This window comes from Triturus cristatus, chromosome 4_1 (genome assembly GCF_964204655.1).
Source record: "Triturus cristatus chromosome 4_1, aTriCri1.1, whole genome shotgun sequence".
Lineage (NCBI taxonomy): Eukaryota > Metazoa > Chordata > Amphibia > Caudata > Salamandridae > Triturus > Triturus cristatus.
In genome coordinates, this window is record NC_140585.1 from 1,308,047,204 (window position 1) to 1,308,191,382 (window position 144,179).

Genomic DNA, 144,179 nt, shown 5'->3' on the forward strand with positions numbered 1-144,179 from the left:
TTAAATTTCATTTACTGGTTCCCCGAAATGCAGGCAAAGGTTAGTGTTTAAAAAAGCTGTATTTCACTAGAAGTTCTAGCCACCTGCAATTCAAAGGTCTCACAAGCTGGTGTAAGAGCCATTTCTTGCTGAAACAGTAATGCTTAGAGTCTGCTTAGTTTATTGAAATCTGCCTTCAAAGTTGGAATGGAAGGCCATAGTGAGCTATCTACAATCCCATGCGGAAGGGTAAACAAGACATTTTTGCAACAAGTGACTAACTGGGAAACTGACAAAATATACAGGACTCCAGCCTTCTTTTCACAACAGTCTTGATCACTAAGCATGAGATAACTCCATTAGAGAGCACCGAAATGAAGGGGACAATTGCGGGAACCCGGGGTTCCTTTTAAATAAGAAGCTAAATTTGGTGCTGAAGTGTTGCATGCACCGTGGATTTTTGCATGTTTACAAACAAGTGAATGTCCACAAGTCATCATTAAACTAAAATGATCTGATACGTCTACAACTGTGAATCACTTCTTGGGAAGTTGAAAATAGAAGTCTATTTAACTGATTGTGTTCTTCTTGTCTCTTGACTGAATGAGGATAAAGCAACAGGAATTTGGTGTGCTCTGGTGCATTTGTCTTACATTATGGTCTAGACTGCAGTTGTGGGTCTAGCAGATTTTTACCCAACGGGTGGGTGATATGGCACCATGAGAGCACCCTTGGACTATGATATGTTATAAATTGAATGTTAGAATACAATATAACTGACTTACAGATGTGCAGATCTGAGAGCATATCCACCTAATTTATGCATGTATATCGACATAGTTAGCGGAATTAAGGTACAGATCTTCTGATGCAAAAACAGTATAATATTCTAATTCAGAAAGAATAGAATTGGCGGTGTTTGCATCCCAATCATCTGGCTATAACCCAGGTACTATTACATCACCCACAGAAACTTTGAACACATATGGTATCTGCTGGAACTGAATATTTTGAAAGGAACTTTATCACAAACAATTCCATCAGTCACTGGAATGGCCAATATGTTAAAGAGGGACAAGTCTCTTTTCATTATATTTGATGAAGAATGGGGGACTCATACCCCATCTACCAGTTCTGTAGCAGAGCGTTCTGCGAGGTAATGGCCATTGATCAGTAGGAAAAAGACTGTCACAAATCCAATCCATAAGAACAGAAAAACCAAGAAAAGTATGATTCAAATATATATCCATTTAGGGACCATATAAGTACTCCCTAACCATGAAAGAAAAATACAAATCCGAGCTGGAGCCGTGTACTAAACAGAACTGTCAGATGAAGAATTATCTTTATCCATATAGAACACAGAGCTATTTTGCTGAAAAACAGGAGGTTGGGACTCGGTAGCAGGACTTGAAATTGCTAACTCAGAGGGACTCTCCAATGGTGGGTCATTATGAAGGACATCTGGTGTAGAAGACATGATATTAGAATCAAGTATCGTGTCATGGAAATTGTCGGCGGAGGACTCAGCTTCCCCCTCCCTCAGCCTGGGAGTATCAGCATCTGTGGTGCTCAAAGGCAGCAATGAAAAGTCATGCTGTAAAGTATTGCTATTCAGTGACATACTATGAAGTATTGGCCACATGATGTGGCTTGACATATTCAATAGAAACTAAATGATGATCCTTGTATTCAGAGAGAGGTGGCAAAATCACAGTTCGGGTACCTTGAAGGCCAAGGACTGGAACAGGAACACGGGATGCTGCCCTTAATTCCTTTTTGATGGCCACCTTTTCTCAAACCAGATCATCAATTTTTAGAAACCAGCCAGAAATCGGAAAAGCAACTGCAGGAGCAGAGCTACCTGTAAATGTTTGTGTGAGTTAGCTTCACTGAATTCTTGTAGGTCCTGAAAGAGAACACAATGGTTATCTACATCAAAGGTTGTGGCAGCCGCCACAATGTCTGAACCATCAAGGTCTGAAACATACATCCGATGATATAAAAAAGTACTTCATACAGGTCCCCCCACCTAGAGATCTTTTAGGGATGTTACTTAAAGCTCGTTGAACCCCTTATAGATGGTTTAGTCAACCACACCCTGTACCTAATACTCTAGCCGTTAAGGCCTGCTTTAACTCATGGTTCATTCTTTCCACAACAGAATTACCCTCGGGTATTTACGGAGAAGGAAAATGCACTTGCACACCCATGAACTTTATCGAATCATGGTACGCTTTCGAATCAAATGCCGGACCTTAGTCCATTTGTCCCAATAAATACTTGCAAGTCTTTAATAACAGTTTGAATGTCAGCCAAGCACAGTGGCCAAACCCAGAGGAATCTAGAGCAGGAATTAACTGCAACCAACATATATTAGAACACAGTTTCAGAAATCAGAGGACCTCAGTGATCCAAATAAATACAGCCAAAAGGCTGATTAGAAATAAAAGACGTGTCCGTGGTGGAGGAGACACAGTGTAACTTTTGATCTGTTGACAAATGTCTCAAGTTAAAACAAATGTTCTAGATTGTTTGTATAAGCCTTCCACCAATACCTTTGCTGTAAGAGTAAAATGGTGGAAGCCACACCGGCATGCGCAGAAGCAATACCCTCATGTGCTGCAAAAATTAAATCATGTCTGCGGTCTGCGTTGGAAATCACACGATCACCAGTGCTAGGGATAGTTACAAAAGGAATACTCTGGTCATTTAAATGATAGCAATGTTTAGAAGGTAAACCCTTTGGTAAAGGGGTGTCATTTTTAAAAGCATTTACAGCAGTCAAGCTATCATTGCCGATACTCGTTTTAGAGCGGTTTACACATGCAGTTTTAGCTGTGGCTACTAAAGATTTGGCTGCTTTGTCAGCCAAAGAATTCCCTACAGCGTGGGGTCCCACATGTTGATGACTCAAAGTATGGATTACATGAGCTAGTGACCATCGATCATTAAAATCATCCTCCTTAACCCAAAGCAACTTGTGCTTGATTGTGCTACCTTTAGAATTTCAAAAATTGTTTTGTTTCCAAAAGTGTAAATTATCATTAAAAGATTGTGCACAATAATACAAATCACATAATATAAGTGTGGGGAATCTAGGATCTGTATTTTCAAGTGCAAGTAGAAAAGCCTTCAATTGAGTCAACTGCGAAGTGCAGTCTCCAAGAGATTGCATGCGAGTAGTCTGAGGGTGAAAGACACCATTGGCAATAGTGCCCAGAATTATGGCGCATGAGGTAGAATATTGCTGCTTTGAACCTATTTATGGTTGTGCTGATCCACCTGTATAAATGACAGATTTATGTTGTTTGAGAGGAAGAATTGAAGAAGGCAAAGGATAAATATGATTGTCAACATCCATGGCTGATAAGGATGTAACCCATTGTAACCAATGAGGGTGAAGAGCTTTAGCATTAGGAAACCTAGCTTTAGTGAGGGCCTCAGGGGCAGGCAATGAAGAAGCAACGATAATGCGTTTATCTTGAGCAAGCGGCCATTCCTTCAGGATGACCATTTGGACAACAGTTTAAAAAAATTCAGTTGATGCAAAACGCAGTTCTGTAGAAAAAAATGTATGCCATTATTTGAAATGGGTACTTTTTCACCTTGGTTAAAGTTGACATAAGTAAATACAATAGCACCTCCCAAGAGCCAGATGACCACATTCATAGTATTCACACATGTATGTAAGTGGTGTGTTTCTGGTAAGTCACATTGTACAGACCTAAGTGTTTCAGTATGCTCTGACATCTAGCATGAAGCAAAACATCCAGGGCATAAAAAGATTTAATATGTTGGGCATAATCAGGTATGTAAGTCCTGCCAACATTAAAAAATCCTAGCAGAGACAGCAACGTTTTAAGTATACTCAGTGACTGCAGTTGAGCACACTTTTCCAGAAAATGAGGGGCAAGGATTTTCTTTGATTGTTCAGTTCATATCCTAAGAAAAGAACACTGAGAAAAGTTATGAAAGACTTTTTAAAGTTAAACCTGTAACCAAGTTCAGAAAATTGCAATATAATTGTATCCACTCTCGCCAAATAGGGGTTTAATTCATCATCAGTTAGGTAGATATCATCAACATAGGATAGAGCATCAGAGTCGATCTCATGAAGAACTGATGTAATGTGCAAAGACTCATGGGTTGTTCTTGTAGCCTATAGGGAGTCTGGCAGAGCGCCTCTGAAAGCAGAGGACACTAAATGGGGACAGTTGCAGCACTATTAACCCAAATTGTTACTGGAAAAAACATTAGAAATACCAAAGGTGGTTTTATATTTTTTACAGGTGATGTTATTAATCAGTGCTATACTATGAGTATTTTACACTTCATATGTGCGAGTATGACTATTTAAATGTCTGTATTCTAAGACAATACGATAAGAATGATCAGACTTCAGACCAGGAAAAAGAGGATTTTTCTTTAGAGAGTCACAGAGTTCAATTACTCCCTGGTACTCCAGTTGGGAAAGAATTTCATTAACAGGTGCCTTAGCATCCCATTAAATAGGATAATGTGGTGGTACTTGGGGGGGTTGACTGTATAGGAATAACGTAGTAAGGAGAAACCCTATCCCAACCTGTATGGCTATGATATTGTGCGAGGGCCAAAGCACGGGCACATTTAGAAGCATAAGCTTGTTTAACTTCGTCAGATACAAGGTGTGAAAAAGAAGGGAGAATAACAACTTCTCCCTGTGTTGTGTGCTGATTTAGATTCCGTATATAGGTTTTCCGATTTATGCCCTTATATAGGTACAATTTATATTGCCCTTATTTGGACATAGAAATCTGGCCCTTTTTTAGACATTGTCCATACAAACCAAATACAGGCATGGCCACCTACATCCATCCATCCATGTTGTCACAACGAATTCTTGGAGAACCAGACCCTTCAGCCTTTAGGAATTTCCCTCAGCTTGAATATTGATTTCTCCAAGAACTCATTAAGTATGCATGAACATCTATTCCTTAGGGGTTCATTCATGACATTCCTCTGCCCGACTTTTACGTCAATACTGGCATTCCTAGACACCTTCAAGGTATAAATATACCAGCACTTGCCCTGGCAAATTGCGGTTCCCGGAGTTTTCAATCCAACCCAGACTATGCGGTTCGACACGGCAGACTATCGAGTCCAGAAAAGAGATTCCAATCTCTCTCATTCTAAAATATGGAGCTGATTAGAACTTAGAGTATACTCAGTGACTGCAGTTGAGCACACTTTTCCAGAAAATGAGGGGCAAGGATTTTCTTTGATTGTTCAGTTCATATCCTAAGAAAAGAACACTGAGAAAAGTTATGAAAGACTTTTTAAAGTTAAACCTGTAACCAAGTTCAGAAAATTGCAATATAATTGTATCCACTCTCGCCAAATAGGGGTTTAATTCATCATCAGTTAGGTAGATATCATCAACATAGGATAGAGCATCAGAGTCGATCTCATGAAGAACTGATGTAATGTGCAAAGACTCATGGGTTGTTCTTGTAGCCTATAGGGAGTCTGGCAGAGCGCCTCTGAAAGCAGAGGACACTAAATGGGGACAGTTGCAGCACTCTTAACCCAAATTGTTACTGGAAAAAACATTAGAAATACCAAAGGTGGTTGATTTCTCCAAGAACTCATTAAGTATGCATGAACATCTATTCCTTAGGGGTTCATTCATGACATTCCTCTGCCCGACTTTTACGTCAATACTGGCATTCCTAGACACCTTCAAGGTATAAATATACCAGCACTTGCCCTGGCAAATTGCGGTTCCCGGAGTTTTCAATCCAACCCAGACTATGCGGTTCGACACAGCAGACTATCGAGTCCAGAAAAGAGATTCCAATCTCTCTCATTCTAAAATATGGAGCTGATTAGAACTTAGAGAAACCTTTGGCAACTCTTGGCTAAACTAAAATGTAGGTAGCTATACTTTAGAAATTACACCTACTTCAAACCTCGTACTGCACTTATGTTAGGTACACTGGGGTAGAACAATTTAGAAGCATCAGATGAGTATCATATTTGACCTTATGTTATTAATGTATGTATTTTAATTAATATATGTCATAGCTACAAACCATGCTATTGCAGTATTATTTTATCTTACTGCTAACCTTGTACATCATCGTAACCATTGTACTTCGCAGTCTGTCTTACGATTGTAGCAATTCATATCTCTTGCATGAGAAATAAGACTGTTCAATAAACCCTTTTATTGAAACGCCTGTGTCTCTATTTCTGTGCAACTCTGTAGAAATGAAGCATGCACGATTGACTGAGTGAAACTGTTATCTATTGTTTCCATGATTCTGAGACTGTTGCGATTCTAAAGGGAAACAAACTTGTCATGTTTATTCGGTGTCAGAGACTAATCCCTTGTATATTCGAGAAGCTTCTAATGACCTCTGAGTTAGCTGGCACACACAAGTAATTAAGTTTAATATACTCAATAGAGGCATACTGACCCTAGTCCTATGTCAAATCTATAGTGTATGTTATTCCAATAGCGCAAAGCCTATCAGGGATATCGGAACTACACTACATCTGGAGGCATGCAAGAACAAAAGGTGGCAGCCAGTCAACCACCACTAAGAGAATATCATACGATGCAGTCAAATTGTCGCAGAAGATTTAATTGGTGTGTGCAGTGTCACCTCCAATTTGGGTATCCAAACGATATAGGCTTTTTCCTGGGGGCTACGCAGGTGTCTTCAATTTCAACCGTATTAATGTTTCAGTTTTAGCTGCTTTCCCTACCAGAAATTGTCAGAGATTTCGGCGTACTATGGTGACCTCTGCAGTACTGTCAAGGAGAGTCACTGCCGAACTCTTGTTCAAGTGTAGGGTTCTCCCTGCCTGTGGCATAACTAGCTGTTAAAGCTGCAACCTTCTTTTTCTGAAAAGGGGGATTATACGACGGAGGCCTAACCTCCTTCTTTATCTTCATCTCAGAGGAGAATTGTGGTTCCCATTTTGGTGGCAAGTACTCCCTTTGTCTGTGATCAGATTGCCCTGCTCTATCATACTGTTGGTCAGATGAGTCCTGAAAGGAACGAGGAGAACAGGGATCAGGAATTTGATACCTGTGAGGTGTTTTATTTTTGGTGTTATAATGAAAATCGCATTGCCTCTCAGAAGATTCTAGGGGCGGAGTGTCTAAGTTTCGGCTGTTGTCGAGACTAGTCCCATAGTTTCTTAGGAAACTCATGGATGGGTCTGGCATCTTCGTCTGAACTAGACTTGCCAATCAGTAGTACCAAAGACAACTCACATTCAGGGTCAGCTACTGCCACCGCAGCAAGTTGCTGGCATATTGCTAAAAACGTTGCTTCACCTTTAAAATTATAAAGCATCATTTTGGAGATGACGGGAATGTTTCCCACAAATTTAATCCCCAAATCGAGAGCAGGACCTGCCCCATGAACATTCTGTATTTGTTTGAGGACATTTGATAGAATGACCATCAAGGGAGTGCCATGACAAAGTGTGTAGGTGATCCAGCGAAAGGCCAGGATGAACATTTCACAATGAACACATTTCTCAAAATGGGCCTATATACTCATTCACGTTCCTGACTGTTTCGCTATTTTCACCTTGAACTGGATTAGTCAATGCATAAATAACCTTCACAGATCAACACTCTTCCTTGGTCAATGGACAATTAGTCGAGTAGTTGATGGTGATATTGACAAATTCATTAATTTATCTTAAACTCTCAATAAAATAATCACAAACTCCAGGTAAAATTCAAAGAATTTTATCTAATAACTCAGTCAAAATGATCGCTCATTTGTACAGATTCACAGTGCAAACGCCATCAACTTTCATGGGAGAGAAAATTTGTTTATCAAATAAATTCAATTTATAGACTCATTCAGCAAAATAATGCATTCGGAGTGATAGATGAAGAGACAAAAGACATAATAAATCATACAACTGCAAAAGATATGCAAATTTAAGACAGGTGGGGGTCTCCTGACTTAAGAATCAGATGACAAGGACTATAGGAGACGAGCAAGATAGGATAATACTTACTACACTTCTCTAGAACCCTGACGCACCGAAACACATCCCTTTCTTACACTCTCTCCCTCCTCAATATTTTTCCGCAAATCTTCAATCTAATCAGGCTGTCTTTCAGGAATGAATCTTCCCAATCTGTTCTATTCTTTTTAGCAGCAGCTCTCACCCACACCTCACTCAGCATCGACGTCAACACTTTCTTAAGTTAAGTCACTCTTTTTATACTCAAGTTTCTCACACTGCGCATGTCCCAACTGACATCTTCACCGCCATCTTTTTCAATGACTTAGCACATTAGGCCCAAATATACACTATTAATAAAGAAAACATAAACAGATGTTAATTTCTTCGATATGTGATTGTCACTGTTCACCACCCACTTCTATTCTATCTCATGTTAAATTCTCTTTCTTTAAGCAAAAGCATTAGCAGCAACGCCTTCTTTTGAAGTTCAGGCAAGCATATGCCAAGCACACGGTGCCTCAAGACCTAAAATTAGTAATCTTTGCGCATGCGTGAGAGTTTCCCTCTCAAACGAGTTAGTCACATGGTTATTTACGCGGTCTGGTTTTCACATGCACAAAGCGTTTTTCGGTTTCAAGCGCGATTTCAGTTACGGAACAAATTATTCTTTGTTATTCAAGCGTGCATAAAGCTCTTTTCCCCAAATGTAAATGTCATGTGCATGTTAGTTTTCTCTTATTTACAATAATTTCTAATTATTAGTACCTATTAATGAAAGATTGATCCAAGCAAGTTTGCTTTCCTTGAATCCTTGCTCCATTAAAGGCAGTGCCAAAAATAGTCCCCTATGTGCTGCAGGCGGGTGGAGGGGAAACCAAGCCATTGGGCAGGCACATGGTCAAAATTCTGTGCTTGTCTTGTTGTCCTATAAGGGTAAACACGGCCTCAAGTTGATCAATTTTTTGGGAAATCCAAAATGGAATTTCTTCACAATTTGCGGGTCGCTAGGCCATAACTGAATTAACTATTATTGGACTGATAGCATGACGAGCAGGCACCTGTGGTTGTCGCAGAAGGGCAACCCTTGCTGGTCCATCCAGTAAGGCTTGTACAAGAAATGTGGTCAAGAACCTTACATAAAGCTTGAGTTTGCACTAAACTGATATTACCTAAATCTCTGGATATGGGGTATAACTTGCTAGTGCTGGCCAGTTGGCCCCTTTAATACTCAAGGGGCCCATTCAGACAATGCCAAGCACATAGGGAAGGGTGCCATTAAACCAAGTCTGGTGCTCTGAGACTGTAAGTGGAATTTCAGTAAAAGTGTATGGTCGAAATGCAACAGGAGCTACATTCATGAAAAGTATTATCATTAGCATCCACAGCCAGGAAAGCGACCCACAAATAAAAACCTTAAAATCAACCACTAAGTCCGCTTCAATTGCAAACATCACAGCAGCCCCTGCATTACGAACTCCGTGTTGAAATATATGTTGAGTTACCACCAGGCGGCAACTAACAGTAATAACTACGGGTTGAACCATAGTTAAACAGAGAAAGGATTCAAAGCATAGCACAATCAGGGTTTATAAACCTTTTAATATTCAAGCTTGAAAAACTAAAAGAACTAGGTACTGACCAATGACTGTGGAGGAGAAATCCCCAGCACCACGGACGTCTCTGGAAAATGTGCTGGGGTATTGTGGACAAGCACAAGCACTACTCAGGGTTCCCTCAAGCAATTACTAGACCAAACTTTGGTGGCACCATGTTGCTGGGATACTGCTCTCATAACAGAACTATGCTTAGAACTATAGGACATCAGTCCGAAGAGACTGAGTCACCATACCAGTACTCATGGGTTTGAGTCTAAATAGCTACAGTGCCTCACTTGCCATCCTAACCTTATCAGAGAAACAATTGAATTGGCACCCCAGAACAAAACACAATCATCCCTCTTGGGGATCGTGGTTAACAGAACACACCCTTTTGTTCTCTCACTTGTACTTGTAACCAGCAACCTCAAAGGCACTTCAGAATATTTATTCAAACTACTGTCCTCTGAAATACAGTATACGTGCAACAATTAGAAAACAAATGCATACAAAAAATACTGTTAGCATAGTTAATAATCCATATATCATGAAAAGTGCTTTCATTTTATAGGGCAGTGTAGGAGAGTAGGATCTGCACTTATGTTGCCCCCACTCTTTTTCTGATGTATACACTGGTTTCTGGCTATAGTCAGGCTGGGTCCCAGCTAATCAGGACCCCAGTCTCTCTGTTCTCTCTAAACGACTTGGAGTGCATATTAGATGCATTAGTGGTTGGTTACTGTGGTGCCTTATGAGCCCCTAGTATATGGTACCTTAGGTACCAAGGGCATAGGTAGTATACAGGCTTACCAGGGGCTGAAGCATGTATTATGCCACCCCTGGGAAGCAGACTAAATCTGACACCTCAGGCCTGCTACTGCAGCCTGGGTGAGGTAGTGTTAGCACTCCTCACTGAGGTATACACACACATATAAACCTATCAGTCACCCCTATGGCAGGTCCTATCAATCCTGAGGGCAGGGTGATTGGTTTACAATGTGAGGGGGTGCCTCTGCCTGAGCAGGGCCCCTTTGCATCTGGCAGGGTCTATTCCCTGTGGCTGTTTGTGGATGTGGTTAAACCATATACTCTTAAGTGCATTATAACCTCCCGGTTAATGCTAACTATGGAATGACTGCATCACAACATGTCGTGTTTGGTGTCAAACAACTTGGAATCATACCCCCACATCAGTCCATGATGTGGGAGTATGACCCCACCCTTCTAGAGGGGATGACATGTACCTACTGTGGTAACATGGTAGAAATCTGAAAGAGCCCTGGCATCACAAAATGGATGCCACCAGCACAGACACTGGGCTGCCCTCCTGCTGCTAACCGAAACTCACAGTGGAGGAAGCCCAACAATAGGCATCCTATCACAGGGAGGTGTCACCACCTTCCAGACAGGATTTAGTGTATTGGAGCTGGTGGGTGCACTCTTAGAGTGCTTTGAAGTCCTGCACTGGGGGAGCAGTAGGCTCCTCTGTGCATATGCCAGCTCAAACCGGTTCAGGGGCTACCAGCCCCTGCTCTGGCGTGAAACTGGACAAAGGGAAGTGGGTGTAACCACCCACCCCCCTGACCCTCCTAGAGGAGTGGTCATAGAGCTAGTCCCTCCCTTTCTTTCACTATAAGATAGGTACACCTTGCCATTGCAAGTTAGATAACCCCTAGATGATGCTTTACAAGAAGAATCCTGGCCCTTCGATGTTCCACTACCTTTGGAAGACAGAAGAATCTCCCTTGGAGGCAAGGAGTGACTCCCCTGCTTGGTAGGCACCAAAACCTGAAACAATGGTCGCAAACTTTCCTGCTCCTGCCGGAGTCCGAAGTCCCTGCAACCCCAGAAGTAGATTTCCTGACCTCTCGTTGGCGATTTTGAGTCCCCAGTGAAGCTGTGGCGTCTGGACCCCACGAGTGACGAGGCACTGCAATACCTGGGAACCGTGCACTATTGTCAAGTGCAACCCCTTCACGACATTCAACGAACTTGTGCTTTGGACCATTTATGGCCCAAGCCTCCAGCATGTTTTGCAGCAAACATCAGAGGCCTACCACGTCCCGAGTGACCGTGGGCTCCTGTGAAGCATTTCCTCAAGAGGCGTCTTCGCGATCCCTTGCATGTTGGCTACTGGGTCCCCCGAAGACTTTCTTCTCAACTCAAAGGGCTCCCCTAGTTGCTCCAGCCCTGCCCTCACTCACCCTTGCTGGGTGAGTCTCTCAGACCTTGCTGGTCTGCACCATCGATTTTTCACTCTACACAAGACTTGCTTTTGCCAAGGCTTGTTGGCTCCAATCCGGTTGCCGACACTGCCATCAGCTGCAGATGTTGTGGGACACTCCGAATCCAGCCGCTGGTCATCGTCGACCTCTCCTGGACCTCGTGAGCGAAGAGTCAAAACACCATCGATGACCTGAAATCACCCGACATCCGTGGACATCCATCTTCCTGGCCCCGGGTCACTGGCAAGTGACTGTGAACACTGTCCCTTCAATTTTCGGCTCTTCTCCATCTTGAAGCCAGCCTTGGATTCCACCGGACACTTCTTCAGTCGCCACAAGCAGCAAGTCTTCTTTGGTCTCCATAGAAAACAGCGACGCGACGCGACCCGACACCAAAAGACACCTATGCACCCGGCTTCCCTGGGTGAGGTAACCTGTGCACTCTGGTGCCCTAGTGTGTGTTGGCCCTCGAATTACTTACCTTGTAAGTGGCTTGCTTGTAGACTTCCTCGAAGTACCCTAAAACTTTAAAAATCAAACCGTGACTTGCTCCATTGTAATCAATAGGGAACCCACGCCTGTGTTCTCACACTGCACGCGTCTCCCGTGGGTCTGCTATCACTGCAGTCGTTAAGCCCAAGCGATTCTACAGGCCCTAGGCCTTGTCATTCTGCAAGTCGACTTTCCTAAACCTCTTTTTTAGTATATGGTCTGGTACGCCCCTAGGGCCCCAGCCATATTTGTGCTTAACTTATTGTGAAACATTGATATTTGAATGTTTACCTGGCTTCTAATCTCATAAAGAGATTAGTAGAGTGTGTCTAGAAATAAATACATATATATTTGATATATATACCTGTGTGGTGTCCTTTCATTTGGTAATTCAAGAGATTATAAGGTAAAGCAAGCTACATTACATTCCTCTGAGACTTTTCCTGAAGGCTGCTCTCCACAGCTACCACTGGGATAGCTTTCTTTAAAAGGTTGTCTTAAACCTATCTACCATAAAGAGTCGAATTGACTGGTGCAAGGTGGCCACTATAACTAGTGACCAGCATATGCCAGGCCAACTTCTCACAGGCAGACTAACCTAACCCCCCCATCCCTTTCTAATGAAGCTAAATGATTATACATATGAAAGATCTTTGGGGTTACCAGCAGACCCCCAACCTCAGCATACACAGATTGATTCTCATTCCATGTGTGCATTTGTTGCTCATGGGCTCATCTATATGTTAGGACTTATGTGTACACAACCAACGACTGCGTTTCTGTGTTCTGTCTAGGTGCTAGTGCCGTGCCAGAAAGAATAACGAGAGACATAGTTGTTTGAGCTTGTCCATGGTGTTCAGACTAAATCCCAGGAAAAGAACAGAACATGAAAACATATGCAGGTTCCATGTGGGTACAATGCAGCACAAAAGCAAACGTGTTTATATAGTAACGTGCATAAGAAAATGAGGCCTACAACATGCATTGGTAGGCTAACATAGGTAAAACTACAATGTGCCGTGGCAGAAACACATGACAATGGTATTGATGGAGCGGGTAAAATGTTTTCTTTTTATATACCCAATCCATTTATATATGTTTGTATTAAAATGATTCATGATTAATTATAATAATTAATAGTTTGATGTGAAAGAACTAAACCAACCTTATTAACAGAAAGAATACACGTGGGAATGCATTTGCATGGCTAAAATAATAAGTGAACTAAGTTTGTATGCATATTAAAACGATAAATGTTGCTCGGTAATGTTATTGTGATTTGCGCTTTAACAAACCAGCATTAACTGCTTTGAATTTTGCATATGGCTAGATAAATGCATACACATAAGGGTATTAGCAAGGGAATAACACTGTTTTAATCATTTCTATGTATTAATTACGATTTTTGTGTTTCTTTGCTTAAGTTGACTATTCTGGCCTACCAAAAGATGGCCGCCGACTGAAACCTAACTAAAGTACATTACTTCACCATTTGAACAATGGAGAAAGGCGCCTGCATTGACTTCGTTCGTGTCCCCTGTGTGACCTGTCAGACCATGCCCATGAAGACTTCCCTGGGCGAGGTGCAAATGCCGCTCAACGTGAAGAAAATGTTACAATTGAGAATATGAACTGTCGAACCCGACCTGTTTCCAACGAACTGATACATTTAGGATCATGGATTATTCTTTCCCATACATTCGCTTGAGACTTTTCCTGCATGGGAAAATTTGAAAATGTTTCCTGATGTACTGAGATGTATTTGAATTCAGCCAATCATATTCCTGTGAAATGAGAAATGTTACTTTTGATATGTAAATTTTAGTATAAATATTAGAAGGCTAGAGAGGGCAAAAGAAGCAGCTGATGGAGAACCGATGATCAGAGATCCTTATGCTGACGGAGAGGACGGAGACTTTAAATGATAAAACAAGAACTCTGACGAATTTACTGAGGACCAGTTCTGACCTAGAAAATGACAATTAGCCAGAATAGGTAAATATGACAAAAGATGATATTGCATTATTAAGATTTAACCTGCATTTAAATTAGATAAAAGTAAATCATTATTTGAATTACTGTGTCGGGTGATTATTTCATTGAAATGTTTATTGATTAGTTTGAGAGTTAAAGTATCATTGAACTAAATAACAACTAAATGATTCGATCGACCTATTGATGGAGGAAGTGTTAGGGTGATTCAAGAGAAGTGGTTTTCCTCTATCAAAGAGAGCAGTTGTGGTTCGGAACTGATGTCCCTTTGTAGGCACGGATAGTTTGAGAGAATGAATGTTGGTGTTATGGGCCCCACCAGCGTATGATGTATGTATGTGCGTGTGACTGAGAAATCATTCTGTCCGTGGAAGTAAGGGGAAATTGAGTAACCCGAACTGCACCAGTATTTCTGGTAGCTAGAGATGGTTTTTATTGTTTTGGTTTAATGATTTTGGCATGTATATAGCTTATCGATTATTGATTGGTGTTGATATATGTACTAACACTATATGTTGAAGTCGTATTGAGTTTTATGTTGTCTGTACGGCTTCTGGGATGTAGGAAGTCGGGAATTGGTAACAGTTCTGTAGCAGAGCAGAGGTAAGTGCTGCTCTCGGGAAAGACGGGATTGTGGTTGCCCGTAGGTACACAGGAGAAACGTGTGACAATTGAAGTTGCACGATGCATTGTCTGGGTTCGATTCGGTGACATCGTCGTGTGTTGCCATTAGTGATATTTTCTGTGTGAGAGAAGTGTGAATGATAGCAAAGGGTTACCTGTGAAATTATGGTCTTAAGTACCAGGAAACCAATTGGCATACCGATAACGCTTACCACTGAAAAGGTAGCAGGTGTTCTCTGAGCTTGTTAGAAGGACAAAGTAGAGGTAAGCGTTGCTTTGTTAACGTATGTTAAGATTCTGTAATAGGACAGACTGTTCGCTGTTCTCGGAAAAGACAGAATTCTGTGTGAATGAACTACATTTTCTTGTGTGAAAGTGCGTGAATGAAATAGCATTCGGGTTAATTGCGAAACTCTGGGTTTATTTCTCAGGAGCATTGCGTTTCCAAACATGTGTTTTAAATCTAGAGAAACAGTTAATTGATGCTTGGTAGAAGGGTGAAGTAGAGGGATGTGCTACTTTATCAACGGAAGTAACGATTCTGTGGTAGGGCAGAGGTAAGCGCTGCTCTCGGGGAAAACAGGATTCTCGTGGGAAAGGTCTTTTGCTATTCTGTGGTTAGCGGAGCAGACAATGGAGATGTTTTTATGTTGTAACTAACAGTATTGTAAAATTGAAACAAAGTCTACCGAGTAGTTTGGTAAAGGAGGGGTAGACTGGAGACAGAAGTCAGGAGCAGGAGCTGCTGCAGCGACTGCTGATGTCAGAAAAACCGCGCTGGGATTGGACAGCTAGTCAGAGGTGTAAACGCTCTAAATTGGTACGTCAGTGTAAAACCACGCTAGGATTGGAGATTGTGACAGTGACGTAGATGCGCCAGGATTGGTGCGTTAGTGTGAGTCGCGCAGGAATTGGAGATTGTGACTGTGACGTAGACGCGCCAGGATTCGTGCGTGAGTAAGAGTCGCATTGCTATTGGGCTACAAAAACCGTACAGTCGAAGACAAGACTAAAGGGATTGCAAGAGAAAGGAAGATGTATTATCATTCACCTGAGAAAAAGAAGAAATCCTTGTTTAGTAAAATAAAAGGATGGTTTGTGAAAGACAAAGAGATTGTGACTAGGGAAGGACAGTTACTTCCTCCGACAAAAACACCCGCATCCTTCATGGTTGCGAAATATGGATACCATACTTGTATTTGGTTAGACAATTGGGCAAAGTATACAAAGGAAGACGGAGTTTTAGCGTTTTCAGAAAATGGTTCCTTTAATTTGGCAATATTAAGGAATTTACGGGAGAGGATGATGAGCTTAGATCCGCGGCCTAGACCTACGCAGTTCGAGGCTTTGCAAGAGTGGGAAGACGAGATGCATGAGCGAGAACAACAGAGAAATGGCAGTAGATATAGATATATGTTCGGACGGCCAAACGATCGTGAAACTCATTGTGATCGAATGAGAAGGTGGCGAGATGCAAGTATGAAGGACTGTTTCCTGTAAGAACTGCAGGGGAAAGTGAGGGAAGGAAATGCATAGAGATAAAGCATGATGTAGAACCCAGAAGGTAAGGAGCAAATGAGATAGAAGATGATGTCCTAGATGATATGTTTAACAAAAGTCCACCTCCGTACAGGCAGGAATCAGAAACGCCGACCGCAGGTACACCAGTGAGGGAAACTCTGCGAATCATTAAGACAGAAGTTACAACTCCGGAGGTAAAGAGAAGGAATTCTCTTAGGGAAAGAGAGATGGAAAATAAGGTTGAGAGTGAAAATTCGAGGGAATTAGCAAAAACCACGTTAGAACTGACAGAGAAAATAAGAGAATTGACTAAAAATCTAGAAGCAGTTACAGTCCCTGTAACCATAGGTCCAGTTATGCCCATTTTTAAGAAGCAGAAAGAAAGTGAGCATGGTCTAACAGTTCCGTATGTGAACAATAGACAAGTGGAACAGCCCCTGATGAGAGCAAAAGAGAATCCTTGGAGACACACCATGAGTGAAGGTGAACTACATGTCTCAAATAACCCATTTTATAATCCTGATACTGTAGAAAGTAGCAGAATGGTAGGGGGACCAATATTAGAACCAGAGACTGACAGAACAACGGAATGTAGAAAAATCAGTGGGTATAACTACAGACGAATTGAGCGAATGGCTGAAGGGCTTGCAAGGTAAAGAGAAGGAATCCCAAACCATTGATGTGGCAAAATTACGCATGGTATTAGAAGAATTGATAGTAGGGACAATTCCCACAGAAAAGCTGAAAAATTACCAGGATGAGGAACTGTTATTCTTATGTAAGAGTATCACTTGGAGAGCAAAGAATTTACATGACAGGCTAGCAGAAATAGCAAGTGAAATGGGAATTGACATGGACAAGGTAAAAGCTTTACAGAAGCCTTACCGAGTGGATTTCACGGAAAAGGATATTGGAAATCTGAATACGGCAGGACGAATAGGGCAGATTAAGGACATAATCACAGTGTTGAGGAAATGGGGAGATGTGGACAAATGGAAAAGCAGGTGGTATAGGAAACGGGATGATACCTCAGACAGAACTTTTCCAGCATTTCCTGTGAGAGAAAAGGAAAAGGTAGTGACAGAATTTCCCATGAGAGAGATTCCAGGAGGGGGATATGTGCATGTCCCATGGACAAGACAGGACATTTTGTCATTTACAAATGACTTCTCTCGATTGCGAGAAAAGCCAGTCGAGTGGTACAGACAGGTAGACAGATTTGTTAAGTTGTCAAAGGTACTGTGGATTGATCTAAATAGCCTATTTGACATAATAGTGCCAGCAGACTTATGGGCAGAGTGCAAAATAGTCATAGATTGGCCAACTAAAAAGTACCCGAGAGATCCCAAAACATGAGCACCAGACCCTGAGGTAATGAAGAAATATGAACAAGTTATGGTGTTTTTGAAAAACAAAGTGCCTCCCAAAGAAACAGACTGGGTTAAAATAGATCGAACACATCAGGAAGCGAAAGAATCAGTTCATGCTTACTATGAAAGGCTAATATTAGCTTTCAAACAGTTTAGTGGAGATGACAATCTGGGAGAAAAGGATCTAAGTCATTTTGTGTACAGATTTGTGTATGGTTTGCGTCCCGAAATTGGGGAAATGATCATGCAGCACACCGTAGACTGGCAAAGCAAGAAAATAGATGAGAACCTAAGGCATGCTAAATACTTTAGTGATGAGATTGAGGCAAAGCAGCGAAAACTAAAAGAAAAGGCAATGTGGGCTCAAATGAAAGTCGCAGAAAGACAGGAAGCTCAGCTGGTTGAACAAGCCAATAACCCAGGCATCAAACCGAGATTTGGCCCAGGAAAAGGAAAGGGTAATATAGAAGAAGCTAAAAAGAAGTTTCCATGCCACAGTTGCGGAAGGTTAGGGCATTGGAAATCCGAGTGTAAATATCCACCAAGTACTAATAATGAAAATCCATCATTGAATCCACAGGGTCAGTGTGAGGTGAGTGGCCAACCGCAGCAACAGCAGAAGTCTGTTAATCCACAGAATCAGGTGCCAAAACCGCCATTACCGCAAAGCAGGAACATCCAAAGATATAGCAAAGAAGAGGTATTCTACAATGAAGAACAGGTAAACAAACCACAACGCGCGAGCACTGTGTCACAGTATTGGCTGCAAAATGACGTGAGTGAGTCAGAGGAGACTTATTGACGGTGCCGAAGAGAGGAAGAAGGGTGCGTACTTGGCGCAACTCTAGAAATAGATCAGACAGGACCATTTGTGGATGGGAAAGTTAATGATGAAAATATTACTTTTCTAGTAGACACTGGAGCTACGCGATCTACTGTCAGGTCAGCAGATTTGAAAAATCTTCCTCTCTCGGATGAAACAATCCAAGTAGTTGGTGTGTCAAACACCCAGATTAGGACCTACCTTACCGAACCGGTAAAGGTTAAAATAGGGAAATTCACAGACATGCACCGATTCGCGATGTGCGATACTAGTCCTGTGAATCTGTTGGGAAGGGATCTTCTGTGCAAAATGAATTGCACCATATTCTTTACTCCAGATGGAATAGCATTTGAGACACCAGATGAGGATGTACTGTATAAGATGACAATAGCTAATCAAGAAAATGGAATTACAGGAACCTATGCAGTATTTAACCCAGATGAATTACCCAAAGAATTGAAGCAGTCAGTGAAGGCAGGAGTCTGGGATTTTACTAGAGAAGATGTAGGCCTTATGAGAAATATAGATCCAGTAAAGATTACACTAAAAGAAGGAGTAGTTTATCCAAACATTCCCCAATATAGACTGACACCTGAAATAATTGAAGGGGTGACACCTTTAATTGAGAAAATGATTCAACAAGGAGTATTGAGGGAAATAATGAGCAGTCCATGTAACTCACCTATAATGGGACTGAAAACGCCCAATGGGAAGTTCAGGATTGTGCAAGATTTGAGAAGGATTAACAAAATCGTTGTGTCATGTTGTCCCATTGTTCCAAATCCATCAGTGATTTTGTATCAGAGTCCCCATGATGCAGAATGGTACACAGTAATTGATTTGTGTCATGCTTTCTTTTCCATTCCGTTGCATCATGACAGCCAGCCTATTTTTGCATTTCGGTTAGGAGAGCGTATTTTGGCATGGTGCCGAATCCCACAGGGGTACACAGAGAGCCCCTCAATTTTCAATCAGTTGCTAAAGAAATCTCTGGAAAGTCTAACCATGCCTGAAAATTCAGTTTTGGTTCAATACATTGATGACCTATTTTTGGCGTCAAAAACACGCAAAGCTTGTGAAACGGACACAATAGCTTTGCTGAATCATTTGGCAGATGGAGGACTAAAGGTATCTCCGACAAAATTGCAATTCCGTAAAAAAGAAGTACAATATTTGGGACATACCATTGAGAAAGGGCTGAGAAAAGTAACCATAGACAGAATCAGAATTATTAGAGGAATGAGAGCCCCAATGACCCAAAGAGAGGTGAGAATGTTCCTAGGGATGGTTGGCTACTGTCGTCAGTGGATAAGTAACTTTTCCCTGATTGCCAAACCATTGGTAAAATTGACGAAAAGTGAGGTTAAAGACCCCCTTGAATTGAACAAAGAAGAATTGGCAGCATTCAGACAGTTAAAGAACAGCCTTTGCGAAGCCCCAGCTCTGGGAATGCCAGACTACGAGAAAGAATTTGAATTATACTGCATTGAGAGAAATGGTTGTGCACTCTCAGTGTTAATACAGAAACATGGAAGGCAAAGGAGACCAGTTGCATTTTTTTTGTCAATGTTAGTTCCAGTGGCGGTAGGTTTGTCCGGATGTCTGAAAGCAGTAGCTGCTACATGCCGAAGCCTAGAGCAGAGTGAGGGGATTGTGATGGGGTATCCAGTAAGAGTGTTTGTACCTCATAATGTGGCGATCCTTTTAACAAGGAGCCGAACACAATTCATGTCACATAGTCTGCTGACTAAGTATGAGAAGGTCATTCTAGGTGCAACCAATGTGAGTCTGAAAAGATGTGTGAATGTGAATCCAGCTACACTTTTGCCTGATGCAGAGAGAGTGGAGGTAAGAGATGATGTTGATCATGATTGCTTGGATGTGCTTGACTTTTGCACGAAACCTCGACCAGACATAAAAGATTTACCATTGCCAGAAAGTGATTATGTGTTATTTGTGGATGGGTCATGCTTGAGAACAGACGAATGATTGTTGAGTGCGGCCTATGCTATATGCACAGTTGCTGCAGTCATAGAAGCATCCCACTTGAAAGGAGTTAAATCCGCTCAAGTAGCAGAACTAGTGGCATTGACAAGGGCATGCAAAATTGGGAAGAATGTGAGAGTGACTGTGATAACAGACAGCCAGTACGGCTTTGGAGTTGTCCACGATTTTGGCCAACTTTGGCTGCAGAGAGGTTTCCTGACCTCAAGTGGAACTCCTATAAAGAATGCAGAAGTGGTGGCAAAATTGCTTGAAGCAATACAGTTGCCAAAGGAACTGTCAGTGGTAAAATGTGCTGCTCATAGTCAAGGTAGTGATTATATCACTACTGGGAATCGATACGCCAATGACATGGCTCAGTACTGTGCCCGAAATCAGTATTCAATCAATAGGGCACAGGAGAAGGGGATGTTTTCTTGCTCCATAATGTTTACTAACGTTGTGGAAACATGGGAAGAAGTGAGGCAGTTGCAGGATGAAGCAGGAGATGAAGAAATGAAGCAGTGGGTAAAAGCAGGTTGCGCACCAAGGGAGAAAGATCATGTGTGGGTCTATCGGGAAGGAAGACCAGTAATGCCTGATAGCATGATGTCAACCATGGCATGGATGTATCATGGCCAAGGACATCTGGGAAGAGATCCCATGATAAGGCCTTTTAAGCAGACCTGGTACAATGCAAAATTCAGGTTGATAGCAGAGAGTCTCTGTCAAGGATGTCTAATATGTCAGCAGTACAATCCTGGAAGGAAAACAGTGGTGAGCCTAGGCACAATAGGTCGAGAGGGAGGACCCTTCACCAGAATGCAAATAGATATCATTGAAATGCCCCCTTATAACAAGTTGAGGTATGTTCTGGTGGTAGTTTGTCTATTCTCCAGGTGGGTGGAGGCATACCCAACAAGAAGAAATGATGGAATCACAGTGGCCAAGCTCTTGTTGAGGGAATTCATCCCAAGATACGGGTTCCCAGTGACCATAGAATCAGACAGAGGAAGACACTTTTACAATGAGATCATGGCATTGATTTCTGAAGCTTTGGGTGTACAACAAAAACTACATTGTGCCTATCGACCAGAGGCTTCTGGTGTGGTTGAGCAAATGAATGGTACTATCAAAAACAGAATAGGGAAAATGTGTTTAGCCACAGGAATGAAATGGCCTGATGTCTTGCCTCTAGTCCTGATGACAATCAGATCTACTCCAGACAGAACTACAGGTTTGAGTCCCCACAAAATTATCATGGGACGAGCCATGAGACACGTATTTGTTCCAGTCAACAAATTGATGACAATAACTGATGACATGATTTGGGATTACTGTAAAGGCCTGGCTGACGCAGTCCATTCTGTGTTTCACCAGGTTGGAGCGGACGCCACCACCCTTGAGAGAAAACCAGCCCATCACCTGAGCTCAGGCGACTGGGTGAGAATAAAAGTCCACAGAAGAAGGAATTGCTTGGTTCCAAGGTGGGGAAGGCCAAGGCAAGTTATCTTGACCACAACAACTGCTGTGAAGTGTGCTGGACTGAAAAATTGGATACATGCAAGTCACACTTTGAGAGTTCCAAATACAGCAGATAGCATTGGAAAAGAATATTTCGATGATTCGGAATCAAGAGATGATTCAGACAATGAGATTACAAAGACAAAAGAAAATCATGAAAGGGGGGAAAAGGAGCCAAGACTAGTTCCAACTCCCAGAGAAGAAATTCTGAGAAAGAGATTGCGTATTTCAGATGGTTCAGATTCTGGAGATGAGCAAAACGCCAGTGGCGAGCACAGAAAGAAGAAGAGAAAAGAAAAGAATGTCCCGTCAGAAGTAATATTTACACCAGACGAAAGAGTAGAAGAAGTTCCACCTGAGAAAACACTTGAAGGAGAAGAAGAGACAGAAATAGAGAGAGAGGGACAGATTGCTGCGGAAGACCCCCGAGGAGGTGCAGGGACATCCAACACTGAGTTAGGTGAAGGGACAATCAACAGAAAGATTGCGTGTCGGAGACCCGAGGAGGGACAGAAGTAGGGCCAACTCAAGAGGTGGAAAAAGTAGCTGGGGGAAAAGAAAAGTCAAATGAGACAGAATCTGAGGACAGTGAACCAGAAGGTCGAATTCCAAGGAAGAGAACTTGGATTGAGGAAAGAAACAGTAAAGATGGCAAAACAAGAAGGAATGCTAAAGGAGACCTTTGGCCAAACAAAATAAAGAGACTGAGATATCGATTGACACGAGTCAAACCCTCAGAAGCTGAACAAGTGAATGAAGTAACAAGTCAGCACAGAAAAAAAGAGGGAGAGACAGAAGTGTCTGAAGGAAACAAACGATCGAGAAAACCAAACCAGAAGTATAAGTCACCTGAATGGACGTACGTGGCACTGCCTGAACAAGGAGAAGAGGTAGATAGTCAAGGAAATCCAGAGGAGACTTTATTGAAAGTGGTGAAGGAAGAAGAAACAGCGGAAATCCTGAGAGTTATCCTATCCGATATCGGAGAAGAAGCGGAAGAACAGAAAATTCTGTATGTGGATGATGAGAAGGAAGTGAAAAACGATGAAAGGCCAAGCTGAGTGATTTCAAGAAGGTCCTTGTAGAAAATATAAAGGATTGAATAAGAAATTGAAAAATTTGGATAACCTGATAAGGGCCTTGCTCTTGCAGGAAAAATACAAGAAGCGGAGTAGAAGAGGCTAAGTCAAAAGACACGGTCAATTTTAACAAGATGGCTAACATAGATGATAACAAGAGTAGATGTACCTTTATGAGAAGATGGTGCAAGACATGTTGTTGCTGTACAGGACTATTAATGCTTCTTTGGAGCGTACTCGCTCTTTTGATCTCTTTCAAAGTAACTTTAGATACACTAGAAGGGCATACAGAGAATATGACTAGCATAGTGAAGAGTTCACAAAAGGTAGTTCCATTTAAAACAAGCACTGAGCATATGCACAAGGATAGGTCTATAACTGATTTTTCTAGCAATGTGTTTTCAAAATTATTGTATGAATATGTAAGACCAATGGACGTAAGGGATTGCTACTTATGTATGCAATTACCTGCCTCTGTTTCAGAAGGAGTGACTTATCATCACCTTCCAGCAACTTATGGAATAACATGTAGCGTTTTAACCAGTATATTTTATCAAGTAGGGAAATTAGAATATAATCTGTGTAATATAGATAACATTCTTGGACAATTGCCCATGAATAATGAATTGAATCCAGCTAAAACTGCTAATGTACTAGGTGAGATTTTTATAGAGACTAAAGAACTAACTTTAGAATATATTTTTAGAAACAATTTAACTTGCAGTTTGAAGACAGAAGAGAAAACATTTTTAAATATGGTCGAAGAAAGGAGATTGAAAATACACAAAAATGCAGAAGGACATAAAGAGGGGGAAAACATTTGGGAAATAGATGGGAAAAAGGAGACAAAGGGTGATGCTAGACCAACAATAGCTATAGATTCACCACAGAAAGGCAAATTATGCATTATGAGGGAAAGATCCCAATATGATTATTATTATATAGGGACAAGTGAGTGTCATGATACATATTTTATTGCATCTGGATGGGGATTTAGAGGAGGAGAGGATCCAGTTTTTCCTGGACTGTACTATTTTTGTGGGAACAAGGCTTATTACAGGTTGCCCGACCATTGGTATGGCACATGTTATGTTGGCCTGGTCTTTCCAAAAATCTTTCACATGGATAGAGGCGAAAATAGTGGACCACATAACCTACTAATGCGCAGTAGAAGAGAAACTTGGTTAGAAATTGTAGGTGATATTTTCGGAGCTTTGATACCAGCAGTGGGAATATCTTTGAATGCAAATAATATTCGGAAATTGTCAACCATAGTGGATCGCTTGTCAACAAGCACCGCTGGAGGATTTCTGTAGGTAAATACTGAAATGGTTGCTATGCGTGCTATGGCTATGCAAAATCGACTTGCCCTTGATATATTATTGGCAAAAGAGGGTGGAGTCTGTGGAATGCTGAAAGTTCAACATTGTTGCACTTACATTCCTGATGAAAGCAAAGATCTAAAGGTATATATTAAAAATATTACAGAACTGCATGATGAAATAGTACCACTGGAGGTTGAAAGTATCTGGACTAGAATTACTAATAAGATGGCTGCTATTAAGACTTTCTTAGGTAAATTAGGTAGTACTATATTAGGGAAAATATTATTTCCATTAACGTGTGTGATTTTCATATTATTAATACTTAGATTAGGATGTATCTGTTGCAGACATAGAAGAAATAAAAAGAAAATTAGACGAGAAATTATCACAAAGAAGAAAAAGAAACAAGTAAGAGATTTTAACGAGATAGAATTGGAAGAATGGAAGGAGAGTATGTATGACAAAACAAAAAGAGAAGATGAAGGAGAAACAGAATTTTAATTGAGCAAGAAAACATTTCGAATTTCCATAAAAGGGGGGATTGATGGAGCTGGTAAAATGTTTTCTTTTTATATACCCAATCCATTTATATATGTTTATATTAAAATGATTAATGATTAATTATAATAATCAATAGTTTGATGTGAAAGAACTAAACCAACCTTATTAACAGAAAGAATACACGTGGGAATGCATTTGCATGGCTAAAATAATAGGTGAACTAAGTTTGTATGCATATTAAAACGATAAATGTTGCTTAAGTAATGTTATTGTGATTTGCGCTTTAATAAACCAGCATTAACTGCTTTGAATGTTGCATATGGCTAGATAAATGCATACACATAAGGGTATTAGCAAGGGAATAACACTGTTTTAATCATTTCTATGTATTAATTACGATTTTTGTGTTTCTTTGCTTAAGTTGATTATTCTGGCCTACCAAAAGATGGCCGCCGACTGAAACCTAACTAAAGTACATTACTTCACCATTTGAACAATGGAGAAAGGCGCCTGCATTAACTTCGTTCGTGTCCCCTGTGTGACCTGTCAGACCATGCCCATGAAGACTACCCTGGGCGAGGTGCCAATGCCCCTGAACGTGAAGAAAATGTTACAATTGAGAATATGAACTGTTGAACCCGACCTGTTTCCAACGAACTGATACATTTAGGATCACGGATTATTCTTTCCCATACATTTGCTTGAGACTTTTCCTGCATGGGAAAATTTGAAAATGTTTCCTGATGTACTGAGATGTATTTGAATTCAGCCAATCATATTCCTGTGAAATGAGAAATGTTGCTTTTGATATGTAAATTTTAGTATAAATATTAGTAGACTAGAGAGGGCAAAAGAAGCAGCTGTCGGAGAACCGATGATCAGAGATCCTTATGCTAACGGAGAGGACGGAGACTTTAAATGATAAAACAAGAACTCTGACGAATTTACTGAGGACCAGTTCTGACCTAGAAAACGACAATTAGCCAGAATAGGTAAATATGACAAAAGATGATATTGCATTATTAAGATTTAACCTGCATTTAAATTAGATAAAAGAAAATCATTATTTGAATTACTGTGTCGGGTGATTATTTCATTGAAATGTTTATTGATTAGTTTGAGAGTTAAAGTATCATTGAACTAAATAACAACTAAATGATTCGATCGACCTATTGATGGAGGAAGTGTTAGGGTGATTCAGGAGAAGTGGTTTTCCTCTATCAAAGAGAGCAGTTGTGGTTCGGAACTGATGTCCCTTTGTAGGCACGGATAGTTTGAGAGAATGAATGTTGGTGTTATGGGCCCCACCAGCGTATGATGTGTGTATGTGCGTGTGACTGAGAAATCATTCTGTCCGTATGGTATGGTGTCAACATTTGTGGATTCTTTGGGAAGGTGGCTCCTACTTAGACAAGGTCAGCTATAGCATCGGGCAGGCCAGCAAAACTAGTGAGGTACCTCGAGGTTTGCTTCTAACACAATTAACCTGGCAGTACTCAGCCCGTTGGACCAAAAGCATGAATAGCAGCAGCAGGGTCCACTGATGTTGGTATTTAAGAGAAGCTCAATAAGCAGGAGCAAAGCCATACCTTACATTTACAAATCATATTATTTGGGCTGCAGCTCACTGGCAATCAGTGTTTGAGCACTCCTCAAAATTTAAAAAGTGTACCCAATCATGATGGTGCATAGTTCCCATGCATAAAGGGGATTCCCAGCAGTGTATCCTGCACATTCCCTACAGAATGTGTTGTGTGGTCGCTTACTACTTTCTTGCAGCTGGGTTGGTACAACCTGCAGCAACATGTATATTTTCTCCACATAGGTGAAGGAAACAAAGGGGCAAGGGAGGGAAAATTGGGCAATAGCTGCCTAGGTCATCTACAATATGAAGCATCCTCCTTCTTCTTTCCACCCCCATCCTGGCAACCACGCAGATTTTAAATGCATTAAATAGGGCCCTCGTCTGTCCCAAGCCTGTCGACTTATTATGCACGGAGAGGCTTTGAAAGGAACCGATCATCCAAATAAGATCAAAATGATTTATTGTAGATAAATGCAGCACAGCAACAGGAATATACAGATGGTCAGGCAGACCCAGTGCAACTGATTCAGTCTACGCTGAAGTTCTAAAAGTTGGTACCAAATGGAACTAGAATGTCCAGCAAATGATAACAAGTATGGCAATAGGTAAATGTGAGAATGTAACATACCTCCCTTATATACAGAAAATAAAATAGGAAATGAAATAAGGAGTGAGAATGTGAAACTATCTAACAAAGTCTAATAACTTAACAGGTAAAAATCTTGAGCGAGTGGAGTCCTTAACCTTAAGAGCAACAGAATCATTGTGTGGAAATGTGGTATCCAGACCATTGGAAGGTACCTCCTGAGACCTAGTGGTAACAGGTAAATTAGAAGGCAAGGTATCATTATTGACATGGATAGATTTAGACATGGACCTAACATTTTTAGGACACCTAGAAACCCGTCTGACATTCCAGAGCTTACCATCCTGAGTTATAAGGGGAATTCTTGAAGACTTTGGTGATCTTAATTGGTTTAGCGATCTTACTCATGCATTTCCCTAGAAAACCAGGTTTTTTAATTCTCACCCATTCCCCTACCTTAAAATTGTGTTCCTTGGTATTCCATTTCTTGTCATACCTTTCTTTGTACTTTTTTTGTTTTTCCTTGACTCTAATGCTAGTATCCATTATATCATGAACACTCTTTATGTTATTGTTACATTTCTCTTTAAGCCACCACGGACAAATATAAGAAGCTGGATCTCTGCCCTTCAAAAGGCGAAACGGGCTGACTTCAGTAACCGAATGTGGAGTAATTCTATACATGCATAATCTCTCCCTTAATGCATTTTTCAAATCCTGTGTCTGTTTAACGACCTCAGAAATGTAACCCTTTAATACACGATTGAAGCGTTCAACCTGACCATTTTCATGTAGTGCATACAAAGATGTGGTAACGTGTAATATAGTGACATTTAAGATATTCCTCCATATCTCTTGAAGTCAATTGAACACCATTATCAGTCACAATGATTGAAGGACATCCTTCCCTTGCAAAAATTTCTTTAAAGAAATCTAATACTCTAGTAGTAGTAGCCATTGGAACAAACTTGACCTCTGGCCACTTTGAGTGGTAATCTACTAATACCAAAGCATAACGTGAATCCAATGGAAGATTTAAGAAAGGGCCAGAAATATCAAAGGCCAGTTTCTTCCAGGGTTCCTCTGGGCAGTCTGTATTTTTGAGAGGGGGAACATTAACCTTAAGCATTTTTTCATTTGAAATGCAAACATCACATTCTCTAATGACACGATCTGCCATGCGATCCATTCCTGGCCACCAAAAATATGATCTAATTAAGTGTTTCATAGCAGACATTCCTGGATGTGATTTATGAGTTAACTTAAGGATTATCTCTCGTACGCCAAAAGGTGGAACACATTTTCCACTTTTGTAAACAAAATCCCCTTCTAATTCTAAATTATCTGCAACATTTAACATGGGCATGAGTTCTTCACTAATGTCCTTTCTCTTAGGCCAGCCTTCCAAAATATATTTCTTCACTAATTGCCATAAAGAATCATTTTCCTCACTGGATTTCCATGACTCCTCTGAGATATCTGAAAATGCGCCTATTACAACATCCTGAATAGTGGTAACAATATCTAATTCATAATTTTTTCTTTCAGGGTATGAGTCACAGGGATGACGTGACATAATGGCAGCAGTAACATTTTTCTTTCCTGGTACAAATTCTGTTTTAAAACAATATTCTTGTAATCTAGAGGTTAACCTTGCAATCCTAGCAGTGGAGTTCCACCCTCCACCTGGTGAAAGTATATTAACCAAAGGTTTGTGATCTGCCCCAAATGTAGTTTCTATAATGCTCTATTGCCCAGACACATGCCAGTAATTCCTTTTCTATAACAGCATAATGCCTTTCAGTTTCATTTAGGGTTCTAGATGCAAAGCGTACATTTCATTCTTCATTTCCACATTTTGCGACAGGACACCCCCAATTCCATATAAACTAGCATCAACAGTAATAACACAATGTTTGTTCATGCAAAATGGTCTTAAAATAGGAGCATTTTTAATATCCTGCTTAATCACATTGAAAGCATGTTGTTGCTCTTCTGACAATTCAAAAATGGCTTTTTGACGCAACAATTTCCTCAAAGGCTCCATTTAGTAGCAAAATTTGATAAAAACTTAGAATAATACTCCCACATTCCTGCGAAAGATAGTAGTAGTTCCTTGTTCTTGGGAGAGGGAGCATTTAGAATCCCATCAACATTAGATTTTTTAGGAATTACCCCATCCCTAGTAAGAGTATGACCTAAATATTCCACACTTTTTTTAAACATATTACATTTGTGAGCTTTAAGTGTCAACCCATTTCTTTTTAATCTGTCACAGCCTTCAGCCAGATGTTTTAAATGCTCTTCATTATTGGCAGAAAAATTAAAATATCATCTTTAAAGCATTTTACAAAATCATCAATGTCCTTGAACATGATTCTTTGAAATACCGATGCCGCAGAGGCCAAACCAAAGGGCATCCTATTGTATTGATATAAACCTTGTGGACTTATAAATGCTCTTAACATTTTTTAATCCTCTGTAAGAGGAACTTGATGGTAGGCTGACCTCAAGTCAAAAGTAGAAAATACTTTTGCACCTTCTAACAACGACACCACTTCGTTTATATTTGGTAATGGGTGACAATCCACAATAATTTCTGAATTCAATGCCCTTAAGTCCATGCACAACCTCAATTTTTTATCTGGTTTGCGGACCAAAACAATGGGTGAAACCCATTCAGATGAGTTAAGAGGTCCAATGGTGCCTTCTGAGACCAGTTCTGTTAACATCTCTTTTAACTCATCTCTTACATTTATTGGTACTGATCTAATTCTTTGTCTAACCGGTGTAGCATTACTTTTGAGTTTTATCTGATGAGAATATTCTTTAAGTTTCCCCAGAGAGTCAGTAAAAACTTCTTTGTAGGAGTCTTTTATGAATCTTTCCATGTCCTCACACCCTGTAACTGAGATGTAATTATTATTAACAGATTCATCTAACACAACAGGTTCTTTAAGTCTTGGATTCAACATTAATCCAAGCTTCCATTGATCCCTCCAACCTAGTACATTTATGCCTTTGACAGCAATATATAGGTGTATATCAGCCCTTCTGTTTTTGAAACACAATGATGTTTTAAAGTAACCCTTTGCTTGCTAACTCCTGAGGCGAAAAGCCGGGAGGTGTTCTACTGCCATTTTTAACTTGTATACTGTGTATTTGTTTTTTAAAAATATACTTGCTGATTTTGCACACTCTCCTCGACTCTTGATTCCCCATAGCAGCTGAATATTAGCTGTTGGGGAAACAGAATCTACTCGGTTCTTGGCGCCATTGACCGCCGAGGGAGACGATAGCCACGTCCATCTCTTGCTGGCCACGCCTGGCCACGCCCCCTCCGCAGAGATAAACAGGGCGCGCTGAACTCGAGCGTTGCTCCATTTGCTTGCTAACTCCTGAGGCGAAAAGCCGGGAGGTGTTCTACTGCCATTTTTAACTTGTATACTGTGTATTTGTTTTTTAAAAATATACTTGCTGATTTTGCACACTCTCCTCGACTCTTGATTCCCCATAGCAGCTGAATATCAGCTGTTGGGGAAACAGAATCTACTCGTTTCTTGGCGCCATTGACCGCCGAGGGAGACGATAGCCACGCCCATCTCTTGCTGGCCACGCCCCCTCCGCAGAGATAAATAGGGCGCGCTGAACTCGAGCGCTGCTCCATTTGCTTGCTAACTCCTGAGGCGAAAAGCCGGGAGGTGTTCTACTGCCATTTTTAACTTGTATACTGTGTATTTGTTTTTTAAAAATATACTTGCTGATTTTGCACACTCTCCTCGACTCTTGATTCCCCATAGCAGCTGAATATCAGCTGTTGGGGAAACAGAATCTACTCGTTTCTTGGCGCCATTGACCGCCGAGGGAGACGATAGCCACGCCCATCTCTTGCTGGCCACGCCCCCTCCGCAGAGATAAACAGGGCGCGCTGAACTCGAGCGCTGCTCCATTTGCTTGCTAACTCCTGAGGCGAAAAGCCGGGAGGTGCTCTACTGCCATTTTTAACTTGTATACTGTGTATTTGTTTTTTAAAAATATACTTGCTGATTTTGCACACTCTCCTCGACTCTTGATTCCCCATAGCAGCTGAATATCAGCTGTTGGGGAAACAGAATCTACTCGGTTCTTGGCGCCATTGACCGCCGAGGGAGACGATAGCCACGCCCATCTCTTGCTGGCCACGCCTGGCCACGCCCGCTCCGCAGAGATAAACAGGGCGCGCTGAACTCGAGCGCTGCTCCATTTGCTTGCTAACTCCTGAGGCGAAAAGCCGGGAGGTGTTCTACTGCCATTTTTAACTTGTATACTGTGTATTTGTTTTTTAAAAATATACTTGCTGATTTTGCACACTCTCCTCGACTCTTGATTCCCCATAGCAGCTGAATATCAGCTGTTGGGGAAACAGAATCTACTCGTTTCTTGGCGCCATTGACCGCCGAGGGAGACGATAGCCACGCCCATCTCTTGCTGGCCACGCCCCCTCCGCAGAGATAAATAGGGCGCGCTGAACTCGAGCGCTGCTCCATTTGCTTGCTAACTCCTGAGGCGAAAAGCCGGGAGGTGTTCTACTGCCATTTTTAACTTGTATACTGTGTATTTGTTTTTTAAAAATATACTTGCTGATTTTGCACACTCTCCTCGACTCTTGATTCCCCATAGCAGCTGAATATCAGCTGTTGGGGAAACAGAATCTACTCGTTTCTTGGCGCCATTGACCGCCGAGGGAGACGATAGCCACGCCCATCTCTTGCTTGCCACGACCCCTCCTACGTCACTTGCTACCACTATAAATCATGTGTCAACATCGGAAGCGCAGCGGACGAGCGCAGCGGGCACGCCGATTGCGTGCCAAAGGCGTGCTTAAGGCAAGCTCGTCTGCGCTCGTCCGCGACGAGGACGCGCCTAGCGCCACAAATCCTGCCCGTTTCAGCTTGCAATCCCCCTGTTACACCCGGGATGCACTGCTCAATCTACGAGGGTACGCGCACGAAGGTAAGCTTACTTTTGAAGAGACTGCTTCTCCCTTAACTGACTTTACCCACAAGGGCCTAATTGTAGGAGGCCTTCTGAATGTCAGATCTCTACCAAAGCATGCCATCGAAATTAATCTCCTTATAGATTCACACCATCTAGATGTACTTTTTCTTACCGAGACTTGGACACACGCCAACTGTGAGACCGATTTAGCCTCTGCTTGCCCCTTAAACTTTAACATTCTTCATCTTCCCAGACCTAAAGGCCGCGGTGGCGGAGTCGGTGTCATCTTCCGAGCCTCGTGGCAAATGAACACCATTGACATAGATCCTGTACCCGGAATCGAGCTCTTTGGTCTGACTATAAACTGCCACCCAGGAGTCACCTTTACGGTGATTATCTGCTACCGACCGCCTGGGGCCTTTTCCCTCTCGCAACAGCAAGCGCTCCTCACGACCATCACAAACATGGCAACCTCCCATAACAAACCTATTATTCTAGGAGATTTCAATCTCTGGCCAAACGGCAGCCTAGACACAGCTTTAGGCAACCTTCTGCTGTCTTGTGACAGCGTGGGGCTTTACCAACTGATAAAGGACCCCACTCACTCCGCAGGCAATCGTCTTGACCTTATCTTTTCGAGTCCGGGCCTAACTCAAGTAGGCGACATTCTGCCTATGAGCTGGACAGACCACTCGCTCATTAAACTTTACATCAACAACGCCACAATAAGAAAGCCCAAGAATCACTCACGACCACAATTTTCTTATCGTAACTGGAAAGCTTTAGAAAAACTCAGCACCTCCACCAAAGTTTTCGAGGTGCAGGATAGTTTCTCTCCTACTAGCTCGGTGGAAAATAATTATAGATCCCTTAGCTCTAGAATTACCTCCATCGCGGACTCGGTTGCCCCTCTAAAACACTGTAAACCTAAAGGTAGAGCACCTGCTCCCTGGTACAATGAGTCCCTGAAAACCCTCAAATCAGCCTGTAAACAGGCTGAGAGAAAGTGGAGACAAGGATACTGCAACAACAACAAAGCCCTCTGGAAAAAGTCACTTCGTGATTACAAATCCGCCATTGCAGAGAGTAAGGCGAATTATTACTGCTCCACTATAACCAACGCGGCCAACAGTCCTAAAAGTATATTTCAGATCCTGGACAATATTATACATCCTGATTGTGTCAAAAACTCCATTCCCTCATCTCAGATCCTTTGTGATAATCTTGCTCAGTTTTTTACCGATAAAATTGAGACTATCATTAACAATCCTCCCCACCCCTCCCGAAGCTGGCTCCACCAATCTTGATTCTCCAAGGTCAGCTTGCCCTCCTATGAATAAGTTCCTGGATTTCCCCCTTATCTCTCAAGCAGAATTTGAGAAAGTAGCACTGGGCATCACCTCGGGATCTCCCCTCGACCCTCTGCCTCCGAAAATCTGGAAAGCTTGTGGGCACGAATTATTTCACACTCTTCGGATGATTTGCAATCAATCTCTCAGTTGTGGTATCGTCCCCATTCCCTGGAAGAAAGCGCTCGTCACCCCGCTACTAAAGAAACCCACGCTGAATCCAGAATGCTTGTCCAATTTCCGCCCCATATCACTTCTGCCTTTCCCGGTGAAGGTGCTTGAACGTTGGGTCAGCAACTGCCTCTCAACCCACCTCGATCAGCACCACGTCTTGGACGAATTCCAATTTGGTTTTCGCCCAGCCCATGGCACTGAAACTGCTGTGCTCACTGCCATGGAGGAGCTTCAAATGCGTGCAGACAGGGGCCAAGCCGTGGCCTTGATTTTACTAGACCTGTCTGCCGCATTCGATACTGTCAATCATGGGACCTTGCTTGAGAGGTTGAGCGATGCAGGGATCGACGGCACGGCCCTGCTCTGGTTTCATTCATATCTCAGTGACAGAAAACAGGCTGTATCCCTTCCCCCTTTCCAATCGGTTTTCTCCCCTGTCCCTCATGGTGTTCCTCAGGGCTCCTCCATTAGTCCGATTCTTTTTAATGTTTACTTGAAACCACTGGTCACGTTAATCAAATCGCACAATATGACCACAGTAAACTATGCGGACGATACTCAGCTCCTTTTCTCTTGGGAGGGCGAAGACTCCATCCCTTTAGAAGCCTTCCATAACTGTCTAAGAGACACCGCAGGCTGGTTGCACCGGAACTCCCTCCAGTTCAACTCCTCGAAAACCGAGGTTCTGTTCTGTCCTGCGAGCCGCATTCCCCGCCCTCTGCCTGCTGAGTTCTGGCCCCCGCAAAGTTCTAACAACCCTCCACCTGTTACCAGTGTTCGCAATTTGGGTGTCATGTTAAATCACCAACTGAGCATGGAAACGCAGGTCTTAAGAACAGTTGCCACCTGCTCAGCCCTTATGCGCTCACTGCGTAAAGTCCTGCCTCTTCTACCTCCTTCTGCACGAGCATTGATAGTCAGATGCACTATTCTTAGTCGCCTTGACTATTGTAATGCCCTCCTGTTTGAATCCCCTGCGACACTGCTGGACAGACTCCAACGAGTTCAGTCGGCAGCAGCCAAACTGGCTCTTGGTTGGACCAGGAGATCCTCTGCCACCGCTGCCTTGGCCGAGCTGCACTGGCTGCCTTTGAAGCAACGTATTGCCTTCAAAGCCCTTTGCTTGGTCTTTAAGGCACTACACGGTGCAGGACCCAGACCCCTTCAACGTCTGTTCTCGTGGTACATCCCCACCAGAACACTTAGGTCTACAACCGCCTGCCTTGTGAAAGTCCCCAGATGTAAGAAGGCCAGGACCGGAGGTAGATCGTTCAGAGTGGCTGCAGCCAAGCTGTGGAACAGTCTGCCTGCCGATATTCGCCAAATCCCTCATCTCCTACCCTTCAGGAAACGAATCAAAACCTGGCTCTTCCCCCTATCCCTCTAAGCCTGCCAGCCATAGTTCAACCCCTCCCCCGCCTATAAACCCAGGAGTAGCTACCAGCGCCAGGATACCTGCCAGGTGACAGCCGCGCTTTATAAATATTTTAAATAAATAAATAAATAAATAAAATGTCAATACGTTAACCATGATAACTTACAGGATTTATGATCGGTGAATAAATCTTATTTATATCGAACACTCTAGTAAGTTTTTCTTCAAAACATTGATTGGATATGATGGTCCACGGTGATCCAGAATCAGCCATGAGATCTAAATCCACATTAGATATCTGAACCAGACACATGGGAGGATTTTTTATGGGCATGTCCTCATTGTCTTCAAGGTTTGCAACGGTATCCAAAACAGACACCACAAAGCCTGAATTTTGTGACGTATTTCTATTTCCTCCATCATTTATATCTTGTGCAGGTCCTTGTAATGTACATGAAACTCTGGGGCGATATTGAGTAGAATATTTCCTCTGATCCCTGCCAATGTTCCCTCTAATTATTTTCCTCTGTGTGCGGCAGTGTAGGGTCTGTGTGCGCTGCAGTCATGGCTATGTGCGCCACGAACCACACCGCGCGTGTGTGCAGAGCCAAATATCACTACAAACGTTTGCTTAAAACCCTAGCAGCCCAGCTCTGTTCAGAGAAATTTTATTCCTCTGTCTGATGTAACATTTCCTATACATTGATTTACACACTATGATTCAGTGTCTCTGTGCAATGTGTATTCGATGTAAAGTGCTTAACGCCTTACACTGGTATGAGTGGCGCTATTAAACAAAATAAATATGAAAGAGAGAGGGGTTATGGAGACTTGAGGGTCACTGTTAAAGGTTGGTAATGAGAGTATCCGTGGCGGAGGTGGCCATTGGGGCGCCAACGAACATTGTCACACCAGGCGCCACCAGCACTAAAGCCAGCCCTGTTCAAATGGCACTAATAATGACAGTGAAATTATGAAAACATCCCACATTGCAATTTCAAACCTTGGCAGCTATGTTGCTGTATTTCTTTTCTTAATACGGTTGGGCTGCGGGGGGATTGTGTGCATTTGTTAAGGATTTCGTGTTAATTGCAGCTCATGATGGGTGCTGCGATTAACATGAAAACTTTACCAAATGCACAGGGACATCTTAAGGATTTTGAGTGCCAGGGCCAAACTTATTTCCGGGGCCCCTGATTAGAACAGCTTTGGATTTATGATTCAATTTCAGCTTTTTCATGTCCTTTTTGACCAGGTCACCCACACTGCAGAGGCACGCTGGTCCAAATTCTAAATGTGCTTCCATGTAATATTCAGGGATAGTGTATGTGTTTTCAAAATTGTCACATAGCCTGAAGGAAAAGGAGAGGAGAATAGTGAGAAATAGGATTTAGTGGCGGAGAAAGGGGGGGAGAGGAACAAAGTAGAAAAAAGTCAGGGGGCAAAGGCGAGAAATGGGGAAGTGTTAATGGAGAAATTGGTAAGAGAGGGACAGAAAGAGAAAGGCAGCCAGAGGCTTTGGAGAACTGGGAGGGAGAAAGGAGAAAGGAGAATGGAAAACCGGTAAGAGAGAAAGCAAAGGACAGGCAGTGAGAGGGAAAAGGAGACAAGAATGGGATGGAGAGAAGGGGAAAGTGGGTAAACGTGGAGCGGGACTAATATGAGGAAGAAGAAAAAGAAGAGAAGGAGACAGCGAGAGCAGCTGGGGAGTGGAAGAAAAAAGGACAAAAGATATATCAGAGAAGACAGCGAGTGTGGTATGGCAATGCTTCAAAAGTAGCGTCTCTGCATATCGACATTGGGGGGTTCTATAAGGAGCCTTTTTCGCCATCTTGTCATTTCTAAACACTTGCTCTATGTAACCGTGCTCACCTGAACGAACTAAGAAGGGTGGAAGGCTGGTTAGGCCTTGCCAAGATTTTTAATCTTGCCAAGATGCAGGTCTGAGCAGATGGCAGCTGCAAGTGTGTTAATGACAGATCCATTTGTCAGGAGTATTCTCTTCACTAACACTTGCTTCCCTTTTCTTTTTGAAACTCAGGGGCAGCAACATTGTCGTGGTGTCACCAGGGCTTTTAGTGGAAGCGTTTTCAATATTATATGAAAGCCATAGTTGCTGCTTATTTATCTCATGCAACTGACAAAGCCAATAGTCCGACTTCTTGTAGGTATGATGTTACTTGTTGTATCATATATCTGGATGCAATGACAGAAACAGGAAAATACAAGTTGGGGGGCACACTATGGCAAGCACAGAAAAGTTTAAAAAGTCACAAAATCACCCCGCAGCGAGGACAACCCAGACATCTGTGATGGCGGTCAGTGCACGAACATCCCTGGAGAATACCGTTGCCTCTGCTATGATGGGTTTATGGCTTCCTTGGACATGAGAACAGTGTTATTTTTCCTTTGTTGCAAACTGAGACAAGGACATCAACGATCAGAGGATTCTGTCTATTTCCTTTGATTAATATGGTATATTCAGCTATCTAAGAATGCACCCTAATCTGGATAGACACAGTTCATCACTCCTAGCCCTGACCACGAGTGTACGCGTGTGAGTGGGAAACATACTTAATGCATCTACAGAGAGCATGGCATATACCTAATTTGCTCTCGATACTGGGGTCTGAAAAACACCAGATTCATGTAAATTGCTCATGAACGCCTGAAAGCTGAGGTTTGTCAGGGGCACTGCATTCTTCGCTCTCCTCAGAGATAATGTGATCGCTGCTGAAAGGCAGGTGCCATAACAGCTGAGCTTTATTGCAGCAAGCGAGCAGAGATGGAGGCTAGAACTGAGTGTCACAACAATAGCCCGACACGATTGTTATTTCATGTCCTGCGATTGGCTGTCACTGATGTAGTCTTCCCTATGTTCTATTTTCACTTCTGCAGACATTTGTGGATTCATGAATGTCATCATTCCCTTGAGCCACATATCTCAGTCAGTGCTCTGCCCTGCAAGGCCCTAACTCCTTCAGTGAGTCACAAAACTGCACAATGTCCTATTGGAGAAGCATCAAACACTGCACACTGTCCTATTGGAGAACCATCAAAAACTGCACAATGTCCTATTGGAGAACCATCAAAAACTGCAATATGACCTATTGGAGAACCATCAAAAACTGCACTATGGTCTGGTTGATGAGGGCAATGCGCTGTCTCTTCACATGGGGGTACCGTAAAGCCGTGTGAGTGACCCATCTGTGGGGTCTCAATGCTGGAACAAATGCATCTGCTGCATTGGATCTGGTGCATTTTAGGCATCCAAAGCTCGTCAGGAAAAAATGCCCGTGAAGGGGCTCCAATTACCATCAATACTTAAACAAGAGGCCACAATCGTCCCCGCACCGCGCTTTACTAACAAAAGAGTAGAGCTAGTTTAAAAACACAGCGTGTACTTTCTGAAAGTACACGCTATGTTTTTAAACTGGCTCTACTCTTTTGTTAGTAAAGCGTGGTGCGGGGACGATTGTGGCCTCTTGTTTAAGTATTGATGGTAATCACAGCCCGTGAAGGGGCTCCGATTACCCTCAATACTTAAACAAGAGGCCACAATCGTCCCCGCACCGCGGTTTACTAACAAAAGAGTAGAGCCAGTTTAAAAACACAGCATGTAATTTTGTACACGCTGTGTTTTTAAACCGACTCTACGCTTTTGTTAGTAAAGCACAGGGACGATTGTGGCCTTTTGTTTAAGTATTGATGGTAATCAGAGCCCCTTCACGGGCTGTGATTACCACCAAAGCATAAACAAAAGGCCTCAATCAGCCCCGCGCTCTGCAGCCACACGCCCCCGAGCCCACCCCCCAAGCCGCCACTAGCTGTCCCAAGCTGCCACAAGCCCTCCCAAGCCGCCTCAAGCCCCCACAAACCCCCTTACCTGCACTCTCCACTACTCCTCGCCAGCACCACTGGAGAAAGTGCCTGCTTTTTGCGCCGCCCGCTTCTTAAAGCGGCGGCGCCTTTCTCCGGACGTCCTGGAATCGTTGTGCGCGCTCCACATCCGGGAGTGCGCACTGAGGTCAGGGAAGGTGCGCACGCGCGCGCCTTAAAGGGAACGTAGATCCCTGCACATGTTTGCGAAGTGACCCATCCTTCCACAATTCAACGGCTGGACAACCGGCAAATGAAGCCATGTGATTTCTGTTTCCACATCTGTAGCAAGCCACATTCTTCCCCATTCTATCAAATCTTTTAGAGGTATTGAAATCAGTGCTTTGGGCCAAAAGCGAATTAAAATTCTGAGGTTCATTTTTAACTTCCTCTTGTCGTTTGACGGCAGCAACCTCTTCCGGTTTATCAGCCTTGGTACTATTATTCTTTACCACATGCATCCATTTTTCCGTTTGCTCAAAAGCTTTTGCTGTGGAAATAGCTGCTGATAATTTTGGATCACCCATCACCCATAGTTGTTTTTGTGTTTCTTTACATCTTACATGAACTATGATCTGATCTCTTATCATTTCATCCAAGATGTTACCAAAATTGCAATGTAAACTTAAGTTGCGTAATGCTGTTAAAAAATCATCAAACGACCCACCTTCTTCTTGTACCCTAGTATAGAACTTAAACCTATTCAAATGCCAAAGCAACAAATGTTCAAAAGGAACTCATTGAAACAATTTTTAAAAAAATATGCTAAATGAAATTATTTGCTAAAATTTTATCTTAATCACACCAACAATGTAAGATATGACCTCTCGATTAGGTCACGGTACAGTTTGCCTTAAATTATATCTAAAAGAGCTCATCACAGCAGTTTGTTATCTGATGCTTACTTCAGCCGAAGTAAGTGACATTTATTAAATTTTTCAATTATACCACAATAGCATTTCATTATATATTAAGCATGAGAGAATTATAAGTATATATACATTTGTGAGTGATTTGTGAGTCCCAGTGGAGTGACCATAACCTTAGTGAACAAAGTGAAGAAGGTGGTGGGGAAAGGTTATTGGAAGAACATCAGAAGGAGAGCTGTATACAATAAACACTGAATTATTTTTATTTTTGGGCTCTCTCTTCTCTTTTTGCCGACGGCGTTTCGACCCTCTCTTGTTACGGGGTCTCTTCAGGACAACGATTCTGGGGACTGAATGAGGGGAAATGTTACTTTATGGAAGTGGAATGTATGGTAGTAGTAATTAGGGCTAATTTAAGGCAAACTGTACCAGGACCTAATCGAGAGGTCAAATCTTACATTGTTGGTGTGATTAAGATTAAATCTTAGCAAATAATTTCATTTTGCATATTTAAAAAAAAATTGTTTCAATGAGTTCCTTGTGAACATTTGTTGCTTTAGCATTAGTGCTTAACCAGTTCACAAGGACATATGGGTCGCTCTTGTTTTTTGTAATATTAAACCTATTCAGGGCTATATTACTTCTAGGTTTAAACCTCTTTTCTATCCTAAGTAAGGCTTCATTGTAAACATTTGTTGCTTCTCCATTTCCTGCAATAGTTATTTGTGGTAAAGCTCTAAAAACCATTTGTCCTTCTGAACCTAAACAGTGTAACAAAATACTTTTTTTTCTTTCCGCTCCCATTCTCTCACCATTGATAGCTTTCATGTAATTAATGAATTCTTCCTTCCACCTAGCCCATGGGAGTGGTGGATCACCTTTCGATTGCAAAAACTTTGCTGGTGGTTCAAACTGCATTTTTTTTTTTAATTTACCGTGAAGCTAAATATATATATCGCTGTGAAAGTGTTAGATACTCCTTAGATACACTCTTGTCCAGTAACTTTAATACATAACCTTCTTATTATTTTTCTCTTTTGTGTTAAATCTGAATATATATTATTATTGACATAACAAAAATTAAAAAAAATATTTGCTCTTTGAAATGAGAGATAATTGAAATTGTTCCCCTTGTGTTCTTAAATGTACTGGAACGAGGGCAATGTAAGTAAAGGGACAAAGAGAATGCTGTTATAGAGTTTTCTTCCCTTTAAAATATGTAAAACCGTCGATTGAAAATACGATAGAAATGAAAAGTATGATGGGACAAAGCAAAACTATCCACTTTAACAAAGCTTACTGCCGAGATTCTGTTTTTAGTATCGTATTGGTTGCCAAGGCTGTAACCAATGACAACAAAATGGCCACCACGTTGTCCGCGTCAAGCACGCACGTTCCCAGCATTCAATGCGCTTCCCAGCATGCATTGCGCATTTTCAACGCGAAGGAACAATGACGATTTCTCCTGCAGAGACGGCTCGCGAAGACCATGCGCCACACTTCAAAAGATGCCGGATACGTTGAGCGATTTGAAACTCGCAGGTACTTAACGATCCCAATCACCTGGTGTTAATTTCGGGATTCGTGAATCCTATCTTCTTCCGATTTTCTTACTTTGTTTTTTTTATGCTGAATGTCTCTCAAGCTGCTTTACGATATATTTCCCTTTGTTTTTTTTTTTTTTTTTGAAATATTTTATTTGAGAGTGCGTACCGTCAAATACATATTATTAGGTGGGTACATAAATACAAGTAATAGAACATATAATTATTATACCCTCGTACAGTACAAAAACAGACAAAGTAATAAACAATGGCATAGAATACAAATTAGATTGGTATCTTAAATATTGACACCGCCTATATATCATTCGTTTGTAGTCAATTTTGCTGCCCTCCATGTAGCCACTGGAGCCCAGAGTCGCTTGCCCAAATCCCTCAATTTTGCTCCCTTTAAATCATATAGTGCCTCCTCAATATTATGTATGCCCAGCATTCTGCACAGCCACATTTGAAAAGTTGGGGCTTCTGTATCCTTCCAGGCTGCGCTGATTAAGATCCTAAGAGCTGATACAGAAATAAAGACTAAAGCTTCAGCCTCAATACTTATGTTTAGTTTCACATCACAGCCGACTATTAACAGGGTCGGGGATAGAGTAATTTTAACATCAAGTAGTCTCTCTAAGAAACGTGTTATTTCAATTTTGATTAATTTCAATTTTTCACAACCATAGAACATATGTATAAGATCTGCCGAGCCTTTACCACATCTGGGGCAGTTACTGTCTATTGCTTTCCCCCACGAAAATAATTTTTCGGGCGTGTAATATAAATTAAATAGGGTTTTATAATGTTGGGCTCTGAGATTCGTAGAGCGTAGGAATCTCTTGTCCATAGCTAGCGCCTTGTCAATATCTACTTCTGGATCTCCTAATTTTTTAGCCCATGCAGCTTCGATTTTGTTGATATCATCTGTTATAGCATCATTGAATATTTTATATATATCTCTAATTCTGTGACCCCCGGATTTCAAATACTCAATTAATTCAAATTTCCCTAACAAAGTGATGCATGGCCTAATTGTTTTAATTTTATTTACAATCTGCATGTATTTAAACTCTTGAAAACCTCGTAGTGAATAATGTTGTGTAAGTTCTTCAAGTGTTCTGCACTTGTTGCCAATCATTATTTGGCCCAGCTCTACTATGCCTTGACTCTCCCAGTGACGCCACGTCCCATCCCTACTAAAATTTGGAAAGTGTGTTGAATTCCAAAGTGGCGTGCGATAATGGAGGGTAGGTATATCTAGAGCTTTTTTAACAGTTTTCCAAATATACCATACATCTTCTAACGTCTTATATCCAATTTCCTTAAAATAACTCCTCTGAGTTTGCCTTAATAGAAGTCCTACGGCTTCGCCACCTACCAATAATTGAAAAATTGATGGTATTTCCATTTGTCTGAGGGTTGGGCCACCCGGGTGAAATAGAATAGCCATGTCTATAAGGAGACATGCAAGATGGTAGCTCTTAATATCTGGCAGACCCAACCCACCTCTATCTTGTGGTAGTGACATGTATCTATTTGACCGCCTTATTTTACCATATTGCCATAGAAATTTCAAAAAGATGGCCTCAATTCTCCTAATAATTTTATCATCAATTTTAAATGGGATTGATCTTAATTTGTAGAGCACTTTAGGAAACATTGTCATTTTTATAACGTTAGCCCTCCCTATCAATGACAGCTGTAATGAGTCCATTCGTTTTAAGTCTGTTTCCATAGATTTCAAAAGAGGGGTGTAATTGTCGTTGATTATTTCACCTGGTTCTGCGTTTATTGTTATTCCCAGGTAGACTACTGATGCTACATATCTTCCATCCACCTTGTCTATTTTTTTTTAACATAATACCTGAGTTTTGTCAACGTTTAGTCGATAGCCAGACACATCGCCAAACTGAGTGGTGATGTTAACTACCTCCCTCATTGCTAGCTCTGGATCTTTTGTTATGACTGCTAAATCATCCGCATAAGCGAGAATTTTAGTTTGAAACCCATTTGATGTTACTGGTTTGATATTCACGCTGTTCATTAATTGGGTTATTAAAGGATCTATATAAAGCGCGAACAAAATTGGAGAACAAGGGCAGCCCTGTCTAGTACCCCTTGTTATATTGATCCTATCTGATCTTTCCCCCATTAATTGAATTCTAGCCGTTGGTGATGAATACATAGCACGAATAGCTTGACAGATTCTGGGGCCAAATCCCCTTGCTTCCATAACCTTCCATAGAAAACTCCATCTAACGCGATCAAATGCCTTCTCAGCATCGAGCAGGATCATTGCGACCCTCTCCCCCCTAGCAGCACCAATATCAAACAATGTAATAGCTCTCCTAATGTGATTTGTAGTTCCTCTTCCTGGGATGAATCCATGCTGCCAGGGGGAGACCAGGGACGCAATGACCCTCCCGATGCGAGCGGCCATAATTTTAGCATATAGCTTGTTATCGCTGTTTATCAGGGATATTGGCCTATAAGAGCCTGGGTTGGTCTTTGATTTCCCTTTTTTATGAAAGATAGCTATATTGGTTTCTTGCCAAGACTTTGGTATTATTCCGGTATTCATAACACCATTGAATAGATCTAAAAGCAGTGGTGTTATTTCCTCCCTTAAGCTTTTATATACCTCCAACGGTATAGCGTCCGGGCCCGCAGCTTTTCCACTTGCAAGATCTTGCAGAGCTTCGGATATTTCCGTCACTGAGATGTCTTGTTCCAAAGAAGTGATCTGGCCTAAGTTTAGCTTACTACCCATGTCTAACCAGCTTATATTCGTGTGCCCTCCTACCGCTTCCTCCTGATATAGTTCTTGATAGAACTTCCTAAACCCCTCCAGAATTTCGCCAGGTTTGTTGTATGTTTGGCCCTGATATTCAATTTGTGACACGATGTTTTTACTTGCGACCTGCCTGATTCGCAGAGCAAGAGCTCTACCTGCTTGCTCGCCGGTTTCATAAAGACGCGATCTCTGTGCCTGATAGTATGCTGCCGCCTTTCTTGCTAATTGTTTCTGGATCTCGGCGATATATTTCCCTTTGTATTCCTTTGTCCTCTTCTTTTACTATCTAGCTGAAGTAAATCCTTGAGTAACAAAATGGATGGTTACTTAGAGTCTTTTACTTTCCCTTGTTCGTTCTTCCTTTAAGTTTAAATTTCTTCTTCTTATGCAAATTCCATAAATATTATAAATTGGGTTCAGGAACACTAATCTTCTGTGCTGCTTCTTCTTGTTGAGAATAATGTTCCTCCGCTCGTCTCCATTAAAAGAAACTGATCATCCATATAAGATTAAAATGATTTATTGTAGATAAATGCAGCACAGCAACAGGAATATACAGATGCTCAGGCAGACCCAGTGCAACTGGTTCAGTCTACACTGAAGTTCTAAAAGTTGGTTCCAAATGGAACTAGAATGTACAGCAAATGATAACAAGTATGGCAATAGGTAAATGTGAGAATGTAACAGGCTTGTAAACGTCTGCCCTAAGTTTGGCTACTACACCACAAAAGGTGAAAAACCATTACAGAGTCTCTCCCCTCTCACCACACTTCAAGGGCGTTGCTGATGGGCAAAAATGTACAGTTTGAAGGCTCTTTCCAGATCAAATTCCAGGCAGTGAGGTCGAAAAAAGACAAGGGAACTTTTAGGGAAAAAGAAAGCAATGACTGTGGTGGCACAGGTGCACACAGCTTTCGTGGCTTTCATCCTGACAATCAACAATGGCACACGTTTCAAAAGTTAGAGATACATTTGAAGATGGATTCTCTATATTAAGGGACAGACAGATTTCTTCAATTGATATTCAACACAAAATCCTTTCTTAAATATTTGCAAGAAACCACTGTCTCTCTGAAAGGTTGCAATTTGGTTATTAGTTTTGTGAAAATAAACAGACACCTGTGTATATTTAAGAATCACACAAATCGTCATCTATATAATCTTAAAATACTTTCCTGCCTCGGAGTGTGTGAAAGCCATTATTTAATGAGAGCATAAAAAGATAAGTAGAAAAAAAGATGTAATGGCTTCTGCTTTAGGTACATTGAAATTACTGCAGGATTAAGACGTAATAAGTTATGATTCCAGACCAATTCATCAGCTTTAAATTTATTCCAATGAATTTCAATGAACATAAAAAACATTCTAAGGCAAGAAATATATGGCACATTATTGCTTCTATTGAAATAACATGAACTCCTGCTGCTTTAATAAAGAATTCATTGTAATTCTTGCCCACGTTAAGACTTACCGCAAAGCATTGCTGCGCACCAATTAGTCAGAGCGGCACTTGATTCCAAGACATTTGTCTTCACTGTTCCTGAATAATGTAAGGACACCATGTCACTTACTTTTATTCAGACAGGGCACACAGCCTTGCTATCAACTACCTTATAACTGAAGAAAGAATGGGGCTTTGTTACACACAGATGTTCTCTGTAATGTTTGGAGTACATTGATTAAAACAAGTTGCATTGACCAACTTCCAGTAAGTATATCAGCCATGTCCCATCTTGTAAAAAATCCAGAACGGTAAGTGTAGTCTACAGCAGCTTTAATTCTCAAAAGGGAAGCAAAGATTGAAAGGTATTCCAACGTGCAGGAAGTCGGGGAATAAAACAAGGTATGGTGGGGATTTGTGCCCACAGGAGCTGGGCGATGACAACTCTGCATCTTCTCAGGCCAAAGAGCCCTGAGAAAAGAGAAAACACTGAAGGATTAACAAAAGACCAAGGGGTATATTCACAAGAACGTGTGATAACTACCGCAAGATTAGCGTAACACAACTTTCAATATTGCAGCCCATCCCGGCAAAAATAAACCCGTGACAACGTGGGATTCACAACAAGGCGGTAGCATGCGATAGTCTGCCGATACCGCGGACAATGTCTGCGATAAAACCACCTCGATGGAGATAAAAACACAAACCACAACACCAAAAATCCTGCGATGGGCCAAAGCACAATGAAGAAATCAGCGATAATGAGCGCCAGGCCTGCAACACACACCTGGCAGGTGGGAAAAATCTCCATAAAAGCAGAAAAAACATCCACACACAAACTGACCTACACCCAAGCACCATGGAGGTAGCCGGAGCAGGCGCAGAGGACGAGCGCAACCCCACTAGCACCCTGGATGACCAGTCTGGGACCACAGGGACAGGGAAGGGCAAGGACAAGAAGACGAGGATGTTCAGTCCGCAGGCGAACATGAGCATAGTCACAGCGGTGATGGAATACCATCAAAAACTCTTTGTCACCTCCAATGTGTTACTGGGCAGCAGAACTGCAATATGGTGGGACATCGTCGACAAGGTGAATGCCGTCAGAGAGCACAAGCGGACAATGGACGAGGTCAAGAGGTGATGGATTGACATCAAACGGAAGATCAAGGAGAAACTCTCCGCCAACCAAAAGGCAGCAATACAGACTGGAAGGGGGGCCCAGCACCACAGCTGGAGCTGGATGACATGGAGGAGCTGATTTCGACAGTCATCAGTGTGGAGACTGTGGCCAGAGTCGGAGGACCGGTCACTGCTGGACAGGACACAACACAACCGCAATCCCCAGGTACTGGGGGACGGGTGGAGATGGGCACAATGGCACACATGCACAATCAAGCAGAGCACAGTGCACACCCACAATGACTCTGGGTCATTGCCCAGAGCCACATATTGTCACAATGTACAATGCCAGGCTGTCTCAATGTCAACCTGCACCATGCGTCTACACACATGTGGACACATTGTAATACACCATCTCCCCTTCACATCTCAGGGGCACCGTTAACACCTCCTGCAGAGCAGTCCCAGCCATTCTTCATGGATGATGATGAGGACAACACCAGCATCGACACCCAAACCATCCAAGACAACATTGACATCATCTGCCATCACCTGCAGGGTCAGGGCAGCCCAGCTACATCGATGAGACCCCACCCACCACTCAAACCACCCAGCAGGAGGCCCCCACAGCCCCGGCACCCTCCCAAGACCTCCAGGAACAACACATGGCCTTCCAATGCAGTGTGCTGGAGTGCAAGATGTAGACAGCTGAGCAGGTGTGGGTGGGCTTCGGCATCATGGCTGCCAAACTGGATGCCGTCCTTGTGTGTCTATGTCTGCCCCATGGTCTCCATGGTCTCCAATGAGCCCTGACTGACATCGCTGGAGTCATGACACAGAGAGAAGAACAGCTGTCTGCTCAGAGTGGCTCCAGCGATGCCGGCCGCTGGCACACATGTGGAGGCTCATGGAGGACATGGTGCGGATGGAGGCGGAAAGGATGGCAGCCACCACTGCACATCATCGAAATGTAGCTGGGATCTATCATGCCCTACAGACCTCCACCATGGCATTGCTGCCACAAGGCGTGGCGCTGATGAATGCTGCTACCCCCACAACATCCACATCCCCGCCCCCTGGTGTGTGAGTTCCACCCAGTGCGGCAGCCGGATCCACTCAGGCCCCTGATGTGTCAGTGGCACACAGTGCGGCAGACGTATCCACCCAGGCCCCTGATGTGTCAGTGGCACACAGTGCGGCAGCTGGTTTTGCAACACCTACGGGTGGGGCAGAGCACACACCCGGGGATGAGGACGTGGATGGGACTGTGGTCAGAAGGACCAGGCACTAGCATTCATTACCACCACCTGGCCTTTTTCTGCTTGGCCCCGCACATGGCCTTATGACCTTCCACTGACCCACGATATACTCCGATGCACTCATCTTGGACATCGACATGGACTTCCACTTCCGGATTGATGACCAATGACACGGCGACCAGGCTGTGGACTGTACCCTTCCCTTCAGCAGGACTTGTCATCCCTGGATGGACTCTGGCTGGCCCTCCACAGGCCCATATTGTGTAGTGTGCTGGGCATTGCCCTGAACCTCTCCAGCTGCATAACTGCACTAGATGTGCAATAAACATCCATTGACGAACTGCTGCGTCATGTCTTTCATCTGCCATGTATGCATGTGTGGATGAATGTTGGGGCAGTGATTTCCCTTGTGTCAATGCTGCTCATCCTGTGGGATGTCAGTCAGAGGGTGCTACATTGCATTTTGTGTACCGGGTCCCATGGACACTACAACAGGGACACACTCATCACTCACTTCCTGGTCCGGACATGGACTGAACCATGCCCAGAGCCCACGAGTCACTGTTGCAAGCCCTGCACTGGTCCGGCGTACAGCAGGCCAGACCACTTCACTTACGATCAGAGGGGGGCCCTTATTGCGCCCCATCACAGGCGAACTCGCTGGTGGTGTGCAGGTCACTGGTCTAGTTGTCAGCATGTCACAGCCACTCCCTGAGGGCAGATTTGCACGCACACCACACCCATCCGGCACAGGCGTCACAGGCCATGTGACTCTGCCAAAATAAGGCGCTGATGACGTCACATTCTCCTCTGCCCATGGTGACTGGATGATGAACGCCACGGATCAAAATCATGAAGGATACAAGAGTTTTGTTGCGCACAGGGTTAGTGGAAACTCAGGCCTGCGTACGGCATGGGCCGACCACCATGTGGCGCTGACTGGGGTTGCACAGGGTTAGTGGCAACCCAGGCCTGTGTAAGGCATGGGCCAACCACCACATGGCGCTGACTGGGGTTGCACAGGGTTAGTCGCATCCGGTGCATTGTGGCAGGCAGAGGCACCCGCCACGGCACGGTGACTTTGGATGCACTGAGTCAGTGCCACCTTAAGCTGCTGAGTGGGTGGGCACCCTGCGATGATGCCCCATCCCAGCGGTCCGGGCAACTCAGGTTTTGTGCGCCCTGCTGGACCGCAGTGTAGGCCAGAGCCAGCGGGCAGTGCAGGCCTACCACCAAGTGGCCTCGCTTCCGGGTCACAGACTTAGTCGCATCCATTGGGCTGATTGGGTGAGCAAAAGACACACAATTGATGTACGTAATGTTGAACAAATCTAAACTGAGCGGGTGTGCAGCATGCCATGTTGCCGGGTGCACTGGTATGTCCTTGGAGTATTCAAGAACCAGCACCAAACGTGAGACCTGTTGGCCTGCGGAGTGTGGCTGCATGGTGTGGAGGGTGCCATGTCCGCGGGCCCCGGGATTGTGGCTTGCAGCGGCATGTGGTGGGACATCCAGTCTACACGCCGGTGGCGGAAGGTGAGCAATGAGGCCTGGGTGTGCATGGGCAGGCATGCTACATGGGCGGTGGGTGCCTTTGTAAAGCCTGGGTGTGCATGGGCGGGTAGGCGATGTTATCTTGTGCAAGTGTGTGTACTGTGCCAGTCATGTTTCTGGACTCTGTTTCAGATGACGGCTCTGAATCAGATGTGTGTCCTGGTGTACTGCTATACATACCGGCACATGGTTGGAGACACACCGGTGACAGCAGGTGAGCAGTGTGGCCTGGGTGCACAGGGGCGGCTCTTTCTCTCTCTCTCTCCCTCTCTTCTTCTCTCTCTCTTTCTCTCTCTCCCTCCCTCTCTTCTTCTCTATCTCTCTCTCTCTATCTCCCTCTCTTCTTATCTCTTTCTCTCTCCCTCTCTTTCTCTCTCTCTTTCCTTCGCTCTCTCTCAGTCCTTTGATGTGCGCAGGACACACCTTCTCATCATGTTTTTTGTCTTGCAGGCTGTGACCTATGGTCTGTCCCGCGGGAAGCCGCCATGTGTCTTCATTTCATTTCGGTGTTCATTTTAATAAAGTTTTATTTGTTGCTTCGAAAGTGAATGTGTGATGCTCATTTCTGTGACGACACATGCATTTCAAATGTTGTGATTGTGCGACATCATGCAGAATATTTTGTGCATGTTTTTGTGTAGCTGATGTGGCATGTCTCTGTTGGGGGGGTGCCCGGGAGGGCTGGTCCGGGGGCTGGTGTCAGTGGGTGCAGCGGCCCTCTTGGGTGTCCGGGCCGCATGATGTGTGGCTCCATGGCATCTGTTGCACTTCCGATGTGGCCCTGGGCTGGTCTCTCTTTTGTGGTGCTGGCTGCCATCCGACTTAACACCAGGTCTGGGCAGGTGTTGATTTCCTGGTGCTAACGCGCCTTATTGCTGGTTTTGTGTTCTTATCGCCGATCAGGCTGGTCATTGAGAATGTTGAGGTGTGGTGTTGTTGCGGCTTTTGGCACGGGAACGCCTACTCTGCATCTCATTAGCGATAGTTGCGGGGATCCTCTGTGGTGATGTTTTTTGTGGCTGCTATTGCGGGTAAACTGGTGCTGTGGGCTGTTAGCACCAGCTTGTGAATGAGGAGGTAAATTTATCATAACATTGGCTGCAATAAATTGCACATAGCTCCTTGTGAATATGGCCCCAAGACTCTCTGAGGAAAATACACAAAGGGAGAGGAAGAGAGTCACAGCAAATCAACAACTAGGAGTTTCAAAGCAAGAAATGTTCTTCTTTCCATAACTTTATTCAATCTAATTTGAAGACATAGATCATCAAAGTATACATTTTCAAAAACAATAAAACTGTGTCTTTCTTTTCAGTGCAATACAGTTCAATAACCATAAGGTATTATTATAACTAACAGTTAAAAAATCGGAAGAAAAAGAGAAATGTACAAATTCGAACCTCAAAACAATGAGGGTATAAAATTGGATTTTGCAAATTACGCATTTCAATAGGTATTATTTGTGCAAGGGACATAATACAAAGGTAGATACTGAGCTGCAGATTCCCAGTTATCTCATAGATAAATAAGTTTCAAAACTGGTGAATTTAAATAAGAATTCTTAAAAACTAACAATTTTAAAAAGGCCAGAAAATAAGCTTAGGAAATGTGCTTTCCAATTCTCATAAACCTCTCCTTTAATTACAAGCCCAAAGAAATGAGGCTGCACAGAAACATACAAAGTGATCATAAAGCTTCTTAAGATAGAACAGGACGACACGGCACTGCTTAAAACCTTGCCCAGTTAAAAGAGGTCTAATATGTCTGGCTCTCTGCTCCTTATAAAAATGGCAAAAGAAAAAAAGGTGCAGGTTGGACTGGGCTGATGATTTATCGCATGGACAGGTTGTCAGGTCACTATAAGCGTATTATTTTGAGGGAAAGCCTAGCATTAGAGGGATTACATTTAAACAAAACCTTAAATGAATAAACCTATGCTGCATATCCCTTACAGCAGCCAGATACAAATATTCACCATCTGGCACTGGTGGAATCGAATAATAGGACTTCACTGTAGGTTTTAGCTTCTGGGACTCCTCCTTTTCATATGCTAGCTTTGCCAAAAATAGTGCCTTTAACCTCTTCTTAGGGAACCTGGTACACGAGATGGGAGTAACGTACAGCTCAGGGAATCCTAGTGAGTAAAAATCCATTTTAACATACTCTAACCAGGGAATCTTATGTGCTTTGTCCAGTTAGAGGCAATTTAATATGATAGTTTGGTTAAGATCCACTGTGTCCCTATTCCATACTGAGTGCCACAGCATGATCGGTGCCACTCTCACCCTGTCAGACACATAGGGCATATCCAGTTCTAAATGAGTGACATGACTTGAGAATGAAAGAGGGAGGAGGGCCATCCTGTTAAAAAAAAAATATTCTCCAGCTTCTGTAAGGGGTCGGTTAGTGCTGTGCCCCAAACCCCTGCCCATAAGTAGCTGCCCCATAAGTAGTTGCCCCATAAGTAGCTGCCGAGATCATTTTAGCAATGTAGATCATTTTTATTATTGTTAGGGGTTTTGAACCTAGTTTTATAACAAAACCAGCAACAGCTGCCATGGTGCGCTCCATTGTTTGGGGCCTACTACCCACCATGTGAGATCAGGTTTGGCTGATGTCAAAAACAATCCCTAGGTATGAGAAGGTCTCCACCACAGCTAATTTTCGAATTCCAATGTGGAACAGTGGAATGTTTTTTGGGGGTGGTAGCCCTGAGACTACGATTAATGTTTTGGACTAATTGGCCTTAAAGTCCATAGATGTCATAAAGCCTACATAGGTGTCAATTTGGCATTGCAATGCTACACCTGCCCTGGCTAGCAAGAAAGGTTCATTACGCAGGAAGGCCATGTGCAGACTCTACAACAAGTGATAAAAATGGACCAACTCGCATTGTTGCCGGGCAAGGAGTAACCCATGGCGAAGGCCGTTTATACTGGTATTGTCTGAAAATATACAGAAGTGCAATGAAGACCAAGAAGTGAAGTGCATTTTTGGTGATTATGTGCTTGTTCCCCATGCACATATCTCCCATTAAAAACAGCTGTTGCTCTAGCGCTTCACAACATAGGCCCTAATAGGGATGTCGGTCTGTAAGCCTCCAACTGCTCGTCGGAGACTTACCGACTGACATCCCTGGTTTAAATTCTGTCCGCTGTAATACAATTACGGCAGTCAGAACTCAAACGACCCAGTCAATCCTGCTGGCTTCCAATGGGCTCAAGGAGCCCGTCGGCCAGTCGAAACCACCAACATAATTCCATACAGACTGCGTTTCTGCTGTCGGGATCATGATGTCGGATTCTGACAGGCTTTCCATGTCGGACTTTCCGACATGGAAAGCCTGTCAGAAAGTGACTTCTTCAGCGGCCTCCAGTTGGGGGCCGAGGGGGCACCTACGGAGCCCCCTATAAATTCCTGCACCGTGTAGCAGGCAGTGTGAGGTGCCTGCCACACAGTGCAGGGAATTACAGTGACTCCCATTTCTCTATGGATGCTTGTGTTGCGGCTGGTTTCCAACTGCCTCACAAGCTCCCATAGGGAAATGGGAGTCCTGGCCACACCATGTGCGGTCGCTTTATAATTGCATTTTCTTGCCACTGACCCATGGTTGCTCAGTCTCGAAACCGCAGGAATATCGGTCGGAGGAAACTCTGACCAACATCAAAATTAGGCAGAAGGTTTTCTATCCATAAAGTCCACTTTCTCTTCCAATAGGGCTGATCCGCATGTAGGGTGGTTAGTCCTTGTTAGCCTTGGAGCAGCTCTGCACCAGTAAGCGAAGAGGGGTGGCCCTGCACAACTCCGATAATGAGTGCTCACAGTGCGGATCTGAGCAAGATTGCTAACACACATTTTAAATTATCTTTTTTATTTAAAGTTCCTTTTCAGGTCAAAACGCTTTAAATTACTTTACTTATTTGAGCTCATTCATATAATTTTCCCTCATCTGAGGCGTGCTTCATTCTCTGGATATGTTTTGACAGAAAGGCCCAAGAATCCCTGTCCAGTCTTTCAAACTCTTGAAGGATCCTACCTTATACATTACAACTTGCCTGCTACTCATGTTCTCCAGGGAATCCTTCAATTGTCCTGTAGGGGTGAAAATAACTGCATGGCAAAGAAAGCTGTGTCAACCTGCTCCTCTTTTATTGTGTGTTTTTGCTGAGTTCTGCATTTAGCAAAGTGAACTTGATAATCTGTGAGTGCACAGGAGGTGTTCCTTGGTTTTGGCATTAAAACTGTATCACACCCTCCAATTGAGGGTTGATTTGAATATACATCCCTTTCCTGTCAAGCTAACCCGATCCCACCAACAGTGATTGGATCCCTTTTACTCTCGGACCTATGCTATGCATCAACATGCAACCAAAGTACGTGGGCTGAGGTACTTCACATTTCATTGATCATGAGGGGGCAGCTCTAGCAAAAGCTTTGAAGACCCTGATTTCTGCTGTCCTGAAGACTGATGTGAATACCCCAAGGGTTACATTTTCATGGTACGAATTCCATCATGTATGTGAGATATTGCGACATTTTGACTAATATACAAGGCTACTAAAAATGTGTACCAAATTGGAGGGCCAGTTCCAGGACCCACATTTCAAGTATCATAGACTTGATGGGAACTTTCTGTTTGCATGCTTGGGACAGTTGCATTCGGTATTACATGAGAGGCACCCACCTTTACATGGTGACCTTTCTATCAAATATAAAGTCAAATATGCTGCCGCTCACTTAAACTGATGGTTGATTCCAACTGTTTTGATGCTGGTACATTGCCCAAATGACATTGCTGGTGCTGTAGCCAGTGGATACAACAGAAATATTTCAAGGATGATGGATGCATTTCTTTCATTCCCCTCCTCTAAATCAATTCCTGACAATCTGAACTCTGGCCTCAATTGGGTGTCATCTGTCAATTGAATGTGTGTTACTTTGCCTGTGTGAGGATAACTGCAGTAGCAGCAATCATTGTTAAAACAGGGTCACATGAAGAAGAATGCTAGCTTGATCAATTACATGGATGGACTTTGTGTGGTAGCCATTCAGATAACAATAGGTATGGATGAAAGGCCCTTATCACTGACCCAGCAGTGCCATAACTTCCACCTTTTCCTATGCTTCTGCAACTTTGCCTGTCTTTTAGATGTTATCAAGAGTTTTAGTAGTCTGAAACTGAAAATTAGAAACTCTACTGGGAATCACAACATTGTAGAGCTTAAAATCAAAAACATTACATTGGTTGTTCATAACTTTGGAATAATGACATTGGAGCACAACAACATCACAAATAAAAGTAAGTTAACATTTATTATATAGGCACATGTGTGTATGTGTACGGTAAAAACAGTAATGCTCCTGCCTGGTGTATGGTCATGTTTCCCTGTCCAGAGTGTCACATGCATATATGTGGTACCCAGTTTTTTGATTTTGGCTTCAGCAGAACGCTAATATAGAGTGCGTGCAGAGGTCTCTGCCTACCCACTGAGTCCTATGACTTGGAGGGGAGCACCAAACTTGCCTTCCCTGACAGACAGTGGACTATTGTCCTTGTTGTGGGTTTAGCACATGGAGTGTTGGTGGCAGCGTGCCGTCTTTGTGAATCTGTACTTGTGATCAGGCCTGTTTATTACTAGAGTGGAGGCCTACTTTTCCAATCATGGAAAGGTCAACTTCTTATGTGCTTACCCAAATCCTAGCATTAACATCCCAAGGGAATGCTTTGTGTGTTTGCATATGTAGCCTGGGAGGTCATCCATAGTTTGAGTGATTGTGTGTGAATGAACTAGAGTAATGGAGGCCTGTGGGATAAATGTTGGATATCCCTGACTTGGTATTTTGCACAAGAAGGATATGTGGTTATTTTCCCAGACAGTGTAAATATAGTGTTGACATTCTTGATGTTATGGGGGAATACCTGGACTTTGAAAGAAAAGGAGTGGAGGAAATGGCTTATTTAGAAAATAGAATATTTTCTCTAGCTGTTCAAGGAGCTGCTAATTAGTCTTTGTAAGCTGCGATTTGGTCAATGGTAGGGGTGAATTGTGGGTTTCAAAACTCTCTTCTATAATGTGAAAAGATAACTCTTGGTGAAGTTGAGTATTTTGCCTTTTGGTGATTACACTTTCAGACTGCTCATGAGAGCAGGTGTAAAAACCTTACTCTACTTTGTGCCTCTGTTGGGGGTGATTCAAGCTGTAGACAACCTTTCTGTGAGAAGTATCAGCCTGCACAAAGATTGTGTCTAGAGAGCAACCTGTTAGGACATTTAAAAAGAGAACTCACACAAACTGCTTTTATAAGTGCAGATAGTGGATACAAATTCTATGTCTGCATTTGTTGTATATGTGAAGCCCCACTTGATGTTCCAATTCTAAGTCCTCTATGACATCGATGGAAGTGTTGCACACAGTACTTAGTAGGCTGCTGTACAACCAAAACTGGCATTTGTCTGCCAACCAACTCCCTAGATGGACTGATCCTGGATAACCTGCCTGAACAGGTCTCACCTGTTCTGTGTTGAAATCAAGCCTTCATGTGGATTCCAGTTCCTGCCTGCTCGACCCGAACCAGCAAATAATCAGTATGTGCTAAACCAGGACCACTGAAGCCACTTATGCTAGGTAGGTACCCACAGCCAGCGAGGAGACCCGAAACAGAGCTGCTGGTGCGTGTACCTCCTCCCAGAAGTAGGAAAGAGTGGGTGTGCTAAGGCAAAGCAAGCCAACTGCCTGGAAGGGCTGTTCCACCATTGGTAATAAGAACTGAGCAGCTGAATTGTATGGGAAATAAACCTGTGGACCTTTTAGACAGAATGACAATAACTAAAGGGGGGGAGATCTGCACCTGAGCTGAAATCATGCTACTTCTCTAATCTGAGGTGGAATTACCTAGACCTACAGATTTTTAATTCACCCCTCACGTTAAATTTGTCAGGCCTGGCTGAAACCAGAAATCCCTTCACCAGGCTTAAATTGTTAACAACCTGGCAAATATCAGGCTGGTTAATTATCCAGAAACAAAGCTATTTGCAAATGATACTATTCTGACCATTCATTCATTTAGCTGTGCTCCCCCTTAATAAAGTTGCACGAAACTCAAAACACCAAGCGTGTACTAAACATCATAGGAATCTGCCATGTATCGCGCACATCTGTGATAAAACATCAAAACTATCAAAAAAAATTTAAACAACCCCCCCCGACCTGCCCTTTCCGCTATGCTTATTTTATGGGTTGGAAAGGAAGGAATGCATTTCAGCTCCAACCAGCATTGTTCAAACTACTGTACAAAAGTCCACCCTCTGTTTAATATATAGTTTTAATATTTTTGCTAAACAGGGCTAAACGGAGGCAACAATAGAAATTGAAATGTATTCAACCCTTATAACGGTTGTACACCCTGCTAGTTCTTAGTAGTTTTGGACAATTTTATCAAACAAAAAGAATTTCAATCGTTTTCACAATCAGATGTTCGCATTAAATCAATTATCATATTATGTTCATACGCAAGATTCCAGGTTGTAATTAATCTCACTTCCCAAATAATAACTGCATCAAAGCACTGGAGTGTGTGCTGTCCTGGAGTTTCTATGAGGATGTATGGAGCATACACAGGGACTCGAACCTATGAGAGCTGTACCTATCCTGACCCAGCACTGACCCAAGGCGAGTGGAGGGGATTTAACATATTTAGGAGTTCCTGTTATAGTAGAATGCTTATTTCTGTTATGTTCTATTTCTATGGCTGCATTACTTGCTTATCTGTATTCCTTTGAATGTTGTCTTGAAGTTCCAAGTTCTGAAGAGCAGTTCTAACAGAGTTACACCGCTGCTCTTCAGGAGGGGGACGCTCCATGAAACCACGCTTCTACATCAAGAAAGTATCCGTGCTCTTTCTTTGCATTACTTATTGGCGACGATCTTGGGATTTCTCCTTACCTGCTTCAAGACACCGGAGCATCCATCACGCACATTATTATTAATTTTCTCCTTGATTTCCTGCCCTTTGGATTTACTGGCTTTCTTTTGGGATTGTGCCAGCATCGATGAACTGTCTTTGAAGGATTTAACTGGACTTCTCACATTATTTCCTTCATCCACTGATAATGGATTTCCTGGATTTTCTTTAAGTTTCTATATCAAAGGAGTTGCTGGAGATCTACGATTTAATCGCTTGGGGCTTATGTGTGCTTATCGGCTTGTTTCCGAGTAGCCTGCTGAATTTGCTGCTCTTTCTGCCGCTTACCCCTGTGGTGTAACTCTAATTGCATGCTCCCTTTTCTGGTTCCTATAACCTGCTGCGATTTGTTTTGGACTTCTAAGGATTTGGCAATTTTTACAGGTTGTTGTTGCACACGCGCGAGCTAGGAGCCGCACTATTTACTTTCAACGCTCGCTTCCCTCGAGACGAACGCTTTCTTCTCTCTTCACACCGGACACCCGACATTGTCACGTCTCCGCCTTCTTCATTCTCTTCACGCCGGTCATCTGACGTCATCACATCTCCGCCATACTGGCTTGGGTTTGTACCTGCGTTCTTCTGTGACACGCACACCTTACCAACTTTTTCTCTCTCCTCTGCATGTTTCGGTGACACGCACACCTTATCATTATTTATTTATTTTCATTTTTAACCTGCTCCTGCCTTATTTATATTCTATTATTTCTACATTTTATTATTGCATTGATATTAAAACCTTATTCCTATTGTCACTCATAGTTATTATAATGAGTACTGTTTGCAGAAATCCTCCTCCTCCCTTTTATTCTGGTCCCAACCAGCCCAGCATGAAATGGGAAAAATGGTATACGCAATTTAATAATTACTTGTTAGCCATTAATGGAGATAGTTTCAATCCTAAGAGACAGAAAGCATTGCTTTAAATATGCTGGGAGATCATGCAGAAGATGTGTTTGAACACTTACTCCTTCACCTACACCAGCAGGAATGGAGAGTGGCGATGAAGATTGCTTCACAGAAGCTATAGATAGACTTACATTTTTTTTACTGAACAACAGCATATTGTCATGGAGAGGTATAATTTTTATATTCGACATCAATTAATTAATGAGTCAGTTGATGCGTATGTTGAATGTTTAAGAGTGCTAGCGGCAGAGTGTGATTTCGGGGCTCAAGTAGATAAATATATTTGTGATCAATTAATCATGCGTTGCTCTAATAAAAAAAACTCAAGACCAACTTTTAAGGCAACTCAACCCATCCTTACAAGAGGCAATTGAAATTGCCAACAGTGTTGAACGGTCCATTTATTCATTCAATACTATGAATGTGGATAATCTATCTTCAGGTGTTACAGCTGTTAGTGTGAAAGATTCTCATGTTGAACCTAGTAATTTCAAAAGTAAACCTAGGAAACCCTCTACATCATATAACACTATTAATAAACATGTCTCAAACTCAGGTAAAATATTTTGCACTCGTTGTGGTTCCAAAGCTCTTTCTTACCAGTTTAGGCATTGCCCACCTACAGGTAAAGAGTGTTACAAATGTAAAAAGTTAGGTCATTTTGGTGCATTTTGTCAAATCAACAGGAGAGTGGCCCTCTTGCTGATGAGGAAATTGTTGAAGAAAAAAATAATGAACCGACGTTTGAAAACAGCACTATTTGTATAACAGAATATGTGTCTCAATCTCATAAACTAGGTCAAGTTTCTGTCAATGTCAATGATAACATTGATTCAGAACCTTACATTTCTCCCATGTGTACCATTATTATTGATGGTAAAAAGGTAGAGGTCATGGCAGACTCTGGTTCCCCCTATACAATGATTTCTGACCTATTTTTCAATACGTCTTGGAGAGACAAACCAATTGAACCCAATAATATTCGCATTTATGGTTTTGGTGTTAAAAAATTTGAAATGTTGGGATACTTTGTTTCTGATATTTCTTTTAAACAAAAAACTATTCTTAGGAAAGTTTATGTTGTTGTTGGTGGATTGCAAGTGCTAGGGTGGAAACACCAAGGTAAATTTAATATTACTCTTTGTCCTAATGCCAAAGTAAAAGTGTGCATGGTAGAAGATCTACAGGTGGTATATGATAATCTTCAGAACAATGAGAAAATGGTTTGTTCTATCCTTAATAAACATAAAGAAGTTTTTAAAAAAGAGTTAGGAAAAGATAAAGGATTTTCACACAAAATAGTGTTAAAAAAAATGCTGTTCCATGTAAACATGAATTGAGAAATGTTCCCTTGTCCATGAGGAATTAATTGGCTGACATGATCAAAAAAGTATGCGCTGATGGAGTTATAAATCCTGTCAATACTTCTGAATGGATTAGTTCAATTGTTTTAGTTAAAAAACGGAATGGAGAACTTAGAATGTGCATTGATTTGAGATTGGCAAACAAACAAATCGATATGGAATGCCACCCGTGACCTAAGGTACAAGCTTTATTAACTAAATTGGACGGTGCAAAATTCTTTACCACCATTGATCTAAAAATCAGCATATCATCAAATAGAGTTAACAGAGGATTCAAGAGATTTCACTACTTTTATTACACCTGAGGGAACTTTTAGATATATTAGAATGCCCTTTGGCCTGTCATATGCAGCATCAGTGTTTCAAAGACTTATGAATTGCTTGTTTGGAGACACTGATGGAGTAGTAGCCTTTAATATGAGAAACATCATGGAAGAGTAGATAAAGTATTATCTGTCTCGGAAGATAAAGGTATGACTATTCATTTGGATGAATGTAAGTTCTTCTCATCTAATGTTGAATATTTGGGTCATCAAAATAATGGCAATGGAATTTCTCCAAAGAAGGACCTCCTGGTCTCTATTAAAAATATGAACGATCTTCAAGACAAAGAACAACTTAAATCCTTCATAGGGTTATATTAATACTAGTCAAGGTTTGTTCCGAAATTCTCTGACAATTGTTTGTCTGTTAAGATTGTTACTTAAAGAAGGCAGTACATTTATTTGGACCTCGGATCATTCACAAGCTCTTAGTACCATAAAACCTGCTATTATTTGGCTGTAATCCATTGTCTCCTTTTTCTTCATCTGCTTCCAAGGTTGACACGGTTGTTGCAAGTGCCATCGGTCTTGGTGCTGTACTCAGCCAAGTTAAAGCTGGCAAAGGAGTCACCATTGCTTTTGCTTCAAGACCTTTGTCAATTGCTGAGTCGAAGTACTCCACCATTGAAAGAGAAGCCCTAGGTTATTCCTGTGCAGTTGAACATTTTAAAACTTATTTGTGGGGCAAGGTCTTTAAACTTTAACCTGACCACAAACCTTTAATATCTCTTTTGTCTTACAATGGTGTGGGGAAAGCTTCTTCAAGTTTAGTTTGTATTCTGGCTAAAGTATATGAGTAAAAGTTTGTAGTCATCTCCATTCCTGGTTCTCAAAACTTGAGAGCTGATTGTTTGTCCAGGTTGTTATCAGACTCTCAAACCCAAAATCAAAAAGAATGTTTTGAAAAATGTGTTGAAGCATCTATTGATGATATGGACCTTTCAATGTCTCAAGTTATCTCAAAAGAGGAATGCTCAAAAGCCATGGCTGAGAATTGTGGAAATATGGATTTTTCTGGTCAGTTATGTCCCCTATCTTGGACCCCAACGGTTCTATGTACATGTTACAAGTACATGTATGTTCCCTCCAGTTCCAGTTATGAAGACGCAAATACATGTGCGTCCACCGTCAACATGTCCTCTGTCAGATCCACCATGAATAGGCCGGATATTCCATTCCTAAGTACAAAAGGCCACCGGCTTTATATGGTTCACTTATGCCATTTTACAGTCCAAGCAAGTAGGCCCTGATTCTGTCATCAAAACTCTTCTTGCCTTCTGCCTCTGAAAGCTCCAGTCTGAGCCTGCATCTGTGACCATGAACTTTGTCTCATTCTCTGCGCGGCTCATGAAGCCTGACATCAGCCTATTCTCTGCCAAGAACTGTATTTCACCTTCGAGTTATCTGCTTCCCCCTCAGCCGATGCATTCCTGCCTAGTAGTTTAAGTAAACATTCTTCTAGCTACCAAGCAAAGGGCCCGGCTTCTCTGTCTTAATACAAGTAATTCATAGCCCTGTTACTATGGAAGATTCCTGCCCTCGCATTTAGTGTAGACACTTAGACGCTTGTACACTCACGCACAGTCAGTATAGAATAGATTCTGTCCGAGAGTCCTTCCTTTGTGGATAACATAGTTCTTTAAACATAGGATGTTAGATATGATTTGGGATTAGGTTGACTTGACCCCCCAGACTTTTTGTCTCCACATGTAGAGCTAAATGTCAAGTCCCCTTCACCCCCTAGTTACACGTCAATCACACGTCATAATGCTGCGCGCGCATCTATGCCAAGTATTATCTTATAGATCCACCTATACATGACATCACAACCAATTATGTTCCTTTTTACTCCTTATTACACCCATTTTTTGGTTACGTAGATATATCGTCATTTTCCTTATCAATTGTTACGCCTACTGTATTCGCTTCATTGTAATGTATGTACTATAAAAGCCATTTCATGTCAATAATGTATGTACTTCACTTCCTGAACCTTCGTGGTGACGGAACTTGGAGCATCCGATTATAATCGAGTATTGGAATAAAGCCCATTCCGAACCTCTAATACCACGGATTCTGCCTCTCATTTTACTGAGCTATTTTATTATGTTTCTGTATCAAATTCAGTCCCGGTAAAGGAAAATTATTTACCACATGAATGGCGCCCGAACAGGGACACTTTCTCATCTCACGCGCCGGCGGTGAGTTGCAGGCCCGGTCTCCTGCCACAGCTGGACGGACAATAACGCGTACCAGCAGAATTTCTTGTATCTCCCTCCGGTCAAGCGGGGGCGACTGAGGCTGCGATCGACACCCAGACGAGGCGGTGAGAAGTGCGAAGTATCCCGACCAGAGCCTAGCTGAGAGAGCAAGATCCGAGGTATACAGAGGCCCACCAGTGTCTGAAGTCCCAAGTCGAGTCCAGTGTCCGACGAGTCGAGTCGAGTCCAGTCCGATTCAAGTTCAAGTTACCGAGGCCTTCCGTTTCCGAAGCTACCCGGTGAGTACCATTGCTGGGGAGGCATTTCTGACGTGCACATAGGTTGTGCCGGTCAAGACGGGTTTGGGTACACAAATCCGGTCTGCACTGTTTTAGCAGTGTATCTGTACTGTTTAGCAGTATATCAAGTATTCCGAAGTATCTAGTTATTGTCAAGAATTAAGCTTGGTGATTAGTTATGCAGACGATCATCATTGTTGTTTCAGTTAAAGGTTTAATGTCTAAATGTTAAATGTGTTTAAATACGTTCTGTATATTGTGGTATGAATGACTGTTCATTTTCGCGTTTATTGTATCAAGTCTGTTCAAAATCAAGTATAAGGTCAGTTCTCAAATATGCCGTTCTTTTCGAAACTAAGACAGATCACTACAAGAAAAGGGGTACTCGAAGAGGCCGTTCCTATTCCTCCTAGGGACACCCCAGGGTACTTCATGTATCATAAACATGGCTTAGATGCCATATTATTTCTTGATTTATGGGTAGACTATACCAAGGAATTACCAGAAAGTCAGAGGTGGCCCACAGCGGGAACCTGGGATGCGGAATGCATCATAAAAGTAGAAGAAGAGTTATGGAAAAGAAAAGTCAGACAGTCACAGAAAGATGCCATTGAATTATGGCGTAAAGAATCACATAGACGAACAGAAAAAGCACGTAGACTGGAAGAGAAGAGTAAAGAGAATTCCAATAAAGTTCAAGAAAATCTATTAATTGAGGAAGGTATCCGAGTGAAAGCAGAACAAGTAGACAGACAAAGAAATGCCCTTATGAATGGTATGTATCCCCTTCTGGCCGAAGGATTACCTAAGGCTACTCCAGAAATACCGAAAGACTTGCCACCCCCATTGTTCCCAATAAAGGTACATCCTAAGGGGCATCCTAGAACCGCAGAAGACGTTTTTCTTTCCTCATATTTAGATGACGCAGCTCCCGAATATGCTAATTCCGCCCCGCATAGACCGCATACCAGGGAGGTCCAACGCCAAGATCCAGCACCCGTATCCCTACAGCAACAAATCGAGTCACAAGTTCTGGCAAGCACATCTGTTTCTGCATCCGCTCCTACAGCTACTTCTATAGCTGTGTCCACACCTATAGTTGCTGTGTCACGTTCGACGAATCCTTTCACACCCGACACCCCAGATGGGGCCACGGGAGGTGCTACCAATATCTTTTCTACGCCGCCTAGAATAAATAAACTTACTTTTCAAGAGTCAGCACATTCACGTACACCCAAACTCATAAGTGCCCGTGCGCTGAAGGAACTTCTTATAGATTGCAGATATGACCCCGTGCCCGGTAAAGAGGACGAAATGACCCTAGCATCATTACGTATCAGACGAGCCGCAGTGTATTTAGGGAAGTTACCAGGAATGACTGCGCATCTAGATAATATATACCATTTTGTCCAAACAGGGCGAGATCCAGAATGTATTCACAGAGCTATGGAATACCAGAAAGTAGAGATACAGGGGGAACTGTTACGTTTCCTCATAAACTGTGTGATCAGAAATCAAGACCGACCGGGGGTAGACCCGGAAGCAATGCAAATTCTTACAAGATGGAGCCAGAATATATCAGAAGGGAGACATGATAAACAAAATTGTATAATAGCCATGTGCCGAAAGATCCGTAAAGAAATAGAACGCCTACACGAAGAGAGATTAGAGGTAGACGAGTTCGAACAAAGCGAGGAAGAAGGGTCAGGACCGCCCACAGGACAGTCAGAAACTATAGCCTATGTAGGTAAAAGAAGATCTTATAATAGTACGAGATGTCTTATTGACCCGATACGCCCGATATGTCCAGACAATAACAGGGGTTTCCCAACACCCATAGTCCATATAAGGTCTAACGAGCATTCGTTCCAAACAGCTGACAAACTACTCCGAGAACGAAGGGGTTATCATTTTCTCGATTCTATGGATGAACAAGATTTAGCCAGGGCAGCTGTCCATTGGGTGGACAGTCCCGGAAAATATAGTGATGATACAGTAGTACGCACATTTTTGAATCTCACCCCAGATGAACAGAGGTTAGCTGGGATTTATATGATTCAACAACTCATTATACTATATCGGAGTCAACATTCAGATCCTGGTCCCTTACCCGACATATTGACTGAATTACTCACGAATAGATGGAGAGGTTCAGGTACTAAATTAATTAAAGAAATTCTAGAATCAAGAAAGCAATATATTCTTTTTGTATGTTCAGAACATGTTTCATTGCCCGTCAAGGAAAGAACCACGTATCACATGGATAGACAGAATCCCTTACGAGAAGTGCACCCAATAAAGGGCGAGGACAACGAGTTCAAGCGCGTATTTGTATACACGCCCATATCGAAAATAGAATTGTTACAAATGAAGAAAGTGGTACCCAGTCATGACAAAGACCCAGCGGGTTTTCACCGAGAAATTAAAGACATGTTACTCATGGGGGAGTATACCTATCCCGACATTATGACAATACTGAAGGTATTGATGCCTGCTGGTATTTACGAAAAACTCAAGGAAAAAGAGTGGGAGGTAGGAGACCAAAAGATAGAATGGTCAGCATTAGAAGCAGAAGAAAAGGCCCGAACTGCAGGAGCAGGGCTTGGGGACAAAACTAAGGCATTACCAGGTTTACTAGTACAGGTACTGCCACGTTTATTAACTACGAAAAAGGAAGATTGGGGTACAATTTCAGCCTGTAAACAGAAGCAAGATGAAGACACTAGTGATTACTATGCCCGATTTGAAAAATGTTTTGGTATAAATAGTGGCATAAAAGCAAGCAGCGAATCATACCCACATCTGTTTGTAACAAAATTAGTCGAGAATGCCCTGCCCCAAGTAAAGAATAGAGTATTAAAATTCGAGAGTACCTGGCAAGGTAACACTCCATCACAAATGTTACAAATGTTACAGTATCATCACAATAGAATTAGAGAGGAACAAGAACATGAACACAGACGCATGAAAGACACAAAAATGAAAATGCTAGTTTCTCAGACAGTTCCAGCTGAAGGACATAAAAAGGGTATGACACATTCTGATTCAGCAGGACCTGTAAAAGGGACATGCAATTATTGCAAAAAGCCAGGTCATTATGTACACGATTGTCCAGTTTTAAAACATAATATCGCCATAGGTAAAACGCAAGAAAGATCACGGCCACTTAGACAAGATCAGAATGAACAAGGAGCTCTGCAGCATGCCCAGGCCATGCCAGCCGCACAACAGCCAATACAGTTCGTGCCAGCTGCACCAGCGTTGCCTGTTGCTGCCACACAGACAACAACACGACAAATGTATCAGACCGCACAGTATGAATATCCTGAGTACCAGCGTTACGCATGAACTAGCCTAGAGAGGGAAGTTGACTTACCCCTTATCGAGATACCTGTAGATCAAGAAGGACCTTATGTACACAGTGAATTATTAGGTCAAGATAGAAAATTTTTACTCGATACAGGGGCAAGTCGAACAACTATAAAACGTAGTGAGGTTCCAGGGGCACCCCTCTCAGGCTCACAAAATATTTCCCTTGGTTTTTCAGGAAAACCTATTGTTAATGAAGTGTCACAACCTCTGCCACTTACGATAGGACCTCTGACCCGAACTACAGATTTATTGCTTACTAAATCATGTCCAGAAAATCTATTAGGAATAAAAACGTTAAAAGCTCTAGGAGCCATAATATGTTGTTCTCCGGAAGGAGTAAGATTGTTTTTACGTGATTTTAAGGGTCACTATGTATCTAGAGACATGGATCTCCGACTGCAGACTTTACCGACACATCTATGGGCACAAGGCCCTACTGATGTTGGTTGCATGAATATTACACCATATCGAGTCACATTAAAGGCAGGAGTGGTGCTACCACGAATGCGACAATACAAGTTACCGCCAGATGCTGTAGTGGCTTTACTACAAATCATTGACGAGCTCATTACCCAAGGAGTAGTTGTAGAAACAGACTCCAATGTATGTAATTCCCCGATAATTCCGATTCTTAAACGAACAGATCCTAAGGCCCCGCCAGTATATCGACTGGTTATTGATCTGCGCGAGTTAAACAAATGCATTGTGCCACAATTCCCTGTGGTCCCAGATATCTCGTCATTACTGACAGCCATTGATTCCGAAGCAACATTCTTTACTGTAATCGATCTCAAGAATGCCTTTTTCAGCGTCCCAATAGATCCGGAAAGCCAATATTTATTCGGATTTAGTTTAAATGGACGTAGCTTCAAATTCTCACGCGCACCTCAAGGATTTACAGAAAGCCCCAGCATCTATAGCCAAGCACTGAAACGAGAACTTGACAGTATCCACATGCCAGTTAACACTGCTCTGCTTCAATACGTCGATGATCTGCTGATCACCGCCCGAAACGAACCTGAATGTGAAAAAGCATCACTGACAGTTTTACAATTTCTAGCCGAAAAGGGGCACAAGGTGTCCCCTTCTAAGCTGCAATTCTGTGTCCAGCGAGTTATTTATCTTGGACACTCGCTGTCCAAGGAGGGAAGGCAGCTTACACCAGACCGCATTCAGTTAATAGCTAACATGCCAATACCCAAGACACAAAAGGAGGTGCGGGCTTTCATAGGCCTCACTTCATACTGTAGACAGTGGATCCCGCAATATGCATTTCTAGCAAAACCACTCATTCAGTTGACAACCCAGGAGGCAGCCACATCGACTGTTCTCCCTTGGACCCAGGAACATACGCAAGCTTTTGAAAGCCTAAAGAAAGCTTTATGTCAAGCACCTGTTTTAGCAACGCCATGTTACAGAAAACAGTTTACACTCTTTGTTACAGAACGCGAAGGTACTGCTTTGTCAGTACTCACACAGGAACAAGCAGGATCACACAAACCATGTGCTTATTTTTCTAGCACATTAGATCCCGTAGCTCAGGCTTTGCCTGCATGCCTGAAATCAGTAGCAGCGACAGCTTTAGCAATCAGACAAAGCGATGCCATAGTGTTAGGACATCCATTGACAGTTCAAGTACCACACACAGTAGAAGTCCTCGTAAATAGAACGCAAACACAACACTTGACTATAGCACGACTCACAGGGTACGAACTTACACTGTTTCAGCCACACATAGAAATCAGACGCTGTAACACATTGAATCCTGCCACACTTTTGCCAGTAACCGGAACAGACCCACTAGCCCATGACTGTATTGAAGTTATTACTATAACGACGAAACCTAGACAAGACTTGACAGATGTTCCATTGTCAGATCCAGACCTGACATTGTATGTAGATGGTTCATGTATGAGAACAAGTACAGGAGAGTTGGTGGCTGCCTACTCAGTCACAACAGATACTGAAGTCATTGAAACAAATCGTATAAATACTTTGTCAGCTCAAGCCGCAGAGCTTATTGCTCTGACACAAGCCTGTATTCAAGCCACAAGTAAAAGGGTCAACATATACACTGATTCACGATATGCATTCGGAGTTGTACATGACTTCAGCGTGCTGTGGCGAGAGAGAGGTTATTTAACTTCCCACGGTGCCCACATTCAGCACGGACCCCTCATTCATGCCTTATTAGATGCAATACATCTACCTACTGCAATATCAATTATGAAATGTAAGGCTCATACGAAGGTTACTGATATCATTTCTCAAGGCAATGATTTAGCGGACCGAACAGCTAAACAGACTGCTCAAACACAAACATCCAACATGACAAAGACAATAGTCCCGATGCCGACACATTGTATGACAGTTAAAGATCCTACTCTTGACGTAATTGACATACAGACACATGCTACACCAGACGAAATAAAGAAATGGACTGAATTAGGAGGGATCCAAACGGACCAAGGATGGATGACGAAGGAAAAGTCTGTATGGTTCCTTCCTGATTCAATGGTCCAAGTCATTATTAACACTATCCATAGTCCAGCGCATCTAGGAGAGAAAGCTATGCTAGACAGCATTCAACACATTTGGTTCAATAAACATTTACGAGCAGCAGCCAAACAAAAAGTCCGTACCTGTATGATCTGTTGCCAGTTCAACCCAGGAAAAAGCGTTCCCGTAGAACAGGGTGGATTTCATCCTCCTGATCACCCTTTTGAAGTCCTCCAGATGGATTATATCCAGATGGAACGATGTCGAGGATTCAAATATGTTCTCGTAGTTGTCTGCGCTCTGTCTCGTTGGACGGAGGCATACCCGGTTTCAGATTACACTGCCCCGACTACTGCCAAACAGTTAGTTCGAGAATTCTTCCCACGCTACGGTTTACCACGTGTTGTCTACTCAGATAACGGCCAGCCGTTCTCATCCGAATTAATGAAACATGTTTCACTTCTGCTAGGATATCAGTGGAAATTCCACTGTGTCCGACACCCCGAAGCAGCAGGTCTCGTAGAAAGACATAATCAGATACTGAAAATCAGACTGTCCAAAATATGCAGAGAGAAAGGTGTCGACTGGATGGTAGCATTACCAGTTGCACTCTTTTACATGAGAATGGTAGCACACTCTCGAACAGGGCTATCCCCGTATGAGGTGATCTTCGGCAGACCACCAAATATGTGGGGGACGCCTGTACCACGCAAAATAACTGATATTGACTGTAATATGCTGACAGATTACTTGGCTTCCTTGATGTCTGCACTACAATCTTGTCGTTCACAGGTTGCTGCAGCATTTCCCGACAACACTGAGGTGAAACCCCATGACGTAGTTCCGGGTGATATTGTATTTGTGAGAAATTTCGACCGAAAGACTCAGCTGGAGCCCAGGTGGAAGACACCCAAGTTGGTTCTGCTGACCACAAGAACAGCCGTGAAGATTGAGGGCCGCAAGGACTGGATTCATTCAAGTCATATCAAGAAATTTCATGGACTATCCTCGGATATAGACATTGTGCCCTGCACTCCCTCACAGACTGATTCAAAACTTCCTTTGGTGGAAAAAACTGAAAGCGAACTCTACAAAGTTAAGTTGAGGCCTAGAACGTCAGACGGTTTGATTGTTTAAGTCCTCTCCTAGGTGAAGCGGTTGAATCTGTCTCTGACATGTATCCTCTAGACCTGAATCATGGACAGTCACGAAAAATGATGAAACGACAGGCGTATTGTAAATCACTGCGTAGCCACTGTATAGTGACATTATTAATCTTGTTTTCTTTAAGTCTTTTAATAATTATTACTAGTATGTTGTTGCACATATATTACCCTATTGCCAGAAATGTTCACAATGTTATTGCAGAACATTCTTTTAGTGACTTACCCCCGCATGAATTGTCCTATAGACTTGCGCTGCGCAATAACACTTTCATTAGTATGTTACATCATTCCCATCAGACTAGTAATGCAACTAATTGTTGGGTGTGTGGCCGACTCCCTCCCTATCAGAATTATGAAGGAGTCTTGCCTTTCTTTCCACATCCATTTACACATAATGGCTCCTGTGGAGCATGGTTTAGTTTAATCAATTCCATAGACTCAGGCACAGCAGTTTACCAAGATCAGTGGGTATGGGGAAACCTGAACCTAGTTTTACTCAAGGTCTGCTATCCTGACAAGGAGGGTCGCCCCAAAGGAACAGGAACTGATCTAGAAAATGAAGTATATGGATTAGGTAATTTTACACCTAATCTCATGATTCTAAATGTCGTAACCGAAGTTGAACTAGTCTTACCCACCATGTCAGTATTCCCAGCAAAAGGTGAATTGTGTGTAAGAAAGGTTGGTTCCATACATATGGGCCATAGTCAATGCACTACTACAGTAGAATTCAGTGATCAAGGCAAATCTTCGTTCAGAGCTTATCGCCACTCCTACTTTATATGTGGTCAGACTGCATATATGCGTCTACCTCTAGATTGGGATGGTACCTGCTACATTGCATTCCTTTTGCCACCTGTCTTCCTAGCTCCTCCTGATTATTATAGAAAAATTCATTTAGTACACAAGAGAGAGCGGAGAGATCTCCCAATTGTCGATTATACTGAGACGGCATGGGACAAGTATGTAGATTTCAATAAAGGCATCTTTCCCTATATAGGTACAGTTACCAATAGTAAGCTGATACGTAGATTAACTAGAACCCTTGAAGCAGTAGTGAATGAAACTATTTCCGCCTTAGGCAATTTAACAGAAGAGCAGTCTGCTATGCGGATTGTTGTGCTTCAAAATCGTCTTGTCCTTGACGTCATCCTGGCTGATAGGGGCGGAGCTTGTAGGGTCATCGGATCAAGCTGCTGCGTATTCATACCAGAGAATTCGCCATCTGTATATAAAGCTATAACTCGCCTTCACAAGATTGTAAGCCAGATACACCAGAATCCAGGCACCTGGACTTGGTCCAGTTGGTTTTGGAGTGTGATATCAGCCTGGGGATGGAGAGTTCTATCCTTCCTAGGCATTGGCCTTCTCATACTATTCAGTTGCTGTCTATGTCTACAATGTGGACCAGCGATTTGTGGTCTGTGTGCCGCATCGTGTATTCCACCACCAAGATTTCATTCAAGACCCCGGAAGAAGAAAGAAGAACAAATGATGCTATATGAACAGATCAATGGATTAATGAAGATTGATATCTCTTAACGGGCAAGTAGGGGACAAGGAGGGAATGTGGAAATATGGATTTTTCTGGTCAGTTATGTCCCCTATCTTGGACCCCAACGGTTCTATGTACATGTTACAAGTACATGTATGTTCCCTCCAGTTCCAGTTATGAAGACGCAAATACATGTGCGTCCACCGTCAACATGTCCTCTGTCAGATCCACCATGAATAGGCCGGATATTCCATTCCTAAGTACAAAAGGCCACCGGCTTTATATGGTTCACTTATGCCATTTTACAGTCCAAGCAAGTAGGCCCTGATTCTGTCATCAAAACTCTTCTTGCCTTCTGCCTCTGAAAGCTCCAGTCTGAGCCTGCATCTGTGACCATGAACTTTGTCTCATTCTCTGCGCGGCTCATGAAGCCTGACATCAGCCTATTCTCTGCCAAGAACTGTATTTCACCTTCGAGTTATCTGCTTCCCCCTCAGCCGATGCATTCCTGCCTAGTAGTTTAAGTAAACATTCTTCTAGCTACCAAGCAAAGGGCCCGGCTTCTCTGTCTTAATACAAGTAATTCATAGCCCTGTTACTATGGAAGATTCCTGCCCTCGCATTTAGTGTAGACACTTAGACGCTTGTACACTCACGCACAGTCAGTATAGAATAGATTCTGTCCGAGAGTCCTTCCTTTGTGGATAACATAGTTCTTTAAACATAGGATGTTAGATATGATTTGGGATTAGGTTGACTTGACCCCCCAGACTTTTTGTCTCCACATGTAGAGCTAAATGTCAAGTCCCCTTCACCCCCTAGTTACACGTCAATCACACGTCATAATGCTGCGCGCGCATCTATGCCAAGTATTATCTTATAGATCCACCTATACATGACATCACAACCAATTATGTTCCTTTTTACTCCTTATTACACCCATTTTTTGGTTACGTAGATATATCGTCATTTTCCTTATCAATTGTTACGCCTACTGTATTCGCTTCATTGTAATGTATGTACTATAAAAGCCATTTCATGTCAATAATGTATGTACTTCACTTCCTGAACCTTCGTGGTGACGGAACTTGGAGCATCCGATTATAATCGAGTATTGGAATAAAGCCCATTCCGAACCTCTAATACCACGGATTCTGCCTCTCATTTTACTGAGCTATTTTATTATGTTTCTGTATCAAATTCAGTCCCGGTAAAGGAAAATTATTTACCACAGAATGAATACTTAAAGATAATACAAAAGTACATTGTTAAAGGTTGGCCATTAGAAATAAATTTACCCAAATAAATGGCTATTTATTGGAATGTTAGAGAAGAACTGACTATCAATGAAGGGCCTGTTTTAAAAGGTGACTCTTTTATACCTCCATTAGCCATAAGAAAGAAACGTATGTCTATTGCTCATTTAGGTCATTTAGGTCAGTCCAACACGATTAAAAAAGTTAGGGATTTGTTTTGGTGGCCTTATATGGGCAGTTGTGTAATCAACTTTGTAAAAAATTGTCCCCTGTGCGCTGATGCTGATTACGTTTTAAAACTTCAACATACAGATTGTGTTCAAGTCCCATTTCCAGACACTCCTTGAGACAAAATTGCTTTTGATGTTCTAGGTCTTTATGAAGGAATCTCAATGGAGAAGTTGTATATTCTAGTTACCATTGATTATTTCTCTAAATGGGTTGAAATCGAATGGGATACCCAGTCTGATTATTTCTATTCTATCTGATAACAGACCACAACTCACCTCACATGTGTTTATTGATTTTCTCAAAAGTGCTAATATTTTTCATGTCAAAACTGCTCTCTACTCCATAAATATGAATGGCCTTGTTCAAAGGTTTAACAAAACCTTAGTGGAGGGTATGCAGTTGGCCATTAAAGCATGTAGCAGGCTTGGTTTGGTCTTATTTGTGCACTCCACACTGTACCACTAAATTTTCTCCTTTTGTGCTATTAAAAGAAGAAAGCCCAGACAAGAATTATCTCTTTCATGGGCTAAATCTTTTAATCCTAGCTTAGGTATAAATAAAATACATATGGCAGTCAAACAAAATTGCAACAATTTCAAGAATCCTGATCATTCTAAACGGCCTGTATTGCATGTAGGTGATAAGGTCAACATCAAATTACCTGTACATGTAAAAAAAGGACAATGAACATTTTCAGGTATTTTTATTACTCAAAAGGTTGGTAAAATATCTGTACTTTTGAACAATGGTTCTTGGTGGAGTATTTCTAAATTGCAAAAGTTAATGTAATCGATTCCCAAACATCTTTGTGCTCTGCTAACCCAGATTTTTCTAGTAATTCTGTCATTTTGAAAAAAAGAAAGGAATCAACTTGTTCTCAATCTTTAATAAGTGTTGATGTTGATAATCTTATTTCTTCCTCCAGTCCTTCGGTGTCTATGTGTTCTGGCACCACGAGACAAAGATTGTTACATAAAAAGATTGATGATTTTGTATTATATTGATTTCTGTTTTTCTGATATTCTGTGCTTTCCTTTCTTTTGTAAGGAAGGAAGATATGTTATATTAGAATGCTAATTTCTGTTGTGTTCTATTTCTATGGCTGCATCACTTGCTTATCTGTATTCCTTTGAATGTCTTCTTGAAGTTCCACTTTCTGAAGAGCAGTTCTAACAGAGTTACACCGCTGCTCTTCAGGAGGTGGCTGCTCCCTCTTAAACCACGCTTCTACATCAAGAATGCTCCGTGCTCTTTCTTTGTATTACAGTTCCCAGCAGTCCGATGTTGCAGTGCATTACTGTACAAATGAGTCACGAGTCTGAAAGGTACTTACAAAAGAATGTGCAGTAGGAAGAGCGGAAGATAGCGGCATATCCCAGCTGACAAAAATCAAACGAGTCACAGGAAAAGTTGAGCCGGAACACAACTGGTAAAGCCTCAGGGATTCCCATGAGGAGGAATCAGAATACTGGACAAACTCCAGCTGGTAAATAGTGTTACCGCCTATAAATTTCTTCAGAGGATTCACATGATTAAATGATCAACAGCAGAGTCAGGGCTCACAAATGGTAGTAACATTGAAGTCCGGATAATAGTTACATTCAAGTGACTAGAAGAGGAAGCAGCTGCCATACATTTTGAAAAGCCTGATAGCAATGATATTCTCCCACTAATTCTACAGACGTTAATATCAAACTCTGTTTTTCAATATTTTATTCTTTTAATAAGCAGCATGGCACAGAGGACATGCTGCGCTGCTTAGTAAAAATATAAAATATTGAAAAAAAAGACTTTGGTGAGCCGCACCTTTATTGAATGTTTTTTAGCCGGCGATCGGGAAGGGAGGGCAGACCTAGGAGAAGTGATCTGGCTTCGCTGACCAATTTTAGACAAGCTTCTGGAGGAGGCATATGTCAGGGGTAAAAGGGATCGCGTCGGCCTTGGAACAAAACAACAAAAGTTGCAATTGTTGCACACTGTACAAATAAAGTAGACCTGGCAGTGTATTATCTCTGACTTCTCTGCGAGAGCAAAAAAATAATTCAATTTATCTGAGTCAAAGGTGAACTGTGGCCATATGGCATGCAGCAGGACAAGGCACTGCAGACAGCGTGGCAGATTAACCCTGTCCCAGACCCAGATGCAGACTGGATGCTGTAAAACAACATTGCTCACATAGCTTGCCAACATGCCAGATACTAACGTTGGACATCGTGTCTTTCACAGCATGACATGTGGGCCATTTGTGATTGTCATTTAAAGAATACGGCATTAGCTAACCTCCACTGGCCTCAGTGCTAATCATCATAGAGCCATTCATTACCAGTACTTACAATATAGTCAGCACTTACTATGGTGACTGACTATATTCGAAAAAAGGTGGATCAGGGTCAGACCACTCTCTTGGTCCTCTTAGACCTCACAGCAGCATTTGATACTCTTTCTCCCTCGACTTTAACATCTCGTCTGAGGGAGCTAGGAGTGACGGGTACTGCTTTGAGTCTTTTGTCCTCTTTTTTAGAGCAAAGAGAACAAAGGGTTAAGCTCGGCGAGTTTTTCTCCCCTGCTAAAGCCTTGCAATGCGGGGTCCCACAGGGTTCGGCTCTTAGCCCGACCCTGTTTAATATCTATATAGCCCCTCTGGCAAGGCTTGTGAAATCGCAGGGGATGGAAGTTGTGTCATACGCCGATGACACCCAAATTATGGTGTCCCTGACCCACTCGAAGAATATCTCAGCGTTCAACTTTAGGAGCTGCATGCAGGCAGTCTCCGAATGGATGATTCTAAACTCTCTGAAGTTGAACGGTGATAAGACCGAAGTCCTGATCTTCGGGAACAATCAGGATTGTTGGTCTGATGAGTGGTGGCCCCCTTCTCTGGGTTCTTGTCCTATTCCATCTCAGTCCGCCAGGAACCTGGGCGTCATATTTGACACTTCACTGTCAATGACCCTCCAGGTTAACAGAACGGTTTCTACATGCTGGGGGGTCATTAAGATTCTGAGGAGAATTGTTCACTATCTTTCTCCTCAGTCACGTATGCAGATTGTGGTGGCATTGGTTGGATCAAGACTAGATTACTGCAACTCCTTATATGCTGAAATTAATAAGGGCTTGATCCATCGCCTTCAGGTGATACAAAACGCGGCAGCTCGATTTGTTCTATCTGTTCCTGCTGCATCTTCGGCCACCTTAGCCAGGAAAAGCCTTCATTGGCTCCCCATCCAATATAGGATTTCTTTTAAACTTCTGACTCTGGTTTTTGGAGCCTTAAGGGCAGATCCTCCTAATGCTCTGGGCTCTCTTTTGACTTGCTACGCTCCTAGCAGGGCTCTTCGTTCTGCAGATATGCACCTGTTAGTAATTCTCCGTTTTAAGAAAGTTAGATGGGGAAGTAGGGCTTTTTCTGTCGTGGCTCCGCGGCTGTGGAATGCTCTTCCCTTTGACATCAAGGTTCCACCCTCTATGACTATGTTCAAGAAAGCACTCAAAACCTGGTATTTCTCTAAGGCCTACCAGTAAGCAACTGTGATTGTAGATCCTATATTTGGTTAGGCGCCTTGACGCCCATTGGGCTAAGTTGCGCGTTATAAATTAATTTCATTTCATTTCATTACCGGCTTGTCAGCGGCCAAACATTTTGCACGGGCAGGCAAGGCTTCTGGTACTCAGGCGGGTGGAAGGTCAGCAGCCACACACAATTCAGTGAAACTTTATACCTCAATTAAGTAGCCTTGCTTGTCGAAGTACAGGCGAAGACCAAACACATGCAACATTGTCAAATATTGGTTCCAAATTGGAGAGGTTTTGGGGCTTATTCTGTCGCATGCTGTGCATGAATGGACTGCAGGATTGTTATGTATTGGCAGGACACCATTGCTGATATAAGGGACAAGTACATAGCACCGCCTATTCTTGTACCTGCTTATTGCACCAGCCCATAGGATGGGTTATCGATTGGCGCCTATGTGTACTATTTTACATTGGTTTTACATGGTATTTTCAAATGTGCTTAGGTTGTAGATATATATCTTTCTGAAAATATGCTTATTATGCATTACCGATAAAGCTGTTCCGCAAGGATGTAAGCAAGACGAGTGATGCAAGCGCGATGGTGCTGCATGAAGAAAGGACATGTACATGTTTTGCTCCTCTGCAGTTATGATGTTGAAATTTTTACTGGTGTACTGTATTCTTGAGTGTGAACTGTCTGGGAGGTGTTCTTCCCACTGACACAATGGCCATATTTATAACTGCAATAACGTGTACTTAAAGACATGCATGTGTCATGCTTATTTTGTAAGGATATACAGAGTATTTCATGAAGCTATTTAAACACACACACACCTGTTTTTAAAGAAACATTATTGTAATTGCAGGGGTTGTAACGACATGCTTTTGCACTACTGCCTGTGCATTTATCACCAATGCTTTGATGGTGGTAACGGGTCATCGGCAGGGCCACTGGAAATATGAGTTTGTTTGACCATGGCATTTTTCACATAATTTTGAATTTGCAGCATTTTCCACACAATCTGTCATCTGTTGCATAATCTTCAGATTTCAACAACAAAAAGTTGTCTCTAGCTCAACCGGTTCAAAAGTTACTAAAAACACAGCAACTACGTAGTGGAACAGACTTTGTAAAGGTTCACTGTTCACTTTTTTGTTACTTATTGCTATATATTGGTGTTAAACCATTTCTGTTGAGGTGCAACATGTAGCCTGACAGTGTTAACAAGTGTAAAAATGAGACAGTAATGAACTAATACTATCATGAGATGTGCCGCATAATTAGCTTTTTCTTACTGTATAAGTTATTTGACCCTGCCGCTTGATTAGTTCCAGTGGCCTGGTTATCGGTTTGTGCATCACTGAGATCACATTTGTGTTTGCTAAAGAACTGGATGTTGTGATGACTCCTGCAGTCTTAACCTCTTCCACTTGATTGTTTGCACCTCTGAAAGGACTCCTGTTCTGTACCAGACATCCTGAGAATCCAACCTATACGAAATGTCTCTCCACAATAGATTGTGGATTTTTCAAACCTATACTGGATCAATCGTGATTCAATCTATTTTCACTGCTCTTTCATTAATGCCACCTAATTCTTTCTCTAGGATCATCTCATTGGATAGGTACTAAAAACAATTTTCTTGCCAATGTAAGGATTTATTATAGTTTTTCCACTTTGAAAATATGTACAGTTTGTGGAGTGTATAAAAGGGAATGCACCTTTTTTGTTTTTAAAGATCACTCTTTTATATTCCATCTACCACATCTCCTGCCTTTTCAAGAGACGACTCGCATGGGAGATCTAAGGAAAGACCTTGACAGGAAAACAAGCCAACACACCCAGTCAACACAGATATCCAGTTTCAAGCAGGTTTTTAAAACTTTCTACAGCTTGTGTTTGCAAAATAAACAAGAATTTGCAATGCAATAGGTCTCTCAATTGTGAAACTTTGAGCTATTGGCGTAGAAAAGGCCAATGTTTGTTATTTTATTTTTTAGGTTAACAAATATCCAAGCAATCAATTAGGGAGCAAGAGAGGGATTATAACCAGGTGGCCATCCACTCATGAATTTCATACAAAAAAAACCTGGTTATAAAGAACATATTGTAGTCTTTATAAAAATTGTTAAGCAGGTATTATATACTCCTAGGTATGGCTCTCCTAACTTATCTAGTCATGCCCACCTCTAAGTGTTCCTCAATTAAAACGTATTAACCATCCACCGCTATCCTCACACCCACCGAAGAAAAAACTTGAGAGAAGTCAAAAAGTGCCTCACGTAAGCACCATCCATGGAGCTACTGGTTGTCACTCACCAGTTTGCTCTGTCATAATCTGTATCTTTCTTGACAGAAAAGAAAGATGTGCGACCTAACTCTTAGGCTTGTGTGAAGTGGTGAAAAAATAATAACGTGTAAATGATAACGTATTCTATCAAACGTCTACGCCCCGTAATGTAAAAAGAGGTTAATACATCTCCTGTTTAAAAATAAGTTGAGAACAAATATCACACACATCCTTTATTTTAAGTGTCCACACCCGGTTGAAAGAAATTGCATGTTTAGGCCATTTTAACTTTAACGGCCGACATGTTTCAATGCCCAAAAGTTATTTGGCAAATTCATCAGGGCAGGGGGATGCATCTCCACCTCACTGTTGCTATGGATCTGTAGTGGTTGATAACAATAATATAAGAAAGAGTGATAGTGCCAGAGACAAAGAGAACAGAAATTGTAGACAGTTAACATGTGTTGACAATTTCAGATTGCTGCACAGCTCATATTTTGTGTCTTCACAAAATTACATAGTTGCCTGGTGGTTGCCAGGTGGACTCCTACCAGCAACCCACCAAGCGGGCTCTGAAAGTTAGCCTCCCCCGCAGGATACAGTGCAGCAAAATAAGCAACATACCTGTGAATGGACACATATACTGTTTTACCGTCCACATTGTGATAGTGTAATGAAAAAATCAAATTTCACCTCCAGTGTTTTCTAACTATTAAGGGTTAGAGGTATATTCAAATTGCACGCCATCTGGACTTTAAAACATTCTTAAAGTGAGGACCAAACCTGTGTGCCATAGCGTGTCACTTAGAATTACACTGTTTGTCCCACTGTTTAGTTAAAAAACATCCCATTCACCCGCTAGTTGTTGCGAGACAAAGGGTCTCTCATTGCCACCCAGAACGTATTACAGGTGGCCGCCCCCAGAAAGAAGACCTCCTCACTTACTGCCACGCCAACAGTGCGCATTCCGATGCTCTACAGGTGCCAGGGATTAGAGCGCACTGTGAAGTACCAGACCGCGACCCGGACGTAGGTAGGAAGCCCCACCCCAATCCCGGGACGGGTTCAGGCAGTGTCACATCTAACTGGTGACAGTGGGCATCAGGGAGATGGTTCTCCACACTCAGAGGCCACTCCCCAACCCCGGAAGTAGACAAGAGGTGCTTCATTTGATTGGCAGCAACAGGCTCCAAAAGCAGGATTAACATAGCAGCAATTCATACTACACCCGAGTTGTAATGCTCGATCATAGCGAGCACCATCTTTTAACAGTTTTCATTAGTATATACTACATCTCGTGTACCCAGCAAGTGATTTGTTCTTGTAAAAATATTGCAGCATTGTAAAGGCACAGTATCTAAACTATCACCTGCATGAGTAGGTGTGAGATTTTTTGGAACCAGAGCACCAGACAATAGCTCTCATGTATGTCACAAGTGATTTGCTCTTGTAAGAAATATATATGCAGTTATGTAAATGCACCATTCTAAAAATAGCGCCTACGTGAGTTAATGTGGAGGATTTTTAGGCGATTTTTTATTATTCGAGCGCCAGACCATAGTTCTCATGTCTTGTGCCATCCTTATTATTTATTAAAATATAAAGAATGGCATAACATGCTCCAACTAGAGTATAACATGAATCCCCTACTGCTAAGGCAAACCAAAAGAATTTAAGTCTCAGTATACATCGGCTAATAAGCTATGATGTTACCTCTCCTGGTTGTGATCAACAGAAAATAAACTTCATCCAACCCATACTTAACTACAGAAGTGATTTTCCATCATGAAGAGTGTCATCTCAAAATCAGGTTGTCTGTAGAAAAGGGGGGATGTTAGGGGTGTACATCATTCAAGTCTCATAATAGGCAGGGACTGATAAGTATGTTAAAAATGATCTATTAACACACTTGTGGCCCAGTGCAAAAAGTGTTTTCCATAAGGCCCTAGATCCAAGGGTATGCATAGGAAAAACCCCCAAGCATAGGGAACCTGAATTGCACATATACAAATCCAGTTCCAACCCTTTAAGCTGAAGTTCCTCTTGCCAGTGCTGAAGGCAAATCGCCAGTGCTGCCTTATTTTCTATGTTGAAGCCCTACCTCCTGGTGAATCTGCTGATATTCAGTTTAAGACTATTTCCATTGGCACCTCCCTTCAACTAATGTGATTTAATGTTTAAAGTAGGGTTTTCTGGTCTTTTTCAGGTACAGGTTTGCAAGGCCGCTTACACTAACCATATATTCCCACTTCTATTTTGCATCTGACAGCATGATTGCTTGCCCAATACATCCTCAACTTAATCATACTGAAGTGGAAGTACTGAGGATCTCATTAATGAGGCCCTACCAGCACTATTGCACTGCCGGAATGTCACTTTTTTGATGTTCCGGTGGTGCAATGTGTCACTGGCATATTTATAAGGCCAAATAAAGCCACGTTGCCTTGCTTTTCATGGTCTCATAAATATGTGGAACTTTCACGCAGAAAACTGTGTGACAGGGGCGTCCATGGGTTATGCTGGGGGCGTTCCCTTTTTGACACTGCCCCAGATTTACGAGAAATCATAAGACTGAGGCATCGCCAAAAACGTACGCCTCCACAGGGGAGGCGTAAGGGAGGCACAACAAGGAGAAATATCTTCATTTCTCCTCATTTTTCCTCTTTGTATGTGTGCTGCTTTTCTGCAGGACACATAGAAAGAGGAAAAAGCCTCTTATGATAGTTTTTATGCAGGAAGGTTTTCCTTCCTGCACAAAAATAATCATCCCCGCAACGCAGGCACCCTCTCACCATTGTGCAATGGTGCCTGCATTGGCGCACTCTCCAAACATTGATGAAGGCCTTCCTGCTCTGACAAAGACTACTATGGATACTAGGGACGAGATTGTTCTCTTGGAAAAAATGGTATACTGTTGTAAGGAGTGTTATAGTATTTCTCAAAATATGCAAAATGTGTAAATGCCATGCAAAAATTATTTTTGAATAAATGGAGTTTCAAGGATGCATAGAGTCGTACCTGACAAACTAATGATGTTGCTCCTGCAATGAGTTACCTGGGCCACTTAGAATGTAGATAATTTTAGGAATAGTTATGTCACATTTTCATGCAATACACAAATATTTTTCAAATGCATGCAGTTTCTGGTGTTCAGATCAACTTGTACATGCTCATTCTCCATTCCAATCACTGTACCACTGCAAAGCAAATCTTTCCCCTTGTTTCAGCAGAGCATCAAGTGAATGACGTAAGTGTAATAGGAAAATATAACAATCATTAGAAAATGTGTATTGTGAATGAAGCTTCCATAGTGTACCTAATGTATCATTTTCAAGGACCTCCACTGGAGATGTCTTTGTGCTAATTCTATGAGCCATTGTTTAAGAAATATTTCATTTGTGTTGTACATCTCCAGAGTACAGTTGCTGAGGAAGCTAGCAGAACATTTCTCTTACCTTAAGAAATGGAATAGTGTCTTTTCTGATGATCTTACCATGCTGAATTTAGAGAATCTATTAATAGTTTATGTGATTTGTCTATAAAACCACTAGGATTTTATCTCTTGAGGGTTTTATTTTGAGAGTTTTTGGTGTTTGAGAAATTTGAAGAATACTTTTGCCATTTTCTTTGAAGGTGACATGCTGTCAGTGCTTTTTATGAGTCTGACACTGAGGGCCTGATTACAATGGTGGCAGTTGGGCCGCTGACAGGCCGTCACTGGAGGTCCGACTGCTGACAGCCCTTCGGTCTGATTGCTGTATTCTGATACTGGTGTTCGGACCCTAAGCCGTCGGACGCAAGACCGCTGGCTCCACCCGGATCACAGATTCTGATTAGGCGGCGTTCAGAGCAGCACCCCTGAATGGCGTCGGTGCCGAGCAGGCACCGCCATCGGGATTGCAATATCCCTTTCTGATAGCCTTTTAATGGCCGGAATGCTGTCATGAAAGATTTGTCAGAAAGGTATATGGGGTGCCCCAAACAGGGCCCCCTACCACCATAGGCCACTGAAAAGTGGCCCAGGGGGGACATGTAGTACCCCCACTCACCTCCATGCTCTGTGTGCCATGCACGACATGGTGCATGACACACTGTGCACAGACGTGCAGGAGGTGCTGCACAGTGTCAGCATATGCTGCTGTATTTTACCACAGCATGCCCCGATGATTTTCCTACCACAGCCCGGGGGTCACATCATAATACGGTGGTCGGATCACCCGCATGATTGTTGGCTTTCTCCTGACTGACGCAATAGCAGCCGGTGGACAAACAGACCTACATCATAATGATGCCCTTGGAATGTTTGCCTAGATTTTGCTTAATCATGTATTATAAAGTTTTATGATGTCCCACTTATCTATATTTCTGTATTGAAATTTCATGGCAATATATGCATTTTTCTCGGTACCACAGTCTTGACTATTCTGTAATAAATACCATTTCCTGCTCTATTTTTGATACTGAACTCAGGTGCATATTTACAAGAAATTAACACCACCTTAGGGTCATTTTTGTTATGTTACAGCAGTGTTAGAAATGGGGGTCTCTAGTTGGCAATGGCTGCACCTTTGTCCAAGTAGAGATCCTTCTTCCTAGTAAGGATAAGGGAGTTACACTCCTAAAATAACCCCTGCTCACCCTCTTGGTAGCTTGGCACGAGCAGTGAGACTTATCTCAGAGGCAGTGTGTAAAGTATTTGCACATAACCAGCAGTTATACAGTTAAAACACTACAAAAGGATATCACATCAGTTTTAAAAAAAATCCAATATTTTTATATATCCAAAATAGGACCAAAATGATAAGAATCCAACATACAGTACTTAAAAATATATACTTTGCCGGATATCCTTGAAAATTGCAGAAATATCTCAAAAACACAGTTCTTCCGAGTCGGTAGTTCCGGCCAGTGCTACAGCGATACTGAAAACAACAGAATCCAAGTTTTGTCTATCCTTGTCGGTCGGGGGTGTTGGCAGACTTGTAAACAGTACCTTTTTCATTGCAACCAACACGTGGGTGCGAGTTTGTCATGGCAACCGCCGCGGCTGCGATGTGAAGTGAAGGGGTGCAGCGTACAGTACCCTCAAGGCGTGGTGCAGGCAGTGGCTCGGTGCTGGCCATCCAGTGGCGTAGATGAGACCAGGGCTACGATGCAGAGTGAGGCGCTGCTCATTGCAGTGCTGGCAGTTCACGGTGCAAGCAACAGAGCTGGTTAGCTGGAGCTGGTGTGGGTGGGCTGCAGTGTAGGATGAGCTGGTGCATCGTGAAATGTATGAGGGGTGCCCCAGCCACGATCTGGTCATGGGTGTTAAAGTTAGCAGCCAGCGACTGCGTCATTGAGACAAGGGCGGTGAAGTGAAGCAAGAGCGGAGTGTGGTGCCCACATATCATGGTGCAAGCAGTGGCTCAGTGGCGTCGTCGTTGGTGTTTGTTGTCGGTGAGACCTGGTTTGCATTGCGAGATGGGGCTGTGGTAAATATTCTTTTTACCTAGACTGAATTTCATACGGAATCTAAAATAAAGTAAAATAGCTCAGAATAACAAGAGGCAGAATCCGTGGTATAAGAGATTTTCTGAATGGGCTTTATTCCAAAATGGCCGACTCGAGTGGCGGCCTTCAGGTTCCGTCACCACGAGGGTTCAGGAAGTGAAGTACAATACTTTATTGACAAGAAGTAACTTTTATAGGTCATACATTACAATGAAACGAATGCAAAAGGCGTAACAATTGATAAGGGAAATGACATAGTGATACGTAATCGAAACTAGGCGTAATAAGGAGCAAAAAGAAACATGATTGGCTCTGCTTATCATACATAGGTGGATCTATAAGATAATACTTAACATAGATGCGCGCGCAGCAGCATGACGTGTGATTGACGTGCAACTAGGGGGTGAAGGGGACTTGACATTTAGCTCTACATGTGGAGACGAGAAGTCTGGGGGGTCAAGTCAACCTAATCCCAAATCATATCTAACATCCTATGTTTAGAGAACTATGTTATCCACAAGGAAAGACTCTCGGACAGAATCTATTCTATACTGACTGTGTGTGCGTGTACAAGCGTCTAGGTGTCTATATGAGATGCGAGGGGCAGAAAACCTTCCATGGCAACAGGGCTATGAATTACTTGCAGGAGGACGGAAAGGCCGAGTCCGTTGCTTGTGAGCTAAAGGAAATGTTTACCTAAATCACTAGACAGGAATGCATCGGCTGAAGAGCAAAGTAGATAATTCGAAGGTGAAATACAGCTTTTTGGCAGGCGGGCGAAACTGGCCGAGGCAGGCACCGTTAGCTGCACAGGGAGTAGGACAAAGTTCATGGATACAGACGCGAGCTCAAGCTGAAGCTGTCAGAGACAGAGAGCAGGGAAAGGTTTTGAGGACAGAATCGGGCCTACTTGCCTGAACTGTAAAAATGGAGTAACTTAGCCATATAAAGTCGGTGGCCTGTCATACTTAGGAATCAAATATCCAGCCCATTGATGGCGGATCTGACAGAGAACATGTTGACGGTGGACGCACATATGTTTGCGTTTTGGAAACTGGAACTGGAGGGAACATACATGTACTTGTGACATGCACATAGAACCGTTGGGGTCCAAGATAGGGGACATAACTGATCAGGAAAATCCACATTTCCACATTCCCTCCTTGTCCCCTACTTGCCCTTCAAGAGATATCAATCTTCATCATTCCATCGATTTGCTCATGGAGCATCATTTCTTCTTCCTTCTTCTTCCGGCATTTTGAACGAGAACCTTGATATGGAATGCATGATGTGGCACACAGACCACAAATCGCTGGTCCACATTGCAGGCATAAACAACAACTGAAGAGCATAAGAAGGCCAATACCTAGGAAGGATAGAACTCTCCATCCCCAGGCTGATATCACACTCCAAAACCACCCGGACCACGTCCAAGTGCCTGGATTCTCGTGTATCTGGCTTACAATCTTATGAAGGCGTGTTATAGCTTTATATACAGATGGCGAATTTTCTGGTATGAATATGCAGCAGCTGGATCCGATGACCCTGCAAGCTCCGCCCCTATCGGCCAGGATGACGTCAAGGACAAGACGATTCTGGAGAACAACAATTCTCATCACTGATTGTTCCTCTGTCAGATTGCCTAGGGCGGCTATAGTCTCGTTTACTACAGCTTCAAGAGTCTTGGTTAGTCTGCGTATCAGCTTACTATTTGATATTGTACCTATATAGGGAAAGATACCTTTATTGAAATCTACATACTTGTCCCATGCCGTCTCAGTATAATCGACAACTGGGAGATCTCTTCGCTCTCTATTGTGTACTAAATGAACATTTCGATAATAATCAGGGGGAGCTAGGAAAACAGGTGGCAAAAGGAATGCTATGTAACAGGTACCATCCCAATCTAGAGGCAGACGCATATATGCCGTCTGACCACATATAAAGTAAGAATGGCGAGAAGCTCTAAATGAAGATTTACCTTGATCACTATATTCTACTGTAGTAACGCATTGGCTATGGCCCATATGTATGGAACCAACTTTTCTTACACATAATTCACCCTTAACTGGAAATACTGACATAGTGGGCAGAATTAGTTCAACTTCGGATTTGACATTCAGAATCATAAGATTAGGTGTAAAATTACCTAATTTATACACTTCATTTTCTAGATCAGTCCCTGTTCTACTGGGGTGACCCTCCTTATTCGGGTGACAGACTTTGAATAAAACTAGATTCAGATTTCCCCATATCCAATGTTGTTGATAAACTGCTGTGTCTGGGTCTATGGAATTTAGTAAACTAAACCATGCTCCACAGGAGCCATTGTGTGTGAACGGATGTGGAAAGAAAGGCAGAACTCCTTTGTTATCCTGATAGGGAGGGAGTCGGCCACACACCCAACAATTGGTGGCATTACTAGTCTGATGGGAATGATGTAACAAACTAATGAAAGTGTTGTTGCGCAGCGCAAGTCTATAAGATAATTCATGTGGCGGTAGGTCACTAAAAGAATGTTCAGCAGCAACATTATAAACATGTCTAGAAATAGGATGATATATGTGCAAAATCACACTCGTAATAATTATTAAAAGACTCAATAAAAACAGAATTAATAATGTCCTCATACAGTAGCTACGCAGTGATTTACAATACGCCTGTCGTTTCAACATTTCTCGGGTATTTTCTCTACTCAGGTCCAAGGGATACATGTCAGAGACAATTCAACCGCTTCACCTTGGAGAGGACTTAAACAATCAAATTGCTCGACTGTTTGGGCCTAAGCTTTAATTTATAGCACTGAGAGTCATTCTGTTCAACAAAGGGAAGTTTTGAATCAGTCTGTGAGGGAGTGCAGGGCACAGTGTCTATATCCGAGGATAGTCCATGAAATTTCTTAATGTGGCTGGAATGTATCCAGCCCTTGCGGCCCTCAACTTTCACGGCTGTTCTTGTGGTCAGCAGGACTAGCTTCGGTGCTTTCCACCTGGGCTCCAACTGGGTTTTTCGATCAAAATTCCTCACAAACACCAGATCACCCGGAGCAACGTCATGGGGTTTCACCTCAGTGTTGTCAGGAAAAGCTGCTGATACCTGTGAACGACAAGATTGTAGTGCAGACATCAAGGAAGCCAAGTAATCTGTCAGCATATTACAATTTACATCAGTTATTTTACGTGGTATAGGCGTCCCCCACATATTTGGTGGTCTTCCGAAGATCACCTCATAGGGGGATAGCCCTGTTCGAGAGTGTGCTACCATTCTTATGTAAAATAGTGCAACTGGTAAGGCTACTATCCAGTCAACACCTTTCTCCTTACATATTTTAGACAATCTGATTTTCAAAATTTGATTATGTCGTTCCACGAGACCTGCTGCCTCGGGGTGTCGGACACAGTGGAATTTCCACTGATATCCCAACAAAAGTGAGACATGATTCATTAATTCGGATGAGAAAGGCTGGCCGTTATCTGAATATACAACACGTGGTAAACCGTACCGTGGGAAGAATTCTCGAACTAACTGTTTGGCAGTAGTCGGGGCCGTGTAATCTGATACTGGGTACGCCTCAGTCCATCGGGAGAGAGCGCAGACAACTACAAGAACATATTTGAATCCTCGACATCGTTCCATCTGGATATAATCCATTTGGAGCACTTCAAAAGGATGATCAGGAGTCTGGAATCCACCCTGTTCTACGGAAACACTTTTTCCTGGGTTGAACTGACAACATATCATACAGGTACGGACTTTTTGTTTAGCTGCTGCTCGTAAATGTTTATTGAACCAAATGTGTTGAATGCTATCTAGCATAGCTTTCTCTCCTAAATGCGCTGGGCTGTGAATTGTAGCTATAATGGCTTGGACCATAGAGTCAGGAAGAAACCATACAGATTTCTCCTTCGTCATCCATCCCTGATCTGTCTGGATCCCTCCTAGTTCAGTCCATTTCTTTAATTCTTCTGCAGTAGCATGTGTCTGTATGTCAATTACGTCAAGTGCGGGATCCTTAATTGTCATACACTGTGTTGGTGTCTGAACTATTGGCTTTGTCATGTCTAATGTGCGATTCTGAGCAGTCTGTTTAGCTGTTCTGTCAGCTAAATCATTGCCTTGAGAAATGATATCAGTAACCTTCGTGTGTGCTTTACATTTCATAATCGATATAGCAGTGGGTAGATGTATTGCGTCTAACAAGGCATGAATGAGGGGTCCGTGCTGAATGTGGGCACCATGGGAGGTTAAATAACCTCTCTCTCGCCACAGCACGCCGAAGTCGTGTACAACTCCGAATGCATAACGTGAGTCAGTGTATACATTAACTTTCTTATTTGTGGCTTGAATACAGGCTTGTGTTAGAGCAATAAGTTCTGCTGCTTGGGCTGACAAAGTATCTATACAGTTTGTCTCAATAACTTCAGTGTCTGTTGTGACTGCATACGCGGCCACTAAATCTCCTGTACTTGTTCTCATGCATGATCCGTCTACATACAACGTCAGGTCTGGATCTAACAATGGAACGTCTGTCAAGTCTTGTCTAGGTTTCGTCTTTATTTCAATGATTTCAACACAATCATGAGCTAGTGGGTCTGTTCCAATTACAGGTAACAGTGTAGCAGGATTCAATGTATTACACCGTCGGATCTCTATGTGTGGCTGAAACAATGTCAGTTCATAACCGGTAAGTCTTGCTATGGTCAAGTGTTGTGTTTGTGTTCGGTTCACAAGAACTTCTACTGCATGTGGTACTTGTACTGTCAATGGATGTCCTAACACTATGGCATCGCTTTGTCTGATTGCTAAAGCTGTTGCTGCCACTGATTTCAGGCATGCAGGCAAAGCCTGAGCTACGGGATCTAATGTACTGGAAAAATAAGCACATGGCTTGCGTGATCCTGCTTGATCCTGAGTGAGTACTGACAAGGCAGTACCTTCACGTTCTGTAACAAAGAGTGTAAAATGTTTGCTATAACATGGTGTTGCTAAAACAGGTGCTTGACATAAAGCTTCCTTTAGGCTTTCAAAAGCTTGTGTATGTTCCTGAGTCCAAGGGAGAACAGTCGATGTGGCTGCCTCCTGTGTGGTTAACTGAATGAGTGGTTTTGCTAGAAATGCGTACTGAGGGATCCACTGCCTACAATATGAAGTGAGGCCTATGAAAGCCCGCACCTCCTTTTGTGTCTGGGGTATTGACATGTTAGCAATTAACTGGATGCGATCTGGTGTAAGCTGCCTTCCCTCCTTGGACAGCGAGTGACCAAGATAAATAACTCGCTGGATACAGAATTGCAGCTTAGAAGGAGACACCTTGTGCCCCTTGTCGGCTAGAAAATGTAAAACTGTCAGAGAAGCCTTTTCACATTCAGGTTCGCTTCTCGCGGTGATCAGCAGATCATCGACATATTGAAGCAGTGCAGTATTGACTGGCATGTGGATACTGTCAAGTTCTCGTTTCAGTGCTTGGCTGTAGATGCTGGGGCTTTCTGTGAATCCTTGGGGAGCGCGTGAGAATTTAAAGCTGCGCCCATTTAAACTGAATCCGAACAAATATTGGCTTTCCGGATCTATTGGGACGCTGAAAAAGGCATTCTTGAGATCAATTACAGTAAAGAATGTTGCTTCGGAATCAATTGCTGTCAATAATGATGATATATCGGGGACCACAGGAAATTGTGGCACAATGCACTTGTTTAGTTCACGCAAATCAATAACCAATCGGTATACTGGCGGAGCAGTAGGATCAGTTCGTTTAAGAATCGGAATTATCGGCGAATTACATACATTGGAGTCTGTTTCTACAACTACTCCTTGGGCAATTAACTCATCAATGATTTTCAGCAAAGCCACTACAGCATCTTGCGGTAACTTGTATTGTCGCATTCGTGGTAATACCACTCCTGCCTTGAGTGTGACTCGGTATGGTGTAATGTTCATACAACCAACATCAGTAGGGCCTTGTGCCCATAGATGTGCTGGTAAAGTCTGTAGTCGGGGATCCATGTCTCTAGACACATAGTGACCTTTAAAATCACGTAAAAACAACCTTACTCCTTCCGGAGAACAACATATTATGGCTCCTAGGGCTTTCAGAGTTTTAATTCCTAACAGATTTTCTGGGCATGATTTAGTAAGCAATAAATCTGTAGTTCGTGTCAAAGGTCCTATCGTAAGTGGAAGAGGCTGTGATACTTCATTAACAATAGGTTTTCCTGAAAAACCAAGGGAAACATTTTGAGAGCCTGAGAGGGGTGCCCCTGGAACTTCACTACGTTTTATAGTTGTTCGACTTGCCCCTGTATCGAGTAAGAATTTTCTATCTTGACCTAATAATTCACTATGTACATAAGGTCCTTCTTGATCCACAGGAATCTCGATAAGGGGTAAGTCAACTTCCCTCTCTAGGCTTGTTCATGCGTAACGCTGATACTCAGGATATTCATACTGTGCAGTCTGATACATTTGTCGTGTTGTGGTTTGTGTGGCAGTAGCAGGCAACGGTGGTGCAGCTGGCACAAACTGTATTGGCTGTTGTGCGGCTGGCATGGCCTGGGAATGCGGCATAGCTCCTTGTTCATTCTGATCTTGTCTGAGTGGCCGTGATCTTTCTTGTGTTTTACCTATGGCGATATTATGTTTTAAAACTGGACAATCGTGTACGTAATGACCTGGCTTTTTGCAATAATTGCATGTCCCTTTTACCGGTCCTGCTGAATCGGACTGTGTCATACCCTTTTTATGTCCTTCAGCCGGTACTGTCTGAGACACTAGCATTTTCATTTTTGTATCTTTCATACGTCTTTGTTCGTGTTCTTGTTCATCTCTAATTCTATTGTGATGATACTGTAACATTTGTAGCATTTGTGACGGAGTGTTACTTTGCCAGGTACTCTCGAATTTCAATATTCTATTCTTTACTGGAGGTAATGCATTTTCTACTAATTTTGTCACAAATAAGTGTGGATACGACTCACTACTTGTTTTTATACCACTATTTATTCCAAAACATTTTTCAAATCGGGCATAATAATCACTTGTGTCTTCATCATGCTTTTGTTTACAGGCCGTGATTGCACCCCAATCTTCCTTTTTCGTAGTTAATAAACGTGGCAGTACTTGTACTAGTAAACCTGGTAATGCTTTGACTTTATCCCCGAGCCCTGAACCTGCAGTTCGGGCCTTTTCTTCCGTTTCTAATGCTGTCCAATCTATCTTTTGGTCTCCCACTTCCCACTCTTTTTCTTTCAGTTTTTCATAAATGCCAGCAGGTAAGAGCACCTTTAATATCGTCATAATATCAGGATAGGTATACTCTCCCATCAGTAACATGTCCTTAATTTCTCGGTGGAAACCCGCTGGGTCTTTGTCATGACTTGGTACTACTTTCTTCATTTCTAACAATTCAATTTTTGATATGGGTGTGTATACAAATACACGGTGAAACTGATTGTCTTCGCCTTTTATTGGGTGCACTTCTCGTAAGGGATTTTGTCTATCCATATAATACGGCGTTCTTTCTCTGCGGGGCAGTGAGAAAGAATCCGGGCTTACAAAAAGGACATACTGTTTACGTGACACTAATATTTCTTTAATTAACTTGTTACTAGAACCTCTCCATCTGTTCGTGAGTAGTTCCGTTAATATATCAGGTAAAGGACCAGGGTCAGCATGTTGGCTCTTATATAATATAAGGAGTTGCTGAATCATATAGATTCCAGCTAAACGTTGTTCATCTGCACTGAGGTTAAAAAACGTGTGCGCTACGGTCTCATCACCGTATTTTTCAGGACTGTCAATCCAGTGAACGGCTGATCTGGCTAATTCTTGCTCATCCATGGAATCGAGGAGGTGGTAACCCCTTCGTTCTCGTAGTAGTTTATCTGCGGCTTGAAACAAATGTTCAGGAGACTTCAAATTTATTACAGGCGTCGGATACGTTCTGCTATTATTTGGACATACAGAGTGTATGGGATCAGAAAAGTATCTAGTATTATCACAGGATCTTCCTCTGCCTACGTAGGCTATGGTTTCTGACTGTCTTGCGGAATTCCCTGATTCGGATACTTCATCTTGCTCGAACTCGTCTGTTTCCAATCTTTCTTCGTGAATACGTTCTATTTCTCTACGGATTTTTCGGCACATGGCTATTATACAGTTTTTCTTATCGTGTCTCCCTTCTGATATATTCTGGCTCAATCTTGTAAGAATAAGCATTGCATTCGGGTCTACCCCCGGACGGTCTTGATTTCTGATCACACAGTTTATGAGGAAACGTAACAGTTCCCCCTGTATCTCTACTTTCTGGAATTCCATAGCTCTGTTAATACATTCTGGGTCTCGCCCTGTTTGGACAAAATGATATATTTTATCTAGATGCGTAGTCATTCCTGGTAACCTCGCTAAATACTCTGCGGCTCGTCTGATACGTAATGATGCCAGGACCATTTCGTCCTCTTTACCGACCACCGGGTCATATCTACAATCTATAAGGAGTTCTTTAAGCGTACGTTCACTTATGAATTTGGGTGTACGTGAATGCGCTGATTCTTGAAAAACAAGTTTATTTATTCTAGGTGGTGTAAAGGTATTGCTAGCACCTCCCGTGGCCCCATCTGGGGCGTCGGGTGTGAATGGATTCGTCGAACGTGACACAGCAACTATAGGTGTTGATACCACTGTAGAATCTATTGCGGGGACAGATGCGGAAACAGATGCGCTTGCCGGAGCTCGTGTCGGGACTTGCTGTTGCTCGGGGACAGATACCTGATCCTGACGTTGAATCCCTCCGCCAGACGGTCTATGTGGTGCGGGGTTAGCATACTCGGGAGCTGCGTCATCTAGATATGAGGAAAGAAAAACATCTTCTGCGGTTCTGGGATGCCTTTTTGGATGTACCTTAATTGGAAATAATGGGGGTGGCAAGTCTTTAGGCATCTCTGGAACAGCCTTAGGTAGTCCTTCGGCTAGGAGGGGATACATACCACTCATAAGAGCATTTCTTTGTCTATCTACTTGTTCTGATTTCACTCGGATACCTTCCTCAATTAATAGATTTTCTTGAACTTCCTTTGAACTCTCTTTACTCCTCTCTTCTTGTCTACGTGCTTTTTCTGTACGTCTATGAGATTCTTTACGCCATAACTCAACAGCGTCTTTCTGTGACTGTCTGACTTTTCTTTTCCATAACTCTTCCTCCACTTTCATGATGCACTCTGCATCCCAGGTTCCCGCTGCGGGCCACCTTTGACTTTCCGGCAATCCCTTGGTATAATCTACCCATAAATCAAGAAATAATATGGCATCTAAGCCATGCTTGTGATACATAAAATGCCCTGGAGTGTCCCTAGGAGGAATAGGAACTGCTTCTTCTAGCACCCCTTTTCTGGTAGTAATCTGTCTTAACTTCGAGAAGAGCGGCATCTTGACAACTGATCTGACACTTACTCTTGAACTCACTTAATACGAAAAAACACAATAATGAACAGTGAACAATGAACAATCATTCATACCACAATATGCAAGACATTTGAACACTTTAAACATTTAAACATTAAACATTTTAAAAAAAAAAAATGACCGACAATGATGACAGTCTGCACAACTAATCACCAAGCTGAATTCTTGACAATAACTGAATACTTCGGAATACTTGATATACTGCTAAACAGTACATATACACTGCTAAACAGTGCAGACCGGATTTGTGTACCCAAATCCGTCTTGACCGGCACAACCTATGTGCGCGTCAACACGCCTCCCCGGCGACGGTACTCACCGAGTAGCTCCTTGAAACGGAAGGCCTCAGAGAATGGACGGGACTCGATGACTGCGGACAGCGGACCCTCTGGACATCGGGATTTCAAAAACCTGGTGGGCCTCTGTATACCTCGGATCTTGCTCTCTCAGCTAGGCTCTGGTCGGGATACTTCGCACTTCTCACCGCCTCGTCTGGGTTGATCGCAGCCTCAGTCGCCCCCGCTTGACCGGAGGGAGCTTACAGGAAATCCTGCTGGTACGCGTTTATGGTCCGTCCAGCTGTGGCAGGAGACCGGGCCTGCAACGCACCGCCGGCGCGTGAGATGAGAAAGTGTCCCTGTTCGGGCGCCATTATGTGGTAAATATTCTTTTTACCTAGACTGAATTTCATACGGAATCTAAAATAAAGTAAAATAGCTCAGAATAACAAGAGGCAGAATCCGTGGTATAAGAGATTTTCTGAATGGGCTTTATTCCAAAATGGCCGACTCGAGTGGCGGCCTTCAGGTTCCGTCACCACGAGGGTTCAGGAAGTGAAGTACAATACTTTATTGACAAGAAGTAACTTTTATAGGTCATACATTACAATGAAACGAATGGAAAAGGCGTAACAATTGATAAGGGAAATGACATAGTGATACGTAATCGAAACTAGGCGTAATAAGGAGCAAAAAGAAACATGATTGGCTCTGCTTATCATACATAGGTGGATCTATAAGATAATACTTAACATAGATGCGCGCGCAGCAGCATGACGTGTGATTGACGTGCAACTAGGGGGTGAAGGGGACTTGACATTTAGCTCTACATGTGGAGACGAGAAGTCTGGGGGGTCAAGCCAACCTAATCCCAAATCATATCTAACATCCTATGTTTAGAGAACTATGTTATCCACAAGGAAAGACTCTCGGACAGAATCTATTCTATACTGACTGTGTGTGCGTGTACAAGCGTCTAGGTGTCTATATGAGATGCGAGGGGCAGAAAACCTTCCATGGCAACAGGGCTATGAATTACTTGCAGGAGGACGGAAAGGCCGAGTCCGTTGCTTGTGAGCTAAAGGAAATGTTTACCTAAATCACTAGACAGGAATGCATCGGCTGAAGAGCAAAGTAGATAATTCGAAGGTGAAATACAGCTTTTTGGCAGGCGGGCGAAACTGGCCGAGGCAGGCACCGTTAGCTGCACAGGGAGTAGGACAAAGTTCATGGATACAGACGCGAGCTCAAGCTGAAGCTGTCAGAGACAGAGAGCAGGGAAAGGTTTTGAGGACAGAATCGGGCCTACTTGCCTGAACTGTAAAAATGGAGTAACTTAGCCATATAAAGTCGGTGGCCTGTCATACTTAGGAATCAAATATCCAGCCCATTGATGGCGGATCTGACAGAGAACATGTTGACGGTGGACGCACATATGTTTGCGTTTTGGAAACTGGAACTGGAGGGAACATACATGTACTTGTGACATGCACATAGAACCGTTGGGGTCCAAGATAGGGGACATAACTGATCAGGAAAATCCACATTTCCACAGGGCGGTGCCTTCTGTGGTGTCTTGAGGACACAGAGCCAGTGACAGAGTGATGGAGTTGGTTGCTTTTCCCTTCTCTGTGGCAACTGAAACAATGGTTCCAGAAGCGGTACCCAGAGGTTCTTATAGTCTTTGCTGTCCCTGAGACTTCAGAACAGAAGGCAAGCTCTACTTCAAGCCCTTGTAGATACTCATCACAATTAAAGAAGTTCAGTCTAGTCCTTTCACTGCCCAAAGCAGAGGCAGCAACTGCAAGCCAACCCAACAAAGCACCAACACAGCAAATGTGCAGTACTCCTCCTGGCAGTTCTTCCGTATCTTCTTCTCGGCAGTTTCCAGAGTCCAGTGAGTTCTAAATGTCTGTGGTCTGGGCCCCAATAATTATTCTCAAAATTCCTTTGTTCTCTTAGGCAGAGAGTGTCTGTGCTTAGTCCAAACCAGTTCTGTCCTCTCTGCCCAAGCTTCCCGGCAGGCGGTGGAGACAGCATTGTACAAGGCAGACCAGGCCCATTCAGGTGCAAGGAAATCTCCTCCCACTATGCCAAGTGCAGCCCAGGTCTAGTCAGTCCAGCCCCGACTGTTCCAGGAAAGGCAGGACACACCTCTACACCCCCAGTGGCTGTCTAAACGGAATGCACATCGCCAGCCCCTGTCACTTCAAAGCCAGACAGTCAATCCACAAACTCAGCAGAGGCACACAGGATGTCTAAGCAACAAAGTACCTACTTTCTAAAAGGAGTATTTTCAAACACAGAACATAAAAATCTTCTTTACTAAAAGATCCATTTTTACATCCAGAGTCCAGGCATACTAAACTCCATTTACCTATCTTGTTCCAATGGAGAGTTATGCTTATAAGATGTTATAAGTACAACTCTCACTCTATTCTATGGGACAGATTGCATTTCCATAGAGAAAAGCAATATGCACTGTGATTCACTACCAGGACATGTCAAACTCGTCAGTACATGTCCTACCTTTAACATACACAGTGCCCTGCTCACAGGTGTACCCTGGCCCTACCTTAGAGGTGACTTATATGTAATAAAAGGGAAGATTGGGGCCTGGCAATTGGGTGCACATGCGGGTCGACATGGCAGTTACAAACTGCGTGCAGACCCTGAAGTGGCAGGTCTGAGTTACCTTTTCAGGGCTACTCATGTGGGTGGCACAATCAGTGCTGCAGGCCCAGTAGTGATTTACAGGCCCTGGCACACTCAGTGCACTTTACTAGGGGTTTACCAGTAAATCAAATATGCCAATCAAGGAAAAACACCAATCCATAATAACAATTTGCAACAGGAGCACTTGCACTTCAACACTGAACATCAGTGAGAAAGTGCGCAGAGACACTAAACCAGCAAAAACAGAGTCAAAGCCGGGTGGTCAGAAAGCAAAAATACCAGGGAAACACACCAAAATAAGCCACGTCTAACAAGCGGCTTTTTTTCATCACCGTATTTACAAGTACTCCAGTTATCTGCAATTTTCCGACATAAGCGTGAATTTTCAAGATCGCCACTTCTGTTAGCAGGAAATAACAAAATTGAAATGCAATGTATGCATTCCCATGAAAAAACTGCTGCTAAACACACAAATGCAACATTTACAAGGAAATCCCAGTACGTCGATAAACCCCCAAAACTGCCACTAAATCAAATTAGCTGCAGTTTTCTAATGTCAATACTTACCTAGTCTTAGAAATGGTGCAAACACACCTGTATATTAGGAAGACAATCCCAGATCATCATTGGCAACCTCAAAAATGCCAGGGAGCTACTACAGCAGCAGTTGACCCATTACAATTGCTTGAGGAATATTTCAAAGGCACTATACCAACAGGACCATCACTATTTTTTAGTTTACTGAGGGAAACCATGCTTCACAATATTTACAAGGCAGTGTTGACCAACTTGATGTTGATTAGCCACATCTTGCTGACAATGGACTGCCAAATGACATTTGTGGCCCCCAATGAAAACCTGGCGCTGACGAAGAGCTGTTGTTGATTCTCCGTCACCTCCGCAATCAGGATCTAATTTTCCTTCTGGCTGAATCTTATTTTCCTAGTCCTCTTCCCCTGGGACACTGTCTAGTCATCCAGGCTGTTATAGGGGTTGTTGTCTGCTGCTAAACCGGTTCTAGGCTGCTCCATTTAGCTTTCAGGTAGTAGGTTTTTTTTTTTTCGGGTGTCTGATTTTTTTGTCACGTGTAGCAGTAAAAATTGACATGCTGCTGACTATCCTTTTCTGGCTGCTAATTGCCCAGCTGTCACTTTTTTTATTTTAGCGTCAAGATTTTTATTGCAGGGACGCTAATGTTTGCAGCAACAATTGCTGACGCTAGCTGATCCTATCGCCCTGACCTACATATGGTAAATACGTCGCTAGCATGGCAATAGTTTTCGGAGATACACGGCGTAAAGAAAATTGCCGCTAAGCAATGCTAAGTTTGCTTAGCAGCAATTCCTGTAAATATACCGCTCTATCTTTTACGCTTCCAATCTTTTATTCTCTTTAACTTTGCAAAATTATTTTTTTTGCTGATGAGGAGTGTGCTCTGTAAACGCTTGGTCAACTGGAGTTCCTGGAGCTGAATTAATTTTTATGAAAACTTTGAAATGGCCAAATATTGGGGTTCAGTTGAATCTTGGAGTTGGGCTCCCACAAAGTTGGTAGGATGGTTACCATTAGAGCACCTCCTCTTTAAGGGGTCCACAAAAGATATTTAGAGAATTTTGGACTTTCGACGCTCAGATCGAAGGAGTAAAGAGTTTTTGGAGTTTAGCCAACCACCTGGTGCCGGACCTGGTGCCGGACCTTCTTCTGGGGTGACACACTGTATTTCTGTGCAGTCCTGAATAAACTTGGAGTGTAAGTATGAATGGGGAGAACTTGGATAGATAATTTTGTGTGTTTATGATGGATTTCGGTTTTTGTGGTGAATTATTTGGTTCTGTGATGATGATTGTGACTTCCATTGGTGGGTTGATTATTATTCCAATACTGCATTATTTATACGGGGTAACCCATTTGATGTTATTTTGTTCAAAGAAAAATATTAGGTTGGGTTTCAGATTTTGTCAAAAATCCAAGATCTCGAGAAATTGCTCCTTTATCTATATTGTGGCATGCAGAGTGAGGTGCTGCTTTCAAACTGATAGGGTTCTGTGTTAACAATTATTTTAATTTTCTAGGTTTGATAGAATAATTTGGCTAACTGTGCTTACCCTGAGTGCACACGGTGTTGTACATTAACTCAGGAGGCAGAATTCTTCTGGTCAGATGTTTGTCTAGCAAGAACTCTGTAGGCTGCTTTTGATTCAATTCTGTTTCCTTATGCTCTTTTTCTTTGTTTGCTCATAATCTAGTTTTTATGGTTGAGAGTAATCTATTCTGTGAAATACTGACTTATTTTCAAGATCAAACACTTTATTTCAATCACACAGATCATCAAAGCACAGAAAGTGTACACCATCATAAGAAATACACGAAAACAGACCAGCTATTACCAAAAGGGAAAATAGAAATATTTAAACAGACCTATATATATATAAAAGACATTTGCCAACTAAAAACAACAATCTACAAATTACTAGATTACAAATGGACACTTAATATTAAAATGGCGGACAGTCCAATCTATGGTAGGAATTACATATGCATAACCACTGTCCCCTACCATACATTCCATGCTAGGATAAGGTTCACATTGACCCTTCATCCACAGAATTTTGTTTGAACTTATTACGTCTTATTCATAAAGCCATGAGAAATGTTGCCACACCTTTTTGCACTTGTTCTCAAAATACTAAAGGCAACCAACCTGGTGGCTTCTAGTACCTAAATTCTTACTGAGGGGAACAATCCACTTAGCTCCGAGTCTACTGTGCTGGGGGGCAGAAAAGCAATAGATGTTCCAGCATTTCTTTTCCACCTCTGCATGCCAGTCACTGGGCATCCCCCTCCCTCTCAACGAGCCATTTAGAAGTTAAGGTTTTAACTGTGAGGATGTCAAATCTGAACTACAGATATAGTTTGTGTGCCAGAGAAGGTACAATTTCATCAATAGATGCCTTGTTTCGCATGTGTGGTTTAAAATCAATAAAGGACATTTTAAGGCTACCTTTACTCTTGGTCACTGTGTCCACAGCTACAGCCTCTCAGTACATGTTTCCAATCTTGGCTCGAGACAGCGTGCACAGCAGCTCAGGAGAGGACCGGTAGGTGTCAAGATCTGCAAGAGTGGTTTAATGGCTCAAAACCATGGGCTCTTCACTACGCCTGGATGGTTCATAAGATATCTTGTACCTTTGCAATAAGATTCCAGTTCAATCAATCACTCAGGATTCTTGTATAGCATGAGTACCCACCCGTTAGGGTCTCAGAGCACTAGGGGACGGGGGGTGGAGCTGACATTCAATCTAAGAGCCAGGTCTTGAGGCCCTTCCTGAACCAAGGCAGCGACGGTGATTGCCTAAGATGTAGAGGCAGGGAGTTCCAGGTCTTTGCAGTGAGGTAGGAGAAGGATATCTTTCTCAAGCCATGGTCTTGCGGATCCATGGGATGGTGGCCAGGGTCAATTGGGCGGAACGGAGATATCTGGTGGGAGTGTAGAAGGAGAGGCGGTGGTTGAGGTATGCAGGTCCGGTGTTGTGGAGGGCTTTGTAGGGGTCTGTGAGGAGCTTCAAGGTAGTTTGTTTGTTTATAGGTAACCAGTAAATGTCTCTCAGGTGACCTGTGGTGTGGCTGTGGCTGGGGATGTTCAGGATGAGTCTGGTGGAGGCGGTCTGCATGTTTTGCAATTTCTTTAGTTGTTTTTTTGTGGTACTGGCATAGAGTGTGTTGTAGTAGTCGAGTCTGCTGCTGACGAGTGCATGGGTGAGTTCAGTTCAGCAGTGGTGCACAACCAGTAGCAAAATGGTAACAGCAGGAATTCAATTTTATGGGAAATCTTCCTCTGTGCAAGTTCCAAATATAGGGGTTTAGGTGGGCATACTTATTGAAAGTGAAAGTAAACTACTTAAAAATCTATGTGCCACCATAGCAAGACTATTTGAATTAGAGGAGGCCCATACTTTGTTGTCATACAAAGCAGACCCAATAGTATTGACAATGTAAATCACAAAGTCGGGGCAGCCCTCCGGGATGAGGTCTTATGACGAACCTTGACTAGGTTTGCTGTCTGCTTTGGGCGCTCCAAATGAGCATACGAATACCTAATAGTCAAAAGCAGACCCCCGGTCTATACATGTATTGCCCACCAGTATCTGCAACACCCTGTTTTTAGAAAAAAAAACATACATTTAGATTTTAGCACCTTTAAGCAATAGGCCCCACCCAGCACAAAAAGAAGAAAAGAAATCTAAGAGTGACTGCCCCCCTTGGGGCGTCCTAGAGATCAATAGGATGTCGTCTGCAAAGAGGAGGGCTGGGACCCTCCACCCCTGAGTTTCGGTGTATCACACCCTTCTTTACTGATATAGTTGATCACCCCATTGATATACGAAGAAAATAGTGTGGGGGTTAAACCGCAACCCTGTCTAACTTATTGGACCACCCCAAATGGGGCAATTAGCTGCTTATCCACTCCCCATCTGACCTGTGCCTGAGCCTTTGTTTTTGTTTATGTTTTTGTTGAATGTATACTTAGTTGGATACAGGACTGTGTCCCACTTTATTCTCTGTGAACACTTTGAATATTAAATCGATCCTGTCTGGCTGGACAGCTAAAATATAGTACTGATTCTGAGTCTATATTTATCTCTTTCTGCTTCTATTGTCCTTGATGGGACCAGCGTGTTTAAAACTCATTAATACCCAAGGTCCATGACCATTCTAATTGGGTACCCTTGTTTCTTATAACCTGCAATTGCTATTAAACAAAAGATTTGTCTTTGGCCTCCTAAACCCCTGTTTGATGTTTTACCTAACAAATCCTTAACCTGTGCAAAGAGTTGGGTGTGGCTCACCCTCAATACGTCTCTCTTTAAAGCTCGGGAAGAGATGATAGATGATCTACTTTATTTCCTATTCTGGAAACAACTGCCTCTAGGTCTAGGGTTTTTTTTCCCACCCATTTCCATGAGATATTTTTCTAATTGTTAGATGTGGAGAGGCCACCAAGATCCCAGGAGCTCTGTAAAATGGGTTTTAGCTTGGAGTTGTCGGATAGGGTTAAGGTTAGTGCATGATGATCTCTATCTAGTCTGTCCACAACTTTCATATCAAAAACAGGCGGCCATAGCTTCACATCTACCAAAAGTTAATCGCTCCTACTCTGATGCTCAGGTCTATTATATGCCATTCTTCCCTGGTAATCAGATAACATCCTATCATTTGTGGGTCTAAGATCAAAATTAAGAGTTAGAGCCAATACTTTTCCTGCTTTGGGGGATCATATTACACATTGCAAATCAAGCTTGGAACTACTCCACTGATTACCACATTCTGCTATTCAGATCAGGGTGGTTATCGGTTTGGAGTTCACACATTGTGTTAAAATCTCCTGCAACCAAAAGGTAGCCCTTCCCCATATGTTCAGTAATTTCCACCTCAAGGGTGTTTAAAACCACTGACTCCGCAAGTCTGGTACCTGCTCTATTGTAGACATTATAAAAAAAAATTAAACCATACCCAAGGGCAATGCAAACTCAACTGCCATTACATCAGGAGAATCAATACAAATCCACAGCCCACCATAAAGTCTACACCTTCCACTCTGGACTGCATTTACATTAAAGGAAGTAAACCCACAATGATGGATTGGAAATGAGGACCAGGTCTCTTGAAAGAGACATAATGGGAATTTATGAAATTACCCCAATCCAATTCAAGGAACAGTGTTTTGATCCCTGCTACATCCCATGTCAATTATGGTTCATTGGGCTGGGTTTGTGGTGAAGAATCACCAGCAACTGACTCCACTGCTGGGTATGGGGTATCAAATGCAACCTGCTCACGGAGAATAGTGGAATACCCATCAGATCTAGAACACATAGCGAGGGGACGAACGTGATTACCCCTAGGCACGCTGGGCATACTAGGTAGCAGGTAGCAGTCGTAAGGTTGGTTAAGACAAAGTGTGGCAATGTGGCTTACTATATCAGCACCGTCATTAGCAGAAGGACTTGTTAGTCAAGGGTAAGACCCATTTAACCCATGGCTAACATTCCCCATAACTTGAATTGTTCCGCCTGCAACACTGCTGGCACTCATTCCTGGATCCGATACTTCATCACAATGTGTGTGTTGGCCAGGGAGATGGTTCTAGCATTCCCTGCCATCAACCCATCAACTATAAACCTATGGGAAAAGTAGACCTTCACTTTATCATGATCTTCCTGAGAGCTGGACAGTCTTTCGATGCCCACTATGTCACTTCCTATAATGGATTGGTAATGGCGAACTTCCTGAAACCAATGTGATTTATTTTCATTTCTAGGGTGAACAGGCACGGGGTTCATTCATTTCTAAAGGTTTATTGTGGGTAAGTAATTGTTTCCCTGTTCATAGAGAAGCCACATTGAGATTGACCATTAAGAGAGCCAAACTGCAATTGGCTGTTGCTCTTTAAGCTAATTGATAGTGTTGTTTTGATTTTTTTGGGTTGTTTTGTGATTGAAGAAGTGTAAACATTGGTGGAATACATAAAAAAACTTTAAACTAAGGCGGATACGTCTATTTCTACTCCTCTTTTTCCTGCCTCTGGGTATAACTTACATTATAAACAATTGTCTTTTCACATTTTAGCAGGGTTGCTGGCACTTCATTGTCATTGGTCTTGTGTCTCTATTTTTGCTTTTGATACTTTAATCACTTAAAAGTTGGTAATGAGACTCAATAAACTATAGGAATGATTTTAACTGTTTGTAATGCTTTAGTCCTTGGTCTTTCATGTAGTTAATAGTTTTGATATTTAGAAGGAAAAATAAAAACTGTTAAGATAGTGTTTACTTTTTGTCGTAATTAATGTTTATTTGTTAAAATGTATGTAATTTCAAGATTATAGATTGTGTCCGTCAGTCATTGTCATTTCCACATTGCTTATATGTGTTTTATGTCATTTGTTACAGCCCTGATGAAGTTCCGAAAGATTCTATCTTTGGGGAACGAAACGCGTTAACGCGTTGGATGTTTTTATGAACTATTTGGAAAATAAACGAAGAGATTAAACTAAACAATAACAGTCTACATGTGTTGTGTTCGATGCACCTCATTTTATTTAATGGAATGAATATACATCACAGGATGAGAAATGACAGTTTCCTATGGAGGGCACATTTAATTTTGTGAAATCAGACATTTCGAGACAGACCATGTAGAATAGGATTCCAATGCCTAGAACCCCACTGTTTGAAGCACTCAATAAATGGTAACGAGTTACAACAGAGAAAGTGAGAAAAAAATGATACATCTATTGGGAAATCCTTGAGAAATTAGACAACATCGAAAGTGCTAAAGATTTCCTGCTATAGTTACAAAAACAGAACAGGTTAAAACAGACAAAGTAAAAGAGAAGAAAGATGATGGAGAATCAGATGATGACGATGACAAAGTCTTTAGTGAGTTGCTGATTTCGTGACCTCCTCTTTGGGACACAGACAGACAAGCAGAACTGGCCCAGACTACTATTGGAGATGATGGAATAGAAGCCATGGTGGTGGTGCAAAGTCCTTCTAGAACTGTACCAAGTGCTCCATTAGACATTCCAGTCACAATGGCAATACCTAGTTCACATGTAAAATAGCACACTACAGAATGATGATAAAGCCACCTCCAGAGGTGATTTGTATTGGGATCCTTATAATAAATTTGGAGAGATGCTTCAGACTAATGTTGACTTGAACAAACTGCTGACATATAATGTGATGAAATTAGATATTTGATCAAGGAAGCAGCTAGGTGTGCCAATAAAGCTTATTACAAATTGGAAGAATTGGTAGATGAGTTAAATGTTGAATAAGTAAAATGAAGAATGTCAAACAAAACTTCAAGATGGATTTAACACATGATGAAATCAAAAACATGGGTCTTATTACATTGAGAGCCAATATAAAGGAATTGATTGAGAAAACACAACACTGCAGTGATTTTGAAACAAATTGAGAGAAAAATAGAAAAGGGGAATGGAAACTAAGAAACAGGTGAAAACAGTGAAGCAAAAGTTGGGAAAAGTATGGCAAGTGATTCAGGAGTAGGATCAAGTATGGTGTTTGGGTTCTCTTTAAGAGATGCAAATAGAGGGAATCTGGTGCATGTTTCATGGATGAGAACATATTTATTTGCAATTACGCATAATTTCCCAAAGTAGAGAGAATATCCAGCAAAGTGGCATGATGCAGCCTATAAATTGACATAACATTCTCCAATACTGTGGACAGATTTAAAGTCATTGTTTGAAATTGCTGTTGTTGGAGATTTATAGTTGGAGCGTAAGGTGGTTGTAAGGTAGCCGACACAGGGGATGCATAGACAGGGTTCTAACAATGCACCATCAGTAGATTTGGCTAAGAAATATAAAGCAGTGATTTAGCACTTGAAGAAACAAATTCCGAAAAGCTATATACATTGGGGGAAGGCTTTAAGAACAACAAAGGAGCCTAAAGAGTAAGTACATTCCTACTAGGAGAAGTTGATGCAGATATTTAAAAAGAATGGGAGAGTCAAAAATCCAGAGAAGTTGCAGTTTGAGGTTTAATTTCAGTTTTTGTGAATGGGTTGAGATCGGAGATTAGCAATCACATTCAGCAAAGTGAGCTGTGTTGGTCGACAAATGGCATCAATGAGATTCTGAAATTGGCTAAAGCAGTAGTGATTATCTTGAAAAGAAACAGTAAAAGTTGAAGAAGAAACTGAATATTGCTCAAACAACTCAATTTGAAAGGGAACAATGTGTTAAAAATGAATTTTATGAACAATTGAATGACTCGAATGAATCAAATGGCACATGGTGACAAGGTAAATGGTATGACTGGTGATGTTGAAATGTTGAAAAAGTACTACAGTTTGTTATTTATGTGGGCAGAGCGGCATTGGAAGTTGGAATGTAGACAGAACCTTGATAGAATTCGGGACAATATGCAACCAATGGTGCGGAGAAATAATGATATGTCAAATACACAGAATATGCAGAACATGCAGTCTGAAAACATTTTGAATGCCAGTACCCTCAGATCTAGTAATAAAACAAAACATGAGAAATTAAATGCCATATAATTCAGGTTACAAATAGAACACCATGATTATAACTGATTAGATAATGGGCACCAGTTCACCATGACAGTGCCTAAGAGGGGAAAAGGATTACTTACTTGGAGCAGTTCTGACGATAGATCAAAATGGTTCATATATTTATGGAGAAGTCAATGGCCATCCCATTTCATTTTTAATAGATATAAGGCTACCTGTTCTACGGTACTTCCTGTGGAAGTTCCAAACAGACCCCTCTCTGGTAAACAAGACAAAGTTGTAGGAATCAGTAATAAGCAAATTTTCAAAAAGGTTTTCAGCAGACGGGCCAGGTATAATGGGACAAATGCAGAATAAACATCAGTTTAATCAATGTGATTCAAGCTCAGCGTACTTGATTGATTTATTTATTGCACACTGGATGGTGTTGCAGTAGAAACATGAGATGAGAATTCCCTTTCTAAGATTAGCACAGAGAACTCTATAGTTGCGATGTATCCAGTTTTAACAAAAGAAGATCTCCTTCCTGATTTAAGGCTCACTGCCAGAAACGAAGTGTGGGATTTTTCAAGGAAAGGACATTGGATTGAATAAAACAGCAGAACCATTAGGAATAAAGAGGAAACCAGATGCAATATTCACTGGAACAAGGCAACACAGTTTGTCCAAAGAGACTGAGGAGGGAATGAAGTCAGTATTTGAGAAAATGAGTGAGCAGGGAATCCTTCGAGAGTTTCTTGGACGTCCATGCAATTCTCTTGTTATGAGAATTATGGACCACACGTCTGAAAATCACAATTAAGAAGTCACTATTTCAAACTCATTTGAGTTTCCTTTGCAGTTCCCAATGGGTCACAAATAGACATAACTTATGAATATTAATGAGGTAGGTATCGGTTTGTGACCCACTGGGAATCACTAAAATCACAGTAATGGTGGTCTTCTGGGGTCAGCGGCAGAAGAATGGAGCCTGTTTCCCTAAAGGAAAATGGGATGTGTTTCCAAACAAAAAATGAAAAGTTTTCTTTTCATTTTTTAAGAGTAGGCAGTGGTCCCTTGGGGTACTCCTTCCGATTTGCAGATGGGTTTCCACCAATTTGAAATTGGCAGTATATTGCAAATGTTTTGCGTCTGCATTTTGACTGCAAAACATTCACGCATACCACTGTGATTCAGTATGAGGAAGGGATGCCGACACATCCCTCTTTCTAATACCTAATCGCAAACCAAATTTGTGATTCCAAATCACAAATAGGTATTTCTACATCACAAAAATCTTTTTTGCATTTGCTTGCGAATGAGCAGCGTCTGTGATTCAGCCCATTTCCAACCGGAAAAAAGGTTTGTACATGTGGCCCTATGAAACCAAGTGGCATTTGAAGAATAGTTCAAGACCTTTGAAAGATTGATAACATTGCAGCTCCCTGTTGTCCTGTGGTGCTGAATCCAGCAGTAAAACTGTTCCAGATTCCAGTAGGGCAGAATGATACACAGTCATTGACTAGTGCCAACCTTTCTTTTAAATATCATTGTATGAGAATTCACAGTTCCTCTTCACATTAACATTTTTTAATAACGTTCTTGCATGGTGCAGAGTCCCACAAGAGAATTCAGAAAGCTCTTCAAGTTTTTCTCAGATTCTAAAGAAAGATTTAGAGAGGTTGAAATTGCCATGTAGTTCTGTCTTAGTACAGTACATAGATGAATAATTGCAAACTTGATGCTATTGCATTGTTAAATCATTTGCAGAAAATGGGCATAAATTATCCCCAACAAAAATGAAGTATTGTGAGAAGGAAGTTATCTATCTCTGGTACCACAATAAAAAAGCTATGCAAAAGGTCTCAAAAGAACACGTTTTTGCAATTCTGAAATTGAATCTCTCGGCCACCCAGAGGTAGGTTCGCATGTTTTTTGGAATTGTTTGTAATTGTTGCCAGTGCATTCCAAATCTTTTACAAATTGCAAGACCTTTAGTGAGGCTGATATGTAATGATGCCCAAGACCTGGTACCATTTGATGAGTGCCCAGAATCATTTAAGAAACTGAAAGAGGGTTTGCGTCATGTGCTCACACTTGGGATGACATACTACAATATGATTTTCTAATTGCTCTGTCATAAAAAAAGATGGATGTCAACTTTCATTTCTTGCTCAGAAACACGGAGGGCTAATGCATCCAATTTCAGATCTTTCAGGAGTGTTGAATCCAGTTGCTGTAAATCTTCCCAGATGCCTAAAATCGGTTGCAGCAGTTTGTTTGGCCATAGAGAAAAGTGAATGAATTGTGATAGTATACATTTTAATTTTCTCTGTTCAACACTCTGTTGAAATCCTTTCAACAAAGACAAAAACACATCATTTACAAACAGCAGGCTGACTCGATATGAACCGGTAATACTTGGAGCAGTAAATAATTCAGTTAGATGGTGCAATGTCCTAATCCCAGTGACACTGCTTCCGATTTCAGATGAATGTGAAGGTAGGGAAAATAATGTTGATGAAGAGTTGGAGCACAGCTGCATTGAAGAGACTGAGTTATGCACAAAGCCAACGCTGGATATTAAGGGAGCCCCATTAGAGGATTCTGATTTGACATTGTTTGTTGATGGCTCCTGTCTGAGGGCTCCAAATGTAAGAATATGAGCTGCTTATGCAGTATATTCTGTTCAAGAATCTTTAGAAGTTTCCTCCTTACCAAATATGACTTCAACACAAGTAGCAGAATTACCTCCCCTAATGAGAGCTTGCTGCTTGTCAGAGAGTCCCAATGCAGCTTTGAATACAGATAGCCAGTATGTATATGTAGCAAAAGTAGCCAGTATGGTTTTGGTGGGTATTCCGAGAAAATATCGAGTCAGTAATATCGACTGACACAATTATCGAGTTGGCAATGAAACTATCGTTAGCATGAATATCGTGGACAAGAATATCGATTTTAAGGTAAGTAATATCGATGTTAAAAATATTATTTTTTTTTTTATTTTTTTTTTTAAAGAATTTTATTGAACAATAAATCAATTACAAGCATGGGCCTACAACCACCAGGGCCGGCCGCTAGATTCAGAAAGGATCATACAGTTGTTGAGGCAATAGTCGGCTCCCGGGGCCCAGCCCCGTACATGGCTCCGGATAGTCCTAGGGAAGCAGGATACATAAGATTAACATAAATAACAAATAAAAACAAAAGGCGAGGCATAAGGGCAAAAAGTGTGGGTCAGGCTACCTCCGGGGGACTCTACTTCAGACCTTCAAGTAGCTATCAAGAGGAAGGAGTACTGATAGGTCGGGGGGGGTCACGGGAGAGGAACGTCTATATTCGGTTGTTCCAAAATTCGCAAGGACCCATCAAGGGTCAGGGGGACAAAGCAATATCGGTGTCCACTAGGGGGGGAGTACAGATACCCCCACGATACGCGTTCCATTGCCCCCAGATCCTACCCCATGCCCCCGGTTTACCACGAGCCACATACACAGTCTTCTACCTGAACATGCACCAGTCCATGTTCTCCTTCCATACGGACACGGTGGGAGGCCGCTGGGAACCCCAAAGCTGCGCTATATCTCTCTTGGCAATCATGTTCCCCAGGGCCGCCCACCGAGTCTGAGCCGCGTTATAATCATTGGGCTCCCACACATTGAGGACACAGCGACGCACCTCCGGCAGAAGCGCCACCCCGGTGACCCGGCCCATGACCACATGTACCCGGCGCCAGTATTCCGCCACCTCGCGGCACTCCCAAAGGATATGGAGAAAGGTGGCACTGAGCCCACATCCCCGCTTACAGAGCCCGTCTTCAGAAAATCCCATCGAGACCAAACAGGGACCCGTCACATACACCCGGTGGAGAATCTTTAGCTGGACCAGGCGGAGACGGGCTGGAATGGCCACTTCCTTGGGGGACGACAGTGCGGACTGCCAGTCCTCGTCGTCCAGTTCCACCCCATCCCCTGTCCACGCCTCCCGAAGGCGCACCAAGAGGTCAGCCCGATTATTGATAAGTTTTTTATAAATTAAAGAGATAGTACTGTCGGGGACATGACCATCGAGTATGCGGTCCTCGAGAGGCGAAGAAGCCGGGATCTTGGTCCCCGCCCCAAATACCGAGAGCAGGGCATGCCGAACCTGGGCGTAGCGAAAGAACTCCGTTCCCGTAAGTTCGTATTCGCTCTGGAGCGCCGCGAATGTTTTAACCGCACCCTTAATCCATAAGTCTCCCACTCTACTAATACCGATCGTGTCCCAACGGTCAAACCCCTTCGTTGTCCAGAGGCTTCCCAGTCGGTCGGAGGCAAACAGAGGAGTAGCACATGTTAATCGCTCGCTCCAGCCCATGGCTACATTGGCCGCCTTCCAGATCCGCACCGCAATCTTAGTAGGGCCCGTAAGGGTCCGTCCAGCCGATCTGGAGTAAAGTGCCCTGTTATAGTTTCCGCCGGGAAGCAGGAATTTATCCATCCCATACGCCGGATTCAAGCCAGGCGCATACGTGGCATGGTTAATGGCCGATAGCTGTGAGGCCCAATAATACCTGCGAATGTCGGGAAGCGCGATGCCCCCGTCGTACCAGGGGAGAGTAAGCTTTGCCAGAGCGATACGCGCCCGTCCGTCCCACACCAGTCTCCTCTGCAGGCTCTCCACCTCCCGAAAGTAGGACACAGGAATGACATCGAAGGAGTTCTGAAGTGCATAGAGGAATCTGGGAAGGGACAGCATTTTAAACAGTGCTGCCCGACCCAGCGGGGACAAGGGCAGCTTACACCACCGAGCCGTGTCCTCCCTCAAACGCCGAAGTGGAAGCAGGAGATTCTGCTCATAGCGAGCCACCGGGTCCAACGAGACGTATATCCCCAGGTATTTGAAGCCGGACAGAGATAATTGGATCGGGAGCCGCGGCGGCAAGAGAGGAGGGTCACCGGAGATAGGATAGACACAGGATTTAGACCAGTTGATCGTTAGACCCGAATTTCTCCCAAAGGAAGTCAGAACATCAAAGAGAACATTAAGCGACCGCCGCGGCGAGGTGAGATACAGGAGAATATTGTCCGCATACAACGAAACCCGATCCTCGAAGCCCGGGGCCCACCGGATCCCTCTGATCGAGGGCTCCCAGCGGAGCCAAGCAGCGAGCGGCTCCAGGGCAAGAGCAAAGAGCAGAGGGGACAACGGGCACCCCTGCCTCGTACCCCTACCGAGAGCGACGGGCCGAGAGACCCGTCCATTAACCACCACCTGAGCCATGGGTCCCGTGTAAAGAAGCTTCACCCAGCCAAGAAATCCTTCCCCAAAGCCGAATTTGGTCAAGACAGCCCAAAGGAATGGCCACTCGATGGTGTCAAAGGCCATCGTGGCGTCTAAAGAAACCAGCACGGCTGGTTCGGAGAGGTACTCCGCCCTGGCGAGGGCGCCGTGAAGACGCCGCAAGTTAAGAGCGGTGTTACGATGAGGGATGAAGCCGCATTGATCAGGATGAATCAGATCGCAGATGACGCTCAACAAACGATTGGCAAGGACTTTAGCCAGGATTTTAGGCTCTGCGTTTAGCAGTGAAATAGGCCTGTAGGAGGCACAGCGGTCTCGTGGCTTACCGTCCTTGGGGATCACGACTATCGTAGCCAGACGCTGGTCGTCAGGAAGGGAACCTGCCTCAAGGGACTCTTGAAACATACGACGGAGGAAGGGCGCGAGTTTATCCGGGCGCAACTTATATAATTCAATAGGCAGACCGTTGGGACCCATCGCCTTGCCCGAACGAAGGGACCGAATCGCAGTTGCTATTTCATCTACAGACAAGGGAGCGTCCAGCTGCTCACGGTCGTCGACGGACAGGCAAGGCAAAGCAATATCCCTAAGCAGAAGGCGAGAGTCTTCCTCATCCCTATCAGTCACCGGGGAGTACACGGCCCGGAGGTGGTCAGAGAAACATTCCACAATCTCACCAGGCTCAGTCACACACACTCCATCCGAGACACGCAGCTCCGGGACCACACGATTAACTCTCTCCTTCTTATCCAGCCACGCAATCAACTTTCCCGCCTTGTCCCCGGCATCATACAATCGACCCTGCTGCTCCCTATACATCGTTTTGGCCGCGTCAGTGACAAGAGACCTGTACTCAAACTGTTTCAGGCTGAGGGCATGTAGCCCGTCCGGAGTGACACCAGTCTCCAAGGCCGACTCCAGCCCCGAGATGTCAGTCTCCAGCTTCACCACTGCCTCACTCTTGAGCTTCTTAGCCACCACTATCTGGGAGAGGGCGTGTCCGCGGATTACGGTTTTAAAGGCTTCCCACAGGGACATTGCGGACGACACCGACCCCTCGTTTTCAAGGAAGTATTGGTCCATAGCCTTGACCAGGCTGTCGCGAGTCGTAGGGTCTCGCAGGTACCACGGGTTAATGGGAGCGATCCGCCCTGCAGACCGCGACTCAGTGTCAAAGAGCAGCCACAGCGGGGAATGGTCGGAGATACCCCGTGCCAGGTGCCTAACCTCTCGAATCCGACCAGTCTGCGCCGCGGGCATAAGGAAATAGTCTAACCTAGAAAGACTCCCATGCGCCCCAGAGTGAAAGGTGTACTGACATTGGGTCGGATGCATTAATCTCCAACTATCTACCAGGCCGAAGGTCTCCAACAGTCCACCAAGCCATGCCTGGGCAGCGGGGAGGGCCCTGGGTGGGTGACGATCCAGGTCACCCGAAACCACCGAATTAAAGTCCCCGCCCATAAGCAAAAGACTATCCGGAAGTTCAAGCAGCATTCGACCCAGGTCCGTGAAGGTGGAGTTCTGGAGGCCCGGGGGGACGTAAACTGAGACCAGGGAAAGGGGCTGCCCCTCCCACCTCCCAGTCAGACACACATAGCGCCCTCTGTCATCCGAGACTACCCTAGTGATATCCAACGGAAGTGAGGATCGCAGGAGAATGCCCACCCCCCTGGAACCAGTTGTGAAACCAGAATGGGCCACGAGGCGGTATCCCCCCCTGTTCATTGCATGACAAACATTACCAACCAGATGCGTCTCCTGGAGAAACACCACATCAGGAGTCAGACGACGCAAATACTGCAGTACTACACCCCGTTTGATACGGTCCCCCAACCCATTGACGTTCCATGACATCAGTCTCAACCCGTCCCCCCCCATCCCCTCCGATAGATCAAAGGCCCCCCAGTCAGTAGCACAGTTCCCAAGTCTGGACAAAAATCAATACCTCGCCCTGCAAACAGAAAACACACAGCAAAACAACCCCTCCTTCCCCCCAACCCCTCCCCAAATCCAACTCCCCCCACCCTGCACCCCTGCGGGCCAAAAAAACCTCCCAACTTGCAGTGTGCCTGTCGCCCTACTAACCCCATTCTACGAAAAGACCCCGGAGGAGGAAAGGGACCCGTCCCCGCCCGCCCCCCACACAGGTCCTAGTGAGACAAAATAAACAACAGAAGTAAGACCCAGCTGAACAGTGCAAAATGGCAAAATCAAGGACCAAAAGTCACTCCAAAGGGGACCCGTCACCTTCGGCGCCTGCAGAGGGCCCGGGACGAGCACCTCTGTCCGGCAGCGAGTCCAGCCAGTCACTCACGGCCACAGGAGAGTCAAAAAAGGCAGTCCGATCCTCATATTCCACTTGGAGTTTTGCAGGGTAGAGCATAGAGTACTTGAGGCCCAGTTCACGGAGACGACGCTTCACCCCCTGGAATCCCATCCGCTGTTTCTGGACAAGTTGGGTAAAGTCCGGATAAAAGTTAATGGATGAGTTCTCATGACGAACCGGGCCGTGGACCCGTGAGGCCTGCAGAATTGCATCTCGGTCTCTATAGTGGAACAGTTTGGCCACGATAGGCCTCGGGGGGGCCCCCGGCCGTGGCCGACCGCCCGGAACTCGATGGGCCCGCTCCACGGCAAAGAACTTACTTAGGCCTGCCGGGGTCAACTGTTGGAGGATGAGTTCCTCGACCAGGAGGTCAACCGGGCGGTTGTCGGAGGACTCCGGTACGCCTATGACACGGATATTGTTGCGTCGGGCCCGTCCCTCGAAGTCCTCCAGCCGCCGGGCCATCTGATCGTTGACCGCCTTGATGTCACCCAGCGCGGCCTGCAGGTCCGACACATCCGCACCAAGGGTGGAGGTCCGCGCATCAAGAGCCTGGACCCTCTCGTTAGTTTTGGAGAGATCTGCCCGAATTAAGGTGACATCGATGGCCACCGTGCCGATTTTACGGGCCAGGGCCTCGTATTGCGTGGCGATGGTTTCCCTGATGCCATCAATGGCGCCCATGATGTCCTGCAGGGAAAGCTCCGGAGAGACGGTCGTGCCACCACCGGCGGCGTCCGGGGGGGGGGGCGGTCGCTCCAGGGGACCCTCTGCCCTGAGTGTAGCGGTCCATGTTGTTGGCCTGGACCGGTCCCCCGCGGAGGGAGGCCTTAGTCTTACGCCCCTCGGGGCCCCCCTTGCCCCCCATGTGGTCACGGACCCCGAAGGGGACCGCCGATCAAGAGTCGTAGGGGCAACGGCACCGCAGACCAGCGCCTCACCAGAGACCACAATATAGCGGTGCGGGGGGACCCAGGGCGATGGGCACACTAGTGGCAGGTGGAGACAAAGCCTCGCGCAGAGGCCAAGGAAACACCCCGCCACATCAAGAGCGTTCGCCGGCCAGCCCCCTGAAGTCCGAAAGTGAAACCGAAAGTGGTAGAGCGGCCACTGGCACCGCACTGCAGCCGCTGTTGTTCAATTACGACACGGCTCCACGGATCACCCTCGTCCCGGGCACCTCCGTCGGGTGGGTCCCAAAAGTTCGAACAACGACAACTCAGGATTCCCAGGTCCGATTCGAGTTCTGAAAAGAGATACGTGCTCAGCCGGTCTTCATCTGCCAGATTCCATAAACCACATCAGGATATTCTCAGGATAAATTCCGAGGAGCAGCAAGGGTCCGGGGAGCCCTGTGCTCACGCGACCATCTTGGATGCGCGCTAGGCTCCTCCTCGTTAAAAAATATTATTGTTAATAATATTGATTTTTTATTATTTTCTGTATTTTAATACATATGTTGATTGTATATGTTGTAAAATGTTTGTTCAAATATTGTTAGATTTTTAATTATTGAGGGAATTTTTATTTTAACTTTTGCAAAAGGGTACAAAAGAAAGATAACTTGACAATAAATATAAAATGATGCAAAGAAAAAAGGTTAATACATTTAAGTTGTAATCACCATGGGGACAAAAAAACAAAAGAAAAAAGGCAGCATAAAGAAGAAAAAGAGAAAAAGCTATAATAAAAGAAAAACTATCAGGATAACAGTCTATGATAAAGTTCTAGCAAATCTGTTCTATATGCATGTAATCAAGTTTCTGTAGTGAGCACATACCTCTAGTTCTGGCTAAAGCACGCTCCCTCTCATAAATATCTTTCATGATTGCCCACCATTATAGCACTGCAGGGGGGTTCGGCGAGAGCCATGCGCTTCAATGCATTGTCGAGCTGTAACAAAAATGATAGAAAAGAAAGACCTCAGACCCAGGTTAGTTTCCTCCTTGTAGCCTAACTACCAATAACTTGAATAACTTCATCCCAGAATGTTGCGAGTTTAGGGCAAGTGCAAAGCAGATGTACAATATTAGGTACCATTATTCCACATTTCGGGCAAAATCTCCTATCTCTCCCGTCTCCCCATGCTGTTTTGGTGTCTTAGAAAATAATCTCGAATCTGTAAGTACTTAAAAAATAATTGTTGCGGAAGTTCATACATAGTTTGTAGGTCCGCGAATGTTCGAAAGCCTTCAATATCCCTACCGAGTACCACATAGTATATTTGAAAAGGGGCAGAATGCAAATTAGTATATATTAATTTGGCCTGTGGGTTAATATATAGTGCACAGACCCATGTGCTATATCAGCCACCCAGACCATTAGCCATTAGTACTGCCCATAAGCAATCCCATACCACTCGATCAAATTCTTTTTCAACATCTAACAGCACCATCCAAATATATTGAGCGCTGCCTTCTTGGCTATGTCCAAAGCAACGATAGCTGTATTGACATGAGCTGTAGTGTCTCTATCTGTTATAAACCTGTGTTGCTGACTCAAAACTAAACCAGGCATAAGGGGAGCGAGTCGATTTGCCAAACTTTTAGGGAAGATTTTAGCATCTGTATTGATAAGGCATATGGGGTGGTAAGATCCACACTCATCAGATAGCTTTCTTTTTTTTTTTTAAAGAAGACCATGTTAGTCATACCTCAGGATTAGGTACGTCCATTCAAGTTCCAATCTGATGTATTACCAAGCTTGGTAGTGGTAAGATGAGATTCTGAAAAGTTTTATAAAACTTGATTGGCAAAGAATCATCCCCTGAAGCCTTACCCAAGGATAGAGAAGCCAAGGCTGTCAAAAACGTATAGCTAGTAATATCATAATGAAGAGAGGAAGCTTCTTCTTCATTCAAATATGGCAGGTTACAGCTTTTTAAAAGTTATCAAGCTCAGTTTGATCAGGTGATCAGGGCAAAGTATAAAGTCTCTGATAGAATTGACAAAATTGTTCGATTATGAAATGAGGATGTGTATGTATAGCCCCATCTTCTCCCCTTATATCCTTTATTTGACTTTTGGAATGCTTATCAGCTGGTTGGTAAAACAAAACTAACCCCATATTCATACTGCAAGGAACTATGGTCCTGTGTTCACCTCTATCTGCGGCAGTGTTTTGATATTATTCTGCAAGAAAAAGGAAGATGGCGGATTGACTCCGTCATGGGGAACACATCCACTGAGCTCCCCAATGGAGATGCCAGCAAAATGCCATTGAGCGCCTTTTCTTTTAAATTTGGTGATTAATGGGAAAATCAAATGCTGAACTAGCCATGCACAAAAACTTACCTGCATCAAATTGCTAGATGCTAAGTTCGAACACCCAGCCCCTCGGTCATCTTTGGAGATTGCTCACATACTCTCACCGGCTGATCCGTTCTGGCAGCTCTTCCCGCTACTGGCCCAGCCTGCTCTCAACCCATGCCATGACTCCTCCTAAGGTCATCATGTCAGAGAGCAGGCGTCCTGCTTGGAACTTAGCTGTTACTGGCTCCATGCTGCAGAGATAGATAGTAACGGAGGATCCTACAACAGCCGGAGGTCACCCACAGGAGCAGCTGTTTGGAGTGGATAGAAAGAACTTATCCCATATGGGAAGACACATTTTGAAGCTGCTCCAGCCAGGAAAAGCAGCCACCATTCCCAAGAAGGCCATTGCTGACACCATACTTGACGCAATTCAGTTAAGCCGTGGGGAAAAATTTGATGGAAGAGGGGGAAGTCCTGTCTGCCTGGATGATGCATCAGACAATGCAAATGCTGACTCAGTGGACTCAATGGGCATGCATCCTGGAGACACCACGATTGTGATACTACAGCCAACACTGCAACAAATGGCTATTTAGCCAGCCAGCCAGGTCGAGGTTAGTGGTGGCGCTCCTGTTTCTTGCTTGGACACATCTATTGTTTCTCTGTCTCAACCTCAGCAGCCGCCACAGCCGTTAACTTTAAACGAAGCACTGGGTAATAATGTAACCTGTCTTTATTCAGGGGCTACATGTTTAACTGTTGGTCTGGATACATCCCTGCCTGGGGCGACTGCATCTTCCCCCAAAAAGGGGATACAATATATATGGAATCAACTGAGCAACTAAAGGATTCACTTACTGAGCTACTCGATGGGGCTGATGCTTCGCCTGTCTCACTTTCATCATTGCAGAGCATGGATTATTCACCGCCAGATATTTTAGAGGACTCTAATGATTTAGTTAGTCTTTCTTCGGCTAAGAAGAACCACAACTTAAACCTTGCCAAAGCTGGCAGATGTCTTAAAAGGAATACTGCGCTTCAGAGCAAGACGCAATCTTATGGCGCTACTAGTAACCTTTATGCAAATGGGTAACTTTTAAAGGGGGGGTCAAGGCAATTATATTGAGACTTCCAATCTCTGGCCCGGGTGGTGGACCCAGTATCAACTTGAACCCTGCCTCACTCCCAGAAGCACACACTCTTATTGGGAGCTTAGCAATAGATGCTGTGTTACCATCCAGCTCTTCCTCACCGGTAATGAATGAAGTCATCATACCCAGTACTGAGGCACTAGACGCAGCAGATCCATCACTTTGGTCAATCTTACAGGCTGTTAAGGTGCAAAGCGCTGAGGCACAGGAGCAGTATGCACAGCCAAGGGTTGACAATTTACTGATTCAAAAATCACTATCAGAAATGACCAGCAAGATGCCTTAACTCACCAACGATATGGTGGAATTACAGCAGCGCCTCGCAGACAATGAAAAAGAGGTGTAATCTTCTAATCGCCTTGCTCGCGCCCATTACAACCAGTTAGCAGATCTACAGGGGAAAATCGAGGATTTGGGAAACCGGCAGCGTCGGAACAACTTAAGGCTGTTAGGGATCACTGACGGAAAGGAGGGCTCCGACCCTCAGGCATTTATTATGCAGCTGTTCCAGAAAGCCTTTTCTGATCTGGCGGACTGGGACTGAGATTCTCAAATCCAAAGAGCTCATAGGCTGCCAATCTTTCTAAATCAATCTGATCGGATTAATTTACGACATCCCGTCCATTTCTCATATATATTGGCGACTTTCTCCTACGACAGGTCATCGCTATTAAAGCCTGACCTGCTACACTAGTTATGGTTGAATCAATTTCCTTCTTGTAAGGTCGAATCTATGGAAATGTACAATGGACAAGAGGTGGAGGATGCAACAGTTTAAAAATCCTTTGAAAGTGACTGGGGGCCAGGTGTTCTTGCAGGAACCGGCCAGTTTGAAGGTTATTAAGGATGGATAATCCCAGATCGTTCACTCTGATCTGGACGTGAAACTGGCTCTTAATAGTTGAAAGCAACATGCTGAGAAATAACTTTAGCTGAATGAAGGTTTTCCTAAAATGGATGGAGGACATCTAGTACAGCTAGTCACTTTTGTTCTGTCTTCTCTGATTGACTAATCATATTTGGACATTAGGTTAATTTAGTTATAACTTGTAGCTTATCTCTATTTTTCCCTGCGTAATTATTTTTCTTGCCTAAATTCTGTTTAACTGCTCAATATTACATTCACTCACTGGAATGGGGTTCTTGGGCACTGCGTTCCTCAGTGGCTTTCATCAGCCAACAGTCAGAAAAGGGGGTGATTCCTTTTTCAGGTCACTTGGGGTGAGGGTTTGGGGGTAAGGCAGTGGAAAGTGAGGGGGTGGGTAAAGGGGAGCTGTGCTCAGGTCAGAGGCGTGAGGTGGGGAGAAGAACCTAAGGGGTATAAGTAATCATGATACTAGTATGAAGCAACCCGCTATTTTGGCTATGGGGTACTTTTGTTTCTTTTTTCTCTTGAAACTTTGCTTCTCCTGTTTCTCATTTAAGGAATCACAGCAGAGCGCTTGTTTCGTGTTTAGGTGTAGCTCCACTATATTCTTTGCATTTTTTGAAGTAGTGTTCAACAATGGGGGTAATTAGGTGTATGTGATGGAATGTAGCTGGATTGAACATGGCAAGTAAGCGTCAGCTAGTAAGGGAGGAACTTAAATTATAAAAAGCACCATATTGTACTCCTTACAGAAACTCACTTGGCCTACAAGGATAGGAGCTTGTTTAATCATCTAGTCTTTGAAACAGGTGTTTGTACATCTCAGGGTGTTTTAATCAGAGAGGGTAGCTATCTTAAAAGACAAACGGATGAAATGCAGTATTCTCAAGGTCTCCGCTGATCATTGTGCTAGATAGGCAATCTCACAATTTGAAATCTATGACACAATATATGTGCTCTGCGGTATATAGTCCCAATGTTGATGACCCCACTGTTATTAATACCTTTATGCTAGAGCTGCAGGGTGACTAGCTAATTATGGGGGACTTTAACTGCACCTTGAATTATAGTATCCATTCTACTAATAGGGCAGCTTCCTCGAGAATGGCAAAGGTCAGAAACTCAATTTTGGAGATGGTTCGACTTCATTGTCTGAGAGACACATGGCAGACAATCCATCCTACATTACCTGGGTACACTTACTAATCTGCCCCACATAAGCAGTACTCTAGAATTGATCTAGCCTTTTTTAATAATAATATACTAACAACGGCCAACATTGAGGTTTGTCCTCGGATAATTTCACACCATATTCCTATCTTACTCAGTTTTCAGTCGTCGATGGTCGATAGGACTAGACAGCCATTCTCATTCCCTAGATATCTGTTGACTGATGGTAAGTTTATTTATTTTACTCGAATATCTTTAACTGAGTTCTTACACACTAATATAGGCACTGCTACTCCTTTTTTTGTTTGGGATACACTGAAGGCCTATGTGCGAGGTATTACTCAGCAGTATTCTTTCCATCAAAATGAAATCAGGGAGAGCGATATGAGGGCAGCCTGCCAAGCATTAACACAGCTAGAAACTCTCCAGGCTGAGGAGATTACGCTAGGGGGCTTAAATCAAGAGCAGCTATATATTTCAGTAATAGATAAATGCTTGTTTATGGGCAGGATGTTAAAAGAAAGGACTGCAGCCATCTTTAACAAATATCGCTACTTTAATATGGTTTGGAAATTAATAGTAGTTTTTAAGTTTAAGTTATAAGTTTTTTGTTATGTTTAGTACCATAGTGGGTTGTGGGGTTGTAGGGTGGGAAGTAAATTAAGTAATAATAATTAATAAAATATTGTAATTAGTAATATGTATTAATTATTTAATTGATAACTATTTATGTTAATTGTATAATTAAATGTTTTTTAGCTAAGTTTTAGGTGTGGGTTTTGTAGGGGTATAAGGTGGGAAGTAAATTCATTATAATTAATTAATTAATTATTCATTATTATTTTCAATTATTAGCAATTATTTAGGTGTCGATTCCGATCCGGTAAAACCCGGGTACGAACCATCAGACGGAGCGTTTTCTCCATCCGACTCGTACCCGGGACAACCACCTTACAAACCCGCAAGTACGAATCGTACAGAAACACAATTTCCGTACGAATCGTAAAAAACACCGACCGGCTAAAATATACCCACAATTCCGATCCGGGACACCGCGTACACGACATTCGCACAGAGTCAGGCAGCGTTTTACGGACCAGCAAGTACGATTCGTACCCACAGCACTTCGCACGTCAATATTTTTACGGGACCCAAAAAGTGCCGGAAAAGCTAAGTACGCCACGATGCACGGCGAAAAGGGGGCCTGGTATGCACCGTACCCCCATCCCTACATGTCCGCACCGTACCCCCATCCCTACACGTCCGCACTGTACCCCCAGCCCCCCATGTACGCACCGTACCCCAGCACCCATCCCTGTACGCACCATACCCCCACCCCCCGTATGTACGGTGCATACCCCCACCCCCGTATGTACGGTGCATACCCCCCGTATGTACGGTGCGTATCCCCCGTATGTACGGTGTGTACCCCCACCCCCCGTATGTATGGTGTGTAGCCCCCGTATGTACGGTGCGTACCCCCACCCCGTATGTATGGTGCGTACCCCCGTATGTACGTTGCGTACCCCCACCCCCGTATGTACAGTGCATACCCCCAGCGCATAGCATACGGGGGGGGTACGCACCGTACATACGGGGGGTACGCACCGTACATACGGGGGTGGGGGTACGCACCGTACATACGGGGGTATGCACCGTACATACGGGGGGTACGCACCGTACATACGGGGGTGGGGGTACGCACCGTACATATGGACGTGGGGGTACGTTGCATACAGGTATGGGTGCTGGGGTACGGTGCGTACAGGTATGGGTGCTGGGGTACGGTGCGTACATGGGGGGGTACTGGGGTACGGCACGGACATGGGGGGCTGGGGGTACGGTGCGGATGTACGAGGGAGGGGTGGGAGGCTGGGGGGGCTGTACGACTCATACCCCTCGCCCAGGTGTGCCCAGGGTAGGGGTGGTACACTGTTCGCTCCGTACGGGACGTTTTACATGCGGTTGTATATTCGGACGGAGCGTTTTACTTGTTTGTATATTCGGACGGACGGTACGAATCGTACTTGTGCGCTCAGACTTCAGTTTTATGAATCGTACGTAAAACTGTCCGGGGACGTGTCGTAGACTTTTCCCGATGTCATTCGTACGTATTTTCCATATACGAATCGTACTTGCCCGTTTGTACGGGATTTGTACGATTCGTACGTAAAAAAATACAGATACGATTCGTACGGGAATTTTTTTTACCGGATCGGAATCGGCACCTTAATTGATAAATATGTATGTTAATTGTATAATTAATATTTTTTGTTTTAAAGTTTTAGGTTCGGGTTGTGGGTTTTGTAGGTCAATAGGGTGGGAAGTAAATAAATTATAACTAATTTATGATTTATTTTAAATTATAATTAATTATTTAAATTATTATTTATGAAAATAGTATTTTTTTTTTTTTGAGGTGTGGGTGCTGCGTTTTGTAGAGGTATAGGGTGGGAAGTTAATTAATCGATAGAGGACTACAAATGGGTGGAGGTATCGCCATAGTATTTAAAAACACAATCAATGTGACATGGATCACAACTACCGTCACTACCTCTATGGAGTTAGGTATCTTTAAGATAAAACTTTCAGTCACCAATAGCTGGAATAGAGCTCTGATCTTTTGCCCCCAAGGCCAACTTCTGTCAACAGCTGGTAGAGCAAATAGCCACACATGTTTAGCATCAAATACATTTCTTCTTCTAGGCGACTTTAACTTCCATGGGGAAATACTAGGACTCTCCCAAAGAGTCAGAGGTTCTACACACACAGCTGGACATTCAATTGACCTACTATTCTCGAATACCAAACTTTTGGACTGTAAGGCACCACTTCTCCTTACATGAACAGATCATTTTTTAATCACTTTTTATGTTCAGTTTCTTCATCCTTTTACTATATAAAGGAACATGCCACTTGATGCTCATAGACCATGGCATACATTTTCTTTGAAAGCTTTTAAGGAAGCTTTTCACCCCAGTTTGCAGAAAAGCAATCCAAAGGTCTCTGACCTATTGGAGTCCTTCAACTCTGCTCTAATGGTAGCACTGGACACAACTGTTCCTTAAAATTAAGGTTCCAACAATCACTGACCTTCTGCCCCCTGGTTCTCGCCAGGGCTGAAATCAGAAAAATCTAAGAGCAAAAACCTTGAGAGGCACTGGCGCAGAAGCAAAGATGCCCAAGATAAGGACCTGTACAATCAAGCCCTATCCTGCCACGATCAGAACATCAAGCCTGCCAGGTGTAGTTTTATCAACAACCAAATTGAGCAGGCAGGAAATTCCCCTAAAGTGCTTTTTAATATAGTCCATGACTTTACCTCCCCTCAGGCGTGTATCCAGTGTCTTTCTGTAGCCCAGAAACTGTGACTCACTGGCCAACTTTTTTTCAGAAACAAATCTCTCACATCTACACAAAAGGTAATATTGCCACTCCCCATGGAACAAAGATTAGCACCCCTGACGTAGATCAGTTGAAGGCTTCTCCCTACACATTTGACAGCTTTGCGCCTTGTACAAAGGAGGAAATACTTGGTTCTCTTATGTCAGCCAAGTTTGGCTCTCCTCTGGACGTTTGCCTATCTAAAATAATGGCCAATTTGAGTGCGCCTGTGATTTTAGAGATTTTTAATTGTTCGGTCATAACAGGCACTATCCCACCTGAGTGGAAGGCTAATTAATAAACAATTGAGCACCTACCTCGAAACCAACCAATATATAGATCCCTCCCAATCAGTTTCTCACCTAGGCCATAGCACAGAAATGGCTCTACTGGCCGTGACAGACACCCTGCGCCTAGAGTTGGATGCAAACAACCCAGTTATGCTGGTACTATTAGACCTCTCTTCAGCCTTTGATACAATCTCTCATACGAGGATGATAGAAAGGCTACAAGCAATCGGCATATAGGGCCTGGCACTTAAATGGCTTCACCATTTTTTGACAGATAGACATCAAACTGTCATACTGGGCCATTACTCTTCGAGCAAGACAGGGGTGTCCCGCAGGGCTTATGACTGAGCCCCACTTTGTTTAATATCTATAGAACTGCATTGGCCGTGACTGTGGAGCACTATGGTTTTAAAATAGTATCATAACCGGATGACACCCAGTTGATGTTTACGTTCGGCCAGGACCTAATAGCCACTAAAAAGCACTTTTCCTTAGGCGTGTTAGCTATTTCCGATTGGATGAATGAGAACTATCTCAAATTGAATGCAGATATGACAGGGATCATGCTGCTTGGCAAAGCCTCCTCGATCTGGACGGAAGACTGGTGGCCTTACCAACTGGGTGCCACTCCCGTGCCCAAACAAGTAGTGAAGAACCTGGGGATGAAACTGGACCATGCCTTAATGATGAAATAAAATATCTTCACTACCACTGGAACAACCTGCGCCCGTTGCTCTGAATATTCCCCTATCTTCCTACCTCAACCCGTAGAACCCTTGCCCAAGCCTATGTAACAAGTAGACTGGACTATGGTAACACCCTTCTAGCAGATGCTATTGAAACATTAGTTGTCAAACTTGGGGTCATTCGAAATACGGCAGCCGGGGTCATTCTTAATCGCTCTTCTCAGACTTCATCTGGCCCCCTGCTGAAAGAACCACACTGGCTGCCATTGAAGAAACACTCTTAATTTACGATTTGTTGCCGCACGGATAATGCCATCAAAAGGGAAAGTCCCACTATATCTTCTAAAAATAAATTAAACCATACACACCAGGCCTCAATCTAAGATCTCGAGACAAAGCCTTACTGTGTGTTCCCCGCATTTGTCTAATCCGCAGTGGTGGAAAGGCTTTTACATACCTTGCCCCTTTTACTGGAATAAGCTCCCCTTTCATGTCCGCTCATGTCCAAACTACTGTAAATTCAGGAAACTCCTCAAATCATATCCGAACATCCCTCCCTTCTCCCGATCATGTTTTCCGCAACAGCGCCGAGATGCCATCGCGTGATTTGTAAGCTATATCAAATTGTATTAACATAACATAACATTATAATTTATTAATAATACATTTTTCATTATTTATAATTATTTAATTATTAATTATTTATGTTCATTGTACAAATAAGTTTTTTTAATTTACATTTAATGTGTGGGTTGTGTGTGTTATATGGGTATAGGGTGAAAGTAAATATTTAAAATTACTTAAAAATGAATTATTATTATAAATAATTATTTAATTGATAATTTATTATGTGGATATATATTTGTGTTTATGGGTGTTTTTATTGGTTTTTGTACGGGTAAAGCAAATGTAGGAAATTATAATAATTAATAAATGTTGTTCATTTTTTATAATTGTTTAAATGCTAATTAATTATGTAATGCTATTAAAATATTGTTTAGGTTTTATGTGTTAGTTGTATTTGTAGGGGTAAAGGGTGGGAAGTTAACTAAATATAATTAATTGTTTCTTAGTTATTAGGAAATATTAATTGATGTATTGGTTATTAATGATGTGACTTCTTTAAAAAAAGTATTTATATATTAGGTGTGGGTTGTGTTTTTTGTACGGATAAAGGGTGGAAAGGTAATTAAATGTAATTGTTTTATTAGTAGTTAATTAGCATTAATATTTTAATAGATATTTAATTATGTAAAATGTGTATATATTTTAAATGCTAATATATATTTTAGATGGGTGGTATGTACCTTTTAGAGGTATGGGATACAAAGTTATGTAAGTATTAAACCATTAAAAAGAGTAACATTTGTATTATATTGTAATTCATTATTGCATGTGTTAATTGTGTTATGCTTTTTAATTGCAAAATTGTATTCATTGCGTTTAATTATTTTGATAATAGATTTAGATATTTTGATAAAAATATTATTTATATTAACTTTTAATATCAAATCTGCGAATGTTTACTTTGGCTTTCGGTCTTTTCACGACCACATACACGCATATATCCCAATTGCCCCAAACTTCATCAATCAATGTCTACTCACATTTCCATACATATGGATCCTTCAGCAGGAATACATAGTGCCACAGGATCATAAATCTTATTAAAAAATATATTGAATCTAAACAGGTGTTATGTCTTACACAGTTCCAACATCAATCTCAAAAAATACATTAAGATTGATATAAATTTGATACATCATGATTAAAAATCCACACCATAAGAAAGAGGGTGGGAGAAAACAGACAAAAGACAGTGTACCATGTCATACAATAATCAGCTAATTTGTACAAACAACCAGTACAACCACATGATTGGTATCTCTCATCTACTGTGCTGGTACATTCTCCAAATTTAGCTTTCTATAATTTAAAATATAACTGAAGTAGGAATAGTACATTTTACCCCTCCACAATCCAACACTTTCCTACTATTATATTGAATGATGTGGGAATAGTAAATTGTACCCCTCAGCAATCCAACACTTTGCCTAATGTTGCACTGACTTGAGTGGGAATAGTAAATTTCCCCCTCTGTGTCCGGCTCGCAAAAGCTCCCGGAGTCGGACTTCGGGGGTCTGCGTCGGACCCCCTAACACCCGCAGCCCTACGACTCGGGGGGAGACCTATGGGCATGAACGGTGCGGATGGCACTGACGCGTACCCACTGTAGGGGGCGCACTTGTTTGAGACGTACCCATTCAGTCAATGGGAGCCCATGTACGCATCGTACGACCGGCTCCCATTGACTTCTATGGGAGTTCGACCGAACCGAGTCCAACAGCATATGTGCGCATCGTACTCGCTCGCTCAGACTGTAGGGGTCCGGCTCGGTCGGAAAACACTCCGGATCCGACTCGGTCGGAGTGCTTTCCGACCTGGATCGGAATCGGCCCCTTTGCCTAATGTTGCACTGACTGGAGTGGGAGTAGTAGATTTTACCCATCCACAATCCAACACTTTCCCTACTGTTGCACTGACTGGAGTGGGAATAGTACATCTTACTCCTCCGCAATCCAACACTTTCCCTACTGTTGAACTAATGGGAGTGGGACTATTAAATTTGTTCCCTCCGCGATCCAACACTTTCTCTACTGTTGCTCTCATTGGAGTGGAAACAGTAAATTTTGGCCCTCCGACATCCAGCACTTTACCTACTGTTGCATTAACTATAGTGGGTTTTGTAAATTTTACACCACCTGAGTTTGAAACTTTGTCTACTATTTATAAGCTGAAGTGGGTATAGTAAATGTAATAGTTTTGTAGTTTACTTTATATTGTTTAACTGCAACTTGGTTGGGAAGGGGAGCAAAGAGATGGGTTTAAAGTTCTTGAGGTCTTCAGGATGGCAGCAGGATTCTTCAGCAAGGGGTTGATCTCTGCGTGGTTCCAGTCTTTCTGGAAGGGGGTAGAGTTGAAGGAGCAGTTGATGGTGCAGCAATGTTCAGGGGCAATGGAGGTTCTGGCTCTGTTGAAGATGTGGTGAGGGCAGTGGTCTGAGGATGCTCCAGAGTGTATGTTCTTCATAAACTTGAGGGTATCAACAGCAGTTAGGGGCATCCAACTGAGCAGGGTCTCCTGAGGTCCGGTGTATTTGGGTGAGGTGGCCGCAGGTGGGTTGAGAGAGTCTTGGGTATCAAGGCTGTTGAAGCTGTCATAGATCTCCTTAATCTTGCAGTGGGAGAAGGTGAGGAGGTTGTTGCAGAGGTCTTGGGAGGGTGGGATGTCTGCTGTCTCTATGCTGGGTTTAGCGAATTCTTTGAACACTGCAAAATGTTCTTTGCTATTGAGTGCGTTGGCATTGATCGGGTCACTTTCTCTGTTCTTCTAATGAGGTGGTGGTGTGCAGTGACAGCTGTTTTGAAGGCTGAGGAGTCTTCCGGGGAATTTATAAATATATTTATCATTCATTTAAATTAAGGGGCACAAACCCACCCATATAGGTACTCATACATGTACTTTCACACCTACACAGGAATTCACATAACGACACACTGTCACACAGCCACTCAAAAACCTGTATTGTCAGTGACAGACCTATTAACACATGCAAACATGTACTTCCACATAGTGTGCAGTTTTTTTTATGATAATAAATCTGGTAGTATTTTCCCAACTGATCAATGATGATTATTTCAACAGTATGTCATTTGTGGTGTATGAATATACAACCTTAGAACAGTAGAAGGGAAAATGGACTCAAAGAACACATTTTCAGAGTGACAAACATGTGGCATTTTGCACAGTGAGTAACCAACTCAACTAAATCAGGCTGTTGGTATTATGATGACTGCAGGTGTTGAAGGCTCTCCCAAGGGTGCTGTAGAGATGGAATATTCTGCTCCACCTAGTATCTACTGCATCATTCAGTTGTACACCCTTTCATGAATCATTTGTATTTACTTCTAATTTGAACTTGTCCCATGTGACTACTTCTTAGCAGTGCTGCTGGGTAACTGTATGCTGCAAATATTACACTGCCCATATTTAGCTGTAATCATTTCCACTGAAGGTATTGCAAAATGCTTGAAAACATCATTTTCATTTGTGATTGCTGGTTGTTCATAACACTGTATTTGTAAATAGTTTAAAAAGTTGTTTATTTGTAGGGAGTTCAATGCACAGTGTTCCTTAACTGCAATTAAATAGTGTGCAGTCTTTTTCTACAATCTTTACAATTGTTTTCCCCCATTGTACAATGAGGACTGCTTAAAAAGTACATCATTTATGGTGTATGAGTAAGAAATTTGAGAACAGTAAAAAAGGGAAAAAGAAATGCTTATTTATATTAATACATCCCTTTACATGATAAGAAATGTCTAGTTTTTCTTAGAATTATGTATTTATGCATTGTTGAAATTGTAAGTTAATTCTGTAATTCTATTAATTGTTAAACCAAGAAATATTTCAGGGTTCTTTTTATACAGATCATTGGCACCATCTGTTGGGGTCATGTACTTCACTAATTAGTTCTCGCAGTGTTGTTCCATAACTTTATATTTGAGGATTCACATCCGAGGAATGATTGCTACAGTTACTAATACACCTAGGCACACATAAGTACAAAAACTCACACACCCAGTTACACACAGATACAGGCACTCGCACAAACAGGCTCACACTGATACAGTCACTGACATACCTAGATACACATTGATACACTTGCTGAAACACCCAGCTACACGCTGATATGGGCAGTGACATATCCAGCCAAACACTAATGCATCCAATAACACACCCAGGCACCACTGACACACCGAGGGACTCACCAATGCAGACACACACATCCAGGCATACAGCAATGCAGACACTGACACAGCCAGCCAAACCCTAACACATCTAATACCACACACAGGCACACATTGATGCATACACTGAGACACCCAGAGACATCCCAATGCTGACACTGACACACTCAGGCATACAGCATTGCAGAAAGTGACACGGCCAGCCAAACACTAGTGCATCCAAAAACACACCCAGGCACACACTGACACACACACTGAGAAACCCAGAGACTTAACAATATAGATACTGACAAATCTGGGACTACAGCAATGCAGACACTGACACACCCAGCCAAACACTAATGTATCCAATAACGCACTCAGGCACACACTGAAACACCCAGAGACTTACCAATTAAGGCACTAACACACCCACCCATATAGCAATGCAGACACCGACACATCCAGGCAAAAATTAATGCATCAAATAAGACAACCAGGCATACACTAACACATACACTGACATACCCAGGGACATACCAATGCACACACTGACACACCCAGGCATACAGCAATGTAGACACAAACACACCCAACTAAACAGTCACTCATCCAATAATACACCCAGACACACACTGATGTTAACACTGAAACCCAGGCACACATTAATGCATACACTAACACACCCTGGCTCACACTGATGCATACACTAACACATCCAGAGATGAACCAATGCAGACATTGACACACCCAGGCATACAGTAATGCAGACCCTGACACACAATTACGTATACACTAACACCCTCAAGTAAATATTCATGCATTCAATAAAACACCAAAGCACACATTTCGGCATACATTAACACACCCAGGCACATACTAATGCAGACACTGACACATCCATGCATACAGTAATGAGGATACTGGCACACCCAGCCAAACACAAATGCATCCAGTAACATGCTCAGGCACACAGTGATTCTCACACTGACACACCCAGGGACTTACCAATACAGACACTAGAACACCAAGCCGTACAGCAATGCAGACATCGATACATCCATCCAAACACTAATGCATCCAATAAGACAGCCAGACATATAGTGATGCATGCACTGACACACCAAGGCATACACCAATGCAGACTTTGATATACCCAGGCATACATCCATACAGATACTGACACACCTAACCTAACTCTAATACATCAAGTAACACTCACTGACACATACAGTGACACACCCAGGTTGATACTGATGCATACTCTGACATACCTGGCAAACATTAATACAGACACTGACACGGCCAGGCATACACCAAAGCAGGCAATGATACATCCAGCGAATCACTAATGCATCTCAGAACATAACCAGGCATACAATCCTGCACACACTGACACACCCTCTTTCACACCGCTACAGTCCCTGACACATTAAAAACACAGAGTTCGCTCTTTGTTTGAGTAGATGGCGTTCCAACAAGAACTGTTTTTTTTCTCATTGGCTTTTTTAACAGATTTTAAAACATTTTTTCTTTTTTTAACAAAAGGTAAACAGGGTAGTAAAAAGCTGTAAGGATGGGGTAATGCAAAGAAACAACTGGCTTCACTCTTCAACAAACATTATGCAGTCACTGGACGCTAAAAAGAAAAAAAAACTAACAGAGATGCTTCTTCACTGTATCCAAGAATGCTCCCACAGAAGACATTTTCACAGTGACAACCATGTGGCATTTTGCGCAGTCAATAACCATGTCACTCAATTCTTTCGAGCAGCTGGCATTGTAATGACTGCAGTTGATGATGGTTCTCCCAAAGGCTGCTGTAGAGGTCCAGCTTTGTCTCGCATCATCTGGTTGCAGACCCTTTCACAAATTATTTTTAGGTGCTTCCACATGGAACTTGTCCAATGTCAATAGTTCTTTGCAGTGCTTCTGGATAACTGCTTACTGCACATATTACACTGCACATATTTTGCTGTTACCGTCTTTTCCCCAGAAAGTATTGTAAAGTGCTTCCACACATCAATTTCTTTTTTATAAGATTGTGTATCTTCTGCCTCATCCTCAACAGCTTGTGAATGCTTATCTTGGACATACGACGTAGCTTGAGCCATTGTGTCAAAGCAAAGTAGGCCTGGTACTCAATCTTCCGTCTAGAGACTTCACTGGAGAAGTAACAGCCTTTTGATGTGGATTTCCATGTGCAAGGGTGGGGTGTTAATATATCCAATCAGAAGATAATATTTGGGTGTGCTTTTTAGTGAATTTGCAAATCCAGTCTGTAAACTGACAGATTTGCAAAAATCGTAAAATGGTAACTTTGTTGAAAAACAGATATAAGGTGGTTTATATGTACTTGTATATATGTTCACACTGATATCATTAACAACAATTGAGGCCTGTACATATGCCCAGTAATATCTGTAATTTGTGGCGAATCCGCGGATTCAGAGTCGCAGATTCGTGCCAATATTAAGATCGGTAGTAAAAACCCTAGAATAGTAATCTATCTATGCTTGATGGACCCCCAAAGGTACTGTGGTACCCTAAAACATTTTTAAAAAATGTAAATGGGTTTATTTACACTAAAAAACATATTGTATTTTACATTAACTACATAGATGATTTTCATGTTTTTAAACATATAAGAAGTATATTTAGGAATCTTGTAAACGTAATGTTACATATTTGCCAGAACCGCTGTGTGTAACCTTGGAGGGCACACCCACTGACATTGAGCGTCAGTTATTGCACTGGGGAAAGTATGGCCATTTGACCGACTCCTGCGGATAAGTGCCCATAGTTCAATATGCGACAGTGGCATAAGACACATATGGACTTTACGATCTCACATTAAATAACATAAAGAAGAAAAACGTGAGAGACAGCATAGACTATTTGTGAAAGAGGAGTATGTAAATTTGGCCATCAATTTAAAGTGAGAGCATATTAGCATTGTGCACCCATTCAAGGTGAAATAAGGGATCTGACACTTGTGACTTTATTGGTTAAGATTGGCTACCATTTGGATTCATTGAAATGTTAAGTACATCAATATGTCAGTGAGAGATAGGACATTATCAGCAGGCTATGTGGTACTCCCTTTTTACTAACATTTACAAACTGACCAATTGTGGTCTGCCTCTACAGAGCAGAGTAAGCATCCACACTTAGTTCGGCAAATCTACAGTGTAATCTTGCAAACGGAATATATATCTACGTATGTATATATATATATATATTTATATATATATTATCTACTGGCGGTCGCCAGTAGATAGTTATAGTTAGGACCGTGTTTACATAGGAAATCCGCAACATTCTATTTGGAATAACTTTGGCGCCGGTTGACGAATCCTCGCAAAATTTTCAAAATAGGTGGGGCGCTCCGCTCCGCTCCTACCCTGAAAGTCTCGGGGGGATTCGCCAAGCGGGTGCTGAGAAAAAAGGGGGTCCCAAAACGCGTTTTCCCCATGCAATTTTCCATAGGGACCTTTAGTCCAAGGTACAGCCCGAACGGCTGAACAGAATTACTTGAAATTTGTCCTCAGGTCAGGCATGTGCCTTTTGCATATATGGTGTCAATCTGTTCAGTAGTTCCTGAGAAAATAAAAAGTAAAATCACATACATATCTAGGCGGAGCCTAACCACACATCTCATCGTGAGATCTGATTGGCTGTCAGTACTTCATCCAAGAAGTGTTGGCAGCCATCTTGGGACCAATATACATGATAGCACCTCATTAAAAAGCATTGCAGTTAATAGAAGGTTTTAAGACTTTAGTTACATTATAAATCATTTGTTGATGGTACCATACTCATTTTAGGAATTGTGGTGTGTTCTAAGGTGATTTTACCATGTGAAAAAGCCTTCTGCTGTGATATCACAAACCATGTTTGAGAGAAAACTATTTTCTCATACTTTTCCCACAGAGGTTTGGAAGGTGATCTTTAAGCTAAACTGAGAGCATATTTTCTGTAAATTCACATTATCTTTCTCAGTTATGTAAGAATGAAGTCTGACATTCTCAGTAAAACATGTACATCCAACAAGGGCAGAGATTGTCAGTTGATTCCTTTGTGTTCTACTGCAGCTTCCCAGAGTGCTCTAAAGAACAACTAGAGCGCTAACAGTCTTACTTATGACAAAAGTATGGCACACCTGAAGCCATCTTGATTGGAATAAAGTGGTAACACTTAAAACATTTAATTTACAAAGGAACAAAATGAGGGGGTTCATTTTGCCATATAAATTATGATTAGTGCTGCAGAAAGAAAAACTAGGGCACATTTTAACTTCTGAAATCCTCTTTTATTTCATAAAAACATTCTGACATGCAGACTGAAACATGCACTTTGAATACCAGCAGCAGACTTGCCTGGTGAGCAGTAGCTTTACTACAGTGATCTAATGAGCAACTAGAGTGCTAACATTCAGAATTTATGAAAAATGTGTGACACATCTGAATGCCTTCTTGATGGAATCAAAGTAAAAAACTGAAAGTATTTCCTACTGAGGAGACTGCAGTAAATGAGGAAATTAGGATACTTCATAACAAATAAATCTCCCAAGATGGCCACCAGAGACAAAAGAGCCCAAATGTAGCCCAAATATCACCCAGATGTAGCCCAAGTATAGCCCAATGACAGAATGTCCCAGAGTGTTCTTAAGAACAACTAGAGCGCTAACAGTCTTACTTATGACAAAAGTATGGCACACCTGAAGCCATCTTGATTGGAATAAAGTGGTAACACTTAAAACATTTAATTTACAAAGGAACAAAATGAGGGGGTTCATTTTGCCATATAAATTATGATTAGTGCTGCAGAAAGAAAAACTAGGGCACATTTTGACTTCTGAAATCCTCTTTTATTTCATAAAAACATTTTGACATGCAGACTGAAACATGCACTTTTAATACCAGCAGCAGACTTTTGTGGTGAGCAGTAGCTTTACTACAGTGATCTAATGAGCAACTAGAGTGCTAACATTCAGAATTTATGGCAAATGTGTGACACATCTAAATACCTTCTTGATGGAATCAAAGTAAAAAACTGAAAGCATTTCCTACTGAGGAGACTGCAGTAAATGAGGAAATTAGGAAACTTCATAACAAATAAATCTCCTAAAATGGCCACCAGAGACAAAAGAGCCCAAATGTAGCCCAAATATCACCCAGATGTAGCCCAAATGTAGCCCAATGACAGAAGTGTGCAAAACACTTATTTTTTGTGTATTTGCAGTTTTATATAGTGCTGACTTGTCAGGTATTGGAGTGCTTTACATGAACATTGGTTACATCACACAAGATCAAATTAATTTTGGTTGTAGACATGGGGAGAATAAGTGATTTGACCAGAATCACAGAATGTTGAGCTGAAGCAGAAACTCCAACCTGGTTCCCCAGTTGCAAAGTCTGCAGCTCTGGAAGTAACACCACACCCTCTCCCCTTGGATGCAACATTTAATCAAGTGGTCAACTGGATAAAAAAACTAAGATTACAAATAAATTTAAAAGTTCTTTGTCGCTATTTGAAAACTCAGAAAATATGTCCTCATTTTAGTTTTTTAGAGCACTAACCATAATTTTGATGCAAATAAGACCCTCTCATATATGTAATTTCTAAAGGAAATGCTCTAGGCATTACAGTTTTGATTACATCAAGATGACGTCAGGCATTCCACACTTTTGTAATAAATATAGAATGTTAGCAATCTAGTTGTTCATTGGGATACTGTTGAGAGGCAGAGGCCAGGGGCACGGACTCTGAAAATTGAAGGCAGGTAGGAGAGTGCAGAGGCAACAATTTGACCACACTAGGCAGGCAGGAAGGGCAGTGGCAGCACAACAGACTATGGAGGGCAGTGGAAAGGGGGGCAGGGGCAACAAACCAACAATACAGGACTGGCAAGAGAGGCTGTGGCAATATAATAGACCATTGTGGGCAGAAGGAAGAGGCAGTGGTCATACAACCATACATGCCAACAGACCCGTTTCAGCCAGGAAACGTCCAATGTTTTTAAGCTCAAATGGGCTTTACTTGATCTGTTTCCTGTCTACAATCTTCTCTTTTTCAATGTAACTCAAAGGGGAAAATCAATACCCCAGTTTTATTTCAAAATCTCCCTCTTACCAAGTTCAAAATGTTCGCAAGTATGGTACATTGGATCATGGTAGGCAGGAGGAATTGGGGTAGGGACATGGACTCGGATAACAGAGGACAGGAGGGACATTGAGAGGTGCACCAAACTGACCCTACAGGGCAGGCATCAGGGTTTGCAGCAGCACAATACACCACACAGGGCATGCGGGACGGGAGTGCAGCACAACAATCCATAGAAAGCAATAGGGAGGGGACAGGACCGTGCACATGGACAACAGAGGGGAAAGAGGCAATGGTAGCTGGCTGACCATAATAGACAGACAGGAGAGAAAGCTGCAGCATAACAGACCATAAAGGGCAGGAGGGACGGATCAGGGGCATTACAATAGAACCGACAAGCCAGGAGGGAGGGAATAGGGGTCTGCACATGGAAACAGCGGGCTGGGGGCAAGGGGGCAGGGCAGGAGCAGCAAGATGACCATGGAGGTCAGGCAGAATGGGCACTAGAAACAAGACACACCATGGAGAGCAACAGTGAGACTATGATGGCATACACACAGACCATGGAGGGAAGGTGGGAGGGGGTCAGGAGCAGCTAGCTGACCACACAGGACAGGTGGGAGGGGCCATGGCAGCACAGAAGACCATGCATGGCAAGCGGGAGGGTTAGTGGCAGCACAATGGCTATGATGGGCAAGAAGGAGGGTGCAGGGGCATGCACAAAGGACCATGGAGGATAGAAGGGAGGGTCAGGACCTAGGCACAGACAAGAGAGTTCAGGGGAAGAGGCCTCACAACAGACCGCGCGGGGCAGGCAGGAGGAGCAGTTGCAGCACAACAGACCAGGGAGGGCAGAAGGGTGTGGCAGTAAAATGGACCATGGAGGACAGGAGGAAGGGGATAGGGGCATGGCATGTGGACAGGCAGGGTGGAGGTGGCAGGGACAGGTTACAGTCATCTGACAATGCTAGGCAGGTGGTAGGGGAGTGGCAGCTCAACAGAACACTCAGAGTAGATAGGAGTGGCAGGTCCATGGAACATGGTGGTCAAAAAGGATGGAGCAGGGGCATGCATAAAGACATCGGAGGGCAGGGGGAAGGAGAATAGGGGCAGCAAGCAAAGCACAGAGGCTAAGCAGGAGGTCAATGATGGGCCATAGAATTGGGCAATGGAGGGCAGGATGAGTGGACTGGTACATCATGCTAAATGCAGGGCAGTGGCAGCACATCAGACCATGCATGGTAGGAGGGAGGAGGCTAGTCCATGGATTCAAACAACAGAGGATAGGGAGGAGGTGGATGGGGCAGCAAGCTAACTGTTCATAGAAGGTGGGTATTAGGATCTTTATTGTTTTTAAAATGTGTGTCTGTGTGAACTACTTAAAATATGAACAAGTATGCAGCATAATCTCACTTTTATTCAGGAAGAAGAGGACGTTTGGGACTGTGACTCCGGGCTCACTTGGCAGAAACATCCCCTGACCCTCCACCCCCCACTGCAAAATGTAATGCCTGAGAAAAGGGTAGGTGGACGCAGTGTTATATAGAACATAGTCCTGAGAGCACGATTGAAAATGAAAACTAGATATAGTATATGGTATAAACTATGCACCAAAAAGTGTGATATAAGATGAACCGGGGAGTGAAATATAATATGCAATGCATTGTGCGCAATGACTGATTCATTGGAGAGCGCGAGATAGCACAGGCACTAGCGCTTGCTATGTGATATGCGCCTTGGAGTGTAATATGCACAGGACAGTGTTGTGCAACCTAAGTAGTCTCTAAAGTTGTAATATAAAATATGTGCTGGGTAGTGTAATATTGCCTATGCACTGTGACAAAGATATGGATCCCAGATTGTAATATGTATGGCATAGCGCTGTGCTTTATAACATAGGCATCGAGGAAGGCACGTTAGATGGGGCAATATAACCCGTGCGAAGGCAAGTGTGGCATGACATATTCACGGGGTGGTGTTACATTGCACATGGGCTAGAGAGTGTCATAGCATACGCACCAGCTGGTGGAATACAACACAGAGGTGTGTGGCACTCGGCGGGCACTGGTGGGTGTAACACAGCATTGGGCTCAGCCAGGAGCACGCTGTGACTCTCAAGTGAGGTTTTTCTCCTTTCCAGAGAGTAAAATAAAAAGTATTACACATCCGGCGGTGGATGTGTGTTTTATTAACTGTGAAGGGGTTTCTTGTATAGTTTGGTCGAATTTTTGTCGAATCCCCTTTGAATGGCTTGGTGTGCATGTGCATTAAATGTGCCCGTCAATAGCTACCCATGTTTGTATAAATAAATGACAAGGGTGTCTACTTGGAGAGTACCCACCAGCGGGGGCGCCGGGATTAGGCACGGTAGGGTGTCAGACATGTCAGAGCTTCACTAGCGGTGTGAATACATTCTACGTGGATTCATTGTATGCATAGTCGCCTTTTAATGAATATCACGCAAATCGTCATGGTGATAGGTACATACGGTTTGTCCAGCATGTCCTAGGTGTTTCTATAAATATATATATATTTTTTTAAATAAAAAACAAAGGCCGGCCCCGGGGGATGGGGTCCCCGGGGCCATAAGTGGCCTGAGGAGGGAGGCATCACAGCCCCCCTCCTAAAGAATGCATTTTTTTTAAAAAGGCCATGACCTGGGGGTTGGGGTCCCCGGGGCCGATTAAGGCCTTGGGAGGGCCAAATTATTTTTTTTCCACAAAAAAAATTAGGGTGCAGGCCCTGGGGGATGGGGTCCCCAGGGCTAATAAATTAGAAAAAGAAAGGGGGCCACACAGCCCTCCTTCTTAAAAATAAATAAATAAAAGACCGGCATCGCGCCGGAGGCCACGCCCCCTCCTTGCAGCACTCTGCAAACGCGCCCCCTGGCCAGTTGTAAATTGAGGAATTAATTCCCTTTCAATACTGAGGATCCCTGAGGGCTAACTAGCCCAACAGGTATCTCCAGTATGCGCCAGGGAGCTGCGTTGCAGACAGGTGTTCTGAGGCCACGCCCCTTTTTACACCTCCATGCAACGCAGCTCTGTGGCGCTTACTGGAGGTACCTAGTGGGCTAGTTTGACCCTAGGGACCCTTAGGATTCAAGGGGACTTAATCTCTCAACTCAGAACGCCCACAGGCCCTGTGGCGCGTTTTTAAGTTGGGGATATAATTCCCTTTCAATCCTGAGGGACCCTGGGGTCCAACTAGCCCACCAGGTGCTTCCAGTAAGCACCACTGCTCTGCGTTGCAGAGAGGTGGTGCAGGCCGTGCCACTTTTTACACCTCTCTGCAACGCAGCTCTGTGGCGCTTACTGGAGGTACCTAGTGGTCTAGTTGGACCCTCGGGACCCTCAGGATTCAAGGGGACTTAATCTCCCAACTTAAAACGGCTACAGGGCGTGTTTACACAGTGGGGAAGGGAGGGGACGGGGCATGAGGTGACGTGTTCAAACACGCCCTGTGGTGCGTTTTAAGAGGTAGTTTTAATTCCCTGCCCTGTTATATACTAGGGGCTTACAGAGGAAGTCCTGCTAATCACAGGGGGACCCCCACACATAGTGTTCTCTAGTGTATGTAGGTGTTTTCCCTGTATTCTGAGTGTCTTTTAACATAGCACTGGCTCTAGGACTGGTTAGTCAGACTCAGTTACCACCAGTATCCGTCTGAAAAAGTTGAGGGTACAGGATGATTTTGCAACAAGGCTTGTTTCTGCTCTTCTGTTTGTTCTTTCTGCACGTTATACTTCTTCCTGCGCTTTTCTTCGTCTTTGAGGACTTCTGTTGGTTCTTTCTGCATTTCTTTTTTTTCTTTCTGTGCGTTTTTCCTTCTTTCTTCACATGTCCTATCTCTGTAGGCATAGCTAGAAATTAGCATTTAAAAACCTTTGAAATTCACTGAAAAAAACATAGGTTTCAGGCACGTTATAGATAGGAATTAGCATTTTAAAAACCTTAGAAATTCACTGAAAAAACCATAGGTTTCAGGGGTGTTATAGTTAGCTGGATTTTCACTCGTACAAAACCATAGAAATTCCCACGTTATAGTTAGTTCAGCTAACTATAACTCGCGCGCCCGCAATGCACTGCTGATGACGTCACATATTACATCACTCATGACATGGTCAGTGACATCACTCATGACATCACTGACCCCCTAGGCCTCGTAGGGAGTCCCACAGGGACCCCGCAGAGCCAAAAAGTTATTATTTTTTTTGCGGGCGGAAGTCCTGCTTGGTCTGCAAATTCCATTGAAAATCAAAAACAAATATGTGCAGCATCCTGTGCTTCATTATTAATAGGCCCTAGGGTGGGTCAGGTCCCATGAGCATGAGGCGAACAAGAAGGGGGTGCACAAGCCCCCTCTCCTGGAGCTTAATATGCCCAGGAACCACTATCTCCCAGGGGCTTAATTTTTATTTTAAATGCAGGAGTTGCATCTTCGGCAACCCGTCTGCCCTGGGGTCTGCCACTTCCCTAGCGCAAAATCTTAAGTTATTGCGGGGGCCAGCATGCCCCCCGCAAACCTGGGACTGCCACCTCCAGAGGCTAAAGTGATATTATTGCGGGGCGCCCATAGGGCACCCCTGCAGTCACGGGGACTGCCACCTCCCCAGAACAACTCTTTAAAAATAAATAAAAGGGCCCCATGTTCCCCACAGCTCCGGGAACCACCAAATCCCCAGGACGGTGTAGTCCAATGGAAGGGGGCTGTGTGGCTCCTCTCCTGTAGCCAATATGGCCCTGGGGACCGCCACCCCACAGGGTTGGCTCCTGCAACTTCCCGCAGAGCCCACACCTGAGACACTGCAGCCTGCTATAGCTTGGTGTGAGCACCACTCCTACCAAGCCACAGCAAAATCTGCTCTGCTTTAAGTAAGCAAAAGCATGTAAAATGCTCTTGCTGACTTGAAGCAGAGTAGAATTGCTTTTGTAGAGAGGGAGCTGCATGCTATTCTTCAGGCTCCCCCGCAGTCCCCAACATGAAAAACTGGGTGCCCTGGGTAGGACTAGGGTAGGCCTGGGCTAAATTTCCGTTCCGCTCGCGGAAATTGCGATAATTTGACATTTTCACGTTCATCGGAGAGCGCGAAAATGTCAAAATTTCTGCATTCCGCAGCTTAGCGATAATTTGTTTCTTGCTCGCGCTGTAAAATAATACATTCTCGCGTGCGCGCGATCGCCTTACCTAAATCCCCGCGTTCGCCGACAAGTTTTCCCGATCCGGTCGCGTTCTCCACGAGATGTTGGATTGTTGGTAGCCATTTGCTCTGTCTCGCGACAGTTCGCGCCCGCAGTAATGTGATTGGTCGCGCGATCACGTCTTTCTTCTCGCGATCATGCACCGCGAGAAGAGTGAAAACAAGATGGCCGCGCCTGCGAGCAACCGCATGGGTAAGTTGGCGAGCCGCGACCACGCAGAAAATACCGCGAATGGGCGGGAAGAAAACTTCCGCATCTGCGCGATATTTCCGCGTGTTTGCGGAGATTTTTAACATTTTCGCGATAATTTGCGAAAGTCACTTTCGCAAATTCCGCCAACCCCTAGACTAGGGCACCCAGTTTTGTGGCCAGGCCCCAGGATTGAGGTCTTCATGTCTAAAATCTGTCCTGGAGGGGAGCCACGTGGACCACATCCAAAGTTTGAAAAAATTCAAATTAACGGTATGCCCCAGGGAAGAAGTAGAAGAAAAAGTAAAAAATTCGGCCCTGGGGATGAGGTCCCTGGGGCCGTAATATGACTGGGGAGGGGTGCTATATGGCCACCCGCCCCATTCTAAAAAATACCTTGCCCCGGGTGATTTAATCCCTGTGGCCAAAATCAGCCCAAGGAAGACGGACCACACAGCCTCGCCCTTCCCTTGTAATTTAAGCAAAACAAAAACTTCTGACACATCGCCAGAGGCCCTCCATTCTGCAGCACTTGGCTATTGGGCCTTCTGGCATGCTGCTGGTTAGGGATGAAATCCCCTTGGTTGCTGAATGTCCTTCGGGGCCAACAAGACTTCCTGTTACCTCCAGTAAGCCCCACACAGTGGGATTGCTGAAAGGTGTTCAGAGGCCATGCCCCCTTTCTCCGACACTCTGCAAACGTGCCTCCCGATGAACTGCTGGTGGGGGGATGAAGTCTGGTTGGATGTTGAGGGACCGTGGGGGAAAACAACCCCTCCTGTTACCTCCAGTAAGTTCCACACAGTGGCATTGCTGAGAGGTGTTTGAAAGCTATGCCCCTTTTCTCTACCATTCTGCAAACGTGCTTCTCAATACACTGCTGCTGGGGGGATGGACTGCCCTTTGCTGCAGCGGGTCCTTGGCAGCCAAAAACACTTCCTGTTACCTCCAGTAAGTCTCACACTCTGGGATTGACAAGAGGTGTTCAGAGGCCACGTCCCCTTTCTCTACCACTCTGCAAATGCACTCACTGGTGCACTTCTGCTTGGTGGATGAGGTCTTCTTGGATGCTGAGGTTTCTTGAGGGCCCGGAAGCACTCCTGTTACCTCCAGTAACTCTGACACAGCAGAATTCCTGAGAGCTGGTCAGAGGCCCCACCCCTTTTGTTTACCACTCTGCAAACATGACTCCTAATGAAAAAATGTAGACATTCACTTAAAAAACCAAAGGCTACAGGGGTATTTTAGTTAGGAAATAGATTTTGAAATACCTTACAAAATTCACTTAAAAACAAAGGATTAAAGTGCTATTATAGTAAGCAAATAGAATTTTAAGAAACTTTAGAAATTCACTGAAAAAATCAAAGGTTACAAGGATGTTATAGTTAGGCTCAGATTACACTCGTGCAAAACCAGTACATTTCGGCAGCTATCGTTACCTCAGCTGACTATAACTCATGGTGAGGCCCCCACAATGCACTGCTTAGGGCCTCATACGTCACTCATGACATGGTCAGTGACATCACTGATGACATTTTGAATAACATCACTGATTAACTAATCCAGTGACTGTGTGTTTTTTTTAAATGTTTATGATTGTTAAATTTATATAAGTGAGCAATTAGGTGTCTCAGTAAATGTATGGCGCACAGACTAGGTTGTCTGAAAGTCTGTATCAGTCTCTCAGTTGGTGTCGAAGTATCTGTATGGGTTGGTATGTGGGTACATGTGTGGGTGTATGGGTGATTGATTTGTTGTCAAGTACCTGTACGGGTGTATGAGTGTGTGAGTGGGTTGGTGAAAGGGTGTGTGACTGCCTCCATGGAAGAGTGAGTGGTTGAGTCAGTGGGTGTATAGGTTAGTGAGTGTGTAAGAGAAGGGCTGTATAAGTGACTGAGTGTCTCTATGGCTGTGTCTGTGAGTGAATGGATGTGTCAATGGTATATCGGTGAGTAAGTAGATATGTGAAAGGCAGTATAGATGAGTGTTGGAGTATATCAGTGACTGTTAGTGTGAGTGAGGGATTGTGATAGTGGCTGCATGGGTTAGTGAGTGTATGTGTGAGGGGCTATATGGGCGAATTATTAGCATGTTAGTATCTGTATGACTAAGTGAGTGGGTGTGTGTATAACTTTATAGGTAAGAAAACGGCTGTCTGGTTAACTCTAAAGGTCAGTGAATAGGTGAGTGAGTAGGTGTGTGAGTAGATCTATGAGTGACTGACAGTCTGTGAGTGGCTGTATTGCTGTATGAGTGGATTTCTCAGTGACTGTATTACTGAGTGAGTTGGTGTATGAATGGCTGCATGGGTGACTGAGTAGATGTGCGTGTAGACCTATGATTCAGCGAGTAGGTATGTAAGTACTGCTATGGGTGTGTCAATGGTTTAGAGAATTGTATCATGGTAGTTGGAGTGGGTGTATGAAAGGTTACATGGGGGTGTGAGTGGGTGCGTCAGACATTTTGTCGATTATATCACCAGTGATGTCATTTCAGATGTCATCAGTGATGTTATGAGTGATGTCACTGACCATGTCATGAGTGATATAGTATTTGAGGTCATAAGCAGTGAATTGTGGGGGCGTGAGTTATAGTTAGCTCAACTAACTATAACTACTGAGTTTCTCTGGTTTTGTACAACTGCAATCTCAGCCTAACTCTAACATCCTTATAACTTTTGTTTTTTTCAGTGATTTTCTAAGTTTTAAAAAAATATATATTTCCTAACTATAACGTCCCTCTAACCTTTGATTTTTTCAGTGAATTTCTAAGGTTTTTTAAATGTTAATACTTAACTATAGCGTCCCTATAGAGTTTGTTTTTTCAAATTTCTAAGGTTTTTTAAAATTCTATTTCTTAATTGTAAAATCAATTTGTTTTAAGTCAACCTCTAAGAATTTCATATTTTCTTTCTATAATAAGTTATTGTGTATTCTATTTATATCATATACGTCTCTTTTTTTGATTTCGTATGTGTTTATCTGAAAGTACATTAATAACTGTTTTTAATTTATTTTAACAATTTTATGAGTGGGCACAACATTGTCACATTTACTGTAGAGAAACTGTCATCAGTAAATGTGTTTCACATACTGAATATAGACTTAAATACATTTTTAAATAAAGTTTAACTCTAAATATTTAACAAAATATTGTTTTAACTTTTCTTTCTGTGATCGATTTAACAGAAAACCACATTCTCAATACAAATTATATTCACGACTACTGACGTCATCGCAGCTACGTTGGTAGTTGCAAAGAGCGTGTGGTTTGTACAAAGTGTAAAACATATACATAGACATATTCTACTGACAGCATCCAATGAAATATATATATATATATATATATATATATACATTTACATTATATATATTTTTTTTTTAAACACCTCCATTTTAACTTCTTTTCCTTTGGAAAACTACCTCATTCAGCTCCAACCTTCTCCTGACTGCTATTGCTCCTTCACTTCAAAATGCTTTGAATATGTGGCCCACAACTGTATCTATTGGGCTAAAGAGGTTGCAAAAAAATGAGCGTTTGACAGGAACTTGAGTTAGTCAAATGTGCAGATTACTTAGTTTGGCCAGGGAGGGTTAAAGTTTCATCAGCTGCTGGCTGTGGTTAAATCCATTGTGGATTCCCAAGCTCCTTATCTCATGATTGTGCACTATGGTGGCAATGACCTATGCACATTGACTGGGATAGGAATGGAAATTCTCCTAATGAAAGAAACCTTTGCAGAACTGATGTCGCTTTTCCCTCACACTGTCTTGGTGTATTCTAATATATGCCAAAGACCGAAATGGAAGATGTCAAATCAATTCTGTCCACAGATTGACAAAGCCAGGAAACAGGTTGATAAAACTGTTTCTGCATTCCTCTGAGACCATCACATGGGCCATATCTATAACAGCAATCTGCATTGTGACATGCATGGAATTTATAGAAATGATGTAGTGCCCTTTACAGATGAAGGCAATAGCGTGTTTCTAAGTAACCTGAAACTCTGCATATGGTCTTATGAGTAGCTGTGTTTTTTCCTTGAGTTTTTGGGGATCTTCGCGATTACTTTTCAATCCCCATGGACATGTCACGAAAATGGAAAACAAAAACAGACATTTAG